Genomic DNA, 144,179 nt, shown 5'->3' on the forward strand with positions numbered 1-144,179 from the left:
ATGCTATTTGCCCAGTTTTCTCAGTAGCCTGGTTGGACTCTTGACCCTCACAGCTTTATGCATAGCCCTCTCAAAGGTTTTATGCAGGAATTTTGACACCACTGTTTAGTTGCCTGAATTCCCAGCCCTTCCTTTGAAATCTTGGTGGAAGCCACTAGGACCCTGTTCATGTAAATGCTAAGTGAGCTTTGTGCTTGTTTGGATCTGTGGATTTCAGTAAATCACAGAAGCAGGGCATGGTGGTGCACGTCTATAACCAGCACTCAGGAGAATGAGGCAAGCGCATCAGGAGTTCAAGGCCATCCTATGTTACACAGTGAGGTTGAGACTAGCATAAGCTACATGAGACCCTATATCAAAGAAATATACATAATAAAATTTTAGAAAATGTTGAAAGTAGCCCATTGGTCTTGACCACACAGCTAGATACACATTGAATCTAGAAGGGACTAGGGTAGATGTGAGGGCTACTAAAATGTTCTGCCTATACTTATTATTGACAGATACTTAAAAGATAGTCTGTGTATACTTTCTATGTTCCAAATACAGCTTACACTGTCACCTGACAACTAAACTTAAATATTAATCAAAATAATTTTAATGTATTGTGTCATTCTGTAACCAGATCTGCTTTGCTAATCAGATATGTTCTGTACCCTTTTAACTAATCTGTTTTGCTAATCAGATATGTACAGTCTCTCTGAGCGATTAATTACCATATGTAGAAGCCAAAACCAATTAAAAACATTGGAGTTAAAAGGATAACCAATATTTTGGTTCCTGCTCCCAGGTCAGAAGGTCATAGGAGATGATGGGACACTTGAACTTCTAGCCTCTGGTAAGTTACCTGACTTCTTGATCAGAGAAGATGTGGAGACCCAGAAATGAATTCCAAGTCAGTGTATCTGCAACAGGAGAGTCACATCTGAAGAAAATCAGTCCTCCAGGCTTCCCAAAAGAGGGAGGGCCATTTGGTCAGCATCGCCTTGAGTTATCCTAGCAGATGACAATGCTGAGAGTCATAGAATTCCTCACAGTTCCCTAAAAGTCTATCCTACAGTGCCATTATTAACCTCCAAAATATACAGTTAATTCTGGCAGTGGACATGGTCTTAATTACCCAGTAAGAAAACTATAACTATAAAATACAACTACAATTAAACAAAGATTCAGACTAATAGGCTCCCCTGTCTGATGTGGAGTTGCAATACTAAACTCTAACATTAACTCATGCCTTCTGCCTCTGCTCCTCCCACTTTCCTTAGCCAGAATGCCCCTCTGCCTTCTCTCTTTTGTCCCATGCCCTCTATCATAGATGTCACCAGTGACTATCCCAAAGCTATCTCAATACAGGAATGTTGTAAGAGAAATCTCTGTTTCATTCAGGACCAAGTCATAACAGCATGCTACACTGGCACTATTGTTCTCACCACTCTGCCACCTTTAGCCACCATGAAATATCTAGCTTCTCCCATAAGAACTCATTGCTCCTACAGTCAGCATAAAAAAATTAACCTTCATCTCTTATCATAAACAATATGCTGGAATGTTAGGTTGGGACAGGCTCCCAAAATGGAGTCACCAAGCATAGCAGGATGGAGACAGACTTAACCACATTCCTCAAGAAACCACTCGAAACTGGGCATGGTGGTGCATGCCTTTAATCCCAGCACTCGGGAGGCATGGGTAGGAGGATTGCCTTTCAAAGTTCCAAGCCACCCTGAGACAACATAGTGAATTCCAGGTCAGCCTGGGCTAGAGCTAGACCCTACCTTGAAAAAGCAAAACAAAACAAAACAAACAAACAAACAAAGCAAGAAAGATAAAGAAACCACCTAGCCATTATCCCTTCCTTGCCTAACAATGCCCCTCAGGTCATGATTTCCAGCCCCATTACTTTGTAAGTCACCTGCTCACTGTTCTAGTCCTAGTTATTTGAAATGGTGAATGTAAAGAACAAAGGAGTTATTTTCCCTTCCTCACCTTCCCCCAACTGAAGAGCTTGATAAAGCACACTATCTGGAATCTCAGGTTTGCTGTGCTCTGCTTTTGAGAGTCAGTCCTGGCAGCTTGTCCTCCTACCTCTGCCTCCTGTGTGCTGGAATTAAAGATGCGGGCCACCACACCCGGCTTTGGGTGGTTTTCTGAGGAATGTGGATAAGTCTATGTCTCCATCCTGCTATCCTTGGTGACTCCATTCTGGGAGCCTTTCTCAACCTAACATTCTGGATTCCCAAACAAAAGCTTTCATCTTTGCCTTAGAGTGGTTTATGTGGTCTTGCCCACTCCCTATCCTTACAGTAGGCAAAAGAATGTCACTATGAAATTATTTACTCACAACTATGAAGGGAAAAATACCTATAACAAGAGTCCTATCTTAAACACACGTGTCAGCCATAGATAGTGTCATTAAGCCTAAGAACAGAGGAGGCCAGAGGCCAAGGGAATTGCTTAGAAGAAGGGCAGGGCATTCCAAATCCTGAAAGAAAGAAAGAAAGAAAGAAAGAAAGAAAGAAAGAAAGAAAGAAAGAAAGAAAGAAAGAAAGAAAGAAAGAAAGAAAGAGGATCTCATATTCTTTTGGGGGGGAAGGGGAGTCAATAGCAGATGTTTTCATAAACATGTTTCCCACTAGGACAGACCCACATAATATCAATATGAAATGCAGAAGATAATTCCGACTGGGGCATGGGAAAACTTCTTGGGTAAAATTATATTAGGGAAAAGCTGATTGGGCTTCAGTAGACATAAATGGGAATATAAGAAGACATAGACAAAATGAATTACATGAACATTGTGAAATTTTTGTTTTTAGCAAATTAGTAGAATTGACTTGTTTTTTTCTTAGGTTCATTCTCAACCTCCTGAAAGTGTACTATGAAATCTGCTGCCAATTTACAATGAAATTGTCCTGTTCACAGGTCCTGATAAGCTGTTTTTATTCTTTAATGAATGAGGAATGATGCTATTGTCCCCTGCAAAATAGCCAAGGTTTTACTTGAACAAAATCCTTTTGGAAATGTTAAGCTGGTTACATAGAACTAATATGCCTCAAGGTGGTCATTCTCTCTGGATTAAAGCTGGGGAACAATTGTGGCTCCTGTTACCAGGAAAATTACAATGAGCCTTTGTGGAAAGGGACAAAAATCTCTGTTCCCAGAGGGGAACTGACAAGCTGAACATCCCCCTCTGCACACCAACACAAAAGCCCAATTGCCTCAGATTGTTTGTTTATGTAAATCAGAAGGGTGACATTAATTCTTCAAGTGGGACTTCGAAGCAGGGGAGGAGATGCTGATTGGCTGACTTTATGCTCATGGGCTGGTGACAGCTCTAACCAATCATTGCCTTCATTCTGAACTCTGGACACCTTCAGGAAAAGGATCTTGTCTACCAAAGTGAATGATTTTGTGTTTTTAGAGTAAGACTGCAGGACTTAACAGTAAGAGATCTTATCAAGGGTTGGTGCCTGCAGTTTCCCCATTGCTTTCTTCAAATTGGACTGCAAACATGACAGATGTTCCAGCTACACTCAGTGGGGCTGAGTGCAATGGGGATAGGCCCCCTGACAATAGTCAACAGCACACCTATAAAATCAATGAGGAAACAACTGATATGGACGGGTCCCCACCATGCTCCAGGCTTGAATCCAGTCTTGATTTATCTCCAAAAGAAAATCAGGAAGAAAGTGGAAAATCTCAAGGGAGCATGCTAACCAAATGGCCCATGGGTGAGAAGATTCAAATGGGTAAAGTATTTTTTTTCCTCAATTTTATTATTTTGTCTTAGCAACTTACTCAGGATTTTAAAATAAGCTCTTATGACAGGAAATACAGTCTTGGACAGGGCTGCATATCACAAGGACTAATTCTCTGCCTCTGACATAATCAGCTTTGTCTATTTGATAACTCTGGGATCCCATACAATTTGTTTGTCTCTTTTACTCTGATTGTTCTCTCTAGAATAATAGTAACTACCATTGTGGGATTGGTGCAAGAATTTCTAAATAAATGCTTAAATGATATTTACTGCTGTTTATTGTTATGTCAGAATCATTATTTTTTGAATAAAGAGAAGTCAGAATATTAATTATTTCTACATGTACATCCAAAGACATCTGAAATTCCTCACTCTATATGTTACATGTAAAGGAGAGATTGCCAATGTAGAAAGTAATCATTAAATCATAAGAGTAAAATACTAGTTTTTAGTAATCATCATTTAAATAAAACTACCTAGACTCTAGATTGATAATCTGTGAACTCTGAAACCATACGTATCTTCATTGTTAAGATATTTGTATTTTTTCCCTAGAAAGCCCAGAAGAGAACCTTCTTGTTGTTCATAAGGCCATCACAGATCTTACTCTTCAAGGAACAAGTGCTGAGGAAATGGCATTCAGAGAAGGTAACAGGCACTGTAGTTTTCTATATGGAATCTTTTGAGTGGATATGATGGCACCTTTCATTGGATGATGCTCTGTGAGTGTGGTGTGAAAAGCAATTAGGGTAGTGACTTCACAGTTCCCAGCTGCTACAGGCAGATAAGAGAGCCTTAACTTATCTGTCAGTTCTACCTCAGCCAGCATTCCAGCACTCAAGCCTAAAGATGCATGATTGGTATGAATGATTGGCATGCCAATGTGTTACCTGTCTCTTAATAAGTTAATAAGTCTACTAAATCAACCTTTCTTTTTGATTCAGTGCTACAAGTTTATGTCAGGCACCTAATGAGATGTTTCAGAAACAAGTTTATCCAAAGCCTACTATTGACATGCAATTTAAAGTAACTTTGGAAAATAAAATACTCCATAGGAAAATTCTATGTGAAAGAAGATCAAAATGGTTCACCGTTTCTTGTCCCCAAAAGCTCCTAGAATGATAAAATTGGTTTTAATTGTGTTCTTTAAGCAAATGTGAGAATAAAAACGCACATGAAGTGGCTAGATTAAATTTCAAAGGATTAATAAACAAAGATACAGAATCCTGACATATTTCGCCTAAGAAGACAGTTTCATTCACGTAGGTTCTGAGTACAGTATAGCATAGAATCAATTAATTACTCCATCACCCCTCTTGAGGCTATAAACAACCTATCTCCCAATTAAAGTCAACATGTTATACCTAAACAATTTAAGACTATAAAATCCTGTAAAATTGCAGGTGCCAAGGAGGACAGAGAGGTGACTGGCAATTTTCTGAGTTCCCTCCCTTTGTCTGGACAGCTCTCAAATTGCCTGCTGACCAGTGCAGAAACACAGTAACATGCTGCAAGCAATAGTGACTGTCAGGCTATGACATCACCAGAGATACTTGAAATTTAGAAACAGAAAACCAACTGCCAACAAGTTTTCTAGGATCTTCCTTTCTGATCAGATGGGGTCTGAAAGCAGCCTGTCTTCAAAGCTGCCTGGTCTCACCAGTGAACTTGCCCCAGGGGAATCCTGTCCTTGACAGAGCAAGCAGGATGTCAGTCCTGATTTCACAGTAGCAAATGGCTATAATGTCTTGTAAGAGAATGTGTCTGCTGAGAGGATGAAAGTGTTTAAATATTGAGGAAAAACTGGAATTAATTTAAATTCAAGGAGTAATTTCATTCATGATAACTTTAGGCAGATCCATTTCTTAGCTTTTTTGTTGAAAAGCAAAACAAGCCTGAATATGACAGCAAATATCAAACACATGTTTATTTGTAATGTAAAGTATATTGACTGGATACTGGAACTATAGCAAGTGTATATTACTAATGCTGGCTGATAGTTCATGTTTACTTCTTGCTGTCACAGTGTATGAAATCAGATATATGTAGAAGATTCAAAAACCTTTGATGGAAATGGACTTACAGGGAGAATGGAAAATTGTTGAGGGGTAGGTCACAATGGAGTACCTTATTTACGAGCCCTTTTGGTATGGGAGGGGAATGGTGAACTCAGACATCTCTGAGTCATGCACAGAAGCCTGTTAGGCATACATTCAAACAACCTTACAATTTCTTCTTAGCTTGCTCATAAACATTAGGGGAAGAATATTGATATGAGTTAGCTGTTTGGAAACTGATAATGACAATGCATTCAGCTTCCAAAAGCCATGGCACAGTATCAAATGTCATGTCAATTAGATGTCATTTGGGACATGTATAAAACAACAGTCTAACCTAGCTTTATGTACATATGACCTAAACCTGATTTTAAATCTAGCTTTCAGGAAACCAGCAGCAGATCTTAGGCCATATTGTGTGTGCTCTGGGGAGCTTGGTACCTCTGTTGCCATATGACTCCCACTAATTTGGGGTGGGGGAAGTCCCTGGTCTTCCTTCTATACCTATACAAAGCCAGCTATATAATATATAATATATAATAGACCTATACAAGTCAGAGACAGTGTCAAAGCTGCTACTGTGAGTATGACCAGATATGAGAAGTCATCATTTTCACCATTAGAAGAAAGGTTTTTATTGTTCTTATTGCTGTTGAAGCGCATGGCTGTACATGGGCAATACATCCAAACATTTATCATACATTCACATAACTGGTTTGCAACTGCTATAGAGGATTTGTAAGTGTACCAAGAAACTACTAATCCCACTAAATATAGTAGTCTACAAGAGAGACCCATAGTCAGTTGAGGCTGGGGTGTAGACTTTCCAGGAGATACACACTTTTCATTAGCATTGTTAACAACTTAGATAAAATTTGAAGATTATTGAGCTTTATGTAATGCAGTATTTTCTACACTAATCGGATTGTGAAGCCTGTGTGATGGTGTGCAGCATAGTGGTAATCCAGAGTCATTTTTCCTAAAACACAAGGTAGAAAATGATTGTCAGGAAGAATAACTTAGAGAGAAACAAACTAGTAGACAGGTACTTTGGAACTCCTGCACATCTTACCTACCAGTTGATTTTGCTACAGGGCATCAGTGGGAGAAGATTCCTCTGAGCAGAAGCAACCAGGAAGTAAGTAGACCAAAGGAAAGGATTACTGAAAGGCCTGTAGAAGAGCGAGAAGATCAGAAGAAAGCTTTCCAGGCAACTGAAATTGAATGGTTGGGATTTCGGAAACCCAGCCAAGTTGACATGTTGCATTCTGAACACGATGAAGAGAAAGACGTGTGGAACGACGAAACTAATGATGGGGATGATTGCGATGGGGATGAAGACGAGGTTCGAGTTATAGAGTTTAAGAAAAAATATGAAGAAAGTTCTCAATTAAGAGAGGAAGGCAGTGCAAGTGAGGACTCTCCGTTGAGCAGCCCGGGTTCCCAGCCCGGGACTCCTGATGAGCAGCCCATGTTGGGAAAGAAGGGTGATGTCTCCAGGAATGCATATGCGAGATACAACACAATATCCTATCGGAAAATTAGGAAGGGGAATACCAAGCAAAGAATTGATGAATTTGAGTCAATGATGCATTTATAAACTAACTGGTGCTGGGCAATCACATGACTACTAAAGCAAAAACTAATTCTGTTGTCCTGAGAGGAAGCTTTCTGTGCCTTGAGATGCCTGCAAGATGTATAAGCTGTCTTTTTCATTTTAGAATAATGTGGAAATAATCATAACAAAATTCATCTTTATAACCCCAAATTACAAAGCTTTAAATTCATTCTTGGGCATTTGCTTTTAAAAGTTTCACTAATATAGCATTATATGTAAGGGGCATTGAAGAGCCAGCCCACTGGTGTGCTGGCCCGAGTCAAAAGTGGCAATAGTGGGAGTATTCACTAAATGGAAATGGAAAACTGTTAAAGTGACTCCAATTGTTTCATGGGGGCGTCTTCCTTCTTGTGCAATAGGAAGCCTGGCATAAAACCCTTCTTATTGTAAACATGGTCGTATAGATTCTGGCAAAAAAATACATCTGCATCTCCAATTATCCTAACAAATACATGTAACTTAGGTGGTTTTCCTTGGCATGTACTATGTGAAAATGGACCTCCTTCCTAGGTATCACCTTCACTTGATTTTATCACTAAAAGAACTGAGTAATTGTCAGATGAGAGATTTCTGTTTGCTCAGTGTTAATTTTGTGCTCTCAAAATGAATTAAATACATTGTGATCTTGATCCAGGGACAGGCTGGAAGATTGGTAGGTAATAAACTAAAGAGTTATCTTTGATAGTTTTATTTTGATGACTGAAAACAAAATGTTGTCTAACACAATGAAAGTCATTAAAAGAAAAATGACAATTTTAGTACAATTTTAAGAGAATGCCCTTCTCTCTTACCACACTTTGTCTTATTAACAGAATCTCAGAATATATTTCCTTCCTTAGAAATTTGAGACAATGCTAGTCATAACTGTACTAGTTACTATGAATATGAAAATAATTATCATATATATTCAAAGTATGGTATGAACATGTAATTTTGGAGAGAAAGCTCTGATAGTTGTGAATATATAATTTATTGGACCACAGCCCAAATCAAGAAGCTCAAACTGTATTTGTGGAACTTCACTCAATGTGTCAAATAATGTACTGAATATTTATGAAAAAAGTGTATTTATACTCTTAGCTTGTTGCAACATTTTTCATTTCATGCTTCTATATATGTTGCTGTGAACTTTCTGTAACCACAGATAAAAATGTCTTTTGGCTCTGCAAATAAGAAGACAAGTCCTTATTGTCTAAATGTAATACAGTCTTCATTGTACTATTCAACCCTTTGTTTATTTCTTTTTCATTTTGTGAAAAAGCCTGGGAGAATCCTTCTTAGATTATTGCTTGTTTATGTATAACAAATCCCACACATTCTTATAGTAAGGTATTTAATTCTTCCTGATCATATATATCCATTATGATATCATACACTATTATTTATTATTTATGAAACTCAAAGTTTGAAGTGTTCCATTTATTCTTTTAAACAAATCACTTACAATCTGACCACACAAAATGTTTTTTACCCTTAAACTATAGGACCTGCTGATTTCACTGAAAACAATGAGAGTTTTCAAAACAAAGTAAGGAAAATTGAGTCTCTATTGATAATGTAAGGTAGAAGATTTATGCACCAAGACCTATTTAATTTGGGTGCTTAAATTGTTCTATAGAGACAACCTAGTTTTTTTTTTCTGGAATACTCATAATCCCTATAATTTTCTACTTAACTTCACAGTGTTGTGTTGTCCATCATGTATGAGGACTATATTGTTGACCTACCTTCAAAAGAACCAGTATTTTCAATGGAGGTGATGGATTTGAGTGATATAGGTAGTCCACGGCTAAGTGGCATGGCAAAACTACTACCTTTTTTTGAGATTCCAGTATATAATAACCTTGCACTCATTTAACAATTGCAAAACATTCTGTCATGACAGACTATATTAAGGTATATGTCCAGTTGTTAAATGCTTCATATCCATGGATTACATAGTTGAAAAGAATAATACTGGTATATTTTGGCATTTGTGTGCATTGTCCTATATTGAAATTTTATAACAGGCCACAGAGAAATACCTTGAATAACATGGTATCAATGAGTAGTCACCTGGGCCTTTGTAAAAGGCAAGGGTATTATTCATATGTGTGGAGTATATTTAAAATATATGGAACTTATCTGGGTCATGATTGAGAATCTAAATTGATGACTATACATAAAGGTTTACCTGAACTTTTGTGATTCAAGGATCAGGGCTGGTGAGGATTCTGGGAGCTGATAATGGCTGTGAAGTAAAATTGATTTATTGTGGGGAAAATCATATTTCATACATGACTCAACTTTATTTTGCTGCTTAAACAGAAGTTAATGATAGGATTCTCTATAAAAATAAAACTTACCTTCCATACTACATTACATATAATTCACCAGCATTTATCTATTGTCTAGCTAGCTATTTATCTGTTTTCTGTCTGGCTTTGTAGCTATCATCTATCAATAATTTATATATCATCTATATACCTACCTACAAGTTAAACACAGAACTACCATATTTGAATTGCTTCCAATAAAATTTTGTTCTTTATTCCTTGTTTCTATACTTTTTTCCTTTAGTTTCATTTTAGAATTCAGTAAGAAGTTTTCCATACCTGAAGCTATTAAGACTTATAAATGCCTCTTCAAATGTCAGGAGACCACCTTGTTAATTATAATTAATTTGCATTATTTATATCAGAAAAATCTTAAAGTGATTGTGTATGAAATTACAAAGAAAAAATTTCTGGAATGTAGATATATAATGTACTTAAAATTTTTTATTACTTAAAAAAATTGAAGGAATGTGTGATGATATTGACCTCAATAAGAATACCTAACATTAATTTTTTTTTACTTTTTTGTTTTAGATGCATATTAGTACCAATAGTCAGCAAGGTTATGCATTTAAACTATTCCAAAACTTTTATAGAAATTATTTCTGCATTTTTACATGAAATACTAATTTTGGCACAATTTCAGAAGGAGAACAGTCATTTAAGTTTTTCAAAGTGAAAGGAAAAGAATTTAAAGTAAGCAATAATTGAGAATTATGGGAGAGGTTGAAACACTAGACTATTATAAAGAAGAAATATTTTTGACCATATGAGAAAGCAATTACTTCTTTTGAAGCCACAACTTTCATTGCTCTATAAAAACAAGAGGGTATAAAATGTAATGTCAAAAGTTATATTTGCCAATATTTAAATAGCAGACCACAACATAACACCATATGAAGATCAACATGCATCATTAGTTCCTGAAGAATACGAGATGACTGGACCATACAGTCAACAGACCCACAATGACATTGGCTCCAGAAATGACCCAGACACAAGATGAAGTTTAAAATGAGTTGGTAAAAATGAGCTTTGAAATGAAGTTTGAAAGTAATAGATTATTTCCTGTAGATTTAAAGTTATATATTTAATTATTTCTGTATAATAACTTCTGTTGGTCAGAAGCAAAAAGGTTCGTGCTTAAACTAGAACTTAAACTCCCCTACCTCAAAGAAAACTGAAGCTCTACAGTTTTAATCTTGCTCTCACATTAAGAAATATATTCAAATAATCAGTAAAACTATTCCCCTAATGTTTGACTATACATATAGTGAATATATGTGTATATTTAGCAAAATCTGGGTAGTTTCAAGAAGAGTAATTAAGGCATGTGCATAGTCCTATACTTAAGCATAAGCACCTCCATAAATTTTAACTGACCACTGCAAAGTTGTGTCTAGAGTGACCATCCACTTGAAATATTTTTTCTAGGTCAGAAGTAGAAAAAGCAAGTCTGTGTAACTAAAAATTTAAAATACTCAATGATATTTATTCACTTTTTTCATGCTACAGAAAGAAATTTTTGGTTTTATTTTCTTCCAATTTAAAGCATCAGGTGTGTGTGTGTGTGTGTGTGTGTGTGTGTGTGTGATGCATAGTGAAAGATTTTTATTTTTTAAAAAATTGGTGCTTTGAAGCAGTTAGCTAAAAATTAAAATCTTTATTCATGTTATAAAAGATTTAATTTTGATATCTAATATTACAGCATCATATTTTATTATTAAAATGGTAAATAACTAGCAACAATACAATATAAAGTTTCTGTTTTCATAGAAACTAATTTTCACTTATTTTATGGCAATGGTAATTATTGGAAACTCAGCATATTTGAAGTTACCCTACATGCTGGAAAATGAGAACTTTTCACTTGTGTTTATGTTGTTACAAAGAAAAGAGACTATGGTATAGCCTTGACTAGTTAACATGTTGAAGGCAGAGGCATTAGCTTGACTTCCTGGTGGATAATTTCTCCCTTTCTTACAGACACTGACACTGCTTGCAACACCACCCACTAAATCTCATGGACTGCAGTATTTCATATGGCTTATTCCAAAATTTCCAAATTAAACATTTTGTGCAATAATTTGGCTAGTGCTTATTTTTTCTTTTTACACAGTTGCCTTCTAGCAATCATCAAGTAACTACACAACAGTTGTTGCAAAAGCACTAAGGCACAACCTACAGAATAAATGCAAGTTAAAAGTCATGGCTTGTATTTTAAGGTGAAGGATTATTCAGTGGTTTTTCAGTCCTCCCCCATCCCCTGATTATTCAAAGTTTTATTTTCCATGTCTGAGCAATTAGTCAGCTTTGCTTAAAGTTTGGGGGAACAAAGAGTTAGTACTATGAGTCACAGGGAATTAATCCTCTACATGTGCGTGTCTTGTCAAATTTTGTCCTGAGGATGGGACAGAACAAGCAGCACATATTGTCACGGGTGTAGACATTGCAAGAACTAGGCATGTTGTTACAAATATGTATGCATCAGTTGCTCATCAGAGTCCCAGCTTCTATGTCCTCTCTATACAACATTTAAGGGAGCCCAGTGACATTGCAATACCACATGTCCTTATCTGTAACATCAATAATCTATGACTATGAGGTTTTAAGTAAATTGATGGTTCTACTTTTAAAAAAATTACAGACAACAACATGGTGTAGGCAGGCATGCCCAAACTGAGCCCCTTGGACCACATGTACATTATATCATGTCACAATGTCAAATGCTTGGGTACCTCTTGTGCAGTAGAAGAAAAATTGGGGGCAGGGATCAGATGGGATGGTTATTATATTTCATTGCTTACTAATGGGATCACTAAGTCCTTTCTCAGTTTCTCAGAGAGTCACCTTCCTCGTCCTATGGTGGGGAGAAGGCTGAGCACAAATCAGTGAAATGAGCTCACAGCACTCATTACAGAGTAAGTACTTAGTGTCACCAGTCCCCCTCTATCCCTTTACTTGTTGCAACTTTGTCATTTCTATTCTGAGATCTGATTTCTTTGCTGTGTTCATGATATGAAAGTTAAAATAGAAATATTTGAACAACAAAGGTGGTACTTAGCAAGATGATGTGGCTCAATGCTATGCTCTTGCTTGTAAGCTCCTTGACAATCATGAAAGACAATCATTCAATAGGACTTGCTTGAGAATACTGAATTCCTCTGTGTTACAAGTGGTTTTTTGACCCCATGCAATCCTTACGGCAATGCTGGGAATGAATTGTCTAACCTCTAAAAGAATGCTTCCAAATTAGCATTGGGGAAGCCAGTGATCCTTTGCGATTAACACAGTGGTTTTGCAGTCTTATGAATGACAGCTAATTGAATGTCAGCAAGCAAAGTGAGAAAATTTGGTGCTAGTGATAAAACAGCACTGTAGCAACAACAGCTGTGCCTTCCCATGGGGGAGGGGCTGGAAGCTGATGAGTAACTGATGCAAAGAGAAAGGCTCTGTGCAGGCTGGAAGGTACAGAAGCCCTCCCAGTGTTTGGTGAGTTAGGTTTTTGATCAAATTAGTCTTGTCAAATATTAATACTATCCTGGGTTCAAGTTAACAAGATGCATAAACATTTTTCTAAGAACAGGCAATAAGTTAAGACATTCCGAGAAAATCCAAAACCCCATGGTAACACAGCTACCTACAGAAAAATTCAAGGCTGACTAGAACCTGAAAGTGCTTCGCCCAAGAGCTTATCAATAGAAGTAAAAGAGGAGCAAGTAGAATTTATATGCTATTCCAGTCCTCTGAAAACAAAACTGGGGGACAATGTTTAAAAAAATAATTGGAAATAAATTTACAGTTAGTAGTCTCAAGGTTTGGCCCACATAGATTCCTAATGAATAATTAGTTTCTTAGAACTTAGGGTAACTGAGATAAATGTACAGTAATACATTTTGAAGAATTCTATCCTAAGGTATATGATATTACAAAAACCCTTTGACAGTTTATAATTCAAAGGTATCTGTGTATAGTATGTGAAGTTGAAGTTGGCACAGATACTGAGCAAACTGGGGAAGGTTTGTCTGAGAAAAAATATTCCTTTTTCTTCAGCTTGTACAACCAGAGCATGACACATCTTCTGTTGAACAGAACTAACTTCTCTTCATGGAAAGCGCCCTTGGATACAAGATGATGTGGAATGATAGGAAGGGTGAACTTCCAACATTTCAGTTACATGAAGAATGACAGAAAGTGAATATTTATCTCATTTTCAAGTTTTTCTTTTATCTTGTCTACAATTGTTAAGAACTGGAATAATGTATCTAAAATGTGTTATAAATATGCAAAAATGTTTCCCTTCCCGCGCTTAGTTGATGGCCATGTGTTTGGATAATTACTTCAGAAGTTAAACTGATAAATAGAAAGCCAGGATTAAAACTGGTAAGTTTTATAATCATTATGTGAACAAATATTTGAAACCTTTTAAAAATATATAATAACAAGAATAAGCATGGCCTGTGCTCAGGCTCAGTCCACCAAAGCAGTTTACGTGTGCCCTTTGCAGAATGGCCATGGGGCAGAGACCATATCGAACTGGTGAGCCATGCCTCTGCAGATTTGAGTTTTCACATTGCTCATTCCACTGGCTGGTTTATGACTTTTGGACAAGTAATTTGTCTTTTGCTATCAGTTTGCTGCTATAATGAAGATAAAGAATATTATGATTTCTACACTTTCTTCTGAAGTATTTAAGTATTGGTACACTTAAGATGGGTATTCCATTTGAACAAAGAAGCACTCCACTTTCTCCATAGGCCAGTGCTATCATTGAGTACACATAAAGTCTTCCTTACAGACACTACATCCTTTTTCTTATTTGGCTGCCTCTAGGACAATTGAGTTTCCTCAATCATATTTTTCTAAATGTTGTTTATCTCATTTTCATCCCTTTTCGTTTGATTCTGCTTTGGAATCATTGAGAGTCAATTTTTAGCATATTTCATCCTAGTGAATATTGCTAAATCTAAAATAGATTTTATTATTTTCATTTGAAACACTTTAATATTATTCAGTAATATTTCTTTATTTCTTTCAAGTATACTCACTGTGCATTAAAGTGTGTTCAATGATTAATTAATTTTGGTTGCTATAATGTCTTATGATCTGGATTCCTTTTTTTTTTTAATTTGCCTTAAGAAAAAACCTAATAAAGTCTCAGAAGTTATTAATATAATCATATTTTAAAATATACTGTTAAAAAGCACAATCCAAGCTGAAACAATGTGCATAGATAGAATTAAGTATGTATTTAAGGCCTCTTTTTCCGCACATAGTTTTTTTTTTCTACTGGTTCAGACTGGTTCACATTCTGGTCACCTACATCAACATTCTACCATTAGATGGGGGTCATCAATAGTTGATCAATGCTACCTCACACTGTTAGGTAAATGTGCAGATAGTCTGGAGAGATTTCCACAGCATAGTCACTGTGTGCATTGATCTGAATCTTCCGATCATCAGAACCCAAGCTGTCGATATCTGTTGAAATGGTCAGTAAAGGATGGGGCCCTCCATGGGCACACCTCTTCTTGAAGCCAGGACAGCGTCAGTCACCATCATTGTGAGTACACTTGTCTTCTTTCTGTTGACCTGTGGGTTATGAGGGAAGCTCACAGGATGGATTGCATACAGCACAGAGCAGGAAGCCTATGCTTCGGAAGGCAACCCTAGGGCTGACAGATGACTCCTATTCAATCTCCAACTCAGTGGTGGATTGTTTCCTGAGTTATCTTTTGTTACTTCAAAAATTGTGAGTTTTTTTTGTTGCTTAAAAACATCCATTCAAATAAAATTGAAAACTTGAAACTACCACTGAGAAGCATAGTCACCAAGTTTGCTTTCATTTTCACAGTATTTAATGAATTAGCTAGAAAAGTAGTCATCTTCCCTTTAGTCTTCATAGTATTTTTCAAATTTCCATTTTTGGTATGGTTCCATTGGGTCACAAGCAGCTACTTTCAGGGTCTTCTGAGAAACGTTTCCTTCCAAGCACAACAGCTGGTGGGAGTTTTCAAACACCATGTGGTCCACCTACAGGGAAAGCAAGTGTCTAAATGACTACAGCTGTCAGCAGGTGGAAAAACGTGCTCCCACCCAAAGATAAGCAGGCTATGTGTTTGTCCTTAGGAAGTTTCTTGAAATAAATTAATGACCAGAACACAATTTGTCTCTATCTCAAACTAAATTATCTTACTCCTCTCAGCTATAAGATTTTAATTATTTGGGGAGTGGAAGATAGTGTTTCTAGTGGTGTGACTGATAACTACAACATTTAAAGGGAAAAACTCCATAAGGGATTTAGTATATTTGATGTTTAATCACCTCATTGATGGTGGTAAAGAAAAAAATGTGTTGTAACAAAAGTGAGCTCACTAATTTCTTAATCTAGTTCATGTCTTAGAATACATGTATTTGTATTACCAAATACGAGACATGAAGTGTTTCATCTGGGAACACCTTACCATAATTTTTGGTAGTATATAATGCTAATGTTGAGAACCTAGATTTAATTAGAAAAAAATAAACATATTTTAGAAGATCTTTTTATTGTTTAATATTATTTGAATAGCCTAGAAAAACAACCTACTTAGAACCTACTTAATAGCCTCATGTTTTTCATCTATAAATCTCAACAATTCATGATTATGACAGATAACCTTAATAATTTGTTATTTTAAAAAATTTTAACAAATCAGGGGTGACTCTCATAATTTATTTTAGTGTTTGTTTTTTTGAGGCAGGACCCTAGCCCAAACTGTGAGTGACCAAACTCACTCTGTAATCTATAATCCCAGACTGGCATTCACAGTGATCTTTCTACCTCTGCCTCTTGAGTCCTAAGAACAAAGACATGAGCACCTCTATGCCTGGCTGGAATTTATGTTAATAGTGTCCCTGTAAAATACCATGACATAGGAAATAAATGAATGGACTTTGAAATAGATGTGTTTGGATGTCTCCAACAGAGTGAAAAATACAGTAAGCAGTTATACGCTGGTAATTCCTAAGCTTTCTGAATCACTTGATGATCATTTTCATTAAGAAGAAAATATTATGAAGAACTTACTAAAATATAAAAGAATATCAAAGGGGTAGAAGACTGAAGAATGCTTTGCCCAAGCCTTGATTTTGGCTCTGAGCAGTAAGAAAATAGGCCCTGCATATGGCCTCAAAAGGAAGACACCCCAGTCTATGGAAACATCTCAAAGGAATACAGGGTGTGAACTTTGGGGCCAGTTCAGGGAAAATCATGTTTTTATTATTGCAATGCATACAGGAGATGTGGTGGCTACTGGTTAGTGAGATGTTAGTAACGGTGAGGAGGTAGTCCTGAGATCATTCTGCCATGTCTAGATCCTACACCAATGCATGTAACTTTGAATTCTGTTATGACATCATTGGAAAAAAAAAAAACTGAGTGAACTTTGAAAATAGATAAGTAGCGCAGAGTGTTCTCTGTATTAACAACTGGACTTCTGAAAAGATATGCCGACCCAGTGGTCTCTACTGATTTCTCTGGTGTAGGCACCTTCCTCATGGCTACTTTCAAGCACATGGCATCTCTGAATGCATTGCTAACGAGATGCCACCCAATCAGTGTCCCTAAGCTAGGGGAGCTGGCTGCTGTACTGCCAGCAGAGCCAGAGTCTGTGGAACCACGGGAATCAGAAAAAGGCTCCTTGCCTGGAATGAGGACAGAGGACAAACTAGAATCACCCAATAGTCTCAGTTAGAAGAAGTATGCAGTTTTTTGCTTTGTTCATATGTGTTCCTCTGAATTGTGCTAGAACCAAGAGAACCAACTTCTGTCTAACTTTGGGCCTTATTGAGGGAATGAAAATATTACTTTTGAAACAAAGATGATGATAGCATTGTAGCAGAAAAGAAACTGGCGATTCTAATTCAAGTCACTCCTTTGAAATAAATTTTGAATAAAAAAACAAAACAGGACTTGACAATTAAGAAAATGTTTCTTTATTTCTTGAAGTGAACTTTTACATTGCCTCAACTGTCACAAAAGCACTTAAGGCTCCTACCTGAGGAGATTGACAATGAGAGCTTTATGGCTCATTTGATTGAAAGCTGAATTTGTGGCAAAAAAGAGTTATGAATATTTGCTTACCAGTTCTGGATGGAAGGCTGATGTTGATTTATGCAGCCACTTGAGCCTGGTGTTTCTGTTATCACAGGGGTGCAGCCTTAGGGACCCTTTATCAAGGATGGGAGCTAAGCACCAGTCTTCATGTTTAATAAGTCTTAACCAGGTATAATTAAATCTTTGAAGCTGAAAAGGAAATGAACGCAGGAAAAACTGTTTCAGGTACCAAGCACAGGTAGAGACCTTGCCAAACATTTTCATTAGCAATAGGTAAGAGTATGGACACTGATCCAATGTGTGTGTTAATCCTGGGGTTCCTCCTGTCAAAGGATGATTCAGCATATTATTTACCTGCCTGATATCACATTTCTCATCATTAAGTTGGGTTGCAAGGGTCTGAGGACTGAGGTAATGATTGTTAATTGTCTAGCACACTGCAAGTTCTCAATAAATAAATATCTGTTTGGAATTTAAAACACCTGAAGCAACCTCCTTATGCAGACTTATACTAATTGCACTTATCATTTTTATGGTTACAGCTAACATTTATTGAGAATTTGCTCTATCACTAGGTTGTATGCCTAGCACTTAAAAAATACTTTTTTTGAAATAAGGTTCTCACTGTGTTGCCCAGGTTGGGCCTTGAACAGGCTATGCAATCGAGGAAAGCCCTTACTTTTTGATGCTCTTACCTCAGCCTCCCTTGTGGCTTAGATTATAGGCCAGTGCTCAATTCCTGGTATGTAATTGAGATTATCAGGTTGAATTAATGTCATTGCATTGAATGTTGACACACAAAGGGTAGTCTATGGACAAACATCATGGAGCCTAACCTGAGAACTCTCAGAAATGCTGAGTCTCAGCTCTGTCATGGACTTGCTGAGTAGCATATGCAGTAACAATTTTCTGAGGTCATTTATGTGAGTATTACACAGTGAGAATCATGGACATAGCATCATACAAGGAGGGTGTGACTACTGTAAGTGACCTATTACCTTCTAAAGGACCTTCTCAACTAGTCCAAAAGTTAACAACTAAGACTTTTTAGGGCAGTAAGAGATGTGGCCTGGTGGATCATTCTGAGTGCGTTATTCCTTTTGAGTTGTTTTAGATGAGTACTAGAGCCAAGGGCTAGGTATTAAACTTTACCAATGCTGCTTAAGTCAAATGAACTTCCCCTCTGTTTCGGCCCCTTTTATTATTCATGATCCACAAGAAACAGAAGCTAAAAATATGCAACTGGGCAAAAGAGGAACTGGGGCTTTGTGGAAGACAGTGGCTATGTTATACATACTTTGGTCTCAGCTTGCCAAGAGACTCAGTGCTGCTTAAGAGCAGAAGTTGGGTTTTCCGAGGAAATGCTGTCTATGTAGGCATGACAAATTGCTACTATGATGAGGCTTGAAGAAGTGAATTAGTTAAAATTTTCATTAATAAAAATATTTTAGACCAATTATGTATTTAAAAATAATTTGATTGTTTTCTCTTTGAATTTAGCAAGCAAAAGTTATTTCTTTTAATATTTTTAGTGCTTATCACTTCTTTCTCCTCCCTGCCCTAATTATGAAAGTGTTCCTTTGGCTTCAGGTGTATAAATGAATATGCCTTCCTTCTAGTGGCAGCTTTGGCTTCAGAAAGGAGAGATAAGACATGCTGGGAAGCACAAGCAATACCTTTCAAACCAGGACAAAGAAGTAAGCGAGAGATCCCAGAACATCATTGCAAGATGATTTCTTTACCAAGTGTGATCTGAAATTTTGGGGAGCTGTTTTCTACTCATGAATCAGTGTTCCTGTGAGTCCTATTTGGTACAAAAAGCTGAGAGCTGTTCCTACCAAGTGTAGCTCTGTTAGGAACATATGTTGGAGAGGGAGGTGTGATCACTCATAGCTCACCTCCAGCTCTACAGGAGAATTCCTGTTCTATTTTCCCAGTCTTACTCCCTCTCCTAACCACTTTGCAAGGATTTTATAGGAATTTTAATACACAGACTTTTTCATCAGATTTCCATTACTTCCTTAAGATACAGGAAGAAGCAGATCTGGGGAGAAGAATGCAATCAGAAAATTAAATTTATCACTTGTAATGTCAAGGAGAAATATGATCCCTATTTTACTTATTTATTTATCTGTAAATGATCTACATTTTAAACACACTTGTTGGGCTGGACAGATGGCTCAGCAGTTAAGGCACTTGCCTGCAAAGCCTAGCAATTTGGGTTCAATTACCTAGTACCCACATAGGCCAGATACACAAGTTAGTTCGTGTGTCTGGAGTTCATTTTCAGTGGCTAGAGGCCCCAGAATGTCCATACTCTCTCTTTGTGTCTCTCTCTCTCTGCTTACAAATAAACATGCTTGTCTCTGTTATTACAACCAACATTTACCAAGCACCAAGTAGTAGGTATTGTCTCCTGCTTCCTGCACATTTCCAATTTTGGTTGTATACCATCTCTAGAAGTAGGTACAATGACCATTATCCTTTACCCAGATAAGATTTTGTACAAGTTAACACATCTTTGCAAGTGAAGGATCCAGGACTGGATCTGTAAAGGAACCAACAGATCAACCTTGGTGCCTACACGCTCACTCCTTTACTGTCTTTGTATTGAATGGGGACTTCCCTATACCAGTTTTCTGATTGCATTGATGGTTAGAGATCATCTATTTGTTTCTAATGGGTGAGGACCAATTCTCAATAAACATGAGCAATAAACATGGAAGTGGGTCCACCTATCAACTACCATTAGACAGAAAACCCAGGTGAACCTACCTTGCTGCTCCCATCACAGTCTTCCAGCAGGGCTGTGGTATTCTTAGTGGAAATGCATTTACCCAAAGCTACATTAATAAGCTAGAAAGCAGAATATAAAATGAGAATTGAGGCAAAACATAGTTCAAAGTATAGCATAGCATTTAGATACCTTTAAAAAATACAGGATATAATACCATTATAAGGTTAAGAAATAGTTAACAGCAGCATTACTTAGCACTAGATGGTTTTATTGGTTGCTTGTTCGAACAGAGACATAATGTAATCTTGCTAAAGTACAGCTTCAATCTGTCAATTTAGGCCTGTGATTCAGCTATAGAGTCAACAATCAGAAGCTTTTAATTAACCCTTTCTTGAAAGTCATGGAAAATGAGGAAAAAGTGGCATGAAAAGTAGGTGTTTTTTTTTTTTTTGCCTTGAGTTTATCCTGATACAAATATTAAAAGTCAATGCACATACCTACAACTTCATCTAGCCACAAGTTCCGGGCTGTGATCATTGGCTGACCCCTCCCAGCTATCCAATGGCTTAGGAACTGACTCATAGATAAACTCATCCTTCAGAGCCAACAGCAGAGTCCAGCTGATTCCCTGTCAGAATCTTCCTAATGACTCAAGCAAGCTGACAATTCATTAAAGGAAAGTCACGACAGCTAAAATCGAGCCAAGCATAAAGGCACTTTCTGGCAGACCTTCAGGTTTTTAATGGATTTACAGGGTCAAATATCAAGGAAGCTTAATATCAGTTACTATTGAATCCAGAAGTCCTAGCAAGGTTTTAGATGGTAGGTTAATAATGCAATTTAAACTTTTCAGATTTTTAGGAGAGCTCTGTAGAGAAAAATCTATATTGTATGTCCCATGAAAGCCTTCTGAGCTAGCAGGTAGTGAATATTTGTGTCTCCAGTTCCATGGTGCCTGACAGAGAGGGCCACCTCTGTGGTGCTGAATCTATGTAGACTGTGTGGCTCATAAAGTTCCCATTTTTCTAATTGGGTGCCCAACAGATTGGTACCCATATTTACACCTGTAGCTTGCAAGAAAAGTGATAGCTTCTGAGATCATAAAATGCAGGAAAAAAAATTCCAGGAGTGAGAAGTAAACCTTGTCAGGTAAGAGAAATGGCCTCTCAGAAGGAGTTAAGAAAAACATGAGCATGGAAAGTTAGAAATGGGGTTTTCCCACCTAGATATGAAAAACTAATCAGATCCTCATTTGAATGATAGATTAGGAAAAATAATTTTCCCTTTAGCACAGGGAGATAGCAAGGAAGCTGGACTTTCCTTGGGAATCTGTAGCTTGCATGGACCATCATTCATGTCTGCAGTGAAATTTGACTCTCTTGCTTGGGATAGGAACCCTCCCTGATCTTTAATGCACACAAGCAAATGTTGAACATTTTTCCAGGTTAGTAACTGACATAGAAGAACACAAAGCAATTCTCTCTATCAAAAAATCCTCAAAAAGGCTCCATCCACAATTCAAAATGATAAATATGGGCACACTTACCATCAGTACATTTGAGCTGACATAACAACCAGAAAGCTCCAACTGAACTAACTTTGGGGAGGATAGTGAATAGAAATGCCAGGGGGAGGGGATGGATAATTTTGTATTTTCTCTGGAGCATAGTAGAGATAATGATCCCTGCTTGTGGACCATGCAGAAAATATTTTATCTTAAAGTAAGTTTGGATAACTCTGGTTCCAACGCAATCAAACTTTTCATACCAGAACATTTCAGAAACTGCAGGGTGTTGGCACACAGCTTGCTGTTCAGAATGTAGCAAGCTGGGATTACTTGACCTTGGACTCCTGTTATAAGAGTGTTTGAGAATACTCAGCTTAGTAGGGTTCTTTGGGCTTATTTAATGTAATTATTTTCTCCAGATGCTGAAAGGCACTGGAGGGACAGGGAAAACCCTGCTGTCCCCAAGGTCTTCCTTCACCTCAAGGGGAGAGCTCTTTCTCTTTTAATTAGTAGTTCCTGGGGAAACCATTTTGCCACTTGTACAAATAATCTATGAAGTGGAAAGGAAGTATTATTCATTTTATTATGAATAGCTTAAATTGTTTCACTTTCAAAGACTTATATCCATATGTCTATTGTCAACCATTTCAACATTTTTCGAATTCAGACAATGTATAAACTTTATACTTTATGTCGAGTTATTTCATTTTCCAACATATAAGGGGAATTCTATCAGAAAAATACAATATTTATGAAGTTATTTTATTAGCTTCAGGTATTATTGGTTCAATAAGAAATTATTTTCTATTAAAAAAAAAACACACTTTCATTGGACTTAATTTCCTAAGTTTGCAGGTTGAAGTGAGGGATATAAAGCAAATAACAAAGAGACGGGGTTTATTTCCTGGAAGCTTTACAAGACTGTCTATCCAAAATAATGGTCTAGTTAATCATATTCTATTGTTCCTATAAAAATATCCCAATGTTTAAAAATGGCAAAAACACTCTCTATGGGTTGCTTCTGCAGGGAACAAATGACATCTTGATTAATTTGTCTAAGGAAGGCAATAAGAAATGGATCCGTTAAAGTCATTTTTAAAAATATCTGTTGCATTTTGATATATTATAGTTCAGATATCAGCAGGCCACTTGTTCATTAGGAGAATTGTTCCAGAGTTAGTGGCAATTTACAGCAATCAAAAAAGTAGTTTTATCACTCCCTCTGGTGGCTAAAACTCACTAATGCTGCTGCTGAATAGTAGACTTTCAGACCCTTTTTATCCCACTCGGGATGAAGTTGAAGCATGTACAGGAGACATGGTTTTATAAAACTGCATGTGTAAGTCCAAGATGTTATATAAGGCACTGGAAGTAGCTACTATGCTATTGAGACCAACAAAACCACAAACATGGTGTGTGTGTGTGTGTGATGTACTGGTCAGTTAAACTTGATAAAAGAAGACACTTTCAGACTACATTCCTGATTTTCCCACACTAAATCTCTCTAATATGGTCAACAGGCATAGCTTCCTTAACTCCTTGTTACCAGACTTAGACTGGGAAAGTGGTTGGTTTGTAATCCCTCTTACTAGGAGGAGCTAGAAGTACTTGGTCTATAAAAGGCAGACAGACTGACAATCAAGTTTGAAACCTTGAATGAAGGGGGCTCTGAAAGTAAATGAAAGAACACTGAGATATGTACAAATAAACATAAAAATTGAACAAATCCAAGATAAAACGTGAATATGAGTGAGGGTGAGTGCTAGGGGGAAGGGTGACTAGTCTTCTTCAAGCACATTCCATGGGGCAGGTCCCTGTTTTCCTGCTGTACCTTCCACTTCATATGAAGCTATACTCCTGGAATGGGCTGGGAGGGGCTTTGACCTAGGATCTTATCTTCCTAAAATTATTTTTTTAGCTTTCTTTTCCATTCAACCTGTTTGCTTTAGCTCTATCCTTTTCATTCTTGTCACTGTGCCATAATCATTTTTATTATTTTCAACTTCTCTGTGAAACTCCCTCTCAAAAAACCCTTAAATTGCTGTGCATGGTGGCACATACCTTTGATACCAGCACCCAGGAGACCAAAATGGGAGACCTGTTGTGAGTTCAAGGCCAGCCTGAGACTTCATAGTGAATTCCAGGTCAGCCTGGGCTAGAGTGAGACCCTATCCTCTCTCCCAAAGGAAAGAGAGACAAAGGAGAGAAAGACCCTAAGTCAGGCTAGAGTAATGACTCAGCATTTAAAGGGCATTTTCTTGCAAAGCCTGCAAACCTGTGTTTGATTCCCAAGTACCCAGGTAAAGCTGGAAGCAAAGAGACACATGCATCCATTATCCCAAAACGTCCATGACAACAGGGGATTGAGCCAGGGGAATCTGAAGCTTAAACCAGCTAGTCTGATGTTCTTATGCAGTCTGGCAGCTAGGTGCAGCAGCATGAGATCCTGCCTCAAAGAAGGTGGAACACAGACATCCGGAAGTATTAGTCAAAATTCAGAGAGTAGCTGGGCATGCTTGTACATGTCTTTAATCCCAGTACAGGCAGAGGTATGAGGATTGTCATGAGTTTGAGGCCAGCCTGAGACTCCATAGTGAATTCCAGGTCAGCCTGGGCTAGAGCAAGATCCTACTTAGAATAAACAAAACAAAATAAAATTCAAAAGATAATCCCTAAGTAAACTTTGTCATGCTATTGATTAGTCCTGCTAAAGAGGGAAAGAAGGAAAAAAATGAAGGAAACTGTGTACACGGACCCATGCGATCAAATTCTTGCTTTTCTCCTTCCCCTGATTCACACATACCCTGACCATAGCATTCATCTTTTCAGTGCGTGACTACCACCAGCCAGTCTCAGAATCTTGCAGGTGCTGCACTCTGTACCTTGCACTTTCTTTCTCAGAGCTTGGCTAACAATTTGTGCTTCAGACCTGGTTTCGAAGTAGGCCCTTCGAGAGGTTTTCTTGGCAGTGTTCATTTTAAAGGACTCACCACTGCTGGCCTGTTCTTTAAATGACAGCTACTGTACTTTGTATTCATACTCTACTTGTTTACTTATTACATTTCTTCCTACTCAACTTTAAATTCCAAAGGAGGAAATCAAGTCTCCTTTATCCATCATCCTGTAATGCATTCTGATATATATAGAGAGAGTCTATGTTGACTGAACTGGTAAGCATCCTCAAATTCATCTATATTTAATTCTCATCTACACTTTGTCTTGGTAACATTCAGGCTTTTGTTTATGATATAATATTTCACTCTTTTGTAAAGACTTTGGAGGGAGTTCTGGTGCTGTTCTTTCAGAAGAAGATTTGAAATGGTAACATTAACTTACCACACCACCAGCTCTCACAATGGGAGCCTTTAAGTCTGGAAAGACATTCTCCAAGTACCATTTAAAACTTTTGCATTTCAGTTTCTTTCGGAGTTCCCTTTGCTGGGTGAGGTTGCCCACATCCAGCCCTTGGTCTACGAGGTGATCTCCATGACCATAGAAGAGTTCTTTGTACTCATCAAGCCAGACCTCAGCCACCCGCACCAAGTTCCGTTCCACAGTCTTCATGCGGTCTTTGGGGAAGGAGTAGGGGTTATCATTTCTGAATATGTGGCCCACTCTGGAGCAGGGAATGATCTCAATCTCACCACCACACATCCACACCTGGAACAAGTTGATGATAGACACCAATTATCAAGTGATGGTTCACAAACCATGGGCAATTAAGAATGACAGAAACCACTGGAAATTGAGCTTAAAAGTACTTCCAGATTAGAAAACACTTCAATAGAAACTGAAACTGATGGGTTTATTTAATTTTGGGCATTGCTATGGTTGACTAATTTAGGCTTAGTGGAAATAGAAATGTTCCTTCCTAACTTGTAAGGCAAAACTTCCCCCGCCCCCAAGAACTCTTCATTGAATCCCAATGTATAAAATTTGAAATACATCTCTTTTTTGGTTGAGCCAGTGAAAGGCTCATGGATGTCAGATGGTTCATTTTCCTCTGCTTTCATCCTGGGAGTTCCACAGGGCTGTGGTACACTATGCAAAGACAAATTTAAGGAACTGTGTTTCACCCTTGTGATCATAGACCACCCAGCAACTTAGGAAAGCAGCCACTGCTATTGCGAAGGCTTTCTTCATTATTAACCAATGGTGGTAGTATTGTAGGAAGTATCTGAAGATGTTGCTGTGTGGAAAATACTGGGCATATTGGTTGCCTACACTGCAGGTGTACTTTTGAACTTCTGAGAATTTTTATTCTCCAAGATCACCCATTGTACACAAGTACATTATTTCCAACATGTTAGAGAGATGGTCTGGGAGAGTTATTATATATCAAGTATGACTCCTGAGGCCATTGTGTATCAAGTATAAACCCCACTGTATTTATGCAGAAGGACAAAGAGAGTTGTCCCCAAAATTACACACAAAAAAAAGTTTTGTGAAATGTTAAGAAATCTAACAAATTTTACAACAGGAATTGCTTCTTTGAAATTTAGTCTGAGATGTGAAAAAAGTAGCTGTCATGTATTTCATTGAATTAGTAAAATGAAACAATTTATCACTAATAAGCTCTTAATTATAAAAATAATAAAAGAATACTTAGTATACCTTGAATGACAGCTCCATATTTTCTCCACCCCAAACATCAAGACCAGGGTCATAAGTTCCAAGTTCAAAAAAGTAATTTTTATCAATAGAAAACAATCCACCAGCCATAACAGGGCACCTACAAAAAGAAAAGATCATTTTTTTATACCTGCATTTCATAGAAACTCCATTTTTAGCATGGGTCATCTATACATTCATGTTGGAGTTTGTAGATATATCTGAATAGCTACCTAGTGCAAGCAAGTCTTGGGATGCAGCCAATAGCCATGTTTGAGTAATGACTTCCTAGGTTCATGGTGGCAGAGCTTAATGCAGGTTAGCAAACATGTGGCCTGAACTCTGGATTCCTATTTGCTCATTGTATTCTGATACAAATCTCTAGGATTATCATTATTATTTCAATTTTTTTTTAATTTATGAGTGAGAGAGAGAATGAGAATGGGCATGCCAGGGCCTCTAGCCATTGAACTCCAGATGCATGTGCCACCTTGTACATCTGGCTTATGTGGGTCTGGCTTATCAAACCAGGGTCCTTAGACTTCACAGGCTAGTGCTTTAACTACTAAGCAATCTCTCTAGCCCAGGATTATTATCTTCAACAAAATTTAGGATTAGAGTAATCCCAGTTATTAAATATTGTTTGTGCATTAACTCAATTTCCACATAAACCCCATGAGCACATACTGTTATTAAGAAAACGCTGGTCTGTGGAGGTGGCTCAAGGTATAAATCACTGGCCGCACAAGAGTAAGTGCCTGAGTTTGAATCCACAGAAGCCACATAAAGCCAGATGCAGATGGAAGATTGAGACAAGAGAATCTCCTGGAAGCTTGTGGTCTAGTTAGGCTGGCGAATACAGCAGTGAGAGACCCTACCTCAAACAAGGTAGAAGGCAAGAGTAGATCTGAGATTGCCCTTTGAACTCGACACATATACCATGGCATGCACGTGCCTGCACTTATACACATAAACACACATACACACATACATTCACACACTCAGAAAAAAAAAAAAAAAGATAGGAAATGTCCCCAAGGACAACAGACTGCTATATCATACATCTTGGGTTGACACTTAGGCAGTCCATCCTGAGTACATGAAATCATGTTACCTGGCAAGCACTGTTGGAAGCACTTCAGATCTATAATCTGATTTAATTCTCAACCCAGTTTAAATGGTAGCTACTTCCATCAGTCTTCATGTAAACATAAAATGCTCACTGACAGACTTGAGGTACTTAAGTAAGCTTTTTGAGCCCACATGCTAGTAAATACTAATCAAGTTCCAAATTCAGAGTCTGACCCCAGAGCCCTCAGTACAATCACTGTTCATGGAGACAAAACCAGCATTTTAGTCAGCACTTAGACAATGGAGTTCATTTCCCCTGATGGCTACTGACGAATCAGCCCTAAGTGGTTTCTGTGGAGATTGCTGTGTGTTTAGGGGGAGTTTCTGCCACATGTCCCCTCCACTTCCATTATGTACATGTCCTCTCTGTATCCAGATGGCCCTGTCACATTATCCAGAATGTATTCTCTTCCTGACATTATATTAAATGTAACTGAACTCAACTCACCAAACAGGAATCTAAGAAACAAAGAGGTTCTTTACATGTGGGATCAGAACATGAGTGTGAAATTCAGGCAGGTCTGAGTTGAGATCCAACATTCTTTTTATTAGCTGCACTTCTCTTGGAAAATTACTCATTAAGTCTCAACTTTGTCATCAACATAAGGTGAATTCTACTTATATTCTAGGGCCATAGAGAAAACTACATGCCTGGAACTCAGTACTAATAACAGGTTGGATCTCCACTTCACCCCCTGTGGCATCATCGGTTCTGTGGGCATTGCACCTGGCAAGGGAGGAGGCATGATTTACTGAAGGGTAAATTCATGAAAGCAGGCTGCAATGTGTAGTCTGGGATTGGCTTTCTCCTGGGACTTGTGTCTATTGGAGTTCTTTCTGAGAGATATTTTAGGCCCCATCCTGCTTTGTCTGGGCTGGCTGGTGTCTATCCTGAAGGTCTAAACTTTGCATGATGTAACAAAGTATTCACAATTTTGTTTGAGGCCCAAGCTGTGTTTGTCAAAGCAGGTTTTTATTTAGTAATAAAATCCATATTTTAAAACACGTTGAGATTCTGAACTCAAGTCTGAATTCATTCATAAAATTTGACACTTGTTCTGTGGAGACAGTAGGAATAGACTGTGAAAGATAATCTTACTCATAGCTACTATTGTAATCCTATTGCTTACTATTATTGGCTGTTAATTTTTACTCATGTTCACATTAACATTATGTGTATTTATGCACCACTAATTTGTTTCTTGGTTGTGGATTCCAGGAAATAGGATTTGTGTCGATAGATTTTCTGGGTTCAGAGTGCATTTCAAAGTAACTTTTGGTAGTGGGAAGCTAATTTCCTAGGAAAATTTTGTTTTCCTTAGTAAGATATTGGCTAGCCCTCTAATTCTTTTAAGATGGGATCTCACTCTTGTAGTTCAGGATGTCCTTAAACTAACAATCTTCTGGCTTCCACTTCCCAAGTGCTGGGTTTACAGGTGTGCATCATCATTCTTAGTGTTTGTAGGCTTATAATTTTTGATGTTCTACAGAAGGATGGGATACAATTGCTACTTGAAAAAAATCTTTCTCTGTACTTTAAAAAAGGACTTGTGACTGCTTCCTACTCTTAATTTTACTTACCTTATTATGTCAGTTTCTTTAATTCCATTTTTTGCAACAACATCTGGAGGGATTGTTCTCCAGCCAAAGTTCATGGGCCACGTGAAGATTCCTCTCTGAAAGTTGTCCACTGTCATGTAACTAATCCAGGAAAAACAAAACAGACAAAACCCAAAGTGCCATCCATGATTTTACACATCTCCCTGTACTTTAAGAATTTGGCCTTATGACTTACTCATGTAGGAAGCAGGTGCTTGTGCATGAAATTTTAGATTATGACCTTTTAATAACAGCTCAAGAAATTTATGAGTATAATTTACATCGACAGATAATGTCTAGATTGCTTGTTTTCAAGTTATAACATTTTTTAGCATATTGTGGCAATTTTGGAGGAAGAAATGTCACTGAAAATCACACACATATTTCATATATATATATTACATCAAAAGAAGAACTAACCCTGAGGAAAATAAGTGTTTTCAGTTCAGCTGGATAGGGAAGAATTAGATAATGCGTTTAGGGGGATGAAATAGAGTATTGAATTGACAAGCTTTAATTCCAAAATATCTACTATATGTATTCATTTATTTAGTGGATAAAATATGTCTCTTAAATTTTAAAATTTCACACATTAAGCTCAGCACTTTCTACTGCTTGTAGGGCAAGGTGTCCTTTGCAGGGTTGTGGGGGGGTTGGCAATGCTACCTCATATCCTTGTCATTGATAACTTCAATTACTGGACAGGCCACTTTTTTTCTGTTTAAATAAACTCTTTCCAGAAGAGGTTCCAACCAGCCAACATTGCATTCCACATGAGAATCTAAGAAGGTTAACACATCACCTAGAGAAAAAAAAAAATTCATTTGAACATGTGATGGAAATGTATGTATTCAATGTTTGAAGGATTTGGGGACTGCTCAAAAAGGGTGAATTATAGGCCATTCACTCCATAGTCCATGTTTCTTGAAAAAAAAATCCATGAAGAGGCATAGCTTTGATAAGTGATAGTGTATTTTCTTCTCTTGGAATTCCCGGTCCATATTTCATTCTTTAATAATATGAAGACATTTTGGATGTAAGAGTATTGTGGAATAAGTACTGGATATGTTTGGAAAATAAATGCTAAGGCACTGAGAATGGAAAGCAAGTCCTTGAAGGGAATCCTTAGTATTTAGGGTGTGTACTTAAGTCTTTTCAAGGAAGGAGGGCTTCATTAATGCTGGGAGTGGAAGACTCAGGACTTTGTGTGTAAGAAGAGCAGAGGTACATTGAGGTCACAAGTTTATTGGTCATTAGGAATGAAAAGGAGGAGCACTAGCTCAACATAATGACTAGGAGGTAGTCATGCTGGCAGGAGGGAGTAGAACATTGTTTCTGAGTAGATATAGAGTTTGTTTTCACAAGACAAAACATTCTGGCGACCAGCTATATGATATTGTGAGCATACATAACAATACTGAACTGAACTGTATACATATATATGTATACATATGTATGTATATATATATATATATGTATATATATGCCACAGTTTATAAATAAAGAATAACAAGAGACAGAAGAAACTTGAAAGACAGACATACTTAGATGAACTCTTTTTGTTCCTATTATCTGAGTGAAATAAGACCTCCTCTCAAGGAAACTTTGGTAGCATGGCTCTTATATAAGTGGTGTGTGTGTGTGTGTGTGTGTGTGTGTTTAGTAACAGGAGCAACCAGTCAGCAAAACCCTGGGTGATTGTGTGGGCTTTCCCTGGCAGATCCTGTGAAGAGAGGCACTTTTCATCCAGGCTTGGTGCCCAGCCAGTGCACCTCAGTTTCTACAGGGAGCTACAAGGAATCCTGCCTGCCTGTGCTTATGTGTAACTGCTTTCCTAGCCCAGGTGTCCCCATTTAGTAACCATTATCAGAGCAAAAGCCTCCTATGGGAGGCAGAATAGGTCTCAAGTGTATCTTTCTCTGTTGCTCCTCCTTCCCTCACCCTTATCCCCAAAGCTGTGAAATAGGAGGAGCCTTTGTTCTGGGCCCCACATGCAATGAGATAGCCTGATATCTGCTCTCTACTGATGGGGCATGTGGATGACCAGAGAAGCCAGCTACTTCTCCTGTTCAGCTTCTACCTGATACAGAAGCCGGAGGTGATTAAGGCATGATTGCAACCTTCATTCTTGTTTATTGTTCTCCTTGACCATCCCAATGTCTGGCTACTCAGCCAACATCAGTTCTTATTCATTAAGTGCTTGTGCTATGCCACACTGTTCTAGACATTCTATATGGTTTCCCAATCTATTCTTACCATAAGTTTAATCATAGACCCAATAGACAACTGAAAATCAAAAACAAAACAAAAAAAAAAAAACCTTAAGTAACTTTCCCAAGGTTACACAGCTAATTAGTGCCAGTGGGGTATTAGAAAATAGGTAATTTATTGCATGGGTAGTGTTCCTTGAAATAAATCCCACAAAGAGGCAGTTTTGATAATGGCTGGATGTTATGTCATTGTCACTGAAATGTATGGACCATATCTTAGTCAGTGAAGTTCAGTGTCAGATTTAATCAGACTGGTCACCAATGGAATTTTTGCAAGAAGGTACAAGCATCAACCCCTCCCCCTTTTTAAAAAAATTTTTTTTATTTTTTTTATTTGAGAGCGACAGACACAGAGAGAAAGACAGATAGAGGGAGAGAGAGACAATGGGCACGCCAGGGCTTCCAGCCTCTGCAAACGAACTCCAGACGCATGCGCCCCCTTGTGCATCTGGCTAACGTGGGTCCTGGGGAATCGAGCCTCGAACCGGGGTCCTTAGGCTTCACAGGCAAGCGCTTAACCGCTAAGCCATCTCTCCAGCCCCCCCCCCTTTTTTAATCCAAGGTCTTGGCAAGAAGTTTCTGGGAAGTCTCCTTAGACAGAACCAGCTGTGCTAAGCAGAAGCCTCCACTGTTGCCTCCTTCTGGAGGCAGCAGCTATGTTTGCTATGCTGAGAGAAATAGGAAATCATTTGGGTGGTATAGCTTGTTTGATAATGAAAGCCTAATGCCCTTGATCTAGCCTCAATGTATGTACACTTCCCAAACTTATGTGTTACAGCCTAACTCCCAAGATGATAATATTTGAGAGATGGAGCCTTAGGAGATGATTAGGTCATGAGACTGGGGCCCTCCTAGTGGTATTAGTGTCTTTAAAAATGGACTAATAGAGTTTGTACCACCCCCCCCCCTTTTGTTGCCCTGTATATGAAGACCTAGCAATAAGACACCACCTTTGACACAAATATTGAAAATTCAGTGGAACTTGGATTTTGGACTTCTTGGACATTAGAACTGTGACAATAAATATACAATACTTGTAAATTACCCAGTCTCAGGCTGGAGAGATGGCTTAGCGGTTAAGCGCTTGCCTGTGAAGCCTAAGGACCCCGGTTCAAGGCTCGGTTCCCCAGGTCCCACGTTAGCCAGATGCACAAGGGGGCGCACGCGTCTGGAGTTCGTTTGCAGAGGCTGGAAGCCCTGGCGCACCCATTCTCTCTCTCTCCCTCTATCTGTCTTTCTGTCTGTGTCTGTCGCTCTCAAATAAATAAATAAATAAAAATAAATAAGTAACTAAAAAATTACCCAGTCTCAAGAATTTTGTTATTGGATTTTGAACAGACCAACATTCTTCCTTACAGGTCCAATTCCAGAGCTCTTTCCCCTGCTGGAGTTTATGGAGGCTTGTGAAGTCTAACGCCATAAAATCTGCTAAGCAGTCTCCTTTCTCTTGCCACTACTGCCTGTGTTCCTACCACACCATTGGTACCTATCCCCACATCAGACTTACAGTGTTCAAATATCTGGGATCAATGTCCTCTGACCTCAATAACAACAGGGTAAGGAGCCAAATCTACATTTACTTCCCACGTAGCCACAGACATGACAAAATTAATTTTTAGGGTCTAAGGTGATAGTACCTGCCCAAAACATTGAAATGTTATATTTCTCTGGAGGAAGAGGTGACTCTGTTGTGCATAGATGCCATTGATGCATTTTCAGACACTGTATTTCAAAATAAAATCTAAGGCATATATCAGATAAGAAAACAAGGAGATCTTGGTGGATATGGCTCTTGGTAGCCTTTTTCATTTGGCATATCACCAGTAGACATTGTATAATCTTGCTGATCATCAGAAGCTAAAAGGCATAAGAAAATTAACATATCTCGAGCTGCAGGAAAAGTCAGGTGAGGGGAGCTCCCACTCACACCGGAGCTCTCCACAACTCAAGAAACGTGAAGGGAGAGCGGCCGTGAGCAATGGAGGAGCAGACCATGAGGTAGAAGAATATGTGGAACAGCAAGAGAACCAGAGCAGCTGCGGCTCCCTCCCTTCCCCCACTGCCTGAGCCCAGCTCCAGCAAACAGAGCAGCGCTCCCAGGACCTGACCACGCCAACTTGAGCTGACAGCAGGACACAAGCAGGCGTAGAGTCCGGAATAACATCAGTGGCTCCGGAACCAGCAGCAGCAGATCCAGTAGCGGCAAGAGTAGCAGATCCAGCAGCAGCAGCGTCAGAGGCAGCAGTTGCAGATCCAGCAGCAGCAGCAAAGGATTCAGCAGTGGCAGCTAAAGCAGCAGTGGTAGACCCACCAGAGGCGACAAACCCAGCAGTGGCAGCTTTAGCAGCAGCAGTGACAGATCCAGCATCAGCAGCTTCAGGAGCAGCAGTGGCAGTTCCAGCAGCGGGGGTGCAGATCTGCAGGGCCACAGTTGCCAGGCTCAGTTTGCCCCACAGGAAAAGTCAGTGCCCAGCTCCAGAAATCAGAACAGCAGCCCAAAGACCCAGACAGCAACTTGACTGAGACCAAAATCATCCAAAAAGTAACTGGGATTGCACCAGGGAAGGTTCTTACTTGGTCACAAGCTGACTAGGATCCCCCAACAGACCAGAAATCTTAACCTCTTTGTTGATAGAGGATTGGGTTGTTATAATAACTACTCTTGCATAAATACTCGGTACTGTTTTTGATTGAATATGTACAGTGTTTAGTTAAATTTTAGAATCTACCTGTATTTTATTCCACTCAGCCTACTTGAATACTCCCATAGCAGGGAACCTCAACCCCTAGGAACACCTTTGTAGATACTCTGAGAGCCTTAAGAGCCACACCTAACATCTTAAGCTCCTACCCTGAAGATATATAATATCGAATCAATTGGTACAGCTAAGAATACTCAGCTAGCTAGAAAATCCAAGCATTAACTTAATCCAAGATGCAAATATATATACACTATAACATAAGAAACACTAAAAAGCAAGACAATATAAATCCACCTAAAAGTATTAATGCATCAGAAATGACCTCCAGTGAGAGTTAGAGGAAATGCCTGAGAAATATTTCAAAATAGTGATTGTAAACATGTTCAAAGAAGTCAAAGAACAATTCAAAGGAATCAAAGAATAAATAAAAGAGGAAATCAAAGAAGAAGCAGGACACCAATTTAATGAAATAAAGAGGGCAATACAAATGTAAATAATAAAATAGAAATAATAAAGAAAAACCAGTCAGAATTACTAGTAATGAAGAACACAGACAATGAAATAAAAATCTCTGTAGAAAATCTCACCAGTAGAATGGAAGAAGGAGAGGACAGAATATCTAAGCTAGAAGACCAGGTGGCAGATCTAATACAGTCCAATAAAGAAAAAGACAAACTAATACAAAAGTATGAGTGGGAATTTCAAGATACTCAGGACACTAAGATAAATATAAGAATTCAGGGCATAGTAGAAGGAGAAGAATTCCACTCCAAAGGCATAGCAGGCGTCTTCAACAAAATCATAGAAGAAAATTTCCCCCAAATTGGGAAAGAGGTGCCAATGCAGATACAGGAAGCCTTTAGAACCCCAGCCAGACAAAACCTGGAAAGAACCTCTCCTTGCCATATTATAATCAAACTACCAAACACACAAACCAAAGAAAAAATATTGAAAGCAGTTAGAGAGAAAAATCAAGTTACCTACAAAAGCAAGCCCATCAGGATTACAGCAGATTATTCAACACAAACTTTTAAAGCCAGAAGGGCTTGGAGTGATGTATTCCAAGTTCTGAAAGATAACAACTGTCAACCAAGATTACTTTATTCTGCAAAGCTACCCATTCAAATAGATGGAGAAATAAGGACATTCCATGAAAAAAAAAAGCAATTTAAAGGAATATTTGAAGACAAAAACAGCTCCATAGAAAATACTTGATAGGATCCTCCAGGGTGAAGAAAAGGAAAAGCACACATATAAGGAACCTAGAAAAAACAAGCAATACTCAAATACTAGTTAACACAAGAGAGCACAGGTAGAACCAAAACCACAAAAAAATGGCAAACATAAATACACACCTTTCAATAATATCTCTTAATATCAACGGCCTCAATGCCCCAACCAAAAGACATAGTTTTGCAGACTGGGTTAAAAAGTAGGATCCTACAATTTGTTGTCTCCAAGAAACAAAGCTTTCTACAAAGGATACACATTATCTTAGGGTGAAAGGTTGGAAAACAGTGTTTCAAGCAAATGGTCCTCAAAAACAAGCAGGGGTTGCTATCCTAATATCTGACAAGGTAGACTTCAGTACAACATTGGTCAAGAAAGATAAGGAAGGTCACATTATATTGATTAAGGGCACACTCCAACAGGAGGACATTACAATCCTAAACATATATGCACCTAACATGGGGGCTCCCAAATTCGTCAAACAAACACTATTAGAACTAAGGTCACAGATAACACCAAACACAGTGGTGGTGGGTGACTTTAACACCCCACTCTCATCAATTGACAGGTCATCCAGGGAAAGAATAAACAGAGAGGCATCTGGACTAAATGAGGTCATAGAAGGAATGGACCTAACAGATATATACAGGACATTTCATCCAAATGCTGCAGAATATACATTCTTTCCAGCAGCACATGCAACATTCTCTAAAATAGATCATATATTAGGACACAAAGCAAATCTTAACAAATTCAGGAAAATTGAAATAATTCCTTGCATTCTATCTCACCACAATGGAAGTAAACTACAAATCAGTAGCAAGAAAGGCAATAAAGCATACACAAAATCATGGAAACTAAACAGTACGCTACTAAATGACAAATGAGTCAATGAAGAAATCAAGAAGAAAATCAAAAAAAATTATAGAGTCAAATGATAATGAGAACAAAACATACCAAAATCTCTGGGACACAATGAAGGCTGTTATAAGAGGTAAATTTATGGCGTTAAGTGCCTATATTAAGAAATTAGAAAGGTCGCAGTAAATGACATAATGCTTCACCTTAAAGCCTTGGAAAAAGAAGAACAAGGCATACCAAAAATCAATAGACAGGAAAAAATAATAAAGATTAGGGCAGAACTTAATTAAATAGAAACAAACAAACAAACAAACAAAAAACCCAAAGAATTTATGAAACAAAGTGTTGGTTCTTTGAAAGGATAAACAAGATTGATAAACCCTTAGCAAAGCTGACCAAAAGGAAGAGAGAAGAGACACAAATTAATAAAATCAAAGATGAAAAATTCCAGAGAAATTCAAAAAATCATAGGGACATATCATAAAAGCATATACTCCACAAAGTATGAAAATGTGAAAGAAATGGATGATTTCCTTGATTTAAATGACCTACCTAAATTAAATCAAAATGAGATTAATCACTTAAATAGACCTATAAGAAACATGAAGATCTGAACAGTTATCAATAATCTCCCAACTAAAAAAAGCCCAGGCCCAGATGGATTCACTGCTGAATTTTACCAGACCTTTAAGGAAAAGCTAATACCATTGCTTCTTAAGCTTTTCCAGGAAATAGAAAATGAAGAAATTCTATCAAACTCCTTCTATGAGGCCAGTATCACCCTGATACCAAAACCAGGAAAGATGGAACAAAAAAAAAAAAAAGAAAGTTACAGATCAATCTCCCTCATGAACATAGATACAGAAATTCATAACAAAATATTGGCAAACAGAATACAAGAATATATGAAATAGATCATTCACCCTGACCAAGTAGGCTTTATCCCAGAGATACAGGGATGGTTCAATATACGCAAATCTATAAATGTAATACATTATATAAATAGGTTGAAGGACAAAAATCACATGATCATCTCATTAGATGCAGAGAAAGCATTTGACAAAATCCAACATCCATTTATGATAAAAGTCCTACAGAGACTGGGAATAGAAGGAACATATTTCAATATAATAAAATAATAAAATAATATAACAATTTATGACAAGTCTACAGCCAACATATTACTAAATGGGGAAAAACTGGAAGCTTTTACACTAAAATCAGGAACAAGAAAAGGGTGTCCACTGTCCCCAGTTTTATTTAATATAGTTTTGGAAGTCTTAGCCATAGCAATAAGGCAAGAGACACACATAAAAGGGATACAAATTGGAAAGGAAGAGATAAAGTTATCATTATCTGCAGATGACATGATTCTGTACATAAAGGACCCTAAAGACTCTACTAGCAAACTGTTAGAGCTAATAAAAACCTATAGCCATGTAGCAGGATACAAAATAAATACACAGAAATAAGTAGCCTTCCTATATGCTAACAACAAACACACTGAGGATGATATCAGAGAATCACTCCCATTCATAATTGCATCAAATAAATAAATAAATAAAGTACCTTGGAATAAACCTAACCAAGGAAGTAAAGGATCTCTACAATGAGAACTTTAAAACACTCAAGAGAGATATTGCAGAAGACACTAGAAAGTGGAGAAACATCCCTTGTTCCTGGATTGGAAGAATCAATATTGTGAAAATGGCAATCTTACCTAAAGCATTCTACACATTTAATGCAATCCCTATCAAAATTCCAACGGTATTCTTCATGGAAACAGAAAAAAACAATCCAAAAATTCATTTGGAATCACAAAATCCTCAAATATCTAAAATAATACTGAGCAACAAAAAAGAGGCTGGTGGTATCACCATACCTGATTTTAACCTATACTACAGAGCCATAGTAACAAAAACAGCATGGTACTGGCACAAAACAGACATGTACATCAGTGGAACAGAATAGAGGACCCAGATGTAAGCCCAGGTAGGTATAGCCACCTGATATTCGATAAAAATGCCAAAAATACTCATTGGAGGAAAGACAGCCTCTTCAGCAAATGGTGTTGTTGGAAAAACTGGATATATATCTCCAGAAGGATGAAAACAGATTCTTCTCTCTCGCCATGCACAAGAATTAAGTCCAAATGGATTAACGACCTTAAAATCAGACCTGAAACTCTGAAACTGCTAGAGGAAAAAGTAGGGGAAACCCTTCAACATATTGGTCTTGGCAAAGACTCTCTGAATACAACCCCAATTGCTCAGGCAATAAAACCACAGATTAATCACTGGGACCTCATGAAATTACAAAGATTTTGCACTGCAAAGGACACAGTGAAAAAAGCAAAGAGGCAACTTACAGAATGGGAAAAAATCTTCACCAGCTATATATCTAATAGAGGATTAATATCTAGGATATACAAAGAACTCAAAAAGTTAAATAATAAGGAATCAAACAAGCCAATCAAAAAAATGAGCTATGGAGCTAAATAAAGCATTCTCAAAGGAAGAAATATGAATGGCATATAAGCATCTACAAAATGTTCTACATCATTAGTCATCAGGGAAATGCAGATTCAAACTACATTGAGATTCCATCTCATTCCTGTCAGATTGGCCACCATAATGAAATCAAATGATCATAAATGTTGGTGGGGATTTGGAAAATGAGCAACCCTTCTACACTGCTGGTGGGAATGCAATCTGGTCCAGCCACTGTGGAAATCAGTGTGGAGGTTCCTAAAACAGCTAAAGATTGATCTACCATATGACCCAGCTATAGCACTTCTAGGCATATATCCTAAGGACTCATCTCATTTCCTTATAAGTACATACTCAGCCGTGTTCATTGCTGCTCAATTTACAATAGCTGGGAAATGGAAACAGCCTAGATGTCCCTCAACTGATGAGTGGATGAATGAAGATGTGGCACATTTATACAATGAAGTTCTACTCAGCGATAAAGAAAAATGAAGTTATGAAATTTGCAGAAAAATGGATGGATCTGGAAAGGATTATACTAAGTGAGGTAACCGAGGCTCAGAAAGCCAAGCACCACATGTTCTCCCTCATATATGGATCCTAGTTCCAGATTATTGGGCTTCTGCGTGAGAAGGAAAATACTTAGTAGCAGAGGCCAGTAAGTTAAAAAGGAGATATAAAGGGAAGAGAAAAGAAGGGATGAGGGTACTTAATAGGTTGGTATTGTGTATATGTAAGTACAATGATTGAGATGGGGAGGTAATATGATGCAGAATGGAATTTCAAATGGGAAAGTGTGTGTGTGGGGGGGAGGGTATTACCATGGAATAATTTTTTATAATCATGGAAAATGTTAATAAAAATTAAAAAAAATTAAGTTAGCATAGCATTGCCACTACACCTAGGGTGAATAACTTATCTTCTTTGACCATTGCCTAACCATAATATTTCAAGATATACTTAATAATTATCTTTTAATAAATATAGTATTACTTATTCCCAGAATACATAGTGAATTCCAGGTTAGCCTGGGCTAGAGTGTAACCGTACCTCGAAAAAGAAAAAACCACAACAAACAAAAACCATTTCTCAATGAATAGTTTAAAGTTCAGAGTAATTAACCCAATCTGGGTTGTAACCTGGCAGTTTTCTGTTTCCTATGACTAGGTGCCTGTAATGCTGGATTGTTTGCAAATAGTCTTTATTTATAACACAAAATTTTTTGGACTACTCAGTTTGCCATGCAGATTTATTCAGCTCCTGTTGAGCGTGTCTTTCCTTATATTTGGTGGACCTGCATGGAAATTGTTGCCAGTACCAAGTAGCTGTACTAGCTGGTGTGTTTACCATTTTCTAAGAGGTGGAGGCTTGGCTCACCATTGAATTTTGCATAATGACCTATAAGTGATACTGATAAAACCTGCAGCAGAAACAGGTTGTAGAAGTTTATATATAGGAGGATGTCCACTGATGCTTTTCAAGAAATCCTGGAGTTGGCTCGAATTTTGATGTCACTTCGTGGTTTTTTTTAAATTTATTTATTGACTAATTTATTTATTTATTTTTAATTTATTTATTTATTTAGGGAGTCATTATTGCAAACAAGATCCCATGGTAATTCCCTCCATCCCCCCACTTTCTCCTTTGAAACTCCACTTTTCATCATATCCCCTCCTCGTCTCAATCAGTCTCTCTTTTATTTTGATGTTATGACACTACCTACACAAGACCATCATATCAGGAGGAAAAGAAAATGATGTCACTTCTTTAGTCACTTAAAAGTTGCTTTATGAGTTCATGTACTGTTCACAGCAATGTCAAAAATCTTTTTTTTAATTAATTAATTTATTTATTTATTTATATGAGAGAGATCGAGAGTGAAAGAGGCAGAGAGAGAGAGAGAGAGAGAGAGAGAGAGAGAGAGAGAGAATGGGCACGCCAGGGTTTCCAGCCACTGCAAACGAACTCCAGATGCGTGCGCCCCCTTGTGCATCTGGCTAACGTGGGTCCTGGGGAATCCGGCCTTGAACCGGGGTCCTTAGTCTCCAGCCTGGAACCGGGGTCCTTAGGCTTCACAGGCAAGCACTTAACTGCTAAACCATCTCTCCAGCCCAATGTCAAAAATCTTTAGAGAGCAGAACTGCTGAGGACTATATGATTTTGAATTCAGTTTCTTACCTTTAATTTTCTCCTTATTTGGATACAACATTCCAAAAAAGATTTCTTCTTAGTATCTTTGTAAAGCAGTTTCCAACCCATATCTATTTGTGAAGGGCAAAGAACACTCAGGGGAATTAGATTCACTAGTAGGCCAGCCAGTCCTGCCCAAACTGCTAATACCTGATTTATATTCTTGGAATGTTTGGTACACAGGCCAGTCAGGGATGCTCCCAAAAGCCTGGGTTTATCTGTAGGTATGGCTACTGATAACCCCGTCTGGTACATTTTTCTTTTCTTTTCTTTTTTAATAAACTGTTAGGCATTCAGTCTGTTTAAGCAGTGTGGCCCTCCAGCCCTGACATCCATAGGAGATGTGGACAGACACTGAGAATGAATGCTTTGAAAAATCATAGCAATTTGGTTAAATAATGTGTTGCTTGGACAGATGTTGATCATTTCCCCCAGTCGCCTATGTAGCGCCTTCTGGTACTAGACACGCTGACTGTCTGGGGACTGACTCTCTCCTGGCTTCCAGCCATGTCATTCCATTTTACATGTCAGCTGCGTATGGAGTCTTCAGCAATAGGGTCTTACCACTGGCCTTTGGTGGGTCATCAATTACTCTGACAGAAGTCTGTCATTGTTTTGGGAAACCTTGTAGGTTTCTCTGATCAAAAGCTCATTGTGGATTGTAGGCCCAAGCTGGAAGTGGGGGTTACAGGTCAGTGTCCACTAAGAAATTGAGGAAAAAGATAACTAATATACAAGAGTTAGAGAGGAGAGAGATAGAGGGGAGAGGGGGAGAGGGAGGGAAGGAAGATGTAGGAGATTTAGGTCAGTCTTGATCCTACCCTCTCCAGTGTCTTGTGGTTCAGGTGTTTCCTGTAAGGGACTAGTGAAGGTTCAGTCATTTGGTCTGTCTTTTAGGAAGTAGAATTTTATGGCACCATTGCTGTTTGGGTCCGGATTACTGTTTTCCACCCTTTGATTCCCTCCCCGCCCTCCCATCCATCTTATTGTCTAGTTCATGAGGTACTTGCTGGGTATGTAAGGCATCTTGGGCAAATTCAGGTTAGGTGTTGCAGATGAGTGAGACTATGTGTCGATTTTTTTTCTGTGATTGGGTAAGTTCGCTGAGAATGATCTGTTCCAGGTTCAACCATTTTTCCTCAAATTTCTTTATGTCGTTTTTTCTTACTGCTGTATAGAATTCCATTGTGTAGATATACCACATCTTTGTTATCCATTCTTCTAATGATGGACATCTGGGTTGATTCCAGCTTTTAGCTATTACGAATTGAGCTGCTACAAACATAGTTGAGCAAATCTCTCTGGCTTTTGGTTTGAAGGTTTTAGGGTACATGCCCAGAAATGGTATAACTGGGTCTGTTGGTATTTCTATAGTCAGCTTTTTCAGGAGTCTCCATATTGCTTTCCAAAGTGGTTGTACCATCCTGCATTCCCACCAACAGTGAATGAGTGTCCCTGCTTCTCCACATCCTCGCCAGCATTTATTTTCATTTAGCCTTTTGATGTTGGCTATCCTTACTGGGGTAAGGTGGAATCTAATAGTTGTTTTAATTTGCATTTCTCTGATGATTAGGGATGATGAACATTTTCTTAGGTGTGTGTTTGCCATTTGTATCTCTTCCTCTGTGAATTGCCTGTTTAACTCTGTGCCCCATTTTGTGAGTGGGGTATTTGTCTTCTTATTGTTTAGACTTTTGAGTTCTTTGTAAATTCTAGAGATAAGGCCTCTATCAGTTGGATAACCTGCAAATATTTTCTCCCACTCTGTGGGTATTCTATTGGCTTTGCTTATTATATGCTTGTCTGTAAAGAAACTCTTCAGCTTCATATGATCCCAATGGTTGAGTGACTGTTTAAGAACTTGAGCCACTGGGGTTTTATTCAGGAAGTCTTTTTCCATTCCTATATCATGGAAAGTACTTCCTAAATTTTCTTCCAGTAGTTTTCGAGTTTCTGGTCTTATGTTGAGGTCTTTGATCCATTTGGATTTGAGTGTTGTGCATGGTGAAATGTGTGGATCAAGTTTTAGTTTCCTGCATGTGGTTATCCAGTTTGTCCAGCACCATTTGTTGAAGATGCTATCTTTTTTCCAGTCTATATTGTTTGGGCCTTTGTCAAATATCAAGTAGCTATAGTTGCTTGGCCCAAAATCCGGGTCCTCAAGTCTATTCCATTGGTCTATACTCCTGTTTTTATGCCAGTACCATGCAGTTTTTATTACTATGGCTTTGTAGTATAACTTTATATCGGGTATGGTGATGCCACCAGAGGTATTTCTTTTGCTGAGGATATGTTTGGATATGCGAGGCCTTCTGCCTTTCCATATGAAATTTGAGCTCATTTTTTCTATGTCTGTGAAGAACATTGTAGGGATTTTAATTGGAATTGCGTTAAATCTATATATTGCCTTTGGTAGGATTGTCATCTTCACAATGTTAATTCTGCCTATCCAGGAGCATGGGAGGTCTTTCCATTGTTTCAAGTCCTCCTCAATTTCTTTTTTGAGAGTTTTTATATTTTCGTTGTATAGATCTTTTACTTCCTTGGATAACGTTATTCCAAGGTATTTTATTTTATTTTTTGCTATTGAAAATGGGACTATGTCCTTTATTTCTTTTTCTGTGTCTTTGTCATTTGCATAGAGAAATGCTTCCGATTTTTGTGCATTGATTTTGTATCCTGCTACTTTGCTATAGGAGTTAATCACCTTCAGGAGTTTTGGGATGGAGTCTCTCGGGTCTCTTACATATACAATCATGTCATCAGCGAATAGAGCTAACTTAACTTCTTCCTATCCAAATTGTATCCCTTTTATTTCCTTCTCCTGCCTTATTGCTTGGGCTAGGACTTCCAGAACTATATTGAAAAGCAGAGGTGAGAGAGGACATCCCTGTGTTGTTCCTGATCTCAATGGGAATTCCTCCAGTCTCTCTCCATTAAGAATTATTTGGGCCTTTGGAGCTTTGTATATTGCCTTTATTATATTAAGATGTGAACCGGCCATGCCGATTCTCTCCAATGTTTTGATCATGAAGTGATGTTGTATCTTGTCGAAGGCCTTTTCTGCATCTATCGAAATGATCATGTGATTTTTATGTTTAAGCTTGTTTATGTGCTGTATTACATTGACAGATTTTCATATGTTGAACCACCCTTGTGTTCCTGGGATGAATCCCACTTGGTCAAGGTGGATAATGCTTTTGATGTGTTGTTGGATTCGGTTTGCGAGAATTTTGTTGAGGATCTTTGCTTCTATGTTCATTAGGGAAATAGGCCGATAGTTTTCTTCTCTTGTGGCGTCTCTGCCTGGTTTTGGGATTAGGGTGATACTAGCTTCATAGAAGGAGTTGGGTAGTTTTCCCTGTTCTTCAATTGTGTGGCACAGTTTTAGGAAGATTGGTTTGAGTTCTTCCATGAAGGTTTGATAAAATTCGGCTGGGAATCCATCTGGTCCTGGACTCTTCTTTTTTGGGAGGTTTTTTATTACTTTTTCAATTTCCATGAGCGTGATGGGTTCATTGAGGTGGTTGATCTGCTCTGAGTTTAGCTTTGGTAGATGATATGCATCCAGGAATTTATCCATCTCCTCCACATTTTCCAGTTTTGTGGAGTAGAGGTTTTTGAAATAAGTCCTGATGATTCTGCCGATTTCACTGATGTCTGTTGTAATCTCTCCTTTTTCATTTTGAATTTTGTTAATTTGGAGTCTCTCCTTTTTTTGCTTGATCAAATTGGCCAGAGGTTTGTCAATCTTGTTTATTTTTTCAAAGAACCAGCTCTTTGTTTTGTCAATTGCCTTAATTGTTTCCTTGGTTTCCAATTCATTAATTTCTGCTCTGATTTTAATTATTTCCTTCCTTCTGGAGCTCTTTGGGTTGGATTTTTCTTGTTTTTCCAATGCCTTTAGGTGGATGGTTAAGCTATTGATTTGGGATTTTTCTGTCTTTTTTATGAAGGCATTGAGTGCTATGAATTTTCCCTGAGGACTGCCTTCATTGTGTCCCACAAGTTTTGGTATGATGTGTTCTCATTGTCATTCAATTCCAGGAATTTTGCAATTTCATTTCTTATTTCATCCACTATCCATTTATTGTTTAAGAGTGTGCTATTCAGTTTCCAGTTGCCGTTGGGTCTCTTGTTGGTTTTTTTGTTGTTGATTTCTAGGAATATAGCATTAAGATCTGATATCATGCAGGGAATTATGTCGATTTTCCTAAATATGTGGAGGCTATCTTTGTGACCCAGTATATGGTCTATTTTAGAGAATGTTCCATGGGCTGCTGAGAAGAATGTGTAGTCTGTGGATTTGGGGTGGAAAGTTCTGTAGATGTCTGTTAGGTCTAAGTGCTCTATGGTTTTGTTGAGCTCTCTTACTTTCCTGTTGAGCTTCTGTTTGGATGATCTGTCTATTACTGATAATGGTGTGTTAAAGTCCCCAGCTATGATGGTGTTGGTGGTTATTTCTGTTTTATTGTCAAGTAGGTTTTGTTTTATGAACTGCAGTGCCCCTGTGTTTGGTGCATACAGATTTATGATTGTAATATCCTCTTGATGGATTGTTCCCTTTACAAGTAGGAAGTAGCCTTCTTTGTCTTTTTTGATTGTTTTTGGTTTGAAGTCAACTTTATCTGATATTAATATAGCTACACCTGCTTGTTTCTTATTCCCATTTGCTTGGAATATTGTTTTCCACCCTTTCACCCTGAGGAGGTTTCTGTCTTTAGTGGTAAGGTGGGTTTCTTGAAGGCAGCAGATTGAGGGGTCTAATTTTTTGATCCACCCTGTTAGCCTGTGTCTCTTGATGGGTGAATTAAGGCCATTAATGTTTAGGGTGATGACTGTGAGATTTGATTTGATCCCTGTCATTTTGTGGTGGTAGAGGTGTGTTGGCATTTCCATGGAATTTTTTTTTTTTTTTTATCTACTCTGGGTTTGATTGCTGTGATCTTCTTCTTGTAGGCATTTGTGTTTGGTTATTTGTTTCTTCTCTGTGGAGAATTTCCTGGAATACTTTCTGTAGGTTTGGTTTTGTGTTCATATAATGGTAAAGCTGAGTTTTATCATGGAAAGTTTTCCTTTCACCATCTATTATAAGGGAGACTTTTGCTGGGTAGAGTAGTTCAGGTTGAAAGCCATAGTTTCTTAGAGTTTGGAGAGTATCATTCCAGGCCCTTCTAGCTTTCAGGGTTTCCATTGAGAAGTCTGAAGTAATTCTGATGGGGTTTCCTTTGAAAGTGGTGTGCTGTTTTTCCCTAGCTGCTCTTAGGATTTTTTCCTTGGTGTCAATGTTTAGAGTCTTAATGATAATATGCCTTGGGGAGTTTCTCCTTTGGTCTAGTCGGTTAGGAGTTCTGTTTGCTTCTTGAATCTTGATGGGCCTTTCTTTTAAGAGACGGGGGAAGTTTTCTTCAATTATTGTGTTAAATAAGTTCTCCATGCCTTTGGTCTGAAATTCTTCTCCTTCTGGTATTCCAATGATTCTGATATTAGGACGTTTAAGTGTATCCCACAATTCTCTCATGTTCTGTTCACAGGAACTTTTGAACTTACTGAAATTTTTGGACTCTCGTTCTCATGGGTCCTTTTGACACCAAAATTCTCACATGTTTAAGGTACTTATATAAGATGCTTGTGTAAAATGCTCTAGCATTTGCATATGACTTACACAAACTTTCTTGTATGTTTTAAATAATCTCTGTGTTACTTGAAATACCTAATTCAATATAAATGCTTTGTAATTAGTGGTTATATTAGATTATTTAGGAAATAATGAAAATATAAAAGCTATATGTTTAGGACAAGTGCAATGGATTTTCAAATGTTTTTAATCCATAGCCATTTGAATCCCTGGATTGCAGAGTTTATGTGTTAGATATAGTTATATAGATATAGAAATAGATAGATGGACAGAGAGATGGAGGAGAGGGGCTAGTTGTATGTATGTATGCACATATTTTATATGTTCAAATGGCCTGTCTTTTAAATAACTTTTTAAAATTTCCTTGTAAAGAAATTTGTTTTGGGGCTGGGGAAATGACTTAGCAGTTAAGGGGTTTGACTGCAAAGGATAGGGACCCTGGCCCAATTCCCCAGGACCCACATAAGACAGATGCACAGGGGGCCTATGTGTCTGGAGTTCATTTGCAGTTGCTAGAGTCCCTGGTGTGCCCATTCTCTCTTCCTCTCTTCTTCTTCCTCTCTGCCTCATCCTCTCTCTCTCAAATAAAGAGATATAATATTAAAAATAAATTTGTTTTCATTATCATTTACAAACTAATAAAAATTGAGAGATGCATCTCTCAGTGGGAAGGACTAAGCAATTAAGGCACATCTAGTGGGATACTTTCAGGCAGAGATTTGTGACCCCTTGGTGAATCATTAAATCAATTTAGTGGGATTATTTAGAATTTAAAAAAATTATTACCTACAAAGGAAGATACCAGAATTTACTGCATATGCTATTTGATGAAATGTCTGTTGTGGTTATATATGAGATTAAATAGGTAAAAGGAATGTATTATGGAACTTATTTCTTAAGGAGTTATAGTTAAAATAGTTTGAAATTTACTACATCAAAACAGAGTTTATATCTTCAATGAAGTTCTGAGAAATAAATTTGTATTTCTACATTTGGATTTGCTAAATTCCAGGAAAGCATTTTATGCAAATAACTATAACCAATCACCACTGCTTTTAAGCAAGTCCACCTGAAGAGAGCCTCCCTGCTGTCTAATAGTTCAGGCAATTTGGGAAGTCATTACTAGCATAATTCATGCTCTATATAGTCTTGAGAAATCTAATTTTATAAGCAGCATATTTTTTATTCTGTACTCACCAGCTTTCTCCACATGGATGTCTGATTTATATCTCAAACTTAACATGGCAAAAATAAAATCTCATTGCAATCTCAAACATCCTCCTCAAGTTATGGTTCCACTGTCCACTAAAATTTAGATTCCAGTTCTAGGGTTTGTTTTTGATTGCTCTTGTTTTTATTTTCTTCACATCTTATCTCATGGCATGTGCAGACATTACACTGTAGGGCTCATGACTACCCCTCTATTGCAGGTTTTCAGTATCAAGGATGTATTCCCTCCCAAGGAGTGGGCCTCCAATCAAATTAGAGGGCAGCTGGTTTCCCTCATAATAGATGTGCCTCTATTGCACCCATTGGCTCATTGGTCCTGGCTGGCCAAATCTTAGGCTTGTTCACTTTTGAGTATCTTTACTGGTGATTTCCCTCTCTCTAATTGAACTGCATGCAGCTTGGCTTTTCCCAGCTTTCTGTCAGCTGGTTTACATGGAGGAGGTTTTCAGCTCAGTTCCAGCAGGATTTCTCAGTGACCTTGTAGCCTAATTATGTGGAGTATTCAGCAATAGGGTCTCACCATCTATTCCTGGTGGGAAACCAAGGTCCTTGGCAATGGTCTGTAACACTCTGGGGGCATCAGGAACCTCCCTGGTCAATAACTCACTGGAAGGTATTCCATCCCTGGCACTGAAAATTTTCTAGTAACAATCTATGAGTCCTGAGTGTTCCATTGTCCAAAATAAAGTAGGTTTCCATATGATTTATTTATATCCTCTTTGATTTTGATTAGCAATCCCTCTGCCTTTCTTTTACTCAATCTCATTCCTTGACCTCATTTAGGAATTTTCACCCCCATTAATCTGTTCTTCTACTTACATATATACAATGCCATCCTATTAAGTTCACCTGTACCTTCCATTGTATTGCCTTTATATCTCCTTTCTTGCTTACTGTCTCTGAAGTCCAATCATGTGTAGCTAGGATCCACATATGAGAGAGAACATGTGATGCTTTGCTTTCTTGGCCTGGGTTACCTCCCTTAGTATAATCCTTTCCAGATCCATCCATTTTACTGCAAATTTCATAACTTCATTTTTCTTTACCCCTGAGTAGAACTCCACTGTATAAATGTGCCATATCTTCATTATCCAATCATCAGTTGAGGGACATCTAGGCTGGTTCGATTTCCTAGGTATTGTGAATAGTGTGGCAATGAACATGGTTGAGCAAGTATCTCTAAGGTAGTGAGATGAGTCCTTAGGATATATGCCTAAGAGTGCTATGGCTAGGTCATATGGTAGATCTATTTTCAGCTGTCTCAGGAACCTACACACTGATTTCCACAATGGCTAGACCAGATTTCATTCCTACCAACAGTGTGGAAGGGTTCCTCTTTATCCGCATCCTAGTCAGCATTTATGGTCATTTGTTTTCATGATGGAAGCCAATCTGACAGGAATGAGATGAAATCTCCATGTCGTTCAAATCTGCATTTCCCTGAAGACTAGGGATGTAGAACATTTTTTTTAGATATTTGTTTGCCATCTGTATTTTTTCTTTTAGGAACTGTCTATTTAGTTCCTTGGCCCATTTTTAAATTGGGTTGTTTTATTTCTTATTTTTTAGATTTTTGAGTTCTTTGTATATCCTAGATATTAATCCTCTATCAGATGTATAGCTGGCAAAGATTTTATCCCATTCTGTAGGTTGCCTCTTTGCTATATTCATAGTGCCCTTTGCTGTACAAAAGCTTTGCAATTTCATGAGGTCCCAGCTGCTCATTTGTGGTTTTATTGCCTGAGCCATTGGGGTTATATTCAAAAAGACTCTGCCAACACCATTATGTTAAAGGGTTTCCCCTACTTTTTCCTCTAGCAGTTTCTGAGTTTCTGGTCTGATATTAAGGTCTTTGGGATCCATTTAGACTTAATTATTGTGGCTGGGGAGAGATAAGGACCTATTTTGATCCTCCTACAGTTACATATCCAGTTTTCCCACCACCATTTGCTGAAGAGGCTATCTTTTCTCCAATAAGCATTTTTGGCATTTTTGTCAATATCAGGTGGCTGTAGCTGCCTGGATTAACATCTTGGTCATTTATTCTGTTCCATTGATGTACATGTCTGCTTTTATGCCAGTACCATGCTGTTTTTATTACTATGGCCCTGTAGTATAGGTTAAAATCAGGTATGGTGATACCACCAGCCTTATTTTTGTTGCTCAAAATTGATTTAGATATTAGAGGTTTCCTTTGTGCTCTCAAATAAATTCTTGGATTCTTTTTTCTATTTATGTGAAGAATGCCATTGGAATTTTTATGGGGATTGCATTAAATGTGTAGAGTGCTTTTGGTCAGACTATCATTTTCACAATACTGATTCCTCAGATCCAAGAACAAGGGATATTTTTCCATTTCCTAGGATCTTTTGTAATTTCTTGCTTGAATGTTTTAAAGTTTGCATTGTAGAGATCCTTCACTAACTTAGTTAGGTTTATTCCAAGGTCCCTTTTTTGGATGCAATTGTGAATGGGAGTGATTCTCTGATTTCATCCTCTGTGTGCTTGTTGTTAACATATAGGAAGGCTACTTATTTTTGTGTGTTTATTTTGTATCCTGCTATATAGCTATAGGTGTTTATCAGCAATAACAGTTTGCTGGTAGAGTCTTTAGGGCCCTGATGTACACAATCATATCATTGGCAAATAATGATAATTTGGACTCTTCTTTCCCAATTTATCCCTTTTATGTGTGTCTCTTGTCTTATTTCTATGGCTAAGACTTAAAAATAAAAGTGGAGACAATGGACTCCCTTGTCTTGTTCATTCTTGTATACTGTTTGTCAATATTTTGTTGACAATTTTTGCTTCTATGTTCATGAGGAAGATTGGCCTGTAACTTTCTTTTTTTGTTCTATCTTTGCCTGGTTTTCGTATCAGGGTGATACTGGCTTTGTAGAAGGAGTTTGGTAGGATTCCTTCTTTTTCTATTTTACAGAAAAGTTTAAGAGGCATTAGTATTAGTTCTTCCCTGTAGGTCTGGTAAAATTCACCAGTGAATCCATCTAGGCCTGGGCTTTTTTTAGTTGGGTGATTTTTGATAACTGGTTGGATTGCTATACTTGTTATGGTCTATTTAAGTCGTTCCTCTTATCTTGAGTTAATTTAGGCAGGTCATATAAATTAAGGAAATCATTCATTTCTCTGAGATTTTCAAACTTAATGGAGCATATGTTCTTATAGTATGTCCCTATGATGTTTTGAATTTCTCTGGTATCTGTTGTGATAGTGCTGTTTTCATCCATAATTTTATTAATTTGTGTGTCTTCTCTCTTTTCTTTTGGTCAGATTTGCTAAAGGTTTATCAATCTTGTTTATCCTTTTTTATTTATTTATTTATTTATTTATTTATTTGAGAGCGACATACACAGAAAGACAGATAGAGGGAGAGAGAGAGAATGGGCGCACCAGGGCTGCCAGCCTCTGCAAACGAACTCCAGATGCGTGCGCCCCCTTGTGTATCTGGCTAACATGGGACCTGGGGAACCGAGCCTAGAACCGGGGTCCTTAGGCTTCACAGGCAAGCGCTTAACCGCTAAGCCATCTCTCCAGCCCTTGTTTATCCTTTTAAAGAACAAACTCTTTGTTTTATTGATTCTTTGGATTATATTTTTGGTTTCTATTTCATTAATTTCTGCCCTAATCTTTATTATTTCTTCCCATCTACTGATTTTTGGTTTGCCTTGTTTTTCTTTTTCCAAAGCTTTAAGGTGAAGCATTAACATTTTACTTATGAACTTTCTAATTTCTTTTTCTTTTCCCTTTTTTTTTTTTTTTTTGGTTTGGTTTTTCAAGATAAGTTCTCACTCTAGCCCAGGCTGACATGGAATTCACTGTGTAGTCTCAGTCTGGTCTCAAACTCACAGTGATTCACCTCCTACTTCTGCCTCCTTAGTGCTGAGATTAAAGGTGTGCATCACCAAGCCTGGCTCATGAATTTCTTAATATAGGCACTTAAAACTATAAATTTCCCTCTTAGAACTGCCTTCATTGTGTCCCAAAAGGTTTAGGTATGTTATCTTTTCATTATCATTTGGCTCTATGAATTTTTTATTTCCTTCTTAATTTTTTCATTGACCCATTTATCATTTAGTAGTGTATTGTTTAGTTTTCATGATTTTGTGTATGCTCTATAGCTTTTCTTGCTATTGTTTTATAGTTTGATTCCATTTTGATCAGATAGAATGCAAGGAATTATTTTAAATATCCTGTATTTCTAAGATTTGCTTTTTGTCCTAATATATGGTCTATTTTAGAGAATGGTCCATGTGCTGCTGAAAAGAATGTATATTCTGCAGCATTTGGATGAAATGTCCTGTGTATATCTGTTTGGTCCATTTGTTCTATGACCTCATTTAATCCAGATGCCTCTCTTTTTATTTTTTCTGGGATGACCTGTCAATTGATGAGTGTGGGGTGTTGAAGTCACCCATTACAACTGTGTTTGGTGTTATGTGTTGCCTAGAGAGTTTGTTTGATGAAGTTCAGAGCCCCCATGTTAGGTGTAATATGTTTAGGATTATAATGTCCTCATTTTGGAGTGGGCCTTAATCAGTGTAAAATGACCTTCCTTATCATTCCTAACTAATGTTGGACAGAAGTCTACCTTATCAGATCTTAGGATAGCAACCCCTGCTTATTTTCTAGGCCATTTTCTTGAAACACTAATTTTCAACCTTTCACCCTAAGATAGTATCCATCCTTTTTAGAAAGATGAATATCTTGGAGGCAACAAATTGAAGGATCCTGCTTTTTAACCTAGTCTGTAAACCTATGTCTTTTGGTTGGGGCATTGAGGCCATTGATATTAAGAGTTATTATTGAAAAGCATGTATTTATTTTTGCCTTTTTATTTTTCTTTTGCAGTTCTTCTGGTTTTACATTTGCTTTCTTGTATTAACTAGTATTTGAGTATGGTTTGTTGGGTTTTTTCCCAGGTTCCTTATATGTGTGCTTTTCTTCCTCTTCAGCATGGAAGATCCTTTCGAGTATTTTCTGTAGAGCTGGTTTTGCCTTCAATATTTTTTTAAAATTATTTATTTATTTATTTGAGAGCAACAGACACAGAGAGAAAGACAGGTAGAGGGAGAGAGAGAGAATGGGCGTGCCAGGGCTTCCAGCCTTTGCAAATGAACTCCAGACACGTGCGCCCCCTTGTGCAACTGGCTAACGTGGGACCTGGGGAACCGAGCCTCGAACCGGGGTCCTTAGGCTTCACAGGCAAGCGCTTAACCACTAATCCATCTCTCCAGCCTGCCTTCAATTTTTTTTTTTTTTTTGTTTAGCCTGATTTTGTTGTGGAAAGTCCTTAGTTATCCATCTATTTGAATGGATACCTTTGCAGGATAAAGTAACTTTGGTTGACAGTTCAGAAGTTGGAATACATTCGTTCAGTATTTGAAATATATCATTCCAAGCCCTTCTGTCTTTTAAAGTTTGTGTTGAATAATTTGCTATGATTCTGATTGATTTGCCTTTGTATGTGACTTGATTTTTCTCTGTAACTGCTTTCAATATATTTTCTTTTGTTTGTATGTTTGATAGTTTAATTATAATATGGGGAGAAGAGGTTCTTTCCAAGTTTTGTCTGTTTAGTGTGCTAAAGGATTCCTGTATCTGCATTGGCATCTTTTTCCCTATTGGGAGTGGTAAATGGAACAATGACTGGACTGGTGGACTCTCTGCTGGACTTTGGTGGTCTGATAAGGGCTTCCAACAGACTTACTTATGGAAAGTTGCTGCCTCCATGGAAGGAGTGAGCGTCACCTCCCCCAGGAAGGACAGTTCTTCCCTCCCAAAGGAAAGGGTCATGGCTTGTGTTACTCCACCCTATGCTATGTTAATGGGAGACATAAATATTACATGGGCTGAGGAAATGTTCAATGTTACATGTAACAATTGTACTTTGTCGAATTGGGTTTCAGAATTGTCCTCTGATAGAGTTATGATTTTTAAGCAACCAGCATTTGTCATGATTCCTGTTATGTAACTAGACCTTGGTATTCTGACAAGGGAATACAGGTGTTACAGGAAGTAAAGAATACTTTATGTAGACCAAAAAGAGTGATAGGATTAGTAATTGCAGGCATCCTAGCTTTTATTACATTGTTAGCTACTGCTACTACTACAGCTGTTGCTTTGTTACAAGAAGTTCAAACTGCACATAAGTCTAGTTTAGATACTCTGTCCTCTCCTTCATCTACTCTGCTGCTGAGATTTTCTACAGAGTTTTTTATTTCATTGACTGTGTTCTTCATTGCTAGTAATTCTGATTGGTTTTTCCTTTATTTATATCTTGTATTGACCTCCTTATTTCATTAAATTTATTTCCTGTGTCTTCTTTCATTTATTTGATTTCCTTGAACATATTTATAATCATTCTTTTGAAATCTCTCAGGCATTTCCTCTAAATCAGTCTCACTGGAAGTTATTTCTGATGCATTAATAATTTTTGCTGGACTTAATATCTGCTTTTAAGTCTGCCTTGCCTGGATGGAATTCTCTCACTTCTTGGATAGGAAGCTTTGCTGCTACAGGTGTTTGTCTTTTGCTTATTCTGTGTCTGCTGCCCATACTCGTTAAATGCCTTTTGAGATCTATTATGGATATCTGTGCAAAAATACATAGGATATAGCTACAGACCCGACCTCAGTTTCCTGAGACATTATCTTAAAGCCCCTGCAGAGGCTGGTAGTCAAAGACGGGTAAGATTCTCTCGAGTTAGGCCAACCTAAGACAGGGCATGAATGATGGAATTCATGTACCAATGACTGGTAAGTCCTAAATATCGTAGAGGATGACCTAAGACAGACACAGCCTTTCTGCACGGAGGCACGGTGAGGCCCGGTTCATAAAAATAATAAATAAAAAAGGGGGAATTGTGGGGAGCCATTTTGGCTGGACTTGTATCCATAGCCCTGCGCTTCTGGCTGCAGGACATTAGCAAAACTATAGCAGCCTTCCTGCAAGTAAGATTGTGTATCTTCAGTGTCAGGAAGCTGTCTGGCAGCAAGACATTAGCAAAACTATAGCAGCCTACCTGTAAGCAAGATTAGGTATCTGCAGCCATTTGGCTGGTCCTTTGTACTGAGAAATGATTGAAATGCAAAAACTCTGTAACAGGAAGGTTTTTTGATAGGAACTTGTAAAGCTCATAAAATCTTTGTCCATGGAAAAACTGTTTGTAAAAAAGATATAAAAAGGAATGCTGTGAAATAAACCATGTCTTCAGTCCTGGCTTGAGGTCTTGCTTCAGCCCTGGACTGGAGTCCATGCTTTCACTCTTAAAAAAAAAAAAAAAAAAAAAAGTGACCCTAGGTGTTGGGTTTGCCTGTTATGAGAGTATTCAAGTAGGCTGAGTGGAGCAAAACACAGGCAGATTCTAAAATTTAACTAAACAATGTATATATTCAATGAAAAACAGTACAGACTATTTATGCAGGAGTAGGTGTTATGGCAACCAGATCCTCTAACAAAGTCACAGTCCCTTAGGGTGTGTGTTGTCGCACACCTTTAATCCTGTCAAGTAGGAGATTTCTGGTCTGTTGAGGGTTCTAAGTCATCTTGTGACCAAGTAAGTCCCTTCCCTAATGAACAACAGAAGAGGAAACAAAGGTCTATAAATCAGGAAACAACAAATGCAAAACCCAAATATAGCTTATTTAAAAATGGCAAATCTGACCATCTCTCAGATTTAACATATAATTTATCCTGACATGGAAGGTACAATCAGCACTTCTGATTCAACCCTATATACCAGGCTTATTTGGCAGGTACTGACCTGTGTAATCCCAGTTACCTTTTGGGATTGTTTTGGTCTTAGTTATGCTGTGCTCCCACTTTGGTCCCTCTATGCTGTGCTGTGGGCTCTGGTCACCTGTGCCAGGTGCCAGGTGCTGTGTAGGTGATCTCCCTTTCCCAGGTCTCTGGTGCTGTGGATGGTGGATCTAGTTCCCCTGCTGGTCCATGTGATCCTCTTCCTCACTAATTGCTCTTCCGTTCTTCCCTGTAGTCCTCCCTTCAAGTTTTTTTGAGTTTGCGAGCAGGCCGGTGTGAGTGGAGAATGCCCTCACCTCACTTTTCCTATGGCTCAGGCTGAGCCGGGCATCTGTGGCCATGTGAACCTGGTGCCTCCACCACTGCTGACCACTGCTGGAGCCACTTCTGCCTGTTGGCTCTAGACATTCTGTATCTCTCCTCTTTGTCTGCTATAGTTGATCATTTCTAATACATCTCACTTTTTAGTAAAAGAGTGTATTTTGCTTTTTTTTTTTGGCTTTTTCTCCTCTAGGCTGGTCTGGCATGGTTCCTATGCTGCCATTTTAACCAGAAGTTGCTACACCAATTTTGATATAATATATTTACTGTTAACTTAAAATTTCTGTTACAATCAAACCAACTTTGTGAACAAATTAATGAGATAAGAAGAGCTTTAAATGTGGTGGTCTAGTCACAAAATTAAAGAAGTCAGTGGGCATATAGTACACTGAGCTGGTGGAAGTTGGTAGTGCCAGGATTTTCAGGGACATGGTGTGACTAAATGCCTGCAGATAGCAAAGCATCTAGAGAAGAAGACAAGTGAGGATGGTGATGTTGGCATTTTCACTCACCAGCATGAGAGAACAAGGGTAAGTCATCATCTCATGACTGTACCTATCTCATAGCATTAATGTGAGGATTAACTCAATACAGAAAGTATTTAGCATGATAGCTGATATATAAATTCAGCTATTATTACAGAGCACAGATTCCCCCATAGAAAGTTATAAAATGAACCAAGTGTTTGAAATAATTTCAAGAATATTTACAGAAAAAAAAACCAACCTCTTCTCAGTCACTAACCAACACCCACACACTGAAAAGATGAGAGGAAAATAAGCCATATTACTGTTTGGAAACAAAGCAAGGGTTGTAGGTAAAAGAGAGAGAATGAGATAAGAGGGTGGGGTGAGTATTCAAGAATTAGGATTCCAAAAGCTTCAAATACTGATGGATTAATGTCACAAAGCTGAGGCTTGGCAAGAGAGTCTGGGAGCAGGATCACATCACATCTATTTTTGAGTTGGGCTGAGCTAAGGGGTTTCACTCCAAGGGTAGAGCTATCCCTGGGTGTCTGCCTTGGAGGATTAAGTCTGGTGCACAAGAGGCTAAGAGCAGGATCCAGCCAATGCCACTGTGATCAGTGTAAGAAAGGGCTGAGTGTGAAGGGTCCAGCTGACACACGAAGAAAGCTGTGTCTCCCAAGGTGTTACTCAGAATTTCCCAGAGGAGCCACACTCAAAGTAGACTCTATTTAGGCTCAAGTGCACCCACCTCAATCCTGTGGACAGCTCTCAGTCCCATATGCACTTTGATAAATTTAGTCCAGGGTACGCGAAAGAGACTATGCAAAAGCTGCTGTTCCTACACCCTCAGATGAAACAACCAAACTCAAGATGGGCAGACCCCAATGCAAAGTAAACAACAAATACCCAGAAAAGGGATCCCCACCAAGATTAACTGCTCCCACAATGGAGTGCTCCAATGAAAGCTTAGAGGAAACCCAAAACATAGAAGCCCAGAATAAAATCTCACCAAGCATATTTGTTTGTTTGTTTATTTACTTATTGTGGGAGAAAATGATTTACTTTGGCTTATAGACTTGAGTGGAAGTTCCATGATGGCAGAGAAAAACAACAACATGTGCAGAGGTTGGACATCATCTTCTGGCAAATATTATATGGAAAACAGCAACAGGAGAGTGTGCCAAACACTGGCAAGAGGAAGCTGGCTATAACACCCATAAGTCTACTCCCAACAATTCACTGCCTCTGGGAGGCTTTAATTCCCAAATTGCCATCTGCTGGGAATCAGAATTCAGAACATCTAAGAGCAAGACACCTAAATAAAACCACCACATTCTACCCCTGTCCCTCATAAACAGATACATAGTGTAAAATGCAATGCATTCATGCAACTTTAAATGTCCCCAGTTTTTTTTATCAATCTTAGTGATGTTCAAACATTCCCATAGTACAAGGTCTTTTAACTGAGCCATGATACCTAAAAACCCATAATGGCACAGAATAAACATTCACACTGCAAAAGATAGCTTTGGACATAGCAAAGAAATGTTAAACCAATACAGGATTTAAGCAGGGAAAACATCAAACTTTGTAGCTCAAAGTCCAACAACTCTAGTCAGTGACAAATCTCCAAGTTTGATAATTCTAATTGGTGTCAAGTCTCTGGAGTTTCAATTCCATCCCTCCTGCTAGGCTACTCACATTTCTGGAAAACTTTATCTGGTGCCAGAAGCTCTCTTTGGAAGCCATCCCATAGTCCTAGCATCTCCATTGTGTCTCTGCTGCAACCTATGATTCATTCTCATGGCTCCATTGGGCCTCCACACAGGTAATCCAACAAGCCTGCTTCACACTGCCCATGGCCATTTCCAAAATACAAAACTGTGTTGTGAATTCAATGACCCTATCTTTTCTGCATTTGTTATAGTCTCTAATACCAGGTGGGATGCCAATTTGTTAATCCAGGGGAATAAACCAGACTTTGAAGAACAGGACACCCCCACAAAAGAATGTGCATTCTTCTGCTGTCCCAATGCAGACTACCTTGCCCAATTCAATGGTTGTGATCTCTTAAACAATTGAAGCTGAAAGGGGAATGGGCAGAAGTTTTAGCCCAATGATTTGTTTTTTTCTGTTTCATTTCCCTCTGCTCACACCAATCCATTTCTATGCAATGCAACACTTCACAAGTTCCCAGGACACAGGGAAACAGAATGCAGCAAGCCTCTCACACAAACTGCTTCTAGCCCAGTCCAGCCAAAGCTCTTTTTTTTGCTCTCAAAAGCCAAACCTCATAGTCCATAGTTCTTATTGCATTCAGGTCTTTAAATTCTGACCAGAATGGTCCATCAAACTACACTTACAGCACTATAAGGTGTCTCTGAGGCCAAGATTTCAAAATTCCTCTGCATTCCTCCTGCAGAGCAGTTCCAAAAGGCCAAATCTACGAAATCTACAGAATCAGTGTTCTACCAGCAGTGATCCCAGTTCTTGGTACCAATTTAACTGTTACAGTCAGGTTTGTATTACTGGCAGAAAACACCTGACCAAGAGCAGCTTGTGGGAGAAAAGGGTTTATTTTGGATTATAGATGTGAGGGAAAGCTCCATGATAGCAGGGTCAAATGATGATGTGAGCAGAGGATGGACATCACCTCCTGGCCAATATCAGATGTATAATGGCAATAGCAGAGTGTGCCTCAACAAGCATTTTAAACTAATGTAATGAAACCATGAAAAATGGCTTTTTGACTGAGAAGAATAGGACAAAGACTAATCAAACAGGAACTCCAAGTATAGCTGAAGAAAATGGAAGAAAACTGGCATAAAGCATTCAAAATACAAACCAAAGCTTGACTCAATGAATTGAAAGAAAGGTAACAAAAAGAACTCAGATGATAGAGGAGGAAAGAGAAGATACCCAACAAGAATATCCCAATAAATGGCTAAAGGAAACAATGAAACCATAACAAACAGCTTGTTGAATGGAAAGAAATAGGACAAAAAGTAATCAAATGGGAACTTTAAGAACACCTGAAAGAAATGGAAGAAATTGGCACAAAGAATTCAAAATACAAACCAAAAGGAACTCAAGTAATGTATGAAGAAAACGGATGATACTCAATAAGAACATCTCAATAAATGGCTGAAGCAAACCAAAGAAATTCAGGAAATAGTACTCCATAAGCAGCTTAATGAAATCAAAGACAATCAAAAGGAGATCAACGGAAGGCTAAAGGAATTTGAGGAGAACCAACAAATAAATAAATGAGCTTATGGACCAGTGGAATAACCGCAAGGACATATCCAAATGTAGGAATGAACTCCAAGAGACAATAAAAAGATTAAATTGTGAAATGAAAATTATTTCAAGCAAAAAGTGAAAATGCTGAAATAAAAATACAGAAATACAATACCCTTCTTAAAAGGCTCCCAAGAAAGTCTCACCAACAGAATAGACAACATGAAGAACAGAATTTTGGAGCTTGAGAACAAGATAGAAGAATGAGATGAGCACTCCAAAACCATTGTCATATTCAAAAAAAGTGTATGGACTAAATGTGACAGATCTTTAGGACATCTTAAAAAACAAATATTTGGATAATAGGCATACATGGAGGGGAAGAACTAAAGATCAAAGACATAGAGAATATCTTCAACAAAATTATTGAAGAAAGTTTTCCCAACCCTACAGAAGAGAGACTGACCCAAATACAGGAGATACACAGGACACCAAATAGACAGTACCAGAGAAGAGACACCCCCATGACATATAATAATAAAAACAATAAACACAGAAATCAAGGAGAGAGTATTAAAAGCTGTCAGAGAATAATAGTGTAGAACCTATTGAGGTAATTCCATTAGAATGACCTCAGATTTTTCAGTGGAAACACTTAAAAGCAGAAGAGCTTGGAAGGGAGTACTTCAAAAACTAAATGACCATGATTACCAACCCAAACTACTATATTCAGCAAAACTATCCCTCATAATAGAAGGTAAAAGAAAAACCTGTCATAGTATAAACCAACTGTATGATTATATGAGCACCAAATCAGCCTACAGAAAATACTGCATTGAATACTCCACACTCAGAAGATGAACCAACATGCACATGAGAAGGGAAAAAGAAACAGTCAAATCTAGAGTGGACTTAAAAGCATACAAAATCCAAGAAAACACCAAATTCCACAAAATTATCAACATGACAGAGATTAATTCACACCTCACAATTGTAACTCTAGATATAATTGGCCTCAATTCTCCACTTAAAAGTCACAGATTAACAGACTAAATCAGAAAACTGGATCCATCCATTTTCTATTTACATGAAACCCACTTTACAACTAAAGATAAATACCTCCTTAGATTGAAATGATGGAAGAAGATTTTACAAGAAAATAGAATCATGGAACAAGTAGGAGTAGCTGTACATATTTTGAACAAAATTGACTATAAACCAAGTAATTCAAAGAAATCAAGGAGACCACTTCATACTCATTAAAGGAATAATTCAATAATAATATATTATAGTCATAAACTTATATGTACCAAATATGGAAATCCCTAAATTTATAAAACAAAATTTATTAGACAATACTATAGATATATCCCAATACAATAATAGTAGGAGACTATAACACCACAGTATCATCAATAGACAGATCCTCTAAGCAGAAAGTAAACAGAGAAAGAATGATGTTAAACTATGCCATAGATCAAATGGACTTAACAGACATCTATAGAATATTCCACCTTAATTATACTGAATATACATTCTTCTCAGTAGCTCATGGAATTGTCTCCAAATCAGACCATATATTAGGGAATAAAGCATGTCTCCACAAATTCAGAAAAATTGACATGTTTACCTACATTGTATCTGACTACAATGCATTAAAACTAGAAATTAATGATGGTATCAACAGAAAACACACTGACTCCTGGAGACTGAACAACTCACTATTAAACAATGAATGAGCTGTGGAAGAAATCAGAAAGGAAATCCATAAATTTATTGAACTGAATGACAATGAAAACAACATACCAAAACTTATGAGACCCAAAGAAAACAGTTCAAAGAAGAAAGTTCATAACACTAAATGTCTACTTTACAAAAACAGGGAGAACCCAACTTGAATATGCATTTGAAGACAATAGAAATGCAAAAACAATTTGAGCCCCAACTAACCAAACAGAAAGAAATTATCAAGATCAAAACAGAAATCAATAAAGTAGAAATAAAAAAAAAAAACAATTAAAAGGACTGATGAAACAAAGAGCTGGTTCTTTGAAAAAATAAACATGATTGATAAACTACTGGCCAATTTGATTAAAAGAAAAAAAAAAGAGAAGACTCATATCAGCAAGATTAGTAATGAAAATGGAGACATCACAACTGACACCAAAGAAATTGGAAGAATCATCAATATATATTTCAAAACCCTATATTTCATAGAATTGGAAAACCTAATAGAAATGGGTAAGTTCCTTTACTCTTATCACTTTCCAAAACTGAATTCAGAACAGACAGATATCATAAACAAACGTACTACTTCAAATGAAATTGAAAAAGCAATTAAAAATCTCCCAACAAAAATAGTCCAGTCTTGATGGGTTCATCACTGAGTTCTACCAAACCTTCATTCAAAAAGTAAAACAACTATTCCAACTCTTTCCCATGATTGAAAAATAGGGAATGCTCCCAAACTCTTTCTACAAAGCCAGCATTACTCTAATACCTAAGCCAGAGATCCAACAAAAATAGAAAAATATAGACTGATATGCCTAATGAACTGGGACACAAAAATACTCAATAACATCTTTCCAAAATGAATTCAAGATCACATCAAAAGCATCATCCACCTCAATCAAGTGGGTTCATCCTAAGGATGCAGGGTTGGTTTAACATATGGGAATCAATGAATGTAACTCACCATATAAATAAACTTAAACACAAGAGTCACATGATTATTTCAATTGATGCAGAAAAGGCCTGGGGGTGGGGGAAACAACACTTCTTTATGATCAAAACATTGGAGAAACTTGGAATGAAGGGACCATATCTCATTATAAAAAAGGCTATTTATAAAGAACCTAAAGCCAAGATCACACTAAATGGAGAAAAACTTGAAGTATTCCCATTAAGGTCTGGAACAAGATAGAAGTGCCCACTCTCACCAGTGCTTTTCAACATAGTACTTGGAGTCTTAGCTCAGACAATAAGATAAGAGAAATAAATAAGAGACATACAAACTGGTAAGGAAGAATTCAAACTAGTCCTATTTGAAGATGACATGATTTTAAATATAAGTGACTCAAAAGATTACACCAGAACATCTTCTTCTAAAACTGATAAATGCTTTCAGTAAAGTGGCAGGATACAAAATCAATACACAAAAATCAGTAGCTTTCCTATATAACAGAGATGAACATATGGAAAAAGAGATAAGCAACACTATCCTGTTTTCAATAGCTACAAAACATCTAAATACCTTGGAATATCATTCACCAAAGAAGTGAAAGACCTGTATAATGAAAACTGAAAAACACTGTGGAAAGAAATAGAGGAAGATATGAGAACATGGAAAAATCTATGTTCATGGATTAGAAGAATTAATATTGTGAAAATGGAATCCTAGTAAAACTATTTTATAGAGTCAATGCAATTCCAACAAAAATCCCAACAACATTATTCAAAGATATTAAAAAATACTCTCAAAATTTGTATGGAAAAACAGGAGGCCTAAGATAGCAAAAAAAAAAAAAAAAAAAAAAAAAAAGGGAAACATTTCTGGTTGCATTATCACACCTGATTTCAAGATATACTAAAAAGCCATAGTAACTAAACCAGCATGGTGCTGGCAAAAAATACATAAAATAAAATAAATATGGAATAGAATACATGTCCCATCTTTAAATGAAAGCAAATACAGCCATCTCATCTTTGACAACAGGAGCCAAATATACAAACTGGAGAAAAAACAACATCTTCAAAAAATGGTGTTGGAGAAATTGGATAACCACATGGAGAAGAATGAAATTAGACCCACTTTGCTCACCCTGCATTAAAGTAAACTCTAAATGGATTAAGGTCCTCAATATAAGACCTGAAACTGTAAAACAACTAGAGAAAAAACAGGGAGTATACTCAATCATATAGGCATAGGGAAAGACTTCCTGAAAAAATACCCCAGTAGCACAAGAGCTTAGATCAACAGTACACCACTCAGATGTCTTGAAACTAAAACATAACTGTACAGACAATCAATCATCAGAGTCAACAGACACCCCACAGAATGGGAGAAAATCTTTATCAGCTTTACCTCTGACAAAGAGCTAATATCTAAAATTTACAAAGAACTCAAAACACTAAGCAATAAAAAATAAAAACCAAGCAACCCACTCAAAATCAAGGTAGAGATTTGAACAGAAAATTCTCAAAGGAAGAAATACAAATGGCCATTACACATTTAAGATAAGATATTCAACATCTTTAATCATCAGAGAAATACAAATCAAAACAACCCTGAAATTCCATCTCACTCCAAACAGGATGGCATTTACCAAAACGTCAAATGACAACAAATGCTGGCAAGGCTGTAGGGAAAGAGGAACGTTTGCCCTCTGCTGGTGGGAATGCAAACTTGTCCAACCACTATGGAAATCAGTATGGAGACTCCTGAAAAAGTTTGAAATAGAGCTATTATTCCATCCAGCAATACCACCTCTGGTCATGTACCCTAAAGATTCCACTCTTTACTACAGAGATACTTGTTCAGCTATGTTTATGGCTGCTCTATTGACAATAGCTAGGAATGGAGTCAGCCCAAATGCCCATTAACTGATGAATGGATAACAAAGGTGTACTATATATGAAAAATGAAACAATAAAATTTATCAGTAAATGGATAAAACTGGAAAAAAATCATTCTAAGTGAGGTAACACAGGCACAGAAACACATGCTGCACGTATTCTCTCATCTGTGGTTCCTGAGATCATTTAGAGTTGAGTGCAAATGGCAGATAACACCAAAAACATTAGAATGATACCATATAGAGAGAGAAGAGGAATTACTTGTCCAGTTAGGAGAAGGAAGTCTTGGAGGAATAGGAGTAGGGAGGATGGGGATGGAATTCACAAAAGTTAATACCACATGAGCCAGTCCTATAGAAATCCCAATTCTGACTAGTATTCTACAAGTTACAACCACCAATCAATGGGGAGAGCGGAACGCCCAGCAGGGGATAGAAAAACCTTAATGTTCTTAAAAACATGGACTTTGTCTAGTAACTCCAAGGCCCAGAATTGGTTTGTTCCCCACAGTGAACTGTTGGGCAGGGAGACTCATGAGGGCCCAAAAACAATGCAGGCCATTTCTAAAATACTTGATTACCTACCAGTGCTAAAAGGTAAGACATTAGTTATGAAGACACACAGGGCATTGGATTACCATGCTGAAACAGAAAGGGGAAATTAGCTCTTTCTTGGCTAGTCCACATACTGTTTTAAAGCACTGTGGAGCAGCTGGCAGAAAATGGTCACCTACAGCATGTGACTTGTATTAACCAGCAGGACAAGAGGTACATACTTGTGCAATAGTGGCACACAGCCTTTATAGCTTACTAACTGTTCTCTAATTGGACATGAGGCCTACTCAGAGGCAGAGAACTCATTCCTGGTACTGAAAACCAAATCGCATTCCCATAGTCAGGAAACTCATACTTCATAAAGAAGCCCCCACTACTCTCTGGAGAAGAAGAGTAGGTTTGCACACCAAAAACCCCTTAAATAACTTTGCATGCCCCTTTAACCCAAGATGCTCTCACTCTTGGTTGGAAAGTCTGCTTCACTTTACATATGGCAGTGAAAACAGATGAGAGTTAAGATCCATTGATGCGACAAGAAGATAACAAACTGCCCATCATGAGACGTACCACCTCTTCCACATTTGCCAGTGCCCAGGAGAACTCATAGTAGAAGCAGTGCCATGAACACTGCTGTTACTGCTAATCTGACAACCAGCTCCAGGGTGATGGTGGCAGACATGGGGATCAAGCACAACCTATCAAAGCAGCAATCCAGAGGCTACAAAGGACTCAACTCTAAATCAGACTGCCCACAGGACTCCCATGGCTCAGAGAATATTGTGGAAGAGGGGGTGGAAAGATGATAAGAACCACAGGATGGGTTGGAATAGCCAGAGGCATGGTTCCCCCACTGTCACTTGGGACTGACTAAAGCCTTCATGACCCCATAGTGAATCCCATAACTCTGATGGGCCCCGGGGGAATGGGTACAGGGGAGAAAGATTTAAAAGTTATAATTTATTAAGAATACAAATAACTAAGTAACAAGAAAAAAGCTCAGGTTTAACAAGGCTCATAAGACCTAAATGTAGGACAATTTGAGCATGAAAAAGAACTTACTGTGTTGGAGGAATTTGATGGTGAGAGCTTTGGGAGAACTGGAAGGAAAGAGAGGTTGGAAGAAAAGAAAGGAGAACAAAATGGACAGGGACTGAGATATTTCTTTTTGTATGTGGTATGAGCATTTCATGGGTGTGTGTATGTGTGTGTGTGTGTGTGGGGGTGCCTGTACACATATGCGTGTGTGTGCTTGTGTGACATAGTACAACCTCAGGTATCCTAATTCAGGTGCCATCTAAAGTCTCTCACTGGCCCATGTCACACCTATTAGGCTAGATTGGCTGAGCAGTGAGTCCCAGGAACCTGCCTGTCTCTATTTCCCCAGCACTGGATTCTAAATATGTGCTATTACATCTGGCTATTTAACATGTTTAACAGGAGGATCAAACTCAGGTCCTCAATGCTTGCATGACAAGCACTTTACCAACTGAACTATCTTCCCAGCTCAAAGGTGTCTTTGTTGCAAATGAATGCCAGATTGAAAAACAACAACAACAAAAAAAAACAAACAAAAAAAAAAAAAAACAAAACAGGGCTAAAGAGATGGCTTATCAGTTAAGGCACCTGCCTGTAAAGCCAAAGGACAAAGGTTTCATTCCCTAGCACTCAAATAAGCCAGATGCACAAGGTGGTGCATGCATCTGGCATTTGTTTGCAGTGGTTAGAGGCCCTAGTGCACCAATTCTTTCTCTCTATCTGCCTCTTCCTCTCTCCAAATAAATAGATAAATAAAAAATTTTTAAAAAGGAAAAAGAAAAGAAGGAATGATAGAAAAACTGTTCTTCAGCTCTTCGTATAACTGATTCAAGTAGTGGTCTTCAATGTATGCCAAACTACTGGGTAAAATGTGAGAAATTAATACATTGTCATGGACCAAGTATTAATCCATAAATAAATTCCCAAAGGAGAGATTTATCTGACAACATTATAACTGAGCTTTCAAAGTCAGTATCATCAACAGCAGGATAATTGGACAGTGTATGTTTTTATTTAAAATATATTTGTTTATTTATTTGAGAGAGAGAGAGGCAGATAGTGAGAAAGAATGGGCACACCAGAGCCTTTAGCCACCGCAAATAAACTCCAGATGCATGCACCCCCTTGTGCATTTGGCTTATGTGTATCCTGGGGAATCAAACTGGGATCCTTAGACTTTGCAGGCTAATGCCTTAACCACTAAGCCATTTCCCCAGCCTGAAAGTATATGCTTTTTAATATAATGAATTAATAAATACACAATTCTTGTCACTTGTGATTTAAGTCTATACATTACTCACACTAGAACCATTTATTCTACAGGAAACACGAGGACATCCAAAAGTTCAGAACTGGGCCTGTAGTGCCAAATATATTTCCTACATTGCTTTTAAAAACAAAATTATGGGGTCCTAGAAGGTTGCCCTGTGGCTGACTTGGGGGCTGCTTGGACCCTGTGAGCTTACTGTGGAAGCAGGCCCCTTGTTCTGCTTTCCTGAGTGAAGTTCCCTGGGTCCCCAATTCCTGATTCCTTGGTCTGGAGGGTGCACCCACAGAGTGAGTAAGCCAGATCTCCCTGTTTTCCAACCCTCCTCCCAGTTCCCCATCCTGGTAGGTTCCCTTGTGCTGGCTTGGGGCTGCTTGGACCACATAAGCTTACTGCAGAAGCAGGACCCTTGCTCTACCTTCCTGATAGAAGGGCCCCTGTATCCCCATTTCCTGAATCCCCCAGAGGGTGTTTGCATGCATGGAGTGAGTAGGCCAGAGCTTCTATATGGTTCCCCACCTCCCTGGTTCTGGTACACCATCTGCTACCTTGGGGAGACCTGGTCCTATGTGTGGGCTGTGGAAGCAGGTCTTTTGCTCTCATAACCTGATTGGCCCCTGGGTATCCATATCCCTATTCACTGGAGTCAGAGGGTACACAGGCCACTATAGGAGCTGGCCTCTTGCCCCTGGCTCTCCAGCCTCTTGGCTCCTGGCTCCCCAAGCCCTGATTGCCATGTGCTGAAGAGTACATGCAAGTGGAGTAAGTAGGCCAGAGCTTCCCATTCCCTAGGTACCTTTGATGTACCTGTAATCTGTCCATCTGCACATCTGTGGTTACAACCCCATCTTACACCAGTATACCAATCTGGTTCACATTTAAAACAGAACATACTCTGAAGATCCTACAAGGACCTTACTTTCTACCTCCTCAAGAGAATTAAAGATTTCCCCAAGATGGGGAGACCATAATTCTAAAAGCCCAGAAAAGTCAGAAAACTCAGAGATCTCCACCAAGGGTGCCTAGTCCCATCCCACAATGGAAGCCTCCTCAAATGAAATAATAGAGAAATCAACAGAAATTCAATCCCCAAAAGAAAACACAACCAAAGAGACCCTGATCAAAATAATTGCTGAATGAGGCCACTGAGAAATCATGCTGGAACTGAGCTGATAACCTCCTCCATGTAGATCAGCTGACAGAAAGCTGGAAGAAGCCATTCTACATGTAGTTCAATGGGAGAAAGAGATACCACCAGTGACGATACTCAACAGTGGAAACTGCATGCCTTATAATTGGCCAGCCAGGCCAAATGAGCAAACAGGTGCAACAGTGGCAAGTCTGTCATGGTGGAAACCAACTGCCCTCCAATTGTACTGGAGGCCCACTCCATGGGGGGAACACATCCCTAATACTGAAAACTTAAAACAGGGGTAGTAATGAGCCCTAGAGCTATAACATCTGCTGATGTCTGGAAAAATATATATACTATGCTTATCAAACTGCCCAGTAAGCACTTCTCTTAATATTTATACCCTTATATTAACATTACTCTCACTTTGGGTAGAGAATCTTCTCTTTTTAGATGGCAGTGACCTTGGGATGACTCAGAAAGTATCATAGAACTGGAAAGAAGTGACTGGAGTACTGACTAACATTTTGGCCACACCTTCCAAGGCTCAGGGTCTCATGCAGAAGAGATGGCAGAAAGAATGTAAGAGCCAAAGAAAGGGTAGGACTCCTTACAATGTGCTTCCTCCAGACATAAAATGGCATGGATATCTATGACCTCATACTGCCTGACACTACCTACACAAGACCATCATAAGGGGAAGAAAAGATCATGACATCAAAATAAAAGAGAGACTGAATGAGATGGGGAGGGGATATGATGGAGAATGGAATTTCAAAGGGGAAAGGGGGGGGGGAGGGTATTACCATTGGATATTTTTTTATAATCATGGAAAATGTTAATAAAAATTGAGGAAAAAAACACTATGGTTTAATAGAGAGAGGAAAACAAAAAGAATTGCTGAACTGGAGGCAAACAAAAGAACCAAAAATTGTATCAATGAAATTGAGCAGAAACATCTCTTAGAGTGTTCAGATTTTGACAGTAGGCTTAACTTGATTGAAGAAAATATTCGAACCCTCAAAAGAGATATAAATGAATTAAAGGTAAATCAACAAATGGAAGATCTCAATAACCAATTGATCCTAAGCTTAATGAAGACTTCATCAAATGCAAGAATGAATTCTAGGAAGGATCAAGAATATCAGAACTTGAACAGAAATCATACCTCAAAAAAGAAATGAACATAATATAAAATAACAAAACAGAAAACAAAAGTCAAACAGAGCTTTTAAAAAACCTCTTTAGGACCCCTAACTAACAGAGTTACTGATATGGAAGACAGAGCCTCTGACCTGGAAGACAAGACAAAAGAAATTGATCAGGAGGCCAAAAACTTTGCTAAGCTTAAAAAAAGCAAGTAAACAGAATATTAGGGAACTGTGAGATACCCTAAATCAACCAACTATGTGGATCATGGGTATACCAGAAGGAGAAGAAATCTAGGCCATAGGCATAGAAAACATATTCATCAAAATTATTGAAGAAAAATTTCCCAATTTCTCAAAAGAGAGGCCCATTCAGATATAAGGAGCACAAAGAACATCAAACAGATAGGACCAAAGAAGAAACATTCCAAAGTACCTCATAGTTAAAACTCTTCACAATGAAATAAAAGAGAGAGTGCTAAAAGCAGCAAGAGAGAAACAAATCACTATGTACAAAGGCAATTCCATCAGAATTACCTCATATTTCTCAGTGAAAATCCTGAAAGCCAGAAGGGCCTGGAGTGGAACACTTCAATCTCAAAACCTATGGCTACCAACCCAAGTTACTATACGCAGCAAAAGTATACCTCATAATAAGTGGTGAAAGAAAAAATTCCCATGAAAAAAAATCATCTCTATGATTATATGAACACAAAGTCAAACCTACAGAGAATACTTCAGGGAATGCTCCACACAGAAGAGTGAAAGAACCAATCTCAAGAGTCAATATGAAGATTACAATAACCAAAACTAAGCCATTCCCAAAAAAGAACAAAACATAAGAAAGCACCAAACCCCATAAAACACCATCACAGTTATAACCTTAAATATTAATGATTTTAACTCACCCATCAAAAGATACAAGTTAACAGGGTGGATCAAAAAATGGACACTTCCATCTGCTGTCCTCAAGAAATCCACTTCACCACTAAAGACAGACATATCCTTAGGGTGAAAAGATGGAAAATGTTATTCCAAGCAAATGAAAATAAAAATACAAGAAGGTGTTGCTATATTAATATCTGATAACTAGACTTCAATAAAAATATTAAAAAAAGGGCTGGAGAGATGGCTTAGCGGTTAAGCGCTTGCCTGTGAAGCCTAAGGACCCCAGTTCGAGGCTCGGTTCCCCAGGTCCCACGTTAGCCAGATGCACAAGGGGGTGCACGCGTCTGGAGTTCGTTTGCAGAGGCTGGAGGCCCTGGCGCGCCCATTCTCTCTCTCTCCCTCTATCTGTCTTTCTCTCTGTGTCTGTCGCTCTCAAATAAAAAAAAATTTAAAAAAAAGACTTTAAAAAAATATTAAAAAAGACAGTAAAGGATGCTTCTTACTCATCAAGGAAATGATCCAACATGAGAACCTCACAGTCATAAATCTATATGTGCCAAACACAGGTTCACCACAGTTTATAAAACAAAACCTACTTGATAACAAAATAGAAATAAACACCAACACCATCATGGTCAGAGTCTTGAATACTGCATTATCATCAATAGGTAGATCATCCAAGCAGAAAAACAACAGGGAAATAATGGAGCTCAATGACACCATAGAATAACTAGACTGAATGGACATCTATAGAACTTTTCACCTCAACTCTACGGAAAATACATTCTTCCCAGCAGCCCATGGAACCTTCTCCAAAACATGCCATACATTAGGCCATAAACTGTGTCTCCATAAATTCAGAAAATTTGAAGTAACTTCCTGTATTATATCAGGTCATAATGCTTTAAAGCTAGAAATCAACAAGAGACCCATCAAGAACTCCACCAGCTATGGGAAACTAAATAACACACTTTTAAACAATTACTGGGTTGTGAAAGAAATCAGAAAAAAAATTATAAAATTCCTAAAATTGAATGACAATGAAAGCACAACTACTAAAACTTATGGGACACAATGAAGGCAGTCCTAAGCATAAAATTCATAGTGCTAACTGCCTTCATAACAAAGACAGAGAAATCCAAATCAATAACCTAACTGCCCACCTAAAGGCATTGGAAAAAAAAAAAAAAAGAAGAATCAAACCCTAAGAAGTCCCAGATGGAAAGAAATAATCAAGATCAGAGCAGAAATTAATGAATTAGAAAATAAGAAAACAATTTTTAAAACTGATGAAATGAAGGGCTGGTTCTTTGAAAAAATAAACATGATTGATAAACCCCTGGCCAATTTGATCATGCCAAAAAAGAGAAGTCTAAAATTAACAAAATCAGAGAGGTCACAACAGACATCAACGAAATTAGAAGAATCATCAGAGCATACTTCCAAAACCTCTACTCCACAATTGGATACTCTGGAAGAAATGGATGAATTCCTAGCTACATACCACCTACCAAAACTAAACTCAGAGCAGATTAATCTCCTAAACAAATCTATCCTATCCATGGAGATTTAAAAGTTAATAAACAACCTCCCCAAAAAGAAAAGTCCAGGACCAGATGGGTTCTCGGCCAAATTCTATATAACATTCATTGAAGAAATGAAATCTTTTTTTTTTTTTCCAACTTGTTTCACATAATTGGAGATCAGGAAATCCTTCCCAACTGCTTTTTTGAAGCCAGCATCACCCTAATACCAAACTCAGACAGAGATGCGACAAGAAAAGAAATTTATAGGCCTATATCCCTGATGAATTAAGATGATGCAAAGATCCTGAACAAAATCCCCAAATCCTCACAATCTGAATTCAACAACACATCAAAAGCATTATCCACCTTAATCCAATAGGCTTAATACCAAGGATGCAGGGATGGTTCAACATACAAAAATTGGTCAACATAATACACCACATAAATAAACTTAACCAGAAGAACCACATGAACATGTAAATTGATGCAGAGAAGACTTTTGACAAAATACAACACTACTTCATGACCAAAACACTGGAAAGAATAGACATAGAGAGTTTATATCTCAACACAATAAAGGCTATATATAAAGCACCTAAAGCCCAAATCATAGGTAATGGAGAAAATCTCAAGAAGTTCTCACTGAGATCAGGAGCAAGACATGGGTGCCCACTCTCACTACTGCTCTTTAATATAGTACTAGAAGTACAAACCTAAGCAATAAGACATGAGAAAGAAATAAAAGGGATATAAATTGGAAAATATGAAGTCAGGTTAGCCCTTTTTTACAGATGACATGATTCTATATATAAGTGACCTGATAGTCTTGATTTCAAAATTTATAAAGGTGGGCTGGAGAGATTGCTTAGCAGTTAAGCACTTGGCTGTGAAGCCTAAGGACCCTGGTTTGAGGCTTGATTCCCCAGGACCCATGTTAGCCAGATGCACATGGGACGCCCACATCTGGGGTTTGGTTACAGTGACTGGAGGCCCTGGTGCACCCATTCTCTCTATCTCTCTGCCTCTTTCTCTCTCTGTCTGTCTCCCTCAAATGAATAAATAAAAATTGAATAAAAATTTTAAAAAATACTTCTAAAGGTGATCAAATTCCTTTATTGAAATGCAGGATGAAAACTCAATGCACTTTCTATATGCAAAGGACAAACAGAGAAAGAAATCAGTGAGGCTGTACCATTTTTAATGGCAACAAAAAATTAAATACCTTGAATTAACACTAACAGAGGATGTGAAAGTCCTATAAAAATTAAAAAAAAAAGAAAACATAAGAAAGAAGTCAAGGAGGACTTGAGAAAATGGAAATATCTCCCATACTTCTGGATAGGAAGAACTAGTATTGTGAAAATGAAAATTCTACCAAAAGCAATTTTCAGACATAATAGAACACCAATAAAAAATGTCTGTATTATTCTTCACAGAGATAGAAAAAAATGACCTCAAATTTCATCTGTAATGGCATCAGGCCTCAGATATACAAACATATCCACAGCAAAAAATAAAATAAAAATAAGAAACCCTGTAGGTATCATCATACTTGAACTAAAGCCATATTACAAAGCCATATTAACAAAAACAGCATGGTACTACCATAAGAACAGAAACATAGACCAATAAAACGAAATTGAAGACTCAGACCTTAGGTCAAATTACCACAGCTACTCAAATGTTGACAAAGGTGCCAATAATGCAGACTGGAGAAAAGACAGTGCTGTCAACAAATGGTGTTGGACAAATTGGATGACCATATGTAGAAAAATGAAACTAGACCCACTCATCTCTCCATAGACAAAAATCAAGTCCAAATGGATTAAAGATCTCAACATAAGAACTGAAGCTCTTCAAATACTGGAATAAACAATAGGAGGCACTCTCCATGATATAGGACTGGGAAAAGACTTCCTGAACAAAACCCCAGTACCCAAGGAAATTAAACAAACACTGAACTAATGGGATCTCATGAAGCTAAAAGTTTTTGCATAGATAAACATACCATAAGTAGGGCCAATAGATTACCTGCTGAATGGGAAAAAAAAATCTTTGCCAGCTATACCATTGACAGAAACCTAAATCTAGTATCTATAAAGAACTCAAAAATCTAAACTATAATAATCAAACAACCTACACCAAAACTGGACAGAGAACTAAACAGGGAGTTCTCAGAAGAAGAATTACAAATGGCTCACACTCACTTAAGAAAATGTTCAACATCCCTAACCATTATGGAAATGCAAATTAAAATAACTATGAGATTCTACCTTACTCTAGTAATTTTAGCAAACATTAAAAAAAAATCAAATGAAAACAGATGTTGGCAAGAATGTGGAGAAATAGGAACACTCAATCACTCTTGGTAGGAATGTTAGCTGGTATAACCTCTGTGGAAATCAATTTAGAGACTCCTGAAAAGGATGAATATAGAGTTACCAACAGACCCTGTTATTCCCTTACAGGACGTTTATTTAAAAGCTCCACATCTCAGTTCAGAAATATTTACTCAACCATGTTTACAGCTGCTCAATTCATAATAGCTAAAAATTGGAATCAACCCAGATGCCCATCAATGGATGAATGAATAACCAAGATGTGGTTTATCTACATGATGAAATTCTACTCAGGAGTTAAAAAAAATTACACATTTAAATTCGTAGAAAAATGGTCAAACTTGGAATAGATCATCATAAGTGAACTCACACATTCACAGAAAGACAACCATCACATCGTCTCACTTATTTCTGGTTCTTAACCTGGATCAGCTTGAGTTGCTGACATAACTGAATAGCATCTTGAGGCTTGAGCAATAGGGAAGGAAGGGCTTAGGGAAGGAAGCAAATGGGTAACATAAAACTAAACCCAAATTGAACTGGTACCATAGAATCCTATATCCTGGAAGTCAGACTATAAGGTGGAACCCTCAAGAGGACTTTAGAGGGAACATCTGAATCGAAGGGCCCTGGAGAGAGTGAGATGAAACCTAACCTCAAATTTCTTCTGTTTCTCTTTCTTCTTTGTCTTTTTCTTTTCTATTTTCCCTTGGTGCTGGCCTATAATTCCCTGTACCAGGATGTGGACCACATCCACAATAATCTGTTGATCAGAGAGACCTACTAGATCTCCCAAAACAAACAAGACAGACTTCTGTCAGAGCACTTGATTACCCACCAGAGGTTAGTGGTAAAACTCTACTGCTGAAGACACCATATGTTGTCAGCACAGAAAATGGAAAGACCTGGCTGGACTCTGGAGGAGAGCCAGTCCCTTGATAATTAGCCCATTTAGTGCTCAAAGGTGCTACATGAGCTACTGGGGGAAAGTAGCCAACATATATCCAAACAACCCAAAATCTAAGTGACTCAGAAGCAAACAACTTGACATGATGCTCACACAAGTGCAATAGTTCCACATAGCCATGGTAGGAGGTAACCATCTGCTTATGGATTGGCTAGCAGATCTGCTCAGTGTAAAGAAAATCATATCTGGAACTGGGAAACAAATCAGAATAATATCCAGATAATGATTCTTCTTTCCATTGTCAAGCTCCCACTAACCTTAGACTGTAAGAGGGTATACATCCTTTTAATTCTCTCTAAATAAATAATGGTTAACCCATTTAACTAAATGCTGACTTCATTCTCCATTGGAGAATCTGCTTCTCTTTTTAAGATGTGAGCTGGACCTAAGAAGATTAGTGACCCAGTGCACTCTACTCCAGCCTCAGCTGAAACCCCAGAGGAATTGGGGAAATGAGCAAGAGTGCTGCTTTCCTAGTGAATCTGATATGAGCAAAAGGGTGAAGGAGATAGATATTGAGGACATTCAACATCTACCAAACCATAGATCCAGAGGCTCATAAATGCCCATTGCTGAAGTAGACTTAAAATGCTCCCAGCATGGCTCAGGGAATTTTGCAGAAGAGGGGGCATAAAGACTGTCAGAGCCACAAGTTAGAACAGGTTTCACAGGGACATTGCCTCTCCCCCTCCCCACAATGCATAACACCCGTGGGGTTGGCCTGCATCCCCAATGAGGAAGGCCTCTTCAGAGAAGGGTCAGGGAGGAGGGGAAGGATGGTTCCAACATGTGATGGTTACATACAAAATATGTCTATCTCAAATGATAATAAAAATAAATAAAAATGCACAAAAAGGCCAGGCATGGTGGTACATGCCTTTCATTCTAGCACTCAGGAGCAGAGGTAGGAGGATTGCCATGAGTTCTAGGCTACCCTCGGACTACATAATTAATTCCAGGTCAGCCTGGGCCAGAGTGAGACCCTACCTTGAAGAACCTCAAAAACAAACAAACAAACAAACAAACAAAAAACGCTGAAACTCTTCTTGTACTGGAAGAAAAAATAGGAGGCACTCTCTATGATATAGGAGTGTGGAAAGGATTCCTGAGCAAAACCCCAGTACCCCAGAAAGTTAATCACTCATCCAACAGGATCTCATGAAGCTAAAATGCTTTTGCATAGACAAACATACCATAAGCAGAGACAATAGATTACTCACTGAATGGGAGAAAATCTTTGTCAGCTATAACACTTACAGATACCTAATATCTTGAATCTATAAAGAACTAAAAACATTAAACTATAAAAGATCAAACCCACACCAAAAGTGGGACAGAGAACTAAATAGAGAGTTCTTACAGGAAGAATTACAAATGGCTCATACCCACTTAAGAAAATGTTCAACATCCCTAACCATTAGGGAAATGCAAATTAAAATACCTATAAAATTCCACCTTACTCCAGTAAGGATAGCAAACATTAAAAAATCAAATGAAAAAAAAATGTTGGTGAGGATGTGGAAAAATAGGAACAGTCATTCACTGTTGGTGGGAATATTAGCTGGTCCAACCACTATGGAAACCAATTGGAGACTCCTGAAAAGGATGAATATAGAATTAGAAACAGACCCTGTTATTCCATTACAGGGCATTTACCCTGAAGGCCCCACATCTCAGTTCAGAGATATTTGCTCAACCATGTTTATAGCTTCTCAATTCATAATAGCTAAAAACTGTAATCAACCCAGGTGTCCATCATTGGATGAATAGATAACCAAGATGTGGTATATCTACACAGAGGAATTCTACTCAGCCTTAAGAAAAAAATGACACATTGAAATTTGTAGAAAAATTCTCAAACTTGGAGCATATCATACTCAGTGAACTCACACATTCACAGAAAGACAAACACATGGTGTCACTTATATGTGGCTCCTAACCTGGATGTGCTGAAGTTGGTGACATACCTGTTACGCAATTCAAAGCCCAGACAAATAGGGATGGAAGGTTTTCATGGGAGGGGAAGAAAAGGGGGAGGGAAACAAACACAAAATTAAATCCAATATGAGCTGATACCATTGAAACCTTTATCCTTGGAGATAGCCTAAAAGATATAACCCTCAAAAGAAGTAAGGGGGGAGCACCTGAAAAGTAGGGTCTGTTGAGGGTGGGTTGAAACCTAAAATTTTTCTGTTCCTGGCCTGTAATTCCCAGTACCAGACATTGGTTGCTCTCCACATTGAGCTGTTAATCAGAAAGACTGACAAGGTCCCCAAATCATGGCAGCTTTCTGTTAAAGCATTTGATTACCCACATGAGGCAAAAGCTAAGACTCTACTGCTAAAGTCACCATATGTTGCTGAGACCAAGCATGGAGAGACCTAGCTGGAATTCAGAAGAAAGCCAGTGCCCAGACAGTTAGCCTGTCTAGTGCTGGAAAGCACTACATGAGTTACTGAGGGAAAGTGGCCATCAATGGTCTGAGCAACCAGAGATCTAATATAGTCAGAAGCATATACCTTGACAGCATGTACACACCAGTTCAGTAGTGGCACATAGCCTCAGTGGGTAACCAGTAACTTTCTGATTGACTAAGAGATATGCTCAGTATAAAAGAACCCAGGTCTGGAATTGGGAACCAGATCAGAATCCTATAGAGACAAAGATTATGTTCTCCATTGTCAAACTTTCACTTGTCTTTGGCTAAAAGTGGGATTACATACACAAGTTCTCCCTAAATTAATAATGTTTATCCCATTTAAACTATTCTGACTTCACTCTCCATTGGAGAATCTAATCTTTCTCAGAAGGTAGCAAGCCCAGAGGAGATAAACTACCCCTCACACTTCAATCAAAACACAGCGGAAACCACAGAGGTATGGGGAGAGGAGCAAGAGTGCTGCTTCCGTGCAGTTCCTGATAATCAGTGCCAGGGTATAGGAACCAAACCCTGAGGATACACAACACTTACCAAAGCAGAGATCCAGAGCCTCCTATGAGTTCATCATTGAAGTAGAATTAAAACTCATCCACTATGGCTCAGGGAGTTTTGTGGAAGAGGGGACAGAAAGACTGTAAGAGCCACATGTTTAGACATCATGCTCAGAGACATTTCCTCCCCCTCAAAATAACTGGCTTCTGCTCTGACAATACATAAACCACAACCCCATGGGGAATACCTACAACCCCACTGAGGAGCATCCCCAATGGAATAGATGCAGAGACAAGCAAAAAGAGGGTCCCAACACATGATGTATCCATATAAAATGTTGCTAATAAGAATAAAAATAAAAATTATGATAACATAATGTGTCAAGTAGATTGTTCTAGATTAGAGGACTAAAAGGACCAAGTATAATGCAATCCCAAATTTAAGAAATTGAATACAATGAGAAATTATAAAAGGAGCATTTATATGTCATAGGTGGTTTAAGTGTGAGAACTTTCCTTATTTAAGAGAATGTCTCTATTTGTCAGTAACTTCCAAAGAAAAATTCAAGAGTACAGTGCCATCATGTCTGTAAATTCCTTTGCAAAGTTTCAAGAGTAAAAGTTTTCATACTGTGTGTGTATGTGCATGTGTGTGCATGTGTGTGCATGTGTGTGGGGGGAGGGGGTGGGTGGGTGAGACATTGCACATCTCAAAAGTTTAAACATTGGGAGACTTAAGTGATGAACATGTGCATGTTCATTGTTCTGTTCTTTCAAATTTTCTGTATATTTGGAAAACATTTAAAGCCTAAGCAAAATTGTAATGCTAACCCAAAACAGAAAATGAGTAGCCTCTTACCTGTTGCATTCTGTGCCCCTGCCAACCTTGCTCTTATTAAGCCATGCCTCTCTTTGAGGTGAAGAATCCGGACTTTTGGGAATTGAGACATATATGCATCCAAGTTAGCTTTCAAATAATCTACATGAGAGTAAAAATAAACAAGGTAATGTCTGAATTAACCAGATTTCTACCAGAAGTACCTCTGAAATGTCAAATTCTAAATAATGGCATTACTCTCAAATTGTTCAATTTCATTCTTTGGGTCATAACTTGACTTTCTGAAATAATTTTCCTGAAATGACTTTGGGTTCCATTTTCTAATCAGCTTAATCTCAAACCCAAGCCAAGAGCATAAGTCATGGGTACAGACTCCTCTGCCCTCCTCCTCTCTTCAGCTCCCTAGTGTCAGGACGAGACAGCTGTTTCTCATTCATCATTCTTCTCACCTTAGGTTGCTAGAGAGGGAACACAGTGGAACATTTAGCGAGTGCTTAGGGACATATGGCTGGGGTTTGCAGTCACTTCTTTGCATAACTAAGGTATTGGCAGCTCTCATGGTAGGGATGGATTCTGGAGATTTTACTTTTAGATTGGTTTCTATTATGTAGCCCAGGCTAACCTAGAGTTTTTGCCTCAGACTCCCATATGCTGTAATTATAGCTATATGCTACACTTAGCTTTCCAAGAATATTTCTTTTGGAAAAAATATTTATAATTTATTTGGAAGTAGAGAGATAGAAGAGAGAGAGAGAGAAAGAGAGAGAGAGAAAGTGGGAGAGAGAAATGAAAATGGGTACATGAGGGCCTAGAGTTGTTGCAAACAAACTCCAGATGCATGCACCACTGTGCATCAGGGTTTACATGGGTATTAGGGAATTAAACCTGGATCATTAGGCTTTGCAGGCAAGTGACATAACCATTGGTCAATTTCTCTAGCCCTACAAGAATATTTCTATAGCTTGTTATTCTACTATCTTTGTGTTCTTTTTCTTAGTGAGGACCTAGAAACTACATAAGTATTTCCAAAAAAACCGGATCTGTTCCTCATAAAACAACTTTTCCTGCTTGGTAACTGGACACTCTTTCTGTTTATGCCTTTAAGACTTCTGAAAGACTTTAACTTTCCTCTGGCATCTCATTGCTTCTTCAGCACAATATGATTATGGTAAGAAGGCCAAGGGAAAAGAAAGTACTCATATTACCATAGTTACATAATACAGTAAGTCTTTTCTAGTAACATTACCATCCCTTTGCTGTTCTTTTAAAATAAAAAAATGGGTTACATATTGTGAATTCATATTGTACTTGTAAAATATCCTATGTACAAAAATAGTCAGGCAATTCATAGTGAGATTCTTAATGTAACTAACAAAAACAAGCAGAACCCATGGTGGGCTCTACTCCTAAACTGGTCTGGAACCACAACTCTCTGTGTCATTGGACATTTGACTTCTCCACACTGGTTGATCACAAAATCAGCCTTGCTATTGAGCAAGGAGCCAGAGACTTCCATTTCCTTACTTTCCACAGACTTAACTTTAGTTATTGCCAATACGAAACTCATTCTATTAATTTGTAGCATTTGTTCATCATAGCACATGAAAAAAGAATTGCCATATATATATATATATATATATATATATATATATATATGTATATACATGTATATATATATGTATGTATGTATATACATGTATATATATATGTGTGTGTATACATATATATGATATATATACATATATATATATTTTTTTTTTCTAGATGCAAAGTGACCATCTCCAGGGAGCTCTAGTTTTAAAGATATTCCTCCAAAGTATTGAGTCACAGCTGAAAAAATGCCTGAGATAGCTAGCTGAGCAGAGCCCTGGGGTGCTAGTGATATTCAATAGCTGCATAGAGCTATGCCTATAAGGCTCCCCATGAAACAGTGATTTAGCATTTTAAAAATATTTATGCTTCATCAAATATCCCTGTAAGTTTGCCATTTAATTACCATGGCATCCTGTCAAATTTTTATTTTTTAAAAAATATTTCATTTATTTATTTGAAAGAGAGAAAAGCTAAGAGAGAATGGGCGAGAACCTGTAGCCACTGCAAACAAAATCCGGATGCATATGTTACATTATGCATCTGGCTTTATGTAAGTACTGGGGAGTTGCACCTGGGTTCTTAGACTTTTCAGGCAATTGCCTTAATCACTAAATAATCTCTAAAGTGAAAATTTTTATTTTTATTTTTCAGGAAGAAGCAGAGGTGGTTTTCTTACCTTTCGTGCTAAAATCATCTACCAGCAGAATCTCCTTGATGAGGTGTGGGGGAGAGCGGTTGAGAACACTGTGAACAGACCTCAGTAGAGTGGACCACACCTCATCCACAAAGCACATGATGACACTGGTGGTTGGTAGGTTGTTGTGAACTAGCTGTTCTGCACACCTGGGGCCAGGAGATAAGCAGAGTGCAAGAGATGTACCAACGTGGTCCTCAAGGTGATCCAAAGAGCCTGCCTCTCTCTCTCTCTCTCTCTCTCTCTCTCTCTCTCTCTCTCACACACACACACACACACACACTCAGTAATCCTTCACCAATTTATATGTATATCAATAATCATTTCATCATTTGTCTTTTGGGGGGAATATGAAAAATAAAAGAGCAGCAGAATCTAGTTTGAATGGATGACCCCCAATATATTCAGGATTTTATCAAAGTTTATGATTTATATCTGCAGCCACCTGGTTGGAGGAGGTATCCCTGAGCTGATCCCAGGGTACAGCCCTAAGATGTGATGGTGGGTTTGGAATTCCAGTCTAAAGATATGCAAAATGCCTGAGTTTTATGTGTAGTTCCTGAAGTGTGTTTGTTTGTGGTGTGGCTTTTGGGTTTTAGCTTGGGGCTTTTCTCACTCTTCTCAGACCTATGAAGCAGACCAGCTTCTTCTGCCATTATGGATCTTCCCATCTGTCTTCAATAAATATCTCTTTTTCCATAAGTGTGTCTGGTTTGGAAGTTCATCTCAGTGACCTGAGGCTGTCTATTACAACTAGTCAGTTAACGATTAAAGTAAATAAATATCATAACATTATTTGTAGTAAAGAACTAAAACTTAGAGACCTAAGCACTTTTCTTGGAGTCATTACACTAAATTGAAAAGTACAGGTAATTTGTCAGTATGTAGATTCTGTTTTGAACCCTTCCACTCAGGTATAAACTTTAATATCCTCCTTAATCTCTCTGTGTCTCATTTCCCACATCTGCAAAAGGAGGCAATGGTTCACTCAGAGTTTAACAGCCTAATGTTATACCTATAAATATCTAACATGGTTCTTGGCCCAGAGTGTCTTTAAATAGTAGCTATTGTTATCATTATTAAATTATACACCTGAAGAGAGTATTCTGGGCTATGTAATATAACTGAGTAGTTTATGATTGCCTGTGTAGCTATCACCCTGTTGAATGCTAAAAGATATATCCTTTCACAGCTGGATATATGACTTAGTAGTTCAAATTCCCATGTATGCCAGATGCACAAGGTAGCACATGTGTCTGGAGTTTGTTTGCAGTGGCTATACGCCTTGGTGCACCCATTCTCTCTTTCTTTTCCTCTCTCTGTCTCTAATAAATAAATAAATAAAATTATTAAGAAGATACATCCTTTCCTCACTCTGCAGATGGATGTATTTAGAGCATAATATATATGTGCCAGATAATGTAGCTCTCTACCTTCTCTATTTGGAAGTTGCTTGATAAGACTGCTATAAGGTAGCCATACTTAGAGTCATTTTGCTAGCATTTTGAGAGCAAGTCTAGGTGTGAGTGGGCTTTCAGGTCGGCTGCCCCTGCCCATGGGTTTTTTTCCAGGTTCTATTCATGCTGCCTCACTGATGTTACTCTACCATGTCCTGTGTTAAATGGTACTCAGAAGTATACAGTGGTACCTCACAAAGACTATTTGACAGTCTGCTAATCTACTTCCTGTTGCATACTTATGTGCTACACCTCTGTCAGATATCAGGGTTTTCTTTGCTTAATCAATGAATAAGAAAGAGAAATAAGAAAAGCTACAGCAACACAAATCATGTTGGTCTGGTCCTTTATTTAGAGTTGTGAAAGTACTATTGTCAACATAATTTAATTCACTATCTTAGCAATGGCTTAAGTTGCATATTCCATACTTCAAGCACAGCAAAATGCAACAGAAGAGGATAAATGGCTTATCCCACCAAAATACCTTATGTAGGAATATGAGATTCTGTAGTTTTCATTTCATTTTGTCTTTGCTGCCTTTTCTGTACTAGTAGAAAAGGCATAACTTGAAAGCAGAGATTGAAGCTTACCTGTTAGATGTTGGACACTTAGCATGTTTCTGAGAAATAGTAATAAATTCAGTTATGATCTCAAATTTCAATGTTTTCTTAAAATGACTGGTTAGAATAACAGCTAATAAGGTCTTAGAAAAATGTACCAGGTCTTAGAAAAAACATATATATCCAATCTCAATCCTCAGAAAATCAATCTAGAAAGTCTGCATAGAACTTGAGAATATCATAAAAAGCAAGCAAAAAACATATATATATATATATATATATATATATATATATATATATATATATATATATATATATATATAAAACATGACAATAGACCAAAGACTGACTTACAAGCCATTCATAGGTCAGTTGAGAATATAAGCTTTAAGACAAGTATATTTTCCTTGTTATATGTGATTAATCTTAAAACAGAGGCATAATCGAAATCTATTCATAAATTGCAAATGATCAAACAACACATTTTAGTCATATGTCTTAATCTGACTAGGGATCTAATGTTAACATAAAATAGCAGGCTTTCTAAATTAATCTTACTCTATACAATGGGCACAAATACTAGCATTTCTTAAAACTATGAGACACCTGAGACTTCATTATTTGTTTCATATGGCTATTCTAACAAACTTATAAAAATTGTTAAAAGCTCTTTCCTTTATTTACTTCTCCCTTACATATTTTACTGTGGGTCCCTGGATCCTCTGAGCTGTGGTTCCCCTGAAGGTGTCCAGGAAACCATGGAAAGCAGGGTCTTGAGCAGCAGTGAACACCACAAAAGAACCACTTTTGGGAGGCAGTCTCAGTGAACAGCTTGTTTTATTTGTAAGGGAAATGGGTTTATAGGCAGTTGAGAGCAGGAAGAGGGTCCCAAGGGGATTGGTGGGTTCAACATTTGCTAGCCTATGCTTAGAGATGTTCATTCCAGCATGTAGGGAGAGCGTCAGGTGACCTACATAGTGGTGGGAAGAGGGTTGCAGGGGGATGGGCTGTGTGAAGGCTGCTGACTGATGAGGAGTTTCCTGGGTAACTGGCCGAAGGTCACAGGGCTATGGGAAAGGCCTAAGTTTAGGTGGGCCAGGCTTGAAGAGGGAATGGCCTCCTGTAGCCTAGGGGTCCTTAGCCATGCCTGGCAGCTCAGGTCTGTCTCCTGAAGGCTCCAGCCTCTGCCTGGAAGTGCCTGACATTTTACTATGTACTGTATGAGAATACTGGGTCTCATCTTCAAAACTGTGCTTGCTACTGTTCTTAACTACATATCCAAGTTCATCATCTATAAGTTCTGCTTACTTTCATGTGATACAGGACACAATTTAGCCAAGCTTTCTGTCACTCTGTAACACACATTACCTTTTCTTCAGATCCCAATAATTGTTCCTGATTCTTTGTGAGCTCTAATAAGGAACACTTGTAATGTCATGACAACTTAAATATTAACAAAGATGACAGAAACTTTATGGCGTGGCTCAATTTCTTACAAGCATCCTTAGCATCCACACTGATACTAACAGTATCTTCAAGATAAACTAGATGTTTTCTGTCATAATTACCAACTTTTTTTCCCCAACTTTTACTGATTATCTAATAATTACATGTGTTGCCACATAATATTCACTCTTTTGCTATGAAAGTTAAGAATCACAAGTTCTCAAGTTAGAAAGCAAATAAATATTTGGAGAGTCATTTCTACTCTCTTCCTTAGCAGTAGAAAGTAAACTTTTAAATGATAAATGAATTTTTTGTCTGTTTGTTTCTTCAAGGTAGGGTCTCACTCTAGCTTCAGTTAACCTGGAATTCACTATGTAGTCTCAGGATGGCCTCAAACTCATGGCAATCCTCCTACCTCTCTCTGCCTCCCAAGTGCTGGGATTAAAGGTGTACACCACAATGCCCTGATTGGCTTGTATTTTTTGAGGAAACATAAGAGTATTATTTCTTTGAGTGAGTGAGCTATCCCTCACCTAAAGTAGGTTTGCTTATAATATACAGTAATGTTAAAGTAGCCACTTACTCTTACCTGTTCTTTCTTCTCTTTTTCAAACTATACCAGTAGCTTCTTTGAAGATTATGAATTTATAAATGAAATTCAGTAATATGTTATCATAATACTTATGAATTATAACATTGATACTCAAAGTTAGAAAAGAAAATAATAAAAATTGAGATGAAAAGATATGAATTGCAGGATTGCCAACAATTAATAAGCATTGTATTTAATTCCATATTTACCAATGACTGTGTACATAGACAAATTTACAACTTTGGTGACATTAAGAAAATAGCAGCAATGTGAGATTTCAGTTCTTAGAAGCTGTGGGTGTGCATCAAAGACTAAATGATGAGGCGAACATTTTCTATGGAGGGAGGGGCGGGTGGAGCTAGAGTACAGAGAATAAAGACTCAGATGCAGATGCAGGACGAACAGTGTTCTGTAGAATGGGATATGGGGCAAATTTGTCATCCATCCCTCTTCTGAGCAGAAAGGGACAGAGTCATACTTATAGGTGTGAGGGAAAGTGTAACTAGAATTCAGAGATGACCAAAACAGAACAGTGATTGTGAAGATTATTGATGGATCAGGCTTTCCTTACATTAATCAACCTTTCAGTAGTAGTTGATGCAAATGACAAGTCAGGTGTCCTTCAGTCATTCCCCATGTTGTTTTCCCATTTTCCCCCTGATCTCCTAAGACCTTTTGCTCTTCTGATTTTCATTGTTAAGTAGATGCTTCCTTTCAGGCTTTTTCTTAGCCTTCTGTTTTCCTTCTTAATCAGTTAAGAGAAGTTTCTCAGGCTGGGTCCTGAGCTTTGCTTTTTCTGTGTACTGATTCACTGTATGATCCCATCCATCCCCAGTTTTCAGTAACATAAAGTCTTCCAAATTTATATTTCTTGTGAGTTTCACACTTACATATCCAACCAACCACTTGACATATCAGTTGAATGTCACACAGACATCTTATGACAGAAAAATGTCTTAAACAGTACTCTTCATTTTATCCTACTAAGTGCAACCAGTTCTTCAACATGTCTATTCTTAATTAATGTCATCACCATTCACCTTACTTCAACAATACAGAGTCTACTCAAGACTTCACCCTCTTCCCAGTTGGATAAAATGGTCCTATTTAAATTATAATGCACTTCCAAAATATATTGCAAGCAAAACTTCTTTATTCTTCCTGGTTCCCACTCCTACATCTTTAGCTTTCAGCATTTTTCTCCAGAGTTATTGAAGTTCCAAGGCAGGACTCTGTTCTCACTCTTTCCCATATCTTCACCACTTTCCTGTTCAAAATCTCTGCCAATCCATTCTTATTGACTAAAACAAGAAAATGAAAGCCTATGTTCTTTATCATAGTCTAAAATCCTCCTATCCATCATCTCATGATTCCCTTACATATCAACCTAGATGCCTTGGGCTTCTCCTATGCATTTTTGGGGTACCCAACCCATGCCTTGTGGTTATATTCTCCTTTTCATTTGTGTATTAGCCTCAAATAAAGTCTCCACTGAATGGCATTTTCTCTGTCCACCCTATTGAAGTTTGGCTATTCTCTTATTGTCTGTTATAGTCGCCTATATTTCAGTCATAGTATTTATTTATCAATAATCTGTCCCTATCTTTTGTATACAGCATTTCCTGAATATTTTCAAACCTGATTTCTTTCTGTATCCCCACAAGCCTGTAGTACAATTTCACATAATTTACATTTGGTAAACATGTATTGAATAGTTGGCACAAGGTTGGAGATAAAAGAGAATTTAAATTTAATGCTTGAATAGTGCAGAGAAGATACTCCCCTTTGAGGCAGAAAGAGAAAAAAGTGATAATAGATAAGTTCATGTGTAGCAAATAAAATTTAAGAAGTTCATACTGGAGAAAGTAAATTTGCTGATGAAATAGGGGAGGCTGAGAAGACTGGAGATGATTGAAGAAGTCATGATAGGAAATGGGAAAGAGTGTCAGCCTGCCCCACATAAAAGGGACACTAAGCCTTTCTGGAAGTTGGGGGTGCCAAAATTTTGTCAGAATACAAGGATGCAATTTTCACTACTAACACCTGGAAATGTGGGCTTAGAAGGAGACAAGCCAAGTCTAAGCCATCATAACATTGAGAGGAATGACAAATATGACAAAATTATTGGGGGACTCGTGCAAAGTGGTTAAATTTTCTATCATAAGGCTCTGAGATGCAGACAGAAGTAAAGCTCAGAGGAATTTAATAAGCTTAGTGAGGACAGGAGGGTGGGAAGGGAGGAAGACTCTTTTTAATTTTGTTTTATTTATGAGAGAGTGAGAATGAGAGAGAGAGGGAGACAGAGACAGAGAGACAGAGATGGGCGTCCAGAGCCTCCAGCCATTGCAAATAAGCTCCAGACATATGTGCAATCTTGTTGCTACTGTTTTATGTGGGTACTAGGGAATTGAACGGGAGTTTTCAACTTTGCAGGCTGTTTCTCCAGCCCTCAAATTTTTCTTAAAATATTGCATTCTTCCCCCATCCCCCCCAGGCACAATAGGCACACCAGGAAGGCTTTAATATTGTTAGCCCTTATACCAGTCATACATAGCAGCTGACATCACCAGTTTCATGTAATTTACATAGTCTGTAAAAAAATGACTTCAAGTTATTCTCTACTGATTTGGGTAAAATAGATCACCTCTGTTCATTATTTCTTACTGGAATCCTTGATTTCATCCACACTGTAGGAGAAGTATTGGTAATGAAAGTCTAACTTAATTGCAAGGTATTTCCAGGGTTATAGGCTTTCTTACAGTTATGAAATTATATTTTTATTCTAAGGGACCATTTATTATAGAAATTAATATTTAGAATCTACAAGTCATGTGCTTAGTTTTTTAAAAAAATTACACAAACTGTTTTGTTTCAGGGAACTCTGGGTTTAGATCACTGTAGCAATCCAAGTATTACACACAAATGGAGGTTTGAATGTGGATAACTTGACCTTCTTGCACAGCGGGTAGAGGGCTGTGATAGGGAATAATGACTCTGGGCACAAGAAAGATCATAAAAGCTGCATTAAATAGTAGATTTCTTAGTGACAAACCCATGTGAGAACTTATAGCCACCCACCCTTCAGTTGTACATGCGCTGACCATGTGCTGCCTTTTCCCTAGTGAATTTTGATCTGAATCTATCAAGTGCTCAGTCATCTATCACAAGCCTCAGAAAGGGATGTCTCACCTTCACAGCTTCTGTATGCTGAATCCTCAGCCACCAACCTGACATTGAATGCAGCCTATCAAATAAAGAAGGTTTCAAATTGGAAGACTGAGGAAATGATAACATTCTCTCATTTCTATGAATGTTTCATTTCATACCAACATGGGCAAAATGTGCATGTGGGTCAAGTCTCTGTCTTCATGGATTTGAACAGGAGGTTGGGAGTGTATTTTCTCCAGGTCCATTTGCAACTCAACTATAGCCTTGACAGGAAACTTCTTTAGCTCCCTTTACTCCCTAAGCTCTGATATCTTGGGGTGCATCAGGAAAATGAAACCTATAGCTGAGCAGCTCAAACTAAAACCACTTTCATCTCTCTCAGACATCAAAACTATTAGGACTTCTTTGCTGCTCACTGATAAGAGGACATAGTGATACAAGAATTTCTTTTGTGAAAAATGAAGTTATGAAATTTTCAGAAAAATGGATGGACCTGGAAAGGATTATACTAAGTGAGGTAACCCAGACCCAGAAAGCCAAGCGCCACATGTTCTCTCTCATATGTGGATACTAGCTACAGATGATTGGGCTTCTGTGGGAGAAGGAAAATACTTGATAGCAGAGGCCAGTAAGTTAAAAAGGAGACATAAAGGGAAGAAAAAGGAAGGGAGGAGGATACTTAATAGGTTTATATTGTATATATGTAAGTACAATGATTGTAATGGGGAGGTAATATGATAGAGAATGTAATTTCAAAGGGGAAAGTGTGGGGAGGGAGGGTATTACCATGGGACTTTTTTTTATAATCATGGAAAATGTTAATAAAAATTTAAAATTAAAAAAAAAGAATTTCTGTTGTGTTTTGTTCTTTCTAGGGTAAAGTACCCTGATTTTCAGTCAAAGTCACCAGGCTACTAACTGATGACATTTAAATCATATTCTCCCTTCCCCATCATATCCTTAGCCAAGCCATATTACAGTTACTGAGGTGAATAAGTATCGTCACAACAAACAGACTCCAGCTCAGGAATATAACCATCAGTACTGATAGTCACCACTTTAACATTAGTCTATTTTGAGTAGGCAGCTGTCAGGGTGAAACTGGGATAAAAGGGAGGAACACAGAAGGTTGCGTGCTAGGACTGAAATAAGCCTTGCTGGGGAAAGGGGAGGGCACCCGAGGGTAGTGCTACCTGTTCCGCTGCTGTGTGTGTCCTTGGGCAAGTCACCCTCCCACTCCCACTTCCCCTGATAATCACTTTGAAATCTTTATCTAGTGACAGCATCCAGTGACTTTCTATGTAACATTAGCCTCACTTGCCTTCTAGTACCTTGGACCTATGTATACGGAAGAGACCTGTTTCAATTTTCTCTCCAAGACATATGGGCATAAGTAAACAAACAAAGAAAGAGCTGTAGCCTGTGGAAAGAACACTAAACTTAGAAGTTGGGAATTATTTTTTTGAATTCTGTGTGGTTCCTTTTACAGCCTTACTTTTCTCATCAGGAAAGCATATGCAGGAGACTCAGTGCTGCTGTGAATGGTGGTTAGGATGAAACACACACAATATTTGCATACACACATATACACATATCACTGTCTAGAGCAGAAGCAAGCATTTTTTAAATGAGGCTTAGCAAGAGAGGGGCTCCCTCTTATGCAGACGGTCTTGACAAGCTAGGAGGATAAGATGGTATCATTGCAAAGGAGAGTAACCGGGGGCAGAGAGAACTAGGCTCGTGAAATGCAATTACTTTTGAATGAAGATGAGTCATTGTTATCGTTCAGCCCTGTTACTTGTGAGCCCTTGGTACATTTCTCTGCCCTTCCCCCCCCCCATATGTGTTCCTAATTAGTTAAGGAGATGTCATGTTGTCTATCATGGATATTACAGGAATCCAATGATGTAACATACGTGACGTATAATAGATTGCAGCCTCCTGGAGTAGTGTGCTGGCTCTTGGTGGTGATAAGGGAATATCACATAGGAAGAAGTGGATGGTCACTGTCAAGATGACCTGCTGCAATCTGGACCACCAGCTTTTCTATAGGCAAGGTGGGATTGGTGACCTGATCTCCCTCGAGGAATTGCTCTCAGGATCAGATGCAACAGAGATCTCAGCTAATACACAGCTTCTCCATGCCTATACTTCTCACACATAATCACATTCTTACATTTTAGAAGAAAGACCAATTTAAAAGATTCTTTAATTTGGTATAACATATTGTTTTCCTAGGGGACTGTAGATTGTTCCATTCATTTTGAAAGTAAATAATAAGACAAAGCCTCTGAACACTGCTGCTTTACCTGTACTTTGAGACCCCTGGAGGAAAGAGTCATTCCTCTCCTGAGAAGTTCTTTGCTGAATGGCCCAGCCCATGCACTGGCAGGAAGCTATTTCCTGGGCCCAGAGCAATATTACATCAAGCACTCGATAAATTAGGCTGATGGTTAAATTTAGCCCTGTTTTAGATGTGTGAAAAATGTGAGTAAATAGGATCAAAGGCCCTACATTTACTAATTATGTTCTTTTGGGAAAATTTCTAGCTCTTTGGCAGTATTTACACTGGTTTAACGTTTCTTTTTGTTGTTGTTCATTAGTTACTGTTCAATGGTTTTCTTTGCTTTGAGATAGTGATGGAAATATAGTTTACATTCTCCTCCTCTGTAAAGGCTTAGTAATGACTTCATGGTCATATTTATTAAACATGTATTATGTTAGGGCCTATTTCCACCTCATAGACACATCTTTTTCATCTTATTGCCTTCTGTAAGTGACTTTTCAGTGAAATAGGACTTCAAGCCTTCACATACAAGCACGTATATGTTCACAAATGCATGCATTTGCACACATACACACAAGTTAACATACATACACTACTGAAAATGCACTGTTGCATTGCCTTTACCCAAAGGAGTGAAATTAGATCCATCTTGTGAGATATCTTTCCTTTACACAGGTTGGTTCCTTATTGGTTAAATCTCAGTTATTCCAGTCAATTTTAGATAATATTCTCCAATCACATTAGTTACAAAAAAAACTCACACTTCATCAGTTGAAATATTCATCCTATGCAAAAATAAAGATCTTCAATTTCATTTAAATTCAATTTTGTCTTCTCTCAGCCAGTGAACTTGTAGAAACAAAGTTTGGGAGGACAGATGACCAGTTCTTTCCTCTCTCCAATCTTGTCCTACACTCTCTTTTCCACCCACATTAACTCATTAGCTATGGTTATTTTTTTTACCTTTCTGGGATCAGCATGAAGGTTCCAGGAAGTTTTTCTTTCCCCATAGTAATTTAGATTGGTTTGCAGCAAATTCTCAGTATCTATCTTTTGAAAAATAGAACACTTCCTAACTGTGTAGGAAGGAACCAAATTATTGGTTGACCTTGCTGGCTCTGAACATAGAACAGAAACCATTTTAATATGAAGGGCTTGCCAGAACTCTATAAGAACAGCAAACATTAAACTAGGCAAGTGAGTAATTACAACACAGCAGAGGGAGATGAGTTTGCCATAATTCTTATAGTACTTTGACAACTAAATGCTGACAGCAGAAATTCTTGAATTTTTTTCCCTCCAAATTCATATATAGGAAATGCACTCTGAAGTTCATTTTTGGAGTTCCAACTTAGCCATAGCTGCAAACGCAGAGATAGACATTGTCAAAGTATTACTTCTCTGGGCTTTCAGTAGATAGAAAGTTCGGCAAAACATGTGCATGTTTGTTGTTGCTGATGGAAACAAACTTCTAGAATTTCAAAGATGAGGTTTTATTTTTATCAAAATTAAATATAGGTCTTTAAATTGACTCTAAAACATTTTACTATAGACATACATTATAAGTGAGTATTTTAGGCAAAGATGAAATTTGACTTTATTTTCTGACTAAAAAATTATTCTTAGAAATAAAAGATAATTTCCTCCCTTGAAAGTCAAAACATTAATATTAAAACCAAAGTAACAGGCTGGAGAGATGGCTTAGTGGTTAAGCTCTTGCCTACGAAGCCTAAGGACCCCAGCTCGAGGCTCGATTCCCCAGGGCCCACGATAGCCAGATGCACAAGGGGGTGCATGTGTCTGGAGTTCATTTGCAGTGGCTGGGAGCCCTGGTGCGCCCATTCTCTCTCTCTGTCTCTCTATCTACCTCTCTCTCTCTCTGTGTCTCTCTCAAATAAATAAATGAAAATGAACCAAAAAAATTAAAAAAAACAAAGTAACAAAAATATGGACTATATATACATATGTATTAATTAATAGTTCACACTATTAAGCAGGATCTATTAACCTTAAATCATGTACTAATATGTTACATACATTCAAAATGAAAAATTAGAAAGTCACTATTAATTTGTAACATGACCTATTGCATGCTTCATTTAATTTTAGTTTCTCATTTATTCTTTTTAAATAGCACCAGTTTTCAAAAATCATTTTAGAGAAATCTACCTTTTAAGTCCATACTGTGTAAACCTTTATCTTTACAGTGCACAGCTCTGTGTTGTGGGCTAAAGGAGTATGAAATCAAGTTAAAAACCGGTGCCTTCAGAGCTTATCATGTCATCAAGAAGGCAAAACAGATACTCAAGGCTCTTGTTACTGAAGAAACAAAGGGTTTCAGTGACAAAAAGTGTGGCATAAAGTCAATGTCATGGGAATGTAGAGGCTACAGCCATATCATAGTGCAGATAGAGATATGTTACACTGGGATGTTGACCAATAATGGTTATTAACCAATCAACAATAAATGTTGGTGAGGATGTGGGGAAGTAGAAACCTGCATCCACTGCTGATAGGAATGCAAATTTGCACAACTATGGAAAGCAGTATGAAGACACATGGAAAAGATAAAGATAGAGCTACCAAGTGACCCAGCTATTTCAACTATGTTTTTAGCTGCTCTATTCACAATCGCTAAGAATTGGAATCTACCAAGACGCCCATCATCTGATAAATGGATAATAAGGATGGGGTACATATACACAATGGAATTCTACTCACCAGTAGGGAAAAACGAAATAATGAAGTTTGTAGGAAATTAGATGGACTTGGAACAGATCATACTAACTGAACTCACACAAGCACAGACAGACAAACACCGCATGTTCTTCCTCATCTGTGGTTCCTAACTGGAACAGCGTGAGTTGCAGGTACACCTGAGAAGTAACTTGTGGGACAGGTAATAGGGATTGAGGGGAGGGGAATGGGGACAGACATAGACAAAACTAAACTCAAGATAAATTGGTATCATAGAAATCTTCCTCCTGGATATCAGACTACAAGATATAACCCCCAATAGGTGTCTGGGTATATGGGGGCTATCTTCTGGTAAGAAGGGCCCTGGAGTGGGTGGGAAGAAGCCTAACCCTAAAACATAACTTTCAGTACTAGCAATTGGTCTTGTTTTGGGACCTCTTAGGGAGACATCTAAGACCTCTCCCTAAGAGGTCCCCAAAACAAGACAGTCTTCTGTAAGAACACTTGATAACCTGCCCAGTGTAAAAGGTAGGGTCCTACTGCTGAAGACACCATACATTGCCAACATAGAATATTAACAGATCCAGCTGGGATCTGGAGGGAAGCCAGTTCCCAGATGTTTAGCCTGTATAGTGCTAAAAAGCACAAAATGACATGCTGGGAAAAAATGGCCATCAATGCTGAGCAAACATGGACACTGTTATATGAAAGCAACCAGTCTGACAAGATGTACACATGTGTGCAATAATGGTGGAAAGGAACCTGTAGCTGAAACTGGAAACCAAGTCAGAATCCTATGGAGACCAGGATCATGGACTCAAACAAGAAGCTTCCACTTGTCTTTGGCAAACAAAGAGAATACACCCATCAAAAATCTCTCTTAGTTAACTGTGCTTATCCCCTTTAACCTATGCTGATCTCACTGTCCACTAGAGAATATGTTTTTCTTTTACAGAAGACAGCTAAAACAGAGACAACCAGAATCTCTCAACAAGGCAAGAAAAGTTAGCTGGCCCCCTTTCAGGAGAGGAACCACTTTCACACAACCAGGGCACAAGTGGGAAAAAAAAGAGGAATTGGCAAGATGAGCAGGAATGCTGCTTCCATGGCAAGCCTGACAACCTGTGCTAGGGTGATGACGATGGACACTGAGGCTACTCAAAACCTACTAAAGCAGAAATGCATAAGTTTCTGAGAACTCAAAACTAAAGTAGACTTAAATCATACCCACCAAGGCTTAAGAAATTTTGAAGAAGAGGGGACAGAAAGATTGTAAGAACCACAGGGTGGGAGGGAATATCCAGAGGCATTGCCTCCCTGCCCCCCCCCCCCACTGACTTAGGGCATGGAGGAGAGAACTAGTGGTATCAACACATGATGTGTCCACAACAAAGTTTCTGCTTAATAAAAAACAGAGGTTATTATAGTAACCAGCTATTATTTTTACTGAGAGGAGTTAAGTTGAAATGGATATAGTAAACCTATTGAAGGAGCCTAAGGGAAACTTTGTTTTAGGCAGTTTCAGTTAGAGATTGAGGCTCAAAGAGAACCAGGAGGTACCACCTCACATGCCACCTCTCTTTGGCACAAGAACGGAATTCTTGGCAAGAATGGAATTCATGTCTGATAGAGATTGATCTGCTGACAGCTTAATAGACTATTTAAATAAAATGGCTCAGGGGAGGGCTGGCTCTGGGCTCCACCCACCAAATTTACTAGTCTTCCCCTTGTATACTTGAATCTGATGCTATAATGGCTGTAGCCTTCCAGCCCTTCCCTCCCTCCACCTCTGGGGCAGCCTTAGGTTTGGGTGTCTCCAGTTCTTTCCCCAAGCTGTTTAGACACATGTGACTCTGGCCTCTACCCCCACCCAGCCTGGTTGGATGGGGTGGTAGAGCATAACATTGTTTCTTGATCTAAACTTTTCTGCTTGCCTCTGCTTTATAGTTTGGGGTAACTTCTCATGTTGACTACATACATAATTTTCTCTGATCTCCAAATCTACCACATTGGGTGTGCTTGTGAACTCTAGACTTGCTACCTCTGTACTTTTTCTAAACTCAGGGTAACCATGTGTGTAACTGTTTTCATCACTCATTTCTCCTCTGAATTTCTTGTTCTCTGCTTTGATACTTTCCCTCTTCAAGAAGGCACATGGCAAATGTAGTGTTTGTTCTTTCTGAGTCTCTCTACATATGCATCTAAGTTCTATCCACATGGTATGGCCCTACTCCAGTTTTTCCCCAAATAACCTCAATTTCTCTTAAGTGAACCTTATAAACTATACAGTGTTTCCACATGACAGCATGTTTTCTAAATCCCACAACTTGTGATTTCCTTTTAAATAAACTTAATAAGTCATAATTTATCATTCTTGTGTCTGTCATTATTAATTCTTTATTAAAAATAGCACAGAATCCAAAACTTGGACTCCTATTGAACTCCCAAATCCTACATCACTATGTTCTTTTAATCTTTTTTTTTTCAATTTATGTTCAATGAATGTTGTATGCCAATTACTATGATAATTAATCTGTAATGGCAGGGTCTTTTGGGAATATAAAGGACAATAGTGGAGAGTCCCCCAAATTCTTGAAATATAAAGTTATAGTGTCTGCTACTGTAGAACACTAAAGCTGAGTGGCCAGCTGTCCTATGTTCATATATTTATCACTCTCTTGCTTACACATAAGCACCAACATTTTCATTATATTTTACAACAACCACTTTTTATTTTGACTTCAAGATCTATTATCTTAAAGTATCTTATTGCATGCTCTGGCAGATATCTCAAATATTATTTGAGAAAAGATGAAAATAAAATTAAAGTTTTAAAACACCCTTGCTCCAAATTTGGTCTGTTTACCAAACTGCGCTTTTCATTTGTATTTTCTTCTAGCCTTTGTCCATGTGAATCCACAGTTTGCCCATATTTTTGAATCAGAGTGTTTGAGCAAAAAGAACATGATTTACCCTCTTTCAAGGAAGTGGGGCATACAGAGCTCTCAGTTCTTTGGGAAACCTGGTGGACAGGCTCCCTCGTGGCTAGCCTGTCTTTTTCATCAGCACGGGGGAGTAGAGCATCAGCTGGGCACTTTTCCAGGGCACACCTATATTTAGCCAAGGTGGGTTGTGTAGTAAGAGGGAGAGGCCTGGCCACATGCTCTCTGACTCACCACCTCAAGCACACGTGTCAGTATCTGCTACAGCTGGGCAGCCTCTTGCAGAAGACAGAGCCTGACTTTAGCTTTCCAGGGGTACAGTGCCTCACTTTCACAGAGAAAATTCTAGACAAGTGCCAGAGCCAACGAGCCCTCAATAAATCACATGGTGCTAACATCATTATTACTTGCTTTTGGCCTTTCATGCTGGCATGCTTGCTTGAACTTGTGCTTCTGTGCCATGCCTGATCCTTCCCCAGCTCCACAGCAATTTCTGCCTAGCTGTTAAGGACTTTCTAAAATGAATCTGCCTTAACAATTACTTAATTTCCCTGTGTGCAGTATTTGAAGCTAGTGTAGGCTATCCTGTAGTGTAAGCTATTATATGTGGGATTTCAGATTTTATTAGGGACCAACATAACTTATGGAATGCTTTATGGATGATAACCAGCAAGATAGGAGAGTAGCAAGATTTGGGGTATGAATTTTAATCACTACTCTTCAATGAGTAGATCAGTAATCACAGACAAGTTTTTAAGACCTGCTTCCTCATTTCCTCATCAGTGAGTGACACTGTTATCAATCCATGGCTATGTCACTAAACTGAGGAACTGAATGGCACATTGCTTGGTCTAAACAGGCCAGCAGGCTTTTGTCAATATCTATGTGCCAGTAACTAAGGTAGTAAAAATGTCTACAATATAGCTGGTATTATGAAATGGTTCCTCTTACTAACATGAAAAAGGGCTCATATATATGAATTTTCCCTTTATTAACAGTGACCAAAGTATAGCCCTGAATACCTGGGTTCTCAAAAAGAATTTTCTGCAGAAACCATGACTGCTACTGTTTACATGCCATACATGTGTTCTCAATTTGGATGTGCTCTAATTCTTATTCCCAGGCAACCTTCTTTGCCTTGGGGAACTGAATACCAAAGCATAATTCGAATTGTATTGATAATTAGCAGGTAATGAGCATATAGCTACACAGTACTCCTAGATGCACCAAACAGTAAGCAAATTGTGCTTAAATTAGAGCTTTGCTCTGACCCACCTTCTGGTGATGTAGGTATGGAATTTGTGTGAAGTGCTGGTTCATGAAGGTCCATTGGACTGCTTTGGTGCTGCATTAGTTCAGGAAAGTGACATATTCTAATAAGAAGCCTTAAAAGATGCTCATAGATATGTTCCTCACTCATTAACTTGAACCATAATGCCCCTTCTGTTCCCAAGCTGATAAAGTTCATCTACATACTGCAAACTCCTATAAATGCTCACTTTGCAACCTTCTTATTATTACCATACTGTTGAAACTCCAGCAGAGTTTGTTAGGTCTTGTTGCAGTGATCCTATTCCAGTGCAATCAAATATACCAGATGGCTACCCTTTCTACTAACAGAGACCCATCAAGCTTAGGGAATAAGTCACTTTTTTTGTAGTTTAGTCATCATGACTAAAATTAGGCAGAATTCTGTTAGAGAAGTTATCATTTGGGGTCAGCTTAGAAGATATCTTCTCTGTGAATATACCTACCTTTCTCAGATACATTCAGATGCACTCAGTCATCTTCAGATACATTCTTGGTAAACTTGTGGACAACAGAAAGCTCTAATGTGAGAATTCAATTGATTGCTGCTATTATAATGGGGTTACACTTCAAGCACTACCATCAAGATATAGATGATTATGAGTTGATTTACTTAATCATTTAAACAGGTTTTCAACAGAAGGATAGAAATGGGACCTGAGTTAACCCAGGGGAGGGCTTGAGAAGTGAGAAGAGAAAGAAAAGATTTATGCTAATAGCAGAATTCTTCTCTTTGTGGATGGGAGAATATTTGGGTGGTAACTAATGATTAATGTTGTATTAAATAATTCCTTAGGTGACCAATGTTCACAAAATTAAATTACAGTAAACCCTTTCTATACAAGAGCCAAAATACTGAGCTTGAGGAAGAAGAGAAATGGGTCTTACCCAGCAGGTCTTGTGTCTTCAATAGCTCTGTCCACTGGAATCAGATCACTAAGGTAGACGTTGAAATTTCCTTCCTTCCATCTGCGTTCTGCCTCTTTCTCCTTTCCAGGGGGCACAATTACAGGACGTCCAAACTGACCTGGAGCATTGGGGTCCCTTGGAGAAAGTGTCACATCTATTGCTAACACATGGTGCCTTCCAGGGTCTTCAGGGGAAGGGGGGTTTGTGTCACTTTGCTGGTGTTCTCTCTTGCCCTTGGCACTTAAGTTGCTTCTTACCAGCCCCAGTGCCTCAGGTAAGGCTTGTTTGGGTTGAGACACTGTTGCTGTCTGTAAAGCAAGTGGAGAGGAAGACACCTTGCTGTGATTCCTGGAGATGTGTGTGCCTTGGAGTCTGTCCAATACATTAGCAAGTATCCGTTTGGCTTTAGAAAAGGATGCCTCTTTGGTATGTGTCTTTAGGTCCCGTTCCTTGGTTATAATCACAACATGGCTTTCAGAAACATTGAATCTCTTCCCAGGCACCACTCTGACTCCATCATCCTTTGGCAAGTCTCCCAACTGTGTGTCATTCATAGATTGCTTCTTTAAGTGATTAGAATTGGCAATGAACTTGAAAAATGGAAGAGACTTATGGGCTTTGTGTTTGTTTGCATTTTGTTCTATTCTCTGAGCTTCGGTAGTGTTTAGGGCTGTGATTCTCTCTGCTTTCAGGACGGGCGGGCTGGCAGGCTGTGCGCTCTCATTTGCTACCGCCTGTGATTGCTGCTTTGACCCAGCAGTCCTAAGATGGATGGTCACATTCAGTTCTCTTTCAGACGTATGGTTCGATGTGTCATTGGCAGGACTCTGATGCTGCATGTGCGGATGATTTGAAGTGTCCGGTCCTGTGTGTACTGGTATTGTGGCCAATGGAGTGCCTCTGGCTGCAGTGAACAAGGTTTTCTGAGTTCGCTGGGCTATTGTTTGCTTTGGGGCCACCTGGTGGGAAGAGACTTCAGGGTTCCCATCTCTCTCTGTCTCCTGCATGGTCAGAGTCACCAGGAGGGTCTGCAGATGTGCTGGGTGCCACAGAGGCACAACTTTGCCCCGTCCCAAGGCCAGCTGTACTTTCCTTTTCCTCTGGGTTTGGTCTGTTTCCTCCTCAACCTGGAGTGTACCGTCCTCATTCTTTCGAAAGTTCCCCTTGGCCCACGCCCCCTTCGGGGGAAGCCGCATCTCTCTGATGCTGCTGCGAAAGATCTTTATTTGGTCCGGTTGAACCCGGAATCCTATGTGTTCCCTCCTCTCGGTGTCTTCCTTGAGGACCCGATTGTTGATCTCACTGAATGAAAGGCGGAGGGCTGCCATGTCAAAGAGCAGCCAGATGACAGAAGCCGCAAAGATAAATGCCAAGACTCGCCCACTTCCTCGGAAAAACTTTCGGATCTTGTTCATGGTACAAAGGCTTGCCTTGCAGTCCGCCCTCCCTCGGAGCCCGCTTACCTGGAGTGGCCAGAGAGCAGAGGTGGCGGTGGTGGCAGCAGCAACAGCAGCAAGTCGAGAAAGGCCCCCTCCCCTGAACCCAGCAGGAAACAGCTGTCCTAGGGGAAGCTCAGCGTCTCCTGCCTGTCAGTCCCTGCCTGCGTGGCATTTCACAGCGGAGCATCTGTGCTGCGCACTGGCCCTGGCGAAACCCTGGTAAACACTGGCCTCAGGTCACTCTGGGCCCAGCCTCCTGCTGCCACAGGGCAGTTCAGCACATCACTTGCCTTGTCTCTGGGAGCCCATGCCCACCTTCCTACAAGCTTAAGAAAAGGTGGGGGCTGAGTTGGGGCTGCTGCCTGCTCTCCTCCCAATTCTCCTCTGAATACTGTAACTCAACACCACTTCTCATAAGGAAAACATTTCAAGCCATTACCCAGAAAACTTCATTCAGCTCTCTCTCTCTCACCTTCTGTGCTATGTGAGAGGGTGTGTGTTTTAAGCGCAATTAAAGAGAAAGCAAGCTATCTGACTGAGGGCATGTGTTCCTGGTTTGTAACCCCACCTACCCCACTCCTGCTCATTAACCCTGTAGTACCCAGGTGCCTGAGGCTGTTGTCTGAGCAATCAATCCCTCACCTTAATGTTTCAGCTCCAAGAAGTTAATAACATGAAGTAGGGCTCCCTCATATCCTCATTGCTGAGGGAAATGCTAACATATACAGAAGCTGTCATTGAGTATGGAATTGTTTCATTACAAGTCAACTATTCTCTTTATTCACCAGTCCACCTATTTTTATTACTAGATTTAATATGAATAGGATTACTTAGTTATATTGTAAAACCTTCAAGGTACTTTGCTGAGCTCTGAATGTTTGTGTTCCCACCAAATTCATGTTGGAAAACTTATCACCAATGGGATGATATTGGCTTTTGGGATGTGACTAGAGAAGGTGATTAGTGCCCTATAAAAGAGGATTCACAGGGACTGGAGAGATGGCTTAGTGGTTAAGCACTTGCCTGCGAAGCCTAAGGACCCTTGTTTGAGGCTCGATTCCCCAGGACCCATGTTAGTCAGATGCACAAGTGGGCGTACGCTGCCTCTGGAGTTTGTTTGCAGTGGCTGGGGGCTGTGACACACCCATTCTCTCTCTCTTTATCTGCCTCTTTTTCTCTCTGTTGCTCTCAAATAATAAAATAAAACCAAAACCAAAAATTTAAAGAAGAAAAAAAAGAGCATAAACAGCATGGCTTTGCCATTTATGTCACTGAGGATGCACCATAGAATGGATCTTGAAGGAACCAGGTAATGGGGTCTTACTATACCCCACACATGTTCTTGGACTTTCAAGCTTCCAAATCTGTGAGAAATTAGTTAATTGATATTGATTCAGTCTACAATATTTTGTCATAGTAGCTTGGATGGATTAAGACTTACTTTCTTTTTTTCTTCTTTTTTATAGAGCAAGTTCAAAAGAGAGAGAGATAATTGGTGCAACAGGGCCTCAGTCACTGCAGTTGAACTACAGATGTGTGTGCCACCTAGTGGGCATGTGCGACCTTGTACCTGCCTCACCTTTGTGGCTTATGTGACATCTGAAAAGCAACTGAAAATAGGTCCTTAGGCTTTGCAGGCAAGTGTCTTGACTGCTAAACCTGTCTCTCCTGTCCAAGCCTTAGTTTCTATTTCAGTACTTACCATGAGCCAGGAATAGTTTGCACATTTTACCAAGACTTTGACTAGACTGAGAGAAGTTCCAATACAGGCTTGACATTCAAATACTCAGAAGTTTCTCCCCAAATTCTGACTGACAAAGTAGAAATTATAGCTGGTCTGGTCTGGTATTATATTTGTAAAACTTTCCCAAGTCTCCTATTGTGCAGCCAAAGTTGAGACTTATTAGTGTAGTATAATATTCTCTTTTTCCATTTATTTAGTGTTGAACACTGCCCATGTGAGAATTAATTTCAAGTGTCAACTTGAATAGCTGAAGCGATACTCAGCTAATGAATCATTATTTCTATGTATTTCTATGAGGGCCCACCTGAATGGGATTGGCATTTGAACTTACTCTTCCTCTTCTAAGAGACACATCACCGATTTCCTCCTCCCCTTGGCTATCAGAAGCTCTACGTTTCTGACTGTGGAACTTCTATAACTCACAGCAGTGGCCTCCTACCTTCTCAGACATATTGCTTCAGACTGACAATTACGCCATTGACTTCTCTGCCTCTGGCTAGGAATGAACCATAATACCAAATTCCTGACAGCCCAGCTTAAGAAAAACAGATTACAGGACTGATTCTTATATTCCATAATTTCATGAGCCAGTGTCCTAATTCATTCCTTCTCACCTATTTGTCTGTCTATCCATCATCTTTCCATCCATCCTATTCATTCTGTGGTTCTTGATAAATCTGACTAAAACGTCTTAGAATTTTTATGTGAAATTGCTTTTCTGACACAGTGATACCTAATAATGACTGTGTTCTCCAGAACCACTGAACCAAAATACACATTTTGGCATTGTTAATTATCAGTATTGTACATCAGGTTTGAAAGCACTGCTCAGCGTCACTACTCTCTGAGTACTCGTCAGTCAATCTGCTATTGTCTTACATGGGAGGGCCAATCATCCAAGCGCCTGAGGGAAGCTTGAGCTCCTAAAGTCTCATGAGGGGAATGAGAATGCTCAATTCTTTTTTTCTTGCTCACTGACTTCTACCACATTTCACCTTTATGTTTGCACTTTGTCCCTAGGCAGGGAACCTGCATATTTATAGCCATGGTAATATGATTCTCCAGTTGATGACTTCTCTTTATGCAGTACCTGTCTTCTCACTGGTATGCAATATTTGCATGGATGACATCATTGGAGCTCAGCTTTTCCCACTATACATATCTACATCAGGCCATTCATCCTTCCAGTATCTATTGAGAATACCCCATGGTGCAGGCCTCATGTAAAGTGTTGAATTGGTATTGGAAAAAAAAAAAGGCATAAGACCTCATAGGTTAATATGTATATGCACAAATAGTCATATATTGGGCATTTAGATATGTAATGTGTAACATGAATGAAAAGCTCCTGCCGTTTATGGTGACAGAATTTGATAAGTGTGAATGGTTTGTAAAGAGTCTACCTTAGACCTAAAGGATAAATAAGATCATAATTATCTCTATTTATTATATTGTGGTCTAGAAAATAAATACTAGCTAATGGTAGAAAGTTGAGAGATTAGCAAAAGCATTGAAGTGAAGACAGAGGATAGCACCTTAAGACAAACACAGATTTTGAGAACAGTATGACTAGAAATACAAGCTTTGGTGTAAAAGATAGAATGAATGAATGAAACAGAAACTTTACTATGCCTCAAGCATTTTGCTGAACTGTTTCTATTGACTATCACATTAAAGTCCTGTGACAATTCAATAACAATTATAATTATTTTTGCAAGTTTGAAGTGAACACATAAGGAAGCGGAAACACTTATTATAGAGTAGGATCTAGAATACACAACTATATGATGTTATAGTCAGTATATCTACATGTTTCACAGTACCACTTCTCTAACTCAATGCATCTTAGACATTTCTATTTGTGACCTCTTATGGCTAAGAAACTTTTATGTGACCTCAGGTATATAAGTTTATAAATTCAGTATGCCAATCAAACATTTCCTGATAATAAATCATAAAGAAATATATTTTAAAACAATATATATATATGTATATATATATATACATATATATTCATATAAATAACAAAACAAATTTACATACTAGTTATATGATGTGCTTATTTGTTTTTACATCAAAGCTAAATCATGGCTGAACATTTGATATTTAAGGCACAGAGCATCTTCAAAATTTTTCAGAGTTGACTGGTGTTGATTTTACAATTCTCAATGATAATAATGCTATATCCTATAATTAAATAGTACAATATGGCAGAGGTATATTTAGGGCTATTTCAGAAATTATTTGAAATTTTATCCTAATTCCAAGTCAAAACCCCTTAATAAATTTTTTGGATTATTATTATTATTAACCACATATTTTGTATGTATACATCATGTATTGGTACCCTCTTTTTCCTTATCCCTGCCCCCATTCTGCTGGGGTCCCTCCTCAGTGGGGTTTCAGGTATTCCCTATGGGGTTGAGGGTTGTGTGTTATGGGAGAAAGTTAACAACTTTAGCAATAATTTTAAATTAAACATTCTAACACAATAGAATCCTAAAATATACTAAGTTAATACTTGCTAAGAAGCAATGGTAAGTGTGATAGTTGATCATTATTGTTAATCTGATGGAAGAGAGTTAGTATCATCTAGGAGATATGCTTTAGGATTAACTGAAGGGTAACTACCTAACCTCAAAGTGGGAAACATTTTCTAATGGACGGCTGAATTATAAGTAGGTCTGAGGAAAAAGGAGTGTGGCCTGTCTGCCTTCATTTCTTCCTCATTTATCTATCACTAGTATTGCTATTCTCTGCTGTCATCAGACTCTAGCTTCTTCAGCCTTCCAGTATGGACTCAATACAATTCTCAGGGGAACATTCAGGTTTTCATTCTTGGGTTTAGGCTGCTGAGGCATCCAACTGCATGGACTAAACAGCTCCTGGCTTCTAAGCCTCTGCAGTGTATAGGTGGCCATTGTTTTACCAACAGTCTCTATCATATAAGTCAACCTTATGAATGCCACATAAATATCTTACTGGATCCATTCCTATAGGCACTCCTGCCTAATATAGTACAAACATATTAAAAGTCTTTGAGTGATTAAAATATATTTCCTTAAGAGCATATCACTCTGCATGCAAGGTAAAGTATAAAAACACTGCGATTCATAACATATGATAGTGTCAAAATCTGATACAATAAGTTCCAACAGTGTTCATCTGTATTGTGTGGTTTGACAGCATATCATCGCAAAGTATATGTGCTTTGTCCTCAGAAGCAAGGCTGCAGGAAAGTGGTATACTGCTGCATAGGTGAGTCCTTCCAGAAACACCTAACATTCATTATATGTTTAATTTGGAAGTAATATTTGGTTTTTATATGTTAAGAAACTTTTCTTGTTGCCAAATTTTTCATGACTCCCATGATAAGTAACTTACATGCAGGCAGGCTCTTACTCTAGAAACTGTGCTCTAATTGTATGATTTTGTAGGAAAAAATAACAGGAAGGTAATTTCTATCTTACAGACTAATTGTGAAGATTAGAGGAAAAGACTTAAAATTCTTATTCCATTGAATGTACCCTATATGTAATAACCACTGGCCACTAATCATTGGTTGAGAGAGGACCATAGGTATAGGCAGAAGGGAACATACAAGCTCTTCCCCTAAATAAAATAAAAGGTGACTAACATGATTCTAACAACGGATCAAGAAGTACCGTAAGTATTTTCATTCATTCTTACCTCATTTTATTATGGATTCAGTCATGACAACTCTTCATTGAGAATTTACTCCACTCTGTATAACTCTATTAACATAAATACCATCATTTACAACCCACATCCTAAACTAAAGAGGAATATTTTTAGTATCATGATCAGTTAAACACAAACTAGACTGTACTGTAAACAGTTTACAGGTATAGCCCCACCAATCTCCTGTTTGAAAAGTCAGTACTTATGACATCGTTACACTGCTTGACAACTTTAGAATGCTATGTGAGATATATTCTTATGCCTCCATATGCATTTTCCCTAAGACTTGTTCAATGTTTTATTATAATTACTTTGATGTATTCTTCATGTCTCTGATTTGTATGTCAATAGGCTGAAGTTTATGCCCATTAGCTGCTTTACTCACAGTAAATAGGTCAAAAATCTCTCTCTCGAATTTTCTAACATTTTTTTCTAGCTGAAAATGACTTGTGTTTTAATTAATAAAGACACGTGCTACTGGGGAATCAAGGCTTTTCCTGGTGTACTTATTTGTTTGCTGGTAGCACTTGCTTGTGCCACATACCCATGGTGATGTGACTCCATAGAACAAATTGGTGCCAATATTTCCTCCCTCAGGCTTTTCCCTTAGTGACTTCATAAGAACAAGTGGGGATGGCAGAAGTTTGTGTACAGCAATGCTACAGGCTTACCAGTATGGGTGGTTGGGAACCCAAAGATAGTTTTTGGCAGCCATACCAGCTATGCACCTTTCCCCTAGTCATCTCCTTTCTGGATACCTTTGCTGTTCCCTAACCCAGAACAGTGATGGGTCATAATGGAAGAGAAAACAAGGAAATCAAAAATTCCATCATCTTTAATAAGAGTCAATCCACAATTGCTCAACAGATGGTCTTTATGTAGGTTATTGGTGCTGTTTTTAATTACTTGGGCTGATTTCCATATTATGAGCAGAAAATTGATATATAATGGGGTTATTAATTGAAGAATTCCATAGTTGAGTGACCCTGGTTTGAATCTAGGCAGCAGGATACAGAGAGGGTTGGATTATTAAATTTCTCAAGAACCTACACATGCTTAGTTGGAAAGATACTAGTATACCAATATGCAGTTGTACAATAATTCTTGGGAGGATTTTGTAGAAGTTACTCCAATTACTATGATTCTGGCTGTGTACCTCAACCTTAAAGTGCATTTAACTTCTTCTGTAAAATGGATCTAATATCAGGAGGACCTTTCCTCTATTCTGTAGGAATGATGGCAGCTATCCATTGAAAACTTATCAAGCACCCGCCTCAAGACTAGTCATTTGCCATAAAGTGTCTCCTTTAATCTCTAAATTTAATTTCCACAGGCAAGAATATAAGCTCCTCATCACGCCAGCTCTATGTAGTTAGAGTAAAATTGCCATCTTTGTTCTTCTCCCTTAGCAAATAACAGAATTGCCCTTACTATTGATCAGTAGTAGCTTGGCAAACAAATAATATCTTAGCCAGTGTTCAGTTATTCCTCAAAAGCGGGAAAAGGCTCTTCCTCAGGTAAAAGTTGTATGATATCTGTGATGTGTTTTACCCTGAATTAGATCTTAAGATTTATTTCTGCTACTCAGTTTCTCAAACCAAAGCTCATTGAAAAATAATGCACAATGCTTACCACTGCAATCACTCCTAATTAGAGCAGTATTTGATGCAATTTCCAATTACTTTTGGAGGCTTTTATGTTAGTGTGCATTTCCTTTGGGAAAATGTGGTGTGTGTTACTTATTTGCCAGACAAATAAACATGTACAATGGGTAGATACTCAGCCATCATGGACATGCATGTCCCTGAACTTCCCCAAATGTGATAATTATGCTATGAATATAACTTAGAAAAAATTTTTAGGAATACTATTGCATGTTGCTAATATTTAACCTTCCTGACTGACTTTGTAGTTCATAGACTTCTCACACACATTATTCAGCACACAATATCTTGTGTGTCATTTTTGCTTTATTGAGATGTGATGATACTTTTTATATCAAATGCATAAAGCATTAGCAACTTCTAGTATATTCATGCAAGCTGTGCAATTATTATCACCCTCCATTGTAGAACACTTTGTCACCTCCAGGAAGTCTTGCACTTGTTAAGCTGTCACTCTGTATTCTGTCCGCAAGCTCTCAGTAACCTAGGTACACACCTTTCTCCTCCTTCCTGCCTTTGTGAATCTGCCAGTTCTGGTCAAGCCATCTAAATTGGGCCCCACAGAATGAAGTTCTCAGCTTACAGAAATCTTAAAGATTAGGTCAAGTAAAATTAGTTGTGATTCCATGTTAAACTTGCAAGTTTGAATCAGTATTACTTTCTCTACTTTAGTCTGTATGTTTTTAGTGGTGGAATTCTTATGTCCTGTACTCTTTTGGGGACTGAGAACATTGTATTAGGGAGAAAGATAATCTATACTTTAGGCATGAGTGAAGAAGCTAAAAGTTTGTCTCTTAGCGATATTATAGCAGCTAATATTCAGATTTAAATTTTTTTCTGGGTCTTGTTGTTATTTAATAAATCCCATAGGTCTGTTTAATAGTTTAATTATAGAAAACTCATTTGTTATTTTGTAATATATAATTGTGTTTACCTGCCTTTTAAACATGTTACCATAACTTTGCTAAAATATTAATAAATTAGTAAAACATTTTTGAACTAAAAACCTGAATTGGCTTTTATTAAGGATTCATGAATTGGTATAGCACCTCTCCTGGAAAGTTAGAAAAGGTGTTCCCATGGACATGGGAGAAGTCCTTTTTATAAGGCAGCTTGAATAGATGTAAGGAAAAAGCCCAATATAGAAAGTAGATGGGTTACAGACACATAATTCACATTACCCTCCTTGCAGGGATAAAATGAAGGAGATGTCATGATCATGCTGCCTAAATCTGGCCTGTTTAGGGATTTTTCCATCCTATTCTTTCTCCTAATTTCTCAAAGGGTCAAGTAAACAGCTCAGCTTTGGCATGTTGGCACTGACCTTCAGCGTGAGTAACTCCATCTAGGGCTGGTCTGTCAGGGCCTAGTCCAGGAGCTCCATTCAAATCAATGGCTTCCTGCAAATTTTGTTCAACACCTGCTGGGTAGTGTAGTAATACACTTGGTAAAGTTTTAACTTTGCTATGATGTGAACAAAATACTGTCAGCTCAGATATTCTGGCAGTGTGTGTAATCTATAGTGAGTAGAGGAACATACAATGGAGTAGGTATGTGGACAACTACTGCATTCATGAGGCAAGAACAAAAGGGAGGGCAAAGCAGTGTGGTATGGTAGCTTCTGACCAGCATGGGAAGGGACATGGAATGAAATCCTTCCTGTAGAAGAGCCATGTTGGATATTAACATCATTGTAGAATACATTCCATGGGTCAGAATAGAAAGCAAGTGTATTCCACAGGTCAGAGTGGAAAGTAAATAGAAGAGATTTTGTTGCCTGTTTTGTTGGTGGAAAGAGACATTCTTTTTTTGTTATTTTTTTTTTATTAATTAGTTTTGTATTCAGCAAATACCGTCAGTTTGGTACCATTATTAGGCTCATCCGTGACCTGGCCCCTCCCCTTAGTCCTTCCTTGTTGAGGTATATGGTGGGTCATGCATTGTGGAGTTAGCCCACAGTTATGGGTAAGATAAATGTCTCTGCATATCATGACCCAACATATGGCTCTGACATTCTTTCCGCCCCCTCTTCCGCAAAATTTCACTGAGCTATGTTGGGTTCATTTTTGGTCTGCTTCAGTGATGAGGTGTTGGAGTCCTCTGAGGCTCTGGCACTCTGATTTGGTAGGAGTTGATTTTTCTCTGTGTTGATCTTCCCCCTTGTGCTGGTATCCGGTTCACCAGGAAAACAGCACCCTTTCTTGTTTTGCCAATTTTTCTTAGTTTCAGCCAGGGCCCTTTTGAGGTATGATGGGGTGGCTCTTTCCTTAGGATGTACATCTATCTGAAAAAGAGATGCAGATTTTCCCACAGAGAGTAAGTTAGCACCAGGACAAATGAAATAACCCTTACTTATTTTTAATAGAGAATTTAATAGGTGTAGGCCCTTGTGTAGCCCATGATTGATGGTAGCTTGATAATGGAGAGTGGGCTTATGTTTGGATATGGTTCTGACTTGTTTCCCAGCTCCACCTATGGGTCCTGTACCACTGAGGGGATCAGTTAGCCAAATCAAGAGCAGTTGGTTCCCCACCATGGCTGTGTGCCACTATTGCAATTGTGTGGGCATCACAACAGGTTATTTGCTCCTCAATCTGCTGCCTTCAAGAAACACACCTCACCACTAAAGACAGACACCTTCTCAGGGTGAAAGGGTGGAAAACAATATTCCAAGCAAATGGGAATAAGAAATAAGCAGGCGTAGCTATATTATTATCTGATAACATAGACTTCAAGCGAAAAATAATCAAAAAAGACAAAGAAGGCTACTTCCTACTTCTCAAGGCAACGATCCATCAAGAGGATATTAAAACACAAATCTATATGCACCAAACACAGGGACACCACAGTTCATACAACAAATCCTACTTGACAATAAAACAGAAATAACCACCAACACCATCATAGCTAGCACACCAGGGCACCTTTCCCATGCTGTGAAGTACGATGAATGAAAGCCTTCTGAAAAGATTCTGATACTCTTTCCTCTCTCCCTATGTCTTTGTCCCCCACTCATTCTTTCCCCCAGAAGAAAATAACTTTCTGTGGGATGACACAGTGACAGTGACTTTGGATTCAACCTTGTGATCATTACTTTGGAAATAACCTTTCCATTTGAGGCTTTCCAAAGCACAGAGCCCTGAAGCTCTGGTTCTAGTGAGAGATATGAATGAAACTTGAACTCAGGCCCTTTGGACATTTCCCTTGATATAAAAAAGGTGTTTTTTTTTTTTTTTTCCCCTCCTCTTCTCTGGAAATAGACAAGTACAGATTGGGAGAGATTAGAAACAATCCTTAATTGGAAATGAAACTGGTAAGAAAAGAAAATTGAGTTCAAGTTTAATGTCAGACTTGTAGCTTCCACAAAATCTAAATTTTGTTTCCAACATTACATATTTGCAGAGCTATTTAACTTTTCTATGAAGTGCCTGAGTGTTTTCTTTTACCCTTGGAAGCTGCAAATGTGTTACTCAGGACTGGGCCCAGAGGAGACAGGAGTGCACACACCACTCCAACTGAGCTAAACAACAAAACTGCAGCTCTAAAGCACCTACTTCATTTCTATATGGATGAAGTAAGCCTGAGATAGGTGAACTCTTGCCATGGATTGGGGCTGGACTGGAGCCAAGTGAGAAAGGAGCACTTGGTAGACAGAAAAGCAAATAACATGTATGTTTCACACATATGCACCCTTATGCTTCTATCTGTCTATATATATATAACTTCAAACTCCCAGTGTGGTTAATACTTGCATGTATGTGTTAATCTTTATGTACATGTAGGGCACATACACACCATATATTTAACTTAGGGTTCTATAAGAGAAAAATATTACTACCAAGAAAGAAATGAAGCAGGGCTTTTGAAGACATTGGCCACACCACCATGCACATTACTTTTTGTAGGACAGATCATATGTTTTGCATATGTTTATTTTGGGTAAAGCAGAACTCAGGAGCAGCATAACTGCTTCAAAATTTGGAGGATCTGATGTGGAAGAAAGATTCAACTTGTTCCATATGGTTCCCTAAGGTAAAATGGAGGCTGAGGCACAGATTTCTGTTCTAAATGAGAATGTCTTTCTGACAATTAAAAGAAAACAAAAGAGACACTGATTCCTTCTAAAAGCAGCTAATGATCTGCTGGCTCTGAGAAAGGATATGTGGATGAGCAGTCATCTGTCAAGAGAGTTGCGGGGGCATCTGCTGCATGATGGGGATTTGGACTAATTTTCTGAGTTTAATGGAATAGATCCTCCATTTCTATCTCTGAAAGTCAATGAAATATACAAGTAGATTTTGACACAAAACATGTATTTTGATCTTCATTCCCCAATTACTCTTGTTAATCCTCCTTCCACTCAAACTAAACCCCCTTTGATTCTCAATGGATCTGCCACCTCTTCTCATGTCTTTTTACTGTGATCCACTGAGTTAAATTAGGGCTACTTGCATGAGCATGAATGGGAGGTCATTTACTAGTGTATGGGTAACACACCAATGGTTACACCATTTCTTACACAACACTACTCCCTTCCCCCAGCAAGCACTGACTACCAATAGCTACTGGGGGAGGATTGGGGTCCACACTGCAAAATATGGCATTAGGTATAGCAAAGAAACATTTGGCCAATACAATATTTAAAACAACCAGGGCAAATATCAAACTCTGTAGCTCCAAGACCAACAACTCTAGCCAGTGATAAGTCCCTAAGTCAGATAATCATAACCAGCAACAGTTGTCTGGAGTTCCAATTCCAACCCTGAAGCGAGGCTATACAAAGTTCTGGAAAACATCTGGGGCAGGCAGCTATCCTCAGCAGACATCTTATGGTCCCAGTATCTCCACTGGGTCTCCACTGCAACTCATGGTTCGTCCTAATGGCTCCAATTGGATTTCCATGCAGGCATCCAACAGTCCTGCTTCACACTGCCCATGGCCATTTCCAAAACACAAAACCACATTGCAAATTCAATGACCCTTTTTAACTTGCATTTCTTATACTCCACAGTACCAGGTAGGGTGCTAATTTGTTAATCCAGGGGGGAATAAAGTAGACTTTGAAGAGCAGGACACTCCTTCAATACTCAGTCCCCTTCACAAGAGTCTACATTTCCCTGTTGCCCCAGTGAAAGTCAGCCGGCCCAATACCAAAGGTTATAACCTCTCAATTGCAGCTGAAAGGGCTCATTTTTCCTGTGCATTTAGGTGTACAATCAGGTTACTGATTTGGAGTCTCTCTGACTTTGTAATGAAGGCATTTAGGGCTATGAATTTCCCCCTTAGGACCGCCTTCATTGTGTCCCATAAGCTTTGGTAGGTTGTGTTTTCATTATCGTTCAATTCTAAGAATTTTTTTTAAAGATTTTATTTATTTATTTATTTGAGAGTGACAGAGAGAGAAAGAGGCAGATAGAGAGTGAGAGAGAGAATGGGCACACCAGGGCTTCTAGCCACTGCAAACGAACTCCAGACACGCCCCCTCATGCATCTGGCTAACGTGGGTCCTGGGGAATCGAGCCTCGAACCGGGGTCCGTAGGCTTCACAGGCAAGCGCTTAACCACTATACCATCTCTCCAGCCCTTAATTCTAAGAATTTTATAGTTACTTTTTTTATTATTTCTTCCATGACCTGTTCATTGTTTAAAAGTGTGCTGTTTAGTCTCCAATTGCTGTTGGAGTTTTTGATGTGTCTCTTGTTAATTTCTAGCTTTGAAGTATTGTGATCTGACATGATGTAGGAAGTACTTCAATTTTTTCTGACTTTATGAAGGCATGCTTTATGGCCTAATATATGGTCAATTTTGGAGAAGGTCCCATAAGCTGCTAAGAAGATGTGTATTCTGTACAGTTGGGGTGGAAATTTCTGTAGATATCCATTAGTTCTCATTGATCTATGATGTTGTTGAACTCTATTATTTCCCTGTTGATTTTCTGCTGGGATGATCTGTCTATTGATGATTGTGGAGTATTGAAGTCTCCAACTATGATGGTATTGGTGTGTATTTCTGTTTTATTTTTGAGTAAGTTTTGTTTTATAAACTGTGGTGCACTTGTGTTTGGTGCATATAGATTTATGATTGTGATGTGCTCATGTTGGATCATTCCCTTAATTCTTTTTTATTACTTCTGGTTTGAAGTCTATTTTATCAGGTATTAATGTAGCAACACTGGCTTGTTGCCTTATTTTCATTTACTTAGAATATCATTTTCCAATTTTTTATCCTGAGGAGATGTCTATCTTTAGTGGTGAGGCGAGTTTCCTGAAGACAGTAGATAGAAAGGCACACCTTTTTTCTAACATTTTTATTTATTTGAGGGAGAGAGAGAGAGACAGAGAGAGAGAGAGAGAGAGAGAGAGAGAGAGAGAGAGAGAGAGAAAGAGAGAGAGATACAGAAGTAGGAAGGTAGGGAGAGAGTGAGAGAATGGGCATGCCAGAGCCTCCAGCCACTACAAACAAACTCCAGATGTGTGTGCCCCATTGTGCATCTGGCTTATGTGAGTCCTCAGGAGTTGAATGTGGGTCCTTTGGTCTTTCAGGCAAGTGCCTTAACTGCTAAGCCATCTCTTAAGTCCCCATTTTTTTGATCCATCTTGATAATCAATGTCTTTTGATGGGTGAGTTCAAAGCATTGATATTTAAGGTTATTACTGTGATGTTTGAATTAATCCCTGCCATGATGAGGTGTTTCATGGTGTTTGGTGCTTTCTTTTGTTTTGTACTGTTTTGAGCCTGGTCATTTTGGTTATTGTGATCTTCTTGTTGGCTCTTGAGATTGGTTGTTTTACTCTTCTGTGTGGAGTTTTCTCTCAAGTATTCTCTAAGGTTTTGGCTTTGTGTTCGTATAATCACAGAGTTGACATTTTTCATGGACAGTTTTCCTTTCATTGTCTATTATGAGGCATACTTTTGCTAGGTAGAGTAGCTTGGGGTGGAAGCTATAGTTTTTCAGACTTTGCAGTGTTCCATTCCAGGCCTTTTTGGCTTTCAGGGTTTCCATTTAGAAACCTGATATAATTCTGATGGGATTGCTTTTGTATGTTGAGAATTGTTTCTCTCTTGCTGCTTTTAACACTCTCTGTTTTTATTGCTAAGAATTTTAACTATGATCTGTCTTAGAGAGTTTCTTCTTTGGTCCTGTCTGCTGTTCTGTGAGCTTCTTGTGTCTGGATGGGCCCCTCTTTTGAGAGATTCAGAAAATTTCCTTTAATTATTTTGTTGAGTATGGTCTCTATGCCTCTGTCCTGGATTTCCTCTCCTTACGGTATACACATGATCTGGATGTTTGGTTGTTTAAGAATGTCCCATAGTCCTCTCATATTCTGTTCACTTGATTTTTTTTTTTGAACTTAGCAATGTTTTTGGCCTCCCAGTCAATTTCTTTGGTCTTATATTCTAGGTCAGAAATTCTACCTTCCACATGAGTGACTCTGTAGGTGAGTGGTTCTAGAGAGGTTTTTATAAATTCCATTTGACTTTTATTTCCTGCTGTTTCATTTTTCCTTATGCCCATCTCTTTTTTGAGGTATGATTTCAATTTGAATTCTGATTTTTTTGATGCTTCCTGGAGTTCATTCTGGCATTTGATCAAGTCTTCATTAAGCTTATTCAACTGGTTGTTAAGATCTTCTAATTTTTGACTTACCTTCAATTTATTCATGTCTCTTGGAAAGGTTCTAATGTTTCATTCAATCAAGTTAAGTCCACTGTTACAAGGTGAACACTCTAGGAGACAATTCTGTGCAATTTCATTTATATGATTGCTGGTTCTTGGATAGTTTGCTTCTACTTCAGCAATTTTTTTCATCAGTGTCACATTGGTTGTTGTATTTTTATTTTGGCAATAAATTTTTGTTGATTTCTCTATGATGTCATTGGAGGCTTCCATTGTAGAACTAGGCATCCTTAGTGGATATCTTTCAGTTTTCTGACTTTTGTTGGCTTTTTTGCATTGTTGTCTACCCATTTTAAGAAGACTCTTTATTTTACTGAGGAGGAAGCAAGTTTTTGTCCTTTGAACCACACATCCTCTGATTCAGGTGAACAGGCATGTTGGTACCCAGTGGCCAGTCAGGAACCAGAGCAAAAGGCCTGTGGAATTCCACAGCTCACATAGGCATCAGGCCTCCCCAAGCAAGGCACAGTGGGACCTACCAGGACCAGGAGACTGGGAGGAGTGAGGCAACAGGGATCTGGCCTACTTCATGCAGAGTCCACCGGCAGATAGACCAGCACAGAGAGCCCAGACCAGAGAGGGGGGAGGAGCCAGGAAACAGGGGTCTCATCTACTCACACCAGACAGGCAAGCCTGCCTACCCACTTGGATTTTTAATATAGGTATTCTTTAAAACAATATATTTATTTGCTTACTTATTTATTTTTATTAGGTAGAAACTTTGTATGGACACATCATATGTTATTACCATCATTTCCTTCCTCCCTGTTCCCACTACACTGAGGGTCCTTCTTAGTGGCATTGCTGGCATCAACCATGGAGTCATGGGTTATGATTTGTAAGAGCAGCAGGCAATCATTATTGGGTAGGCAATGTCTCTGTATATTTCCTCCCACCCTATGCATCTTACAATCTTTCTGGTCCCTCTTCTCTAAAATTCCTTGAGCCTTGGTAGGTGTGTTTTAAGTCTACTTTAGTGTTGAGCTTTCAGAAGCTTCTGAATGTCTGCTTTGATATATTTTGAGTATTCTTAGTACCTGTCTGTCACCCTGGTTTAGGTTGTCAGGCTAGCAATAGTAGCAGCATTCTTTCTTATCTCACCAGTTCTTCTGTTGTTTCACTTGGGCCCTACCTGCTATGTGAGGAGTGGTTCTTCTGCCAGGGAGTTAGCTATCTATTCATGTCTTGTTGATAGATTTTGATTGCCTCAGTTTTTGCTGCTTTCTGAAAAAGTAAAACAGATTCTCCAACTGAGAGTGAGATCAGAATAGGTTAAAGGGGATAAGCATAGTTAATTTAGAGGGATTTTGATAGGGGTAGCCTCACTTTTATACAAAGACTACTGGTACCTTCTCATTGGAGTCCATAATATTTGTCTCCATTGGATTCTGACATGGCTCCCAGTTTCAGTTATAGATTCCTTTCCACTAAGCAGAACTCATAGCCAAGCAGAGAGCCAATGGTTACCCATCTAGGCTGGGTGCCACTAATGTATAGATGTGTACATCTTGTCAGGCTAGTTGCTTTCATACAGTAGTGTCCTCTGCTTGCTCACAATGTTGTTGTTCCCTCCTGCAGCTCATGTATACTTTTCAGAACTATATATTGGCTAACCATCTGGGAACTGGCTTACTTCTAGATTCTGCTGTATCTCTTTGCATTAGTAGCATGTGGTGTCTTCAGCAATAGGGTCTTGCCTTTTACCTCAGGTAGGTGATCAAATGATTTGACTGAAACCTGCCTTGTTTTGGAAACCTCATGGGTCTTTCCAATTAACAGTCAAACATATTTTGTAACCAATTTTTGCACAAGAAGTTATGAGTCCAGGCCAAATGTTTTAGGGGTAGGTTTATCGCACCCTCTCCAGGGCCTTTCTTACCAAATGATCCCTTCATGCTTCTATTGAGGATGATAACTTTTAGTTTGATATCCAGGAGGAAGGTTTTATGGTACTGTGGGTCCCTGGATTCTCAGGGCCATGGTTCCCCAGAAACTTTCAGGCAACTTGTGGAGTAGGGTCTTGAGCAGCTGTGAGTGTTATCGGAAGTAATCCAGGAGGAAGCTTCTGAGAATAGTTTGTTTTATTTGTCAAGGGACTGAGTTTTTGTAAGCAGTTGAGAGAGAGCAAGAAGAGGGAACTAAGGGGCTTAGTGGGTTCAAGGGTTGCTTGCCAATGCCTAGGAACATTAATTCCAGCATGTAGGGAGAGAGTCAGGTGATCCACATAGTGGTGGAAAGAGGATCACTGGGAATGGGCTGTGTGAAGGCTGCTGGCTGATAAGGAGTTTCCTAGGCAACTTGCCAAAGGTCACAGGGCTATGAGTGAAGCCTAAGTCTCAGGACATCCAGGTGTCCTGGGCTTGGAGAGGGAGTGGCCTCTTATAGCCTGGCAGCCCTTAGCCCTGCATGGCAGTTATGGCCCATTTTTAACAATCAGTGGTCCATGCCCTTACCTGTACCTGATAGCTCCCCCTTTGTTTTTATAATGGACAGGTGTCATCATATAGAGTGAAATCTTTATAGTCTACTGTAGGTTCAGATAGAGCTAGATGGTGCATGAGGGCCTAACTAATAGCAACCTTACCAATATTAGTTATTTGTTGTCTAAGGAATTTGATGAGGCAGAGGGCTACAAGTAAGAGGGTTACTATAGCAAAGAGGAGGCTAAGGAGAGGGAAAATTCACGTGACTAAAGGATTAGAGAACAAGGTGGTGGGGTCCTCAGGCTTATAGTGGTCAAGCAACTCCTTTGGAGTTTGGTGAGTGTTTTAACTTTTTGTTTAACAACATTTGATTCATTAACAAGAAAATCAACATTCTTCTCCCAAGACCACACATGACACCCAAGTTCTCCCCATGTTCAGAAGTAATGAGGTTTAAGGCTAGATGGTTTTGAAGTACCACACCTTCAAAAGAGTTCAATTATCTCTGGAGAGATTCTAGGCTGTTGGTCACTGGAGGCATCCAGAGACAGTGTCACACCAAGGCCCACCAGCAGAGGGATGAAAATCTCTCTTGGTTGGCACAGACAGAGTATGTAGGCCACTTCTTCTTCCTTGCAGAGATGCACCTGTGGAACAATCAAGACTGGGGAACAATAAGTGGGAGAGGAAACATTTATGCATGGGGTGGTTACCCCTTTGCACCATAGGAGAATGGGTGCCTTGACATAAGTGGTCCTGATTATGAAATATTGAGGAGGCATTCAGCTCTGGTTGGTTTGGAGCTGGACAGGCAGAAAGGCACTCCCTGACCAGAATCAAAGAGGGTGATGCCTGTCCTTTGCAGAGCCAGAGATGTGGCACACATATAGGCGGTGACACAGGCTGGTGGAGATCTAGGTCTCACCTGGCCTCCCCCCACCCCAAGAGTGTCAGGAATTTTAATAACAGTTCCTTGGAATTGGGTAAGAGATAAGAAAAACTTTCCTACCCTTTTTACCTTCAGAGTTCCAGTCACCCTAACTCTACCCCCTTTCATTTCTCCCTCTCATGAGGAACACTAACTGCTGCTAGGGGACAAGGGGGTCAGATCGTTAAATATTTCCTGTTGAATGGGGCATGAAGTTGTGGCAGTTAAAAAGTCTTTCCCAAAGAGGGGAACTATTCTAATTACCCTCAGAAGTGTATTGATGGAGTGCGGGAAGATAATCTTAGAAGAGAATGTTGGGGAGAAAGAATAAAAGCCAGGAGTTAATGAGAAGCGAGCATACAGCAAACTGGTTGCCTTCAGGGCCATCCTTCTTGTGGACTTTTAGGCCTTGGGGAGTATTCAAGGGAACCCAGATAGATGGAGCTGGATTGTCTCAGGACCATCTGAGCTTGAGCTGGCTGAGATTTTCTTCCAGAACTGTTAGTTGAATGGCACAATAGTGTTTGACATGGCCTGAATCTGCTTCCATATGGCTTCTAAAAGAGATGAAATATTAGCAGAGTTTTCAGAAACAAATACACAACATTTAACCTTGATAATAGCCTTCCAGAGAGTATGTTTTAAAATTCATCCTGGGGGTAGCCAGGGCTAAAGACCACAGAACCATTGGATGCCATCAAAGGCTTTACACATATACTTTTGTTCTCAGAACTTACTTAAGGATGTCCTGGCCTAAGTTAGAAGAGATTTACCATTGTTCCCAGTATAAGGAAGTCTTTTGGATTAAGTGACCTTTAGTCAGAGTCATCTCTCTCTATATATTCTAGATTTGAAAATAACCTATTTGAGATATAAAGTTGTTTTTCCTTATTATAGAATTAGAACTATTAGAGATGGGGACAACACATCTTAAGGTCTTGTTTGTTTCCCCTTTTGAAAAGCTCTTTTTGTATTACTTCTTAGGCCGTTCATATATTTAAGTACCTCTTTATCTTTGTTTACACATTTGTCTCTGAATGGTTAAGATTAAGCAGATAGCCAAAACTTAATAAAGGATTAATTTTGGAATCACCAGTGGCTCTCCAAAGGCGACTTTGGGACCCAGGAGTAACCCTCTAGCTTATCAGTGTTCCTGTCTGTTAGAAGGAGTCAGGGGCATGCTGGCCAAGTAGTTTTCCCTTCTTTGGGAAGTCAGGAGGACTGATTGTTCCTCAATTTTACTCTCCTGCTTCAGACTGTATACCATTTTTTTTGTTTGTTTGTTTGAATCTCCATATCCTCTTTGATCAGGAAGCCAGCTAGGGGGCCAGTGTAGAAGTGTCCCATCCTTTCCAGTGGCCTCATGATGTGGGAGCACAGGCCAAAATATTGGCCTTTTTAGGTATAATGATTCCATTCGGCTTTGGTTTCTACATAGGTTATTAGTACACTTAGAAAGAAAGTTGTACCAGCCTGGATGTATGTACATATAGAGCACATTTAATTACTGAAATCGACTTAAAGAATGGCACAAGAGCTTCTTAAAATCATTTTGTCCAACCTTTTAAAATTTTGCTGTCCTGTGGTAGTATAAGCCATATTTGGAGCATAGAAAGTAGGGACATCTTACACTTTAAATATGTAATAGTTATAAATACAGGCAGAACCTATTATCGTTCTTGAAAATAACCCAAATTAATTTACAAACAAAAAATCAATTAATTTAACCTAGAAATTGTCAGAAAAGGACAAGTAAGAGAGTATAAAGTTTTAGCACCTGTGTTTGAAAACATCTTTGATTAGTTCATATACCTCTATGGTACCAATTACCCAGAGAACATTGGAAACAGAACCACAGAGCTTGAAATTATTTCTCTCAGATGAGGATCATTGTTTGAGCATGAGGCTGTACCCTAAATTAGGGAATATATCTTAAGAGTTAATTTTGCTTAAAGCACTGGACTTGAGATGCCAGAAATGAGGCAGTTACTTTACATAACCCTTGACAAATCTGTTTTGGAAGAAAAAAAAAAAAGACAACCAATGATTTTAGCTTAACTTTGATAGCCATTGATTTTATGTACTACAGACATTTTTATTAGCATAAAACAATTTTATGTTTTACCCATGACTTAAATTTGATGAAGCTTAAGCAAGCTAGCCCAGTGTATTTTACCTGACAAGAACATAATGATAATAGTGACTGAAATTAAATCACTTAAACCTAAGTAATTAAACCTAGTGGTAACTGTTCAGTAGAATTAGGATAAAACAGAAGGTACCTTTAAAGTCACAATATCTTTAGGTATGAGTACCTCATCTTTGGAACTTAAATACTTAAACATGACCTTTTATTTTAAGACTCAGTTTCTCCGATAGTTAAAACCTTGATGAATAGAGGATACTAACTTACTTTACAAGAGTCTTAAAGCCAGTTTTTATAACCTTTAAACCATAACAAATTAGCATCAGTGAGCTGTTAATGACTGAGGCCTTAACTATAAGATTCAATTTCTCTGATTAAAACCTTGGCATCAGGTAAACATATTTTAGGTTTTATCCAATTAAATGCCCATAACTAAGCCATATGTTTTTCCTTTGATATACACTTTAGGTAAGCCTGATGCTTGTTTTATGTAAGGAGTTTGTAACCTGGTCAAATACCTTGACTCGGTTATCCTATTTGATGTTTTTATCCAGTGAGAAATTTGTTTAACAGATGTGACTTTAGGTGCTCAAAAGAGAGGAGCTATAAAGAGAAACAGGCACGTGCCACTTGTCGTTCCCTTTTCCTTGTCAGAGACAACTGGCCATTTTGTCTCTGGACAGGGTCTGAAGGATACATGGCTTAAACTTGTACGGGATCTGAGATAAAGGGGGCACCATCCCTTTTTCCAGCTTCCCATGACTTTAAATAGGATATATCAGTAAGCAAGGAAGAAAAAAAAAAAAAACAAACAAACAGATAAGATAGCTAAGCATAAGCAGTTGAAAAATCTTTAATTTTCAGGCATGGTGTTTAGGGTTAGCTTGAAAATTATATTGTTGCTCCTTCTAAAAGAAAATTAATTTTAGACCTAACTTGATCTTTTTAGATCTCTTACATCTTTTCTACATATGCATATCTTCATCCACATACTTTAACATTCTAATCTAAGTACTGCTCAAAAGCATTTTAACAAGCTTTCTATGCCCAAAATTTAAAATTTATTCCCAGTTTCTTCAATCAACTCATCTCACCTCATAATTAACCATCTTTCTTATAAGACTATTAAGAGGAAGTACACCATATTGATTAATCCTATTACTCACTGACAAGTAAGTACTCTATATTTAAACAATTTTATGTCAGCAATACCAGGAACACACTTGAAAATGCTTTTATTAGGAGTAACTAAGCCAAATTTTTGTTTCTGTCTTGAGGCAGACAGGCTTTAAACTCAGGCCAGTTGCCTCCTCCTTTTAAGTAGTAGAACATTACAATGTTTTAAAATACTTGGCAAATTATGAGTCACCGTTTCAGAGAGAATTTTTCAATAATCCTCTATGTAACTTGAAGTTGACTTAAAACATAAACCCTGTAAATATATTTTGGATATCATGTAACAAAGTATGGCATTGTTTGCATAAAATTTCAGCTCACCAGAGGCTTTAGTTAAATGTGAACTTTCAAAATTCTTTTTCTTTCCTGCTGCTTCATGGTGCCAGTGCGGTGTGCAGAGGCTGGTGGCCAGGTGGGATAGGAGCTCCAGATCAGCCCTTCCCAGATCCTGAGCTCTCACCCAGGGTCAGTTCTGGTAGGCACAGATGCAACAGCCAAGACACAGGGCAGCCTGCCAGCCCAGGTGGCACATGCTCTTCAGGAATGGAAGTGGAGCATCCTGAGTCTGGCCTCACTGGGCGAGTATGCCCTGGAGCTGGCTTCACAAAAGGGAAGGGCAGGGGTGTGCCAGGAAGAGAAGCAGAGACACTGTGTCTGTGCAGGCCGAGGTGCCGTTGTCTCAGCACACATGAGCCTGCCACCAGACCTGAGCCACTTTAGAGTGCTTGTGTAGCTAGCTTGCAGTTTTGTCACTGCAGTAGTGGAGAATCTTGAAAGGAGATGGAACAAGGAGTGAGAGGGAATTCCCTTCCTGAACTTCTTATCTCCTATTCAGAAAAGCTATGCGGGTCCATGTGTCTGGGGTATATGGATCCCCAGAAATTATCCTGGGGGCAATCTGGAATACATCTTTTCAGAAGGAGATAGGCTCTCTCTGGAAGAGCTTAATTCTCCTTTCTCCTAAATCCATGAATCTGTGACTCAATTTAGTAGGGGACCATGATAGAGAAAGAGTGGAAACTCCAAGACAATGGCACAAACCAAAGTAAAGGAGGAAAAAGAGAAACCTGTTAGCCCTCAAAACATAGAGGCAAGACCACAGGGGACCAATGTCTCCCAGACTATGATTGTCCATCTGGGAGAGCACTCACCTACCCTGGTGCATCTCAGAGGGTCCCTCTTCAGGTGCTAGTGTGGGTCCCTGGACACAACTTCTGAGAACAGCTTGTTTTATTTGTCAGGGGACTAAGTTTTTATAAGCAGTTGAGAGAGAGTGAGGAGAGGGTCATAAGGGGATTGGTGGGTTCAAAGGTTGCTTGCTGATGCTTGGGGACATTCATTCCAGCACATAGGAAGGGAGTTAGATGATCTACATAGTGGCAGGAAGAGGGTCATAGGGAAATGGTCTATGTGAAGGCTGCTGGCTGATAAGGAATTTCCTAGGCAACTGTCCATAGGTCACAGACCTATGAGTGAAGCCTAACTTTCAGGATGTCCAGGTGTCCCAGGCTTGGAGAGGGAGTGGCCTCCTCTAGCCCAGGGGCCCTTAACCATACCTGGCAACTCTGGCACATTGTAACCCTAGTGGCCCAGGGCCCTTATCTGTGCCTGACAGATATCAATTCATTTTGGATTTGGTTTTGTATATATCTCCCCACTCCCTCCTATTCCCTTCCACTCAAACCCTTTAATCCCTCTTACCTGTCCCTCAAGTTGTCTGTGAGTTATGCCTGCAACTCAAACTGTTCCAGGTTAGGAACCACATAAAGATGATATGTGTCTAGAAATTCATCCATTTCTTCTGTGTTATCCAATTTTGTGGAACAGAGGTTTTGGAAATATGTTCTGTTGATTCTTATGATTGCATTAATGTATGTTGTGAGCTTTCCCTTTTCATTTCTAATTTTGTTAAGTTGAGACTTCTCCCATTTGTTCAAATTGTCCAGGGATTTATCAATCTTGTTTATTTTTTCAAAGAACCAACTCTTGATTTTCTCAATTTTCTTAATATTTTTCTTGGTTTCCAATTCATTATTTTCTGCTCATATCTTTATTTTTTTTCTGTATGGAATGATTAGGGATGGATTGTTCTTGTTTTCCCAACACCTTAGATGTATTGTTAGGTTATTAATTTGAGATCTCACTATCTTGTTATGAAGGCACTTAGTTCTATGAGTTCTTCCCTAATGACTGCCTTCATTGTATCACATAAGTTTTGGTATGTTGGGTTTTCATTATCATTCAGTTCTAGAAAATTTGCAATTTCCTTCTTTATTTCTTCCATGAAGAATTCATTATTGAGAACTTCCATTTAAGATGGCGGCATAGGTACCACGCCAAAGCAGCCAGGGGTGGAGGGGAGACCAAAAAACTTCAGCAAAATACACACTTTTACTAAAAAGTGAGGTGTATAGGAAATTGAAGAGGCAGTGGGGAAGTAGAAGAGATCCAGAGCATCCAGAGCCCTCACAGGCAGGCAAAAGCAGCCCGGCAGGTATGCCAAATGTGGAGGTGGCAGTGGCACACCAGAAAGCTGCCAGGCTCAGTTTGAACTGCAGGAAAAGCCAGGAGCAGGGAGCTTTCACTCACACCGGTGCTCTCCAAACTCAAGAAACATGAAGGGAGAGTGGCAGTGGAGCAATGGAGGAGCAGATCACAAGGTAGAAGAATATGTGGAACAGTAAACTAGAGTATCTGCAGCTCCCTCTGGGACACAATAAAGGCAGTTCTAAGAGGTAAATTTATAGCCTTAAGTGCCTATATTATCAAATTAGAAAGGTCGCAGTAAATGACATAATGCTTCATCTTAAAGCCTTGGAAAAAGAAGAACAAGGCATACCAAAAATCAATAGACAGGAAAAAATAAAAAAGATTAGGGCAGAACTTAATTGAATAGAAACAAACAAACAAACAAACAAAAAACCCAAAGAATTTATGAAACAAAGTGTTGGTTCTTTGAAAGGATAAACAAGATTGAAAAACCCTTAGCAAATCTGACCAAAAGAAAGAGAGAAGAGACACAAATTAATAAAATCAGAGATGAAAAAGGTAACAACACAACAGATTCCAGAGCAATTCAAAAAATCATAGGGACATATCATAAAAGCATATACTCCACAAAGCATGAAAATCTGAAAGAAATGGATGATATCCTTGATTTTTATGACCTACCTAAATTAAATCAACATGAGATTAATCACTTACAGAGACCTATATCAAACATGGAGATCTGAACAGTTATCAATAATCTCCCAACTAAAAAAAGCCCAGGCCCAGATGGATTCACTGCTGAATTTTACCAGACCTTCAAGGAAGAGCTAACACCATTGCTTCTTAAGCTATTCCAGGAAATAGAAAAAGAAGGAATTCTACCAAACTCCTTCTATGAAGCCAGTGTCACCCTGATACCAAAACCAGGCAAAGATAGAACAAAAAAGGAAAATTACAAACCAATCTCCCTCATGAACATAGATGCAAAAATTCTCAACAAAATATTGGCAAATAGAATACAAGAGTATATCAAAAAGATCATTCACCCTGACCAAGTAGGCTTTATCCCAGAGATACAGGGATGGTTCAACATACGCAAATCTATAACTGTAATACATCATATAAATGCGTTGAAAAAAATCACATGATCACCTCATTAGACACAAAGAAAATGTTCGACAAAATCCAACATCCCTTCAAGGTAAAAGTCTCACAGAGACTGGGAATAGAAGGAACATATCTCAATATAATAAAAGGAATTTATGACAAGCCTACAGCCAACATATTACTAAATGGGGAAAAACTGGAAGCTTTCCAACTAAAAGCAGGAACAAGACAAGGGTGTCCACTGTCCCCACTTTTATTTAATATAGTTTTGGAAGTCTTAGCCATAGCAATAAGGCAGGAGACACACATAAAAGGGATACAAATTGGAAAGGAAGAGATCAAGTTATCATTATGTGCAGATGACATGATTCTATACACAAAGGACCATAAAGACTCTACTAGCAAACTGTTAGAGCTGATAAAAACCTATAGCCATGTAGCAGGATACAAAATAAATACACAGAAATCAGTAGCCTTCATATATGCTAACAACAAAGACACAGAGGATGATATCAGAGAATCACTCCCATTAATAATTGCATCAAATAAATAAAGTACCTTGGAATAAACCTAACCAAGGAAGTAAAGAATCTCTACAATGAGAACTTTAAAACACTCAAGCGAGAAATTGAAGAAGACACTAGAAAGTGGAGAAACATCCCTTGTTCCTGGAATGGAAGAATCAATATTGTGAAAATGCCAATCTTACCAAAAGCAATCTACACATTTAATGCAATCCCTATCAAAATTCCAAAGGCATTCTTCATAGAAATAGAAAAAAACATTCCAAAAATTCATTTGTAATCACAAAAAACCTAGAATATCTAAATAATACTGAGAAAAAAAAAAAAAGGGTGGTGGTATCACCATACCTGATTTTAACCTATACTACAGAGCCATACTAACAAAAACAGTGTGGTACTGGCACCAAAACGCACATGTACATCAGTGGAACAGAAGAGAGGACCCAGATGTAAGTCCAGGTAGCTATAGCCACCTGATATTCGATAAAAATGCCAAAAATATTCATTGGAGAAAAGACAGCCTCTTAGCAAATGGTTTTGGGAAAACTGGATATATATCTGTAGAAGGATGAATATAGATTCTTCTCTCTCACCATGCACAAGAATTAAGTACAAATGGATTAAAGACCTTAACATCAGACCTGAAACTCTGAAACTGCTAGAGGAAAAAGTAGGGGAAACCCTTCAACATATTGGTCTTGGCAAAGACTTTCTGAATACAACCCCAATTGCTCAGGCAATAAAACCACAGATTAATTGCTTGGACCTCATGAAATTACAAAGATTTTGCACTGCAAAGGACATAGAGAAAAAAGCAAAGAGGCAACCTAGAGAATGGGAAAAAATCTTCACCAGCTATATATCTGATAGAGGATTAATATCTAAGATATATAAAGGACTCAAAAAGTTAAATAATAAGGAATCAAACAAGCCAATCAAAAAAAAATGCGCTATGGAGCTAAATAGAGCATTCTCAAAGGAAGAAATGCAAATGGCATATAGGCATCTAAAAAATGTTTTACGTCACTAGTCATCAGGGAAATGCAGATTAAAACTACATTGAGATTCCATCTCACTCCTGTCAGATTGGCCACCATCATGAAAACAAATGATCATAAATGTTGTCGGGGATATGGAAAAAGAGGAACCCTTCTACACTGCTGGTGGGAATACAATGTGGTCCAGCCATTGTGGATATCAGTGTGGAGGTTCCTAAAGCATCTAAAGATTGATCTACCATATGTCCCAGCTATAGCACTCCTAGGTATATATCCTAAGGACTCATCTCATTTCCTTAGAAGTACGTGCTCAACCATATTTATTGCTGCTCAATTTATATTAGCTGGGAAATGGTACCAGCCTAGATGTCCCTCAACTGATGAGTGGATAATGAAATGTGGCACATTTATACAATGGAGTTTTACTCAGTGGTAAAGAAAAATGAAGTTATGAAATTTGCAGAAAAATGGATGGATCTGGACATGATTATACTAAGTGAGGTAACTCAGGCCCAGAAAGCCAAGCACCACATGTTTTCCCTCATATGTGGTTCCTAGCTCCAGATGATTCGGCTTCTGCGTGAGTAGGAAAATACTTAGTAGCAGAGGCCAGTAAGTTAAAAAGGAGATATAAAGGGAAGAGAAAGGAAGGGAGGAGGGTACTTAATAGGTTGGTATTGTATATATGTAAGTACAAAGTTTAAGATGGGGAGGTAATATGATGAAGTATGGCATTTCAAAGGGGAAAGTGCAGGTGGGGGGAGGGAGGGTATTACCATGGGATATTTTTTATAATCATGGAAAATGTTAATAAAAATTGTGAAAGAAAGAAAGAATTCATTATTTAATAGTGTATTGTGCAGTCTCCATTAAATTCTGATGTATTTCTTGTTAGCAATTAGCTTTAATGCAATGTGTTCCAATAAGATGCAAGAAGTTCCACCAATTTTTTTGAATTTATGGAGCCATGTTTTATACCCTAATATGTGGTCTCCTTTAGAGCAGGTTCCATGTACTGCTGAGAAGGTATATTTTGAGGAATTGGGGTGGAAAGTTCTGTAGATGTCCATTAGGTCTAGCTAATTTATGATATTGATAAGCCCTATTAGTTGCCTGTTGACTTTTCTGCTTTGATGATCTGTCTATTGATGGTATTGAGGCATTGAAGTCATCTACAATGATGTTACTGGGATTTATTCCTAGTTTGTTGAGTAGATTTTGTTTTATAAAATGTTGTGCATCTATGGTGCATATAAATTTATCATTGTGATGTCCACTTATTGGATCATTCCCTTGGTGAATGGTATTCTTTGTCCTTTTTGATTACTTTTGCTTTGAAATCTATTTTGTCAGATATTAATATAGCCTCACCTTCTTGTTTTTTATTTCCATTTGTTTGGAATACCGTTTTCCATTTTTTCACTTGAGGAAATGTCTAGCATTAGTTTTGAGGTAGTTTGCTTAAAGATAGCAGATATAATGGTCCATTTTTTTTTGATGTATTCTATTAACTTGTCTTTTAATAGGAGGTCCAGAATCTTTTTATCTCACTATTACAGCACTGGTAATTAATTAAGACCATTAATATATAAGGTTGTAATTGTGAGGTTTAATTGAAGCCTTGCCATGTTGGATGCTTTATGGTGGTTGGTGCTTTCCTGGGCTTTGTACTTTTTTGTGCTTGTTCTAGTTTTCATCATAGAGTTGGCTTTTATCATGGAATATTTTTCTTTCACCATCTATGATTAAGGATACCGTCACTAGGTACAGTAGTTTGTGTTGAAAGCCATAGCTTATTTAGACTTTGAAAGGATCCTTTGCAGACCCTTCCAGCTTTCAGATTCCATTGAAAAGTCTCATGTAATTCTGATGGAATTTCCTTTGTATGTAATGGATTACTTCTGTCTTGCTGCATTTAGTACTCTCTCATTGTTTTTGTTGTTTAAGGTTTTAGCTGTGATGTGCCTTGGAGAGTTTCTTCTTTTGTCCATACTTATTGGTATTCTGAGAGCTTCTTGTATCTGGATGGGTCTCTCTTTTGAGAATATGGGAGACTTTATTCCATAATTTTGTTGAATATATTACCCAAGCCTTTGGCCTGAATTTCTTCCCTTTCTGGTATATCAATGATCTGAATGTTTGGTCATTTGGGGGTATACCACAATTCTCTCATAGTCTGTTCACATGATTTTTTTTTTTTTTTTTTTTTGGTTTTTTCGAGGTAGGGTCTCACTCTGGCTCAGGCTGACCTGGAATTTACTATGTAATCTCAGGGTGGCCTCGAACTCTTGGCAATCCTCCTACCTCTGCCTCCCGAGTGCTGGGATTAAAGGCGTGCGCCACCACGCACATGATTTTTTTTAACTTATCAAAGTTTTTGGACTCCAGAGCAATTTCTCTGTCTTGTCTTCCAGATATGAGATTCTGCCCTCCACAAGATTAACTCTGTTAGGGAGGGTTTCTGGAAAAGCTTTTATAAGCTCTATAAGATATTTGTTTTCTGTTACATTTTTCTGTATCATACCCATCCCTTCACTGAATTCCAATTTCAGGTCATTACTTGATTTTCTTGATGCAGCCTGAAATTCATTCTTGCATTTATTCATGTCTTTGTTAAGCTTAATAAGCTGGATATTGACATCCTCTATTTGTTGATTCACCTTCAATTCATTTATCTCTCTTTAGAGGCCTCTCTGGTTTTCTTCTATTAAGTTAAGCCTAGTAAGCAAAGCTGTGTGCTGTAAGAGATGATTAAGAGATGATTCTGTTGAAATTTATTATGTTATTGTTGGTTTTTTGATAGTTTGCTTCCAGTAGCTCAGTGATTCACTTTATCAAGGTTACATAACTCATTTTACTTTTACTTTCAGATTCTGTTTATGTTGTATCCTCTGTTTTTATTGGAGGTTACCATTATGGAACTAGGCAATCTTGGTGGAGATTCCTCAGGTTTGTGTGTGTGTGTGTGTGGGGGGGGGTGTTTGTTTTTTCAATGTGGTATGCCCATATCTAGGGTAAAAGTCTTATTTTTTTTTTCATGGAGGAAGCAAGAAATTGCCTTTGATGGATCCTCAGTGTTTTACTTTGGGTTTAAACCATCTTGGAGTGGAATGGTATTGTATCCACATATGCACAGGTTGTGAATGTACCAGCAACTCTGAGCTGGTGGCTGATACAAGAGCTGTGGTAGAGGTCCAGAATCTTTTTATCTCGCTATTACAGCCATGCCTTGTCTATGGAGCTCAAAGCAGTATTATTTGCCCCCACTTTCTTATTGTGCCCTGCTCTCTCGCTTTACTCCAGCTGAGTAGATTGTGGAGGATGCACTGGTACCCTCTGACTTGTAGTTCTCAGATATTCCTGTGCTTCCTATCTAGGCCAGGAGCAATTCCCCAAAGGAGCACTGGGAGGTGGATGCTGGTGATGGGAAAGTTGGGGAGGGGGATATGATGGGGATGTGGGTAGGCCTCCAGGATCCAGGAATCAAGCCTCATGGAGGTGCAAGAAGTTGGATGTTTTCGGGGCTTAAATATGCAAAGAGGGTCAGTGGCATGGCTTGGCATGATGAGAGAAAGATCTGCTGAGGATGGTGGTGGGAGTACCCTCAAAGGCAAGGGTGGGGTCCCTCAGGGGTTGGCTGCTGGGTGGGGAGGAAGAAGTATAAGCCCTAGTTCTGGCATCATGTGGACCCAGTGGACCAGCAGTGCAGGGAACACTGTGGGGCAGAAGCATGAGCCCTGGTCCTGGTACCCTGAAGATGTCCAGGGGCCAGTGGTATGGGATGGAGCATAGGCGTGGTCCCTAGCTCTAGCACCTGAGGACCAGCAGGAATCAGTTGCACAGACACCAGCAGACTCTTTGTGTGTTGGGGTTAGTTTGTTTAATATAATACTTTAGGGAGCCAATCATTTTCCTGATAATTTTATAATTTGGTTTTTTATGTGTATATATGTGATATGCATGTACGTGTGCAAGTCTGGGGGCACATGTGTTTATATGTGTGAATATACATGTGTGTTTTTGCTGAGGAGGCTAGAAGTTAATGTTGCATGTCTACTTCTATTACTTTCCACCTTATATATTGACTTAAGTTCTCTTATTGAACTCATTGCACATCAATTCAATTAAACTAACTACTCAGTTTCCCCCAGAGATCCACCTATCTCCACATTCTGAGTTCTAAGATTACCAATGCAAACCACCACACTAGGCATTCACATAGGTCCTGGTGATCAAAACTTAGGATCTCATGCATGCCCTTCCAACCCTTCACCAACTGAACAGTCTCCATACTTCCATGATTTCATTTTTTCTTACAGCTGAATAGAATTACAATTATATATGTATCATGTTTTCTTTATGCATTTGCTTATTAATGGACACCTAGAATGGTTCCATTTCCTAGTTCTGCAAATAATGCAACAATGAACCTGGATATGCATATAATTCTGTAAAAAGATATAGAGTCCTTGGGGTACATGTCCAGGAGTAGTATATCTGGGTAGTATGAAAGTTCTATTTTTAGTGTTTTGAGAAACCTCCATACTGATTTAGAAGATGGCTTTAGTAGTTAAGACAGGCACTCAAACTTTATACATATTGATCTTTTGGTAGATGTTTAAAGGAGCTTGTAATAAAATTATTGAATTGATATTTGCCAAAGCTTATTCTGCAAAATGTGAGATCAAGTATCATCATATCCATCATGTCAAAGGATTTTTTAAAAATATTAAAGCTTAACATAGTCCTACATGAGTATCAGTCATGAAAGTATACCTAGGTGACATTGTAACCAAAGGAGTCTGAGCTTTCCTTAAATGACTCAACTCAGGACTTTTGCCAATTTGAGACAATTGTTTTCATATCTTTTAATTTCAGAGCTTGCTAGATGTTCATGTTTTTCTTTAAAAGGTTATAATAATTATCATGGCCCTGAACAAATAAACAACCTCTGATACATTCTGTTATTATTTATTGTAATGTTCCATAATGCCACCTTTTGACTTTGTCACCATATAAATTCTTTCAGATATAGCACTTAGTTTCTTGGCCTTCATTTCAAATGTCTTCACTTGGAAAGTTCTTAGAGGACATACATTCATTGCATAGAGGTCCCATTATGTTTTTCCTTGAGAATGATGCCCTGGGATTTGCTTTGGACATGTGTAAGCTTACAGCATTCACCTACCTGTGCTTTCTCATCATCTCTCCATGGTGACGCTTATCACAAAGTTCTGTCAAGCCACCATAAATTTGTCCATAGTAACTAGAATCAAATGCAATATTGGGGCTGGAGAGATAGCTCAGCAGTGAAGGTGCTTACCTGCAAAGCCTAAAGACCCTAATTTGGTTTCCCAGTACCCACATAAAAACAGATGCACAAAGTGCTGCATACATCTGAGGTTCATTTCTATCACCTGATGGCCCTGGTGTGCCCATTCTTTCTCTCCTTGCAAATAAATAAATAAAACATTTTAAAAAATAAGGGCATTCCTCGCTCATTTTCTGTATCTAACACTCTCCACCACTCCTCCATACCAAACTGCCTGTTCCAGCTAGAAAAAGTCATAGTTGAATCTGCTCAAGTCTTTGCAGCCTGTCTCTGAAGGAAGGCTGATATACATGTAAGGTCCGAAGAAGAAAACTGCATTCCCAAGATACATAGTGAGTTAGGAACAACTCTGTTATTCAGCAGCTGTGACTAAATGGGTACCACGAGGCCCAACAGATGTGGGAAACTCAGCCCTGCCCATTCCTTCTTGCTGTGACAGGAACTCCTTCCCTCACTCTGGGGCAGAACTTAGAAACTTCTGTGACCAGAAAGGAAATGTACCAAATGCTGCAGCTTTGTCCTGGTGGTGATGGGCACCCCATTAACAACCTTGAACTTGCTATGCAGTGTGACTGTCACTTTACGACCCAGATTCATGAAGGAAGCATGTTTATCTGAAATTCTGAGAAGACAAGGGTTTGTCCCAGTCACCTAGGAAATAATGACGTCAGTGGCAATTTAGGTTACTCTGTCTCATTCTACAGCTGTGATGAATGAAGAATGTTTGTAGTGCCTCCTGGGGACTGTGGTTTATGGGGTGCTGCAGACTGCAGGGCCCTATTCTGGGGAGCACAGGTGGTGGGAGATGGCAAAGCAGCTGTTTCATCTCCAGAACAAACCCCAACCCAGAGCCCACAACATGAGTGTTCAAAATCTCACAGGCCATGATGGGAAGTAAAAGCATATGTTTCAGTGGAAAGATATGGAATCAATTTTGGTGTCTATTAGTGGTATAGAAAGACCATGTGGTATATATACAGCAGGGTAAACCATTCAGCCACAAGGAAAGAATGGATTCCTGTGATCTGTAGCAACATAGATGAAACTTGAAGACATTGTGTTAAGTGAAGCAAGCCAGGCAACAAAAAACAAATACTACATGTTCTTACTCATAGGTAGAAGCTAAGAAGTTGATTTAAAAGAAATAAAGAGTAGAATAATGGTTACTAGAGCCAAGGAAGGGTGTGAGGGTGAGAGGGAAAGAGAATGATTAATGGCGTAGGGAGAATGTAGTTAGATATGAAGATAGCTTCCTATACTCTGTAGCATGAGACTATGATGGTTGAAGCCACTGAATATTTCAATTAATCCTAGTATGCACTATACCTTTACTAATTGAGTAAATATTGAGCACACTGAATTAATGCATTTAAAATTTATTACATAGTTCAAATGATAAAAGTATCAAATAAAAAGGCTGAGGAAGTGGCTCAGTTTGTACAATATTTGCCTGTCATCCCTGTAGCCCAAGATTCCATCTTCAGCACTTTAAGTACCACAAAAAGTTGATATGTGAGGAATGCACATTATAATTTTTAAGGAGAGTTCAAAAAGAAAAGTAAAACTATGAAAAACTTTTAAAGCCATAGATTGGAAAAGTAGGTTAAAAGTCTCTGATCCTTGTGGGGCAGTTAGTACCCTTATGCACTCTTAGTGGAGATGTACAATGGTAATATTGCTATAGAAATCAGTATGATTGCTATGTGATTCATAATTCTACTTCTGGCAATGCACCCCAACATAATTGAAAGCAGAAGCATTTGAGAATCTTACTTATGTTTATTATTCAAAATAGATAAAATATGGAGATGGTCTATTCATCAAAAAGTAATGAATAAAATATGTGACATATACACAAACAAAATATTACTCAAACATAAAAAGAAACACAAATAAAATAAGCTGGTAACAAGCCATATAATGCTTTATGACTTCACTCATATTTTAAATATAGAGTAGTTAAAAATCATAGGACACAATAGGGATTTGAGGAGATAACACATTCAGTAAAGCATTTTTCTTTCTTTTTTAATTTTTTTTTTATTTTAGAGAGAGAGAGAGAGAGAATTGGTGCACCAGAGTCCAGTAACTGTAATCAAATGCCAGATGCTGCCGCCACCTAGTGGGCATGTGAGATATTGCACTTGCCTCACCTTTGTGTGTCTGGCTTATTTGAGATCTGGAGAGTACAACATGGATCCGTAGGCTTCACATGCAAGCGCCTTAACTGCTAAGCCCTCTCTCTGTCCCAGTAAAGATTTCCTTTTCTAAAACCATGAGAACTTAGTTTGATCCCCAGAACCCATGCCTTCAATCCTAGTACTTGAGAGGTAGAGACAGGCAGACCCTTGGGGCTCCTTGTTCGAGACTACTTAGAGATTTCCAGGCTAATTACAGACCTGCCTCAGGGAAAGATGCACAGTGCCAGAAGGAACAGCATCTAGGGGTGTCCTCAGACCTCCACATATACCTACACATGAATACAAACACACTTTATGTATGTGGCACAATAATGTCTGCTAGGGCCTGGTGGTAATGGGCACAGAGTTTAATTTTGCAAATAGAAAGGAGTTCTGGTTAAGTTTGAATAATAATATGAATGTGTTTGAATCCCTGAGCTGCATACATAGATGATTAACAAGATAGTCTTCAGTATCTTTATTTTATCATAACAGAAAATTTAACAACACAAAATCTCTATTAAGTTAAATAAAAGTAAAATGTGAAAAAAAGGAATGAGAGAACTGGCAAAACCAATGGAAAAAATAGTGAAATAATATATTTAAACCATGAATATGAGTCATTCTATTCTATATAAACAAACAAATATATAATGAAAATATTTTTCAAAGAATAAAATGTTCAGCAATATGCTGTTTACAGGAGGCACATTATTTTATACTGTCACTTAAGTCTCAAATATCTCAAACAAATGAAAATGTAACATATGCTTTTAGAGTACTTTGCAGTTGAGTAAAATTTAGTTACTGGAAGCTAATCAGAAAAATCTTCATGCATTTGGAAATTAAGAAGAAAAGCTTTCAAATAATCCATAAGTTTGAAAAATCTCAATGAAAATTGCAAAATTTATACATAAGTGATGTTGAAAGTGTACACATCAAAATTTGTGAGATGTAGGAAAAACCATGATTAGAGAACTGTAGGTGTTGAACTAGAGATATCAAAACAGAATGCCCCCAAAAAACCAGTGAAGTAATCATCAATCTCAAAATATTAAAGATGGGAAAGGATTAACAGAGAAACTGAAGGCAATGATTGTGAAGGCAATATTAATGAAAGGAAATACTCATAAAGTTGAGACTGACAAAACTTAAAGTCTAATAAGCAAAACAGAGAAACTTGAAAAGGCTATAAACAAAACAAAACAAACAAGTATTAAAGGAGAAGGATCAAGAAAAATTAGGATGGCACAGATGACCTGTAGAATAAATAGATGAAAGTGCAATAGTGACAGACCTTCCAAAAATTAAAAAGTAGCAGAAGAGAATATTATGGACAATTACAGAGAATCTGAAAATTCAAATGAGGTTTATAAGTTTGTACACACTAAAAACTTACCAAAACTGACAAAAAATTATAAATATTAATTGGAATTATGAAATATAAATATGATGTCAGTAAGTGATATAATTTTAAGGGACCAGTGACATAGGTATAGATTGTTTTTGACTGAGTATTATTATCCATTTTGTGTTTGCTTTGGCAAACAGAATATAGCATCATACAAAAGGATGTTACATCCACATATTTTTTCCCCTTTTAGGATGACAAATTGGTTTATCAGTTTTTAAATCAGAGGATTTTACAAACTAAGAAATGAAAACAATCTGACCACAACTCTACAAATATAGAAAAAGCTAATGCTGAAAATTCAGCTGTCATTCCTAATCCAACATCTCCTGAATAGAAGGAATCATAATTTGTTAAAGGGAACCTACAAAATATCCAGAAGATGATATTGAATGGGGAAACTGAAAGTTCTTTGGATTTGATGTTGCCTTAAATTGACAACTTTTTCTTTTTAAGTTGAAGAATTAGTTTATACAGGAAGCCAACAAAAAGAAGCTACAAGAATTGTAGCAGAGCTATGATGTTTACTGTGTCTCAGAAGACATGACTGTATCAATAATGAGTCCTAAGCCTTCATGGATAAATTATTAGGATCCTAACTCAATTGACCAAGGTTGGTGTTGAAGAGGTTAATTGAAAAACACACCAACTGCACTTATACATGCTATACAAGATAGGGGCTGCACTGCAGTCAGCCTCAGATGTAATTGTAGTGTAGGAAGTCAAATCAAACCCAAAACTTAAGACTTAAATGTGGAATTAGTGTTCATCCAACTGAATCTGAGGAGAGATATTATCTCAAATGTTTTCTGAATTCTCTTATTTATTTTTGTAGTTGTTTTTCCAGCAGAGTCCTGTAAGTATATTGATAATTATTTTAGTAGCTGATCTTTTTTTCTTTGTGTAACTTTTTCCAAGATAGCTATGTCCAGCAAAGCCTCGTACTAGAAAACACATCATTAGGAGTTAATGGATTCTGTTCTGCATTCTCCTCAAGCTTTCTTACTCAACACCATCTTCCTGAGTGTCAGGAACTCCTCAGGAGCAGTCTCTCTTTCCAAGTCCTCCCTGCCGTGAGCCCAAATGTTGTTTATCAGGCAGGCATCATGCAACCCACTAGAACACTCCCCTGTCAGTGGGATTCACACTAGGAACCCCAGCCCCTCTGCCTGTGACATATGATTTCACTCCTCATCTGCGTCATATGATCTGTAGGCAGATACAGGTGAAAGCTCACATACACAATCTTTGTGTTTTTATTTTTGACTTTTTTTTGTCATTTGGACATGATAGAAAAGCAGTCACCCATTAGTTACAAGGGTGCCTGTTCCGGTTACCCCCAAGCAATAATAATGTCTTACAGGATTGTGGAAGAAAAAAGTTCTATGACCCTTTCATTCTGTGGCTCACTATTGCCCATTCCTGCCTTTCAGCTACTGCATGCTCCTCAACTAGCGATGTATAGCAAGGCAGCAAGACAAGCCCCAATAGAATTTGAACCAGTGAACGTTACCTTAACATCCATTCTCATGTTAGTTAAACATGGTTGGAATCTTCCTCCAACTTTGAAGTGCTGTAAAGCTAATTTCTGGGACTCAGGAAATGGAAGCATGTTTTAATTACCTAGCAATCTGCTGTAAGCTTAGCAACCATGAGAGTACAAGAACAGAAAATGAGAATATGATAAGACAGAATTTCTTTAGAAAATAAAGCTAAGAACTGCTTCTGTTACTAGGAAAACCTTCAGGAAACTTTCTGTATTTGGGGTTTCAAACCAAATCAAAAACCTCAAATATGTTACCAATTTTATTCCTTATTACTTTTTCCAAATTGTTAGATCTATGATGAATGTTTCCACAATTATTTAGAGACGTGCTTAAAATATTTTTAAAAATATTTTATTTGAGAGAGAGAGGCAGATGGGTGTGCCAGGGTCTGTAGCCACTGCAAAGGAACTCCAGATGCACATGCCACCTTTGTGCATCTGGCTTGACGTGGGTACTGGGGAATTGAACCTGGATGATTAGGCTTTTCAGACAAGTGAATCACTGAGAAATTTCTCCAGCCCTTTAGATGTTTTTTTTTGAATTTCATATTCTGGCTCTTACTCTCTAAAGGTAATTCGTAGTAGTTCAAATAAAAAATTTGAAAACAAGATGCAACTTGGTATATATAGACCAGGTCATTTAGAAATCAAATTTATGACAGCTGAGGCAGATCTAAACTTGACAGAAGAACTATGTCTAGAAAAGGAACAGCATGCTAGAAGGTTAAGGAAGGCACATGGCCTGCACAGAACAGTTCTACCATATGGTTAAATCATTTGTTGAAGTTAAGAGTCTTTTTAACTCTTTAAAACAATGCATGTTTTGATCACTGTTTTTAGATTGAATATGATTTTATCTTCAGGAGTATTGCTTCTAGGTTTTGGTTCAAAAGGCCAATTTTAGAGTCTTTTCACTTATTCAATGGGTTCATGTTGTTAAATCAAAGCTAACCTTTGGAAAAGAAGAAAAATACACACTTAGCAATCACATGTAGCATTGTGGTTGACCCTGGCTTTGCTCAGTGGATGAGTGATGACAGGTCCTGGCCTTGTAGCTGTGATGGTACACCATTGCAGAATCTCTGCCAAGACTACCAATAGACTGTCTAGGTACCACCTTTACTGCTGGTTTCCATAATGCCAAGTCATAACTTGAAGTGCCTCTGTTTGTTATTATTCTGCTGAGCTCCTATTTCATTGTCAAAAGGGACATAAGCCTTCTTTCGTCATTGCTCCATTGCCACAGCCATGACAAGCATAGAATATTGATAGGATAAGATGTGCCAGAAAGTCTGAACACATGATGTTAGTGCTATTTTATGCATAAACCTGTTTATGTAGCAAAATATATCTTGATTTTCTTAAAGACATAAATTTTGGAATCATTCATTATATACTATGAATTCATGCTATATGCTTGGAATGTTTAAAACCTTTAAGCCTTCTGCACCTTGTCACAAACATGTGATTTTGCTAGGAGATTAAAGTCAGATAGTGGGGCAACTCTCAGTGTGCTTAGATAGTGTAATATTGCAAGGAGTGCTACCTGACACTTTTAACCAGACCCAGGGGAGATGTTCCAAGGTAGCCATTGCATTGGAGACCTCTACAAGGAGATAGTATCCCTTCAACTTGTATCATGCCCAGCTCCTGAAAGTGATGGCCACTGGGAAAAAGGAGATTTAGGCTTTGTAGCCACCCTAACTGGTGGCCCAGGAAGGCCAACATCACATCTGTACATCCTTACCCTCCTCACTTACCCCTATCTGGCATTCTACCGAGGTCACTACACTCCAACTATTCCAAGTGCCAAGCAGTAATACTGTCCTGAATGGTACACTGTTGTTCCCTTACTCATCACTGACACAGTTTTAATAGACATCAAAATTCATCAAATCTTATGATATTAATTATGATTGTCATATAAAATATAATTATGGCATAATTTTTATTATTTTGTACCTCACTCCCTCTCTCCTTCCTTCCTTCATCCTTTCCTTTCTTCATTGTTTGCTTTTCAGCATAGGTGAGACATAAAGCCATACCAAAAGGTAACAGGATCTACTTACACTGGGTCAATACCTGCCCCACATTCAGGTATATAGGTCTGGTCTGGAAGTGCAAATCAGGCCTCCAATATCAGGGCAGGTTATGTGTTAGATTTGATTAATGCACTGGTGATTGGCTTTACCATTGTTAAATGAACTGGGTTTGGGTGTTGGATTGTATTGCTTTTGACATTTCCTGATTAATAGTGCCTTTTTCTTCTTCTTTCTTGGGGGAAGGGTCTCATTCAGTCCCAGGCTGACATGGAACCCATTACAGACCAGAAATGTAAGCCTCCCAGTGGATAGGTATGGTGGTTTGACTCAAGTGTCCCCCCAAAACTTAGTGTTCAGAATGCTAGGTTCCCAGCTAATGGCAATTTGGGAATTAATGCCTCCTGGAGGGAGTGTATTACTGGGGATGGGCTTATGGGTATTATAACCAGTTTCCCCTTACCAGTGTTGGACACACTCTCCTGTTTCTGTTGTCTCTCTGATGGTACACAAGAGGTGATGTCCACCCTCTGCTCATGCCATCATTCATCCCTGCCACCATAGAGTTTACCCTTGAATCTGTAAGCCAAAATAAACCTTTTCTTCCCCCACAGGCTGCTCTTGGTAGGGTGTTTTCTGCCAACAAGAGGGAACTGGGCTGCAACAATAGGATTAAGGGTGTGGATCAATACATACCTTAAGGCACACTGGATTTATTACATTACCTGTTTGTTTTAATCCCACTCTTGTATAAATACTCTGTGTTGGCTTTGATCAAACTAACTCATGTTGCAAAACTCTCTACTTTATAATACAAGGAACACACAAAAAATTAAGGCAATTTAATTCCACCAAAAATTATAAATCCATCACTAATGACCTCCAGTGAGAGTGACTTATATTAACTGCCTGACAAGGAATTCAAAACAATGATTTTATCTGTGTTCAAAGAAATCAAAAGAATCAGAAGAAAATAAACAATGGAAGGAATAACAAGAAAACACAGGAAACCCAATTAATGAAATAAGGAAGTCAATATAAGACATGAGTAAGGAAATAGAAATAATGAAGAAATATAAATCAGAAATATTAGAAATGCAAAATAAAGCAAGTCAAACAGAAAACTATGTAGAAACTCTCACCAGTAGAGTGGATCAAGGAGAGGACAGAATATCTAAACCAGAAGACATGGTTTCAGATCTACTGAAGTCCAATAAAGAGAAAGACAAAGTAATAGGGAGGCATAAATGGGAATCTCAAGACACTATGAAGAGATCAAATATAATAATTCAGGATAGAGTAGAAGGAGAACAATTTCACTCCATGAGTATAGTAGGTATTTAAAAAAAAATCATACAAGCTGGGTGTAGTGGTACACAACTTTAATCCCAGCACTTGGAGGCAGAGGTAGGAGGATCACTGTGAGTTTGAGGCCACCCTGAGATTACAGAGTTAATTCCACATCAGCCTGAGCCAGAGTGAGATCCTACCTCAAAAAAAAAAAAAAAAAAAACATACAAGAAACCTTACTAAAAATAGGGAAAGAGATGTCAATACAGATAAAGGAAACCTTTGGAATGCCAAACAGACAAAACCAAGAAAGAACCTCTCCTTGCCATATTATTTAAACTATTTAACACACATAGCAAAAAAATATATATATTGAAAGCAGTTAGGAAGAAACATTAAGTCACATATAAGAGCAAAACCCATCAGGAAACAGCAGGTTACTCAATACAAACATTCAAAGCCAGAAGGGCTTGGAATGATGTATTCCAAGTTCTGAAAGATAAAAACTGTCAATAAAGATTACTTTATTCAGAAACACTACCCATACAAATTGATGGGGAAATAAGGACATTGCCCAACAAAAAAGAGATTAAAGGAATATATGACCACTAAGCCAGCTCTGCAAAAAATACTTAAGGGATACTTCACACTGAAGAGAAAAATCCCTCACACACATAAGAAAACAGGAAAAAATAGTACTTTCAGCCAAGATGGCAACCGCCTAGCTGCGCTGCAAATACTGGGGAAAGAAAGGCAAGAAATTAGGGTTATCAGGGTCTTCTTGCCAGTGGGAGGACACAGAGTGGGGAAAAACAGGAAATCATGGATCCCCTCTCCAGTGGGTAGTCTACCCCCCCATAGAGCTGCCATGCCCTGAGCCCCAAGCGGCTGTGCTCCAATCGCATACCCGCAGGGAACTCCACCGTTGTGCTTCCATCGGGCAGCCACCAGACCTCCGCTGCTGTGCTCTGATTGTGCACCTGCTGGCCAGCCTCCACTGTGCCCCAATCCCATGCCTGCCGCAGCTGCCTTTGCACTACAATTGCATATGCAGCGGGCTCAGTCCCACAGCAAGGGCCACACAAGCCCAGACTGAGTCACTAGAGCCAGCTCAGGTGCCAACCCCTACCTGTCCATCGCTGCCCATCCCCCACTCCCCTCTGGCAGGGGAGCGCAGATGGTTTGCAGGCCCCAGTGTTCCCAGCTAGAGTTTGGGCAGCTTCAGGGCTTGCTACCTCAGTCCACATCCAAGCTCAAAGGTAGGCAGCTTTGGTGCATTACTGGGTGAGAATTCAGGCAACTTTGGTGCCCCTGTCAGGCAGTAGATAGGTGGCTTTGGCAAGAGAGAGCCAAAACCCAGGCTGCTTGGCAACTGCTAAGGCTGCCTGGGATTCCCATTGAGCTAGAGCCCAGGCTGGTCCACCCACCTACCTGCCCATACACTATGATGGGTAGACTACAGCACAAAAGAAATAACATGAAAAATAAAATGCAAGCAAATCCAGATAGATCACCCAGTCCAACAAGGATTACATCTAACCAAAACATAGAAGAGTTTTTAGGATCAGAACATCAAGTGGAAGCTGTGAGCAATGCAACCCTGACCAACCTACTGCTAGAACTTGCAGGAAAGCAACAAAGGCCCAATAATCATGTGGATGCTACCATCACTAAGCTAGAGCAATATGATAAGACATTGGAAGGAATTCAAAGAGAGTTAATAGAGTTGAGGGAGAGTGAAAAAAAAAGAGGACCTTAAAAATCAGCTGGCCACACTAAATGAAAACATAAAGAAATGCAAGGATGAATTCCAAGAATCATCAAGAAAATCAGAAAATGGGGTGAAAAGGGAGCTGGACAGAGTTATGGAAGTGATACATAGGAAAGTAGTACAAAATGCAAACTTAATTGAACAAGTCCAAAACTCTCTAGAGGCTCTCAAGAATAGAATCAGAGCGAGGCTCTTGTACAGACCCGGCGCATTGGTGAAGTCAAGAGTCTGAGCTTAAAAGCTCCTTGCCTTTGTGTAAAAAAGAAAAAAAAAAAAAAAAAAAGAATAGAGTCAGTGAAGTGGAGGATAGAAACTCTGATCTACCACAAGAAAAAAAAACTACCAGCCTATTTCTCTAATGAACATAGATGCAAAGATCCTGAACAAAATCCTTGTAAACAAAATCCAACAGCACATCAAAAGCATTATCCACCTTGACCAAGTGGGATTTATCCCAGGAACACAAGGGTGGTTCAACATAAAAAAATCTGTCAATGTAAGACACCACATAAACAAGCTTAAACATAAAAACCACATGATCATTTTGATAGATGCAGAAAAGGCCTTTGACAAGATATATCACTTCATGATCAAAACATTGGAGAGAATTGGCATGGTCAGTTCACATCTTAACATAATAACTGCAATATACAAAACTCCAAAGGACCAAATAATACTTAATGGAGAGAGACTGGAGGAATTCCCATTAAGATCAGGAAAAAGACAGGGATGTCCTCTCTCACCTCTGCTTTTCAATATAGTTCTGGAAGTCCTAGCTCACGCAATAAGAAAGGAGAAGGAAATAAAAGGGATACAATCTGGAAATGAAGAAGTTAAGTTAGCCCTATTCACTGATGACATGATTGTATATGTAAGAGACCCGAGAGACTCCATCCCTAAACTCCTGAAGGTGAATAACTCCTATAGCAAAGTAGCAGAATACAAAATCAATGAACAAAAATTAGTAGCATTTCTGTATGCAAATGACAGATACAGAAAAAGAAATAAGGGACATAGTCCTATTTTCAATAGCAACCAAAAAAATAAAATACCTTGGAATAACGTTAACCATGGAAGTAAAAGATCTATACAACGAAAATATAAAAACACTCAAAAAAGAAATTGAGGAGGACTTGAGAAGATGGAAAGACCTCCCATGCTCCTGGATAGGCAGAATTAACATTGTGAAGATGACAATCCTACCAAAGGCAATATACAGATTTAACGCAATTCCAATTAAAATCCATACAGTGTTCTTCACAGAGATAGAAAAAATGATCTCAAATTTCATATGGAAAAGCAGAAGGTCTCGCAAAACCAAACATATCCTCAGCAAAAGAAATACCTCTGGTGGCATCACCATACCTGATATAAAGCTATACTACAAAGCAATAGTAATAAAAACAGCATGGTACTGGCATAAAAACAGGAGTATAGACCAATGGAATAGACTTGAGGACCCAGATTTTGGGTCAAGCAACTATAGCTACTTTATATTAGACAGAGGCACAAACAATATAGGCTGAAAAAAAGATAGCATCTTCAACAAATGGTGCTGGACAAACTGGATAGCCACATGCAGGAAACTGAAACTTGATTCACACATTTCATCATGCACTACACTCAAATCCAAATGGATAAAAGACCTCAAAATAAGACCAGAAACTCAAATACTACAGGAAGAAAATTTAGGAAGTACTTTGCATGATATAGGAATGGAAAAAGGCTTCCTGAACAAAATCCCAGTGGCTCACAATCTTAAACAGTCACTCAACCAATGGGATCATATGAAGCTGAAGAGTTTCTTTACAGACAAGCATATAATAAGCAAAGCCAATAGATTACCCTCAGAATGGGAGAAAATATTTGCAGGTTATCCAACTGATAGAGGACT

At 38.4% G+C, this 144,179-nt stretch overlaps 2 protein-coding genes across 3 annotated transcripts; one reads left to right on the top strand and one right to left on the bottom strand.

The window, feature by feature from the left end:
- The first annotated feature begins 3,508 nt into the window (after positions 1-3,508).
- On the top strand, positions 3,509-7,414 carry Ermn (ermin). 2 transcript variants are annotated; one of them, XM_004651855.2, is made up of 3 exons: positions 3,509-3,746; positions 4,313-4,405; positions 6,909-7,414. In XM_004651855.2, exons 1-3 carry the CDS (start codon positions 3,509-3,511, stop codon positions 7,412-7,414), a joined length of 837 nt encoding a protein of 278 aa, XP_004651912.2. The 2 variants fall into 2 exon arrangements, with proteins under 2 accessions (XP_004651912.2, XP_012802827.2); XM_012947373.2 differs by having other exon boundaries at positions 4,373-4,405.
- An 8,049-nt stretch (positions 7,415-15,463) lies between these two features.
- On the bottom strand, positions 15,464-100,578 carry Galnt5 (polypeptide N-acetylgalactosaminyltransferase 5). Its single transcript, XM_004651854.3, has 10 exons — positions 98,677-100,578; positions 81,314-81,480; positions 79,066-79,185; positions 30,097-30,232; positions 29,413-29,532; positions 26,704-26,821; positions 25,426-25,749; positions 20,621-20,701; positions 17,873-18,034; positions 15,464-15,780 (listed from the first exon to the last, which is right to left on the bottom strand). The coding sequence occupies exons 1-10, from the start codon at positions 100,110-100,112 to the stop codon at positions 15,640-15,642; spliced, it is 2,805 nt and encodes a 934-aa protein (XP_004651911.2). The 5' UTR covers positions 100,113-100,578; the 3' UTR covers positions 15,464-15,639.
- Between the last annotated feature and the right edge of the window lie 43,601 nt (positions 100,579-144,179).

This window comes from Jaculus jaculus, chromosome 4 (genome assembly GCF_020740685.1).
Source record: "Jaculus jaculus isolate mJacJac1 chromosome 4, mJacJac1.mat.Y.cur, whole genome shotgun sequence".
NCBI lineage: Eukaryota > Metazoa > Chordata > Mammalia > Rodentia > Dipodidae > Jaculus > Jaculus jaculus.

Bases quoted from the DNA above. Each gene is read 5' to 3' on its own strand.
- Ermn (XM_004651855.2), top strand. From the start codon at position 3,509: ATGACAGATGTTCCAGCTACACTCAGTGGGGCTGAGTGCAATGGGGAT. The intron at 3,747-4,312 runs GTAAAGTATTTT...TTTTTTCCCTAG, and splicing joins GGGTGAGAAGATTCAAATGG to AAAGCCCAGAAGAGAACCTT. The intron at 4,406-6,908 runs GTAACAGGCACT...ATTTTGCTACAG, and splicing joins GGAAATGGCATTCAGAGAAG to GGCATCAGTGGGAGAAGATT.
- Galnt5 (XM_004651854.3), bottom strand. From the start codon at position 100,112: ATGAACAAGATCCGAAAGTTTTTCCGAGGAAGTGGGCGAGTCTTGGCA. The intron at 81,481-98,676 runs GTAAGACCCATT...TCCTGGCCCCAG, and splicing joins GAAGACACAAGACCTGCTGG to GTGTGCAGAACAGCTAGTTC. The intron at 18,035-20,620 runs GTAGGTTCACCT...TTTCCTTTTCAG, and splicing joins ACTGTGATGGGAGCAGCAAG to CTTCAAAGATTTAATTATAC.